The 121896-nt window shown below is 37.6% G+C and overlaps 2 protein-coding genes and 1 long non-coding RNA gene across 4 annotated transcripts in view; 2 read left to right on the plus strand and 1 right to left on the minus strand.

Annotated features, from left to right (window-relative positions):
- Positions 1-19294, plus strand: part of LOC128641125 (uncharacterized) — a 49115-nt gene extending 29821 nt beyond the window's left edge. For both annotated transcript variants that reach the window (XR_008399438.1, XR_008399439.1), the window contains exons 2-3: positions 12471-12584; positions 18248-19294. This is a non-coding gene — a long non-coding RNA (uncharacterized LOC128641125). The remainder of the gene's footprint in view (positions 1-12470; positions 12585-18247) is intronic.
- A 16956-nt stretch (positions 19295-36250) lies between these two features.
- Positions 36251-91908, minus strand: LOC128640685 (ADAMTS-like protein 2). The gene is made up of 16 exons (XM_053693115.1): positions 91885-91908; positions 90429-90531; positions 88899-89044; positions 87342-87459; positions 86298-86378; positions 82700-82875; positions 77970-78213; positions 76086-76338; positions 74198-74289; positions 73962-74088; positions 73644-73857; positions 73354-73509; positions 67610-67780; positions 50915-51091; positions 45449-45593; positions 36251-37462 (listed from the first exon to the last, which is right to left on the minus strand). The coding sequence occupies exons 1-16, from the start codon at positions 91906-91908 to the stop codon at positions 37344-37346; spliced, it is 2346 nt and encodes a 781-aa protein (XP_053549090.1). The 3' UTR covers positions 36251-37343.
- A 1125-nt stretch (positions 91909-93033) lies between these two features.
- LOC128640686 (uncharacterized) lies at positions 93034-108767 on the plus strand. The gene is made up of 6 exons (XM_053693116.1): positions 93034-93134; positions 104043-104145; positions 105528-105668; positions 107113-107230; positions 108192-108272; positions 108697-108767. The coding sequence occupies exons 1-6, from the start codon at positions 93034-93036 to the stop codon at positions 108765-108767; spliced, it is 615 nt and encodes a 204-aa protein (XP_053549091.1).
- The last annotated feature ends 13129 nt before the right edge of the window (positions 108768-121896 follow it).

A 121896-nucleotide genomic window follows, 5' to 3' on the forward strand; every position in this document is an offset into this window, starting at 1 on the left:
CCAAGGAGCAACAACAGGGGACAACCGCCAGAGGACCGCTGACCCCATGGACCTGCTGCTGACCCCCAAAGGAGACGGATTTAAGATTGTGAATAAAATCTTTGGGATTTAGCATTCTTTTTTTTGGGGGGGGGGGGGTTATTTTAGTTTTAGCATAGTTTTTTTTAGGGGGGGTATAACGTACTTTAGTGTTAGGATAGGGCTTTTACTGGTAGTGTTTTTTTTTTATTTTTTGGTAAAATGTGTTTTTAATAATAGTGTTTTTTATTGTTTGAAACTTATGTTGGTGATTTTGGGGTGGTTAGCTGTTGAGGGGTTAAGTAAGTGATTATGATTGGGTTATTGGTGGTTTAGGGATTAAGTAGTTTAGGAGTTATTACGGAGGGGGTTGTGGCAGTTTAGGTGTTTATAGATTAGGGGATTTATTGAGGTGGAGATTGTGGTTGTGGCTGTTTAGGGGTTAATAGTGTGGCGGGGTAGATTGCAATGGGGATGTGGCAGATTAGGGGTTAACAGTGTTGGAGATGGATAGTGTAGGTCGTAAAACTTAATTTTATTATTTAGTTTTGTGTTTAGTGCAACTTTTTTTAAGCGCAAAACCAGTACACAAGCTTCGAGCTCGCGTAAAGAGTTTGAGGGTAAAATTTGATTGCTTTTGAGCGATTGCATTTACTTTCAATTTGTTATATGAGCGTAATCTAACGTGCAATAATGTTACCACTCCACTTGTAATCTAGCCCTTTGTGTCACGTGCATGCTCCTGAGCCTATGTCAGTATGCTCTCATGGAATGGATGCCACCTAAATCTAATAATAGAATTAAACTAAAGGAACATGAAACACAAAGTTTCTCTTTCATGATTTAAACAGAGCATGTGATTTTAAACAACTTTCCTATTTACTGCTATTATCTAATTTCCTTCATTCTATTGGTATCTTTTGTTGAAGGAGCAGAAATGCACTACTTGGAGCTAGCTGAACATATCTGGTGAGCCACTGACAAGAGGCATATATGTGCAGCCACTAATCAGCAGCTTGCTCCCAGTAGTGCATTTACTGCTCCTGAGCATGTCAAGGAAATGAAGCATGTTCTCTCTGAATCATTAAAGGGACACTAAACCATTTTTTTTTTCTTTATTGACTCAGATAGAGCAGGCAATTTTAAGGAACTTTCTAGTTTACCCCTATTATCAATTTGTCCTTGTTATCTTGCTATCTTTATTTAAAAATCAGGAATGTAAAGCTTAAGAGTCGACCCATTTTTGGTGCTTGCTTATTGGTTTTGCTAACTGTAGCCACCAATAAGCAAGAGCTATCCAGGGTGCTGAACCTAAAATGGGCTGGCTCCTAAGCTTTAAATTCCTGCTTTTTAACTAAAGATAGTAAAAGAACGAAGAAAAGTTGATAGTAGGAGTAAATTAGAAAGTTGCTTAAAACTGCCCTATCTGAAGCATGAAATAAATAAATTGGGTTTAGTATCCCTTTAAATACAAATGTTGTGTTTGTTTTTAATTTTGATAATTTCTATGTTCATACATGATGGGTTTTTAAATAAACCTGAATAGCTACTAGAGATAAGTAAACTTCATTTTCTAACACTGCAGAGATACAGTAAATAAATGGAACGATACTTCACTGATCCAGACAAAATAAATCAAAAGTGATCATCTAACAGACAAGACGAGTTGCTGATGTTAAGTGCGTGACCCATGTATCTGTAGATATCTCTTCTCAGATAAGCAGTTGATACAGATCACTTGGCAGACAGTGCATTTGATTGATGCTGAGAGAATGTTTGTCATTTATATCTCTCACTTCATATCATGTGCTTCACTGCTCTTCTGCATCCCTCTAGTTTGTGAAACCCTTTAGGGAGAGTAACTACAAGCCGTCAGTATGTCTCATGTGTCACCTCCGAATACAATAAATCACTAGGTAGCACATTTACACATCTAGACATGAGAGGAGACCTCTTCCTGAAATCAAAATATATATTTGCTAAAGGAGAAAATAATATATATTGAAATATCCCTTTAGAAAGTGCCATTACACTCTTGAAGGAGAGTTGCGCACAACATATTTTCATTATTTCATCTAAGAAAAAGGGCATTTTAAATGCATTACGGTATTATTTTATAAATGTTGCTGATTCCTTTTCTTGTCACACTTGTGGATGGTTGTCCCTGTCAACGAGTATAGCTGTGGGCAGTGACGGTTCTATCGGGGGGCTATGCACCTCCAAACACAAGTATAGCACCTCATATTATATGTGCTGTGTCTTTAACACCTTTTTAGGACCCACAACTAGCCCCTCAAATATAAAATCTAGATCCTTTTTTGGTTGTGGAAGGTGATAAGTCAGCCAATGAGAACTAAAGGGACATAAAACAAGTTGGGATAGAGACACAATATAATAATATGTACTTTAATTACATTACCTGCAAATTTATTCTGAATTGCCTCGCCATTAACCCTTTCTTTTAGGTTTCTGAATTGTACAGCTCTAACTCCCCCTACACAAATCCTTCCATGGCTGCATCTATATCCACCTTTGCCTTGGTAGAATGCAAGACTTTAACACTCATTATCTGCTGGAACATGTCTAGAAGCAAATGAGCTGCTGTGAACTTAGTTGAAATACAATGCCTGTGTTTCTGATGCTAAACACTGATAATGGGGGTGGATCAGACTACTCCAGACAGCATGGCTATGTAACTAATTTTGCGTATTTTTGACAAATATTTTAAAATACTTGCCAGCAATTTCAAACAATTTTGTTATGCAAACAATTTGTACTTAATTAGTCCTTTTAGGATATGCAAAGATCTCAACATGTTTTATGGCACTTTAATAATTTAAAATGAGGACTACTAAATGGTACATGGTCTAGGAAATAAAACTTACTAGGAAATATTTTGTAACCTTAATACTTTTAACTAAGAGGAGAAAACAAGAAAAGTGATAAAGCAGCACTACCCCCTAAAATTTTAGCTGGCCAGCCCCAGACTCTGTAGCCCACCGGGAAATCTCCCGGTATCCTGGTAGGCCAATATGGTCTTGTTTAAAAATAAATATATTTACCATAAAGGATCTACAAATATATGTTTTATTTATCACAGGGGTAAAATGTCTCATTTACTTTCTAAGCGGAAAAAATGTTTGTTGCTGAGGTAAAGCATTTTCTGTAGTGCAGCGGTTTTATCACCTCTTTGGTGCTTTTTTTAAAGTTTATTTATTGTTTCATTATGTTTTATGGAAATTAGTACATTTACAGTTTTAAAGAATAATGTCTGTGAATTCTGAAAATAAATTCACAGTTATGATGACCTCAAATCTGTGAAATATAGAAATGATATCTCTGTGTAAACTTTTAAATTATAACAGCTGTGTACAATTTAGTGCCAGTTTTCGGATGGTGACCCAGATGCTTACTGTGACTAAATTTTAATATGCCACTTTAGAAAGCTGATTTTTCGCTCATACTTTACATTTATTCTGGATTTTTTTTTTTTTTTTTGCTCCATTCATTTTTAATTCAGTTTTAATACGGTGCCCGATTTCTGCTGATGAGAAACAAACTTGCAATAATGTTGTATCACCATACTCTTCTGTAGGAATGGTCTATCTTGAGATTTAGGTTGTGCAGCACATAGTGTTTGCCTTTAAACCTCTGTCATCTTATCTGACCGCAGATTCCTTCACAGCTGAGGCTCTCTCATGATCTCTGGCAAATCACAAATGTTGTACGTTAGATCTTGGCTCAGCGGTCCTGTTGCATGAAAGTGAAGGCCAGTATGTGCATCATCTATACTTCTATAACAAACCGCATTCGCTTTTCAGATATGTGAACTAAATTAACCGCTTGCTTGATACCCATGTCATCAAGGTGAGATTATATCCTTTCTGAACACGTTCCTATAAACATTTCAGTAGTAAAGTGATTTAGGCTAATCAGTTACAGCTTGAGATCCCCCCTGCTCATTCCACTTAAAAAGCTAACTGGTCTTCCATCCACACTCCACTAGCGCGCAAACCTGATCGCATATTCTCAAGTGCACTAACCCTACAGGAAAATATTAACATTTCACATTCCAATGTTTTTCACATAGAAGAATATGTTCTATTTATTCATAAATACATAGTTCTACATATATCTGATGGTAGTTTGGTACAATATATATCTATACCTATATATACATAACTATATATAAGTATAGATAGATACAGATATATAGGAATATTTATTTATAAATACTTAGAACATATTCTGCTATGTGCAGAACATTGTAATGTGAAATATTTATAGTAAACACACAGTATAACACTTTATTAAATATGAATATTTGTATAAATATGATTTTACATGTGTTCATCTTCTTAAAGGATGATAAAACAGTTATTAGAAAACTTCCTCTATTTTAAACGTATAAACATAAATTTGAGAGTAGCGAAATCACTACATTATTAATACTTGCCATCTTTTTACTCTTTTATTTGAAACCGCATCATTCCGTTGTCTCTTAGTTGAAGACGGTCCCTGCACGCAGTCACTGAAATCCAGGAACGCTATGTCCAATTGTTGCTAATATTATAATAAGGGCTATGAATAAATTAGGGGGTGTTCCTGTTCGCATGCGCAATAGGGGGCAAACATACACACAGATCTTTCAATTATCCTTCCAGCTCCTAACGCTCTTGCTTAACACTGCAGTTGCTCCCGCTCAGCACAGCAGTGTCACAAGACTGGCGCCCTGCATGAAGAACGTGTACAGACGGAGCAGTGACGTACTACTTGTACTACAAGCCGAGTACTGAATCATGGGATTAAACATGGTGGCGCGTGCTCCTGATGGCTAAATATAGAGTCATCCATGGTTTTCTTCTCATAATAAGCCAAACCGAGGGAGTGCAAATAAAGAAAAATTATTATAGTTCATTTTAAACATTAAGGGCTAGATTACAAGTGGAGCGCTATTTTAACATAAACTTGCTAATTTGCCCGTTTACGGGCGCACGTTAAATTATCAGCCATTACAAGTGGCTGGTTAATGCTTCAGCGAGTTTGTGGGAGCAGTTTGAACAATTAACCAGATGTCAGACCTCTGGTTAATGTCCCCCAATTGCCCCCCAAATAAAAAAAATTTAAATAAAAAATATGAGAATCTTTATTTTTATTTTTTTAAATGACTGCACAAAGCAGTTATAAGGGGTTAAAGTGAGGGGATGTGGGGTGTCAGAAAAAAAAGCGCAAAAAAAACTTTACATTGAAGTCTATGGGGACTGTGTTTTCACTATAAATATATATATATATACAGTCATATGCAAAAGTTTAGGCACCCCTGACAATTTCCATGATTTTCATTTATAAATAATTGGGTGTTTTGATCAGGAATTTCATTTTGATCTATCAGATAACAGAAGGACACAGTAATATTTCAGTAGTGAAATGAGGTTTATTGGATTAACAAAAAAGGTACAATATGCATCAAAACGAAATTAGACAGGTGCATAAATTTGGGCACCCTTGTCATTTTGTTGATTTGAATAACTGTAACTACCTAGCACTGATTAATTGGAACACACAATTGGTTCGGGTAACCCATTAAGCCTTGAGCTTCATAGACAGGTGCACCCAATCATGAGAAAAGGTATTTAAGGTGGCCAATTGCAAGTTGTTGTTCTCTTTGACTCTTCTCTAAAGAGTGGCAACATGGGGGCCTCAAAACAACTCTCACATGACCTGAAAACAAAGATTATTCAACATTATGGTTTAGGGGAAGGCTACAAAAAGCTATAGCAGAGATTTAAGCTGTCACTGTCCACTGTGAGAAACATAGTGAGGAAATGGAAGACCACAGGCACAGTTCTTGTTAAGGCCAGAAGTAAAATATCAGAGAGGCAAAGGCAAAGGATGGTGAGAATGGTCAAAAACAGCCAACAGACCACCTCCAAAGACCTACAACATCATCTTGCTGCAGATGGTGTCACTGTGCATCGTTCAATAATTCAGCGGACTTTGCTGAAGGAGAAGCTGTATGGGAGAGTGATGCGGAAGAAGCCTTTTCTGCACACACGCCACAAACACTTGAGGTATGCAAACGCACATTTGGACAAGCCAGCTTCATTTTGGAAGAAGGTGCTGTGGACTGATGAAACAAAGATTGAGTTATTTGGTCATAACAAGGGGCATTATGCATGGCAGCAAAATAACACAGCGTTCCAAGACAAACACTTGCTAGCCACAGTAAAATTTGGTGGATGTTCCATCATGCTGTAGGGCTGCGGGGCCAGTGCCGGTACTGGGAATCTTGTTAAAGTTGAGGGTCGCACCCAATAGCAGCAGATACTTGAGAATAATGTTGAGGAATCAATCACAAAGTTGAAGTTACGCCGGAGCTGGATATTTCAACAAGACAACGACCAAAAACACTTTGGTCGTTGTCTTGCATAATGCCCCTTGTTATGACCTCACTACCTGCCCACTTGACCCTATTCCTTCACATCTAATCCCTCTTCTGTCTACCACCCTCACTCCGGCTCTTACTCACATATTTAACCTATCCCTTTCTACCGGCTCATTCCCTGCCTCCTTCAAATATGCGAAGGTCACCCCCATCCTCAAAAAACCCTCCCTCGACCCTAACTCCCCTGCAAACTACCGCCCCATATCACTGCTCCCACTAGCTTCAAAACTCCTTGAAAAACTAGTTTTCAATCGCCTAACCCACTTCCTGTCCTCCAACTCATTGCTCGACCCCTGCAATCTGGCTTCCGTCCCCAACACTCAACTGAGACTGCCCTCACCAAGGTTACTAACGATCTCCTTTCGGCTAAAACAAAGCCTACTACTCTATACTCATCTTACTTGACCTATCTGCTGCCTTTGACACTGTTGACCATCCCCTTCTCCTACGGTCTCTCAGTTCTCTTGGTCTCTGTGACACTGCCTTCTCCTGGATTCACTCTTATCTCTCTAACAGATCCTTCTCCGTCTCTTTTGCTGGTGACTCCTCCTCTCTATTGTCCCTGTCTGTTGGAGTACCTCAAGGCTCTGTCCTGGGTCCTCTACTCTTCTCTATTTACACTTCTTCACTGGGTAAACTTATCAACAGCTATGGCTTCAGCTATCACCTCTATGCTGATGATACCCAGATCTACCTTTCCACCCCTGCACTCTCTCCTTCTGTCAACTCTCACATCAGCGACTGCTTATCTGGCATTTCCTCCTGGATGGCCTCTCACCACCTAAAAATAAATATGTCCAAGACCGAACTACTTCTAGTTCCCCCCTCTAGCTCCACTCCAGTCTCTAATTTTTCTATCACTGTTGGCGGCACCACTATCTCCCCATCACGCCAAGTCACGGATGTACGAGTCACGCTTGACTCAAATCTGTCCTTCATTCCTCACATCCAACTGCTCTCTTCATCGTGCCGCAACCACCTACGCAATATCTCCAAAATTCGCCCATTTCTGAGTGCTGAAACTACCAAACAGCTCATCCACTCCTTGGTAATTTCCCGACTTGACTACTGTAACAACTTACTAACTGGCCTCCCTCTCTCCTGCTTCTCTCCCCTCCAATCCGTCCTAAATGCATCTGCCAGGCTAATCCACCTCTCTCGACACTCTGTTTCTGCTGCGCCTCTCTGTGAGTCCCTTCACTGGCTCCCCATTCACAACAGAGTTAAATTCAAAATTCTCACCCTGACCTACAAAGCCCTCACCAATGCTGCCCCACCCTACCTGTCCTCACTCATCAACAAATATACTCCTGCCCGTCCCCTAAGATCCAACAACGTCCTGCTTCTTGCGTCCTCTACCATCACCTCCTCTCATTCTAGACTACAGGACTTCTCTCGTGCGGCACCAACCCTCTGGAACGCACTTTCTCGAGATGTCAGACTTGCCCCTAACCTCTCCTCCTTTAAAACGTTCCGTAAAGACCTTTCTGTTCAGGGAAGCTTATCACCCGACTTATTAACAAACTAACTTCAATTAACTAACAGTTGCCCTCTATCTCCTCACTAATATCATTCTCACCTCTGCAGTCCCCACCTCCTGTTTCCAATCCTCCTACCCATCTAGATTGTAAGTTCCCACGGGAATAGGGCCCTCAATTCCCCCTGTATTTGTCTGTAAAATTTTGTGTCTTATCGTATTGTTTCTCCACTGTACTGTTATCCTTGTACCCATGGGCAGCGCTGCGGAATCTGTCGGCGCTTTATAAATAAAGAATACTAATAATAATAATAATATGTATCCCTTTTTAATGTGGCAATATGGTCACCCAAGTTAATAGCCTAGGGCTGTGTAGGTTTATATGGCAGTTTTTTTTATTAAAAGTATAAAGAATAAACAAATGTATTGCTAATATATTAATTTGTAATTTTTTTAATTTGTGCAGGCTGACGTTCATTCATTCGGCTGTTAACCAAATGCACGAATTAGGCAATATTCGGATAAATACAGATTGCACATGTCTATCAGGCACCATTAAAGGGATAGTAGACACCAAAAATATTATTGTTTAAAACGATAGATAATCCCTTTATTTACCATTCCCCAGTTTTGCATAAACAACACGGTTATATAAATACACTTTTTACCTCTGTAATTACCTTGTATCTAAGCTTCTGCTGACTGCCTCCTTATCTCAGATCTTTTGACAGACTTGCATTTCAAGCAATTAGTGCTGACTCTTAAATAACTTCACATGCGTCAGCACAGTGTTATCTATACGCCCTCTAGCTGTGAAAAACGTGAAATGCATTCAGATAAGAGGTGGCCTTCAAGGGCTTAGAAATTAGCATATGAGCCTACCTATTTTTAGCTTTCAACTAAGAATAACAAGAGAACAAAGCAAATTTGATAATAAAAGTAAATTAGAAAGTTGTTTAAATTCACATGCCCTGTCTGAATGATGAAAGTTCAATTTGGACTTTACTATCCCTTTAAATGCATAAAGGATTGTGCATTGTCCGTTGGTTTACTGTGTGAATTTGGTTTATAATTTACCACCCTAATTCAATGTTACAAATAATAAAGGAGCTTCACAAATAAATAATAAAAGAGCAGAATATGGTATTGTATCAACTGAAATCCACTGATCTCCCAGTCCTGGTGGTGTTTAAAGCACCTAAATCCGTCTCATTTGAAGAGTTATCTCAACTTGCTTCTTAGAAAATAAATAAATTGCAGACACACAAACATGGCAAATTGGAATAAACTTTTTTCACTAAAGAAGACATAAAATACATAATAATTAGTTGATCTAATCAAGCTTGTTATAAAAAATAGTTTTCACTTAATTCAGTGTTACACTAATAATAATAATGATTTACTTCTGATCTTAATTAGTGCTAAATTTTACAGCAGTATTTTGAATACTTAAAGTGAAGGTAAATTTACCTTCTATTCAATCGAATATTAGATATTTTGGCCCCAATCAATGACAGTTTAATTCATAATTTTTTCCAGTCTTACTGTAAACCAAGATATCGCCGCTTTACAAATTCAACCAGCTTTTTTTTTTTTTTTAGTCTCGATGGCGTTTTTAGCTTGTCCAATCGGGTCATCGGCCGCCTAATGGCCAGATTTTTAATTGGAGAAAATAAAAACGTGATCAAGAATAAAAAAGATGAAAAAAAAAAAGAATTTAAAAAGCGCCGATAACTCTTTATAAAGGCAATAACTTTGCTTAAAATAAAATTAAAAGAATTTGATGAACTCCAAAAAACAAAATACTCGATCGAATAGAAGGTAAGTTTACCTTCACTTTAACTCAACGCTTGTAATACGAGCACAATGAGCACATTAATAGCGGTCACTGAGCTGTGCGTAAAAAGTATAGGGCTCACTAAAAAAAAGGTTTCAGCCGCGCTAAGATGCTATGTTTAAAATTTTCAGCCATCCACTTATAATACAATAATTCAAGATTATGCATTATTCTTAGCTTAAAAGGCACAGTGAACACCAAAAATGTTACTGTTTAAAAAGATAGATAATCCCCTTATTACCCATTCCCCAGTTTTGCATAACCAACACAGTTATATTAATACACTTTTAACTTCTGTGATTACCTCGTATCTAAACCTCTACAGACTGCCCCCTTATCTCAGTTCTTTTGACAGACTTGCATTTTAGTCAATCAGTGCTGACTCATAAATAACTCATAAATAACTCCATGAGCGTGAGCACAATGTTATCTGTATGGCACACGTGAACTAGCACTGTCTAGCTGTAAAAACTTTCAAATGCACTGAGATAAGAGGCAGCCTTCAAGAGCTAAGAAATTAGCATATTAGCCTACCTAGGTTTAGCTTTCCACAAAGAATACCAAGAGAACAAAGCAAATTTGATGATAAAAGTACATTGGAAAGTTGTTTAAAATTACATCCCCTATCTTAATCATGACAGTTTATTTTGGACTTTACTGTCCCTTTAATACTTAGCGCTAGATAACGCACCCTGCACATTACATTGCGCACCACTTGTAATCTAGCCTTAAATGTACAACACTGTTACAAACCTTGTTGGTATTAAGTGTTTAAGGTACATGCGTGCCCTTGTGCCTACCTGAGTATGCTGTAATGGAAAAGAGCTTTGGTTCAATGAAGGAAGCCAAAAGAAAGGCGTTATTTGAGCACAGCAGTTAATTGGGTGCACACGTGAAAATGCGTTCTTTTTCAATAGAGATACGCCCTTATGATTTATAAACAGGGCCACCACTGACTTAACCATTGATCAGGGCCCCCCCCCCTCCTTTGACATGTGCAATTTTTGACCAAGTGACTAAAACGTATATGCTCTTTATTCTTTAGTGTCTATTTAAACTTAGAAATGTTGTAAAGGTAGTAACATACAAACACACAGACACACTCATACACTGAAACACACACACACACATAAGGATTCACATATAGACACTCTAGCAGACACGCAAAGAAACACACAAACACACTCACACAGACACCCACACAGACACTCAGCACTTGTTTACATTGCCCTGACAAGTAATGAGATAGACTACAGTTTTGTAAAAAAAAGGAGAGTTAGAAAACAAAATATGGAGTACTGATTATCTTTTTGTAAAGGAAGATGCCAACTAAATGATGACAACAGCATCGATGGCTGAAAGGAAGGGCCCTGAACTGCCTAAACAATAATTTAAAGGTTAAATGGTGGATTGGTGACTTCCGTAAAGGTCTCATTAGTCTCAAAGTCTGTAGAAAGATGTGAATAATCAGTAGTAAGGTCAAAATGTCCTAAAAAGGAACAGACAACTGCAGAAATTAAGAGATTTCTTTTAAAAAAAAATCATATTTGAAATGTGTAAACAAAAATAATTCAATGAATTCAAAATTGTACATTAATGATCTGGGTAGATGGCTAGATGAAGAAAAGTACTTTTAAACGGTTGACATATGTTTGTTTGTTTTTCCCCAACCAAGAGCACCACTTCAAATATAGTGTACAAATGTTCCCATCTGTCAGCTGTACTTATGGATTTTGAAAATGTTGTACTCTATATGGTCTTGGTGAAACCATAAGCTGTGGTACTCATACCATTAGATATGGTTAAATGCAGGATTTAGGCTTGTTGGTATGTATTTCAAAAGTAAGTCAGCTGTAGTGTAAACTGAACAGTTTTAAGTTAACCTGTCTCATTTCAAACACTGAGCATTATTAGTCTGAGAGTATAACATTTTATGCAGATGTAGAAATCTTAGATAAAATGCCTCCTTGCATCTGGAAAGTCCTTGCATAAAGGGGCAGTAAACTGGAATTTAATATATATATATATATATATATAAATATATATATATATATATATATATATAAATAAAAACATGCATGTCTGCCAAAAGGGCACCTACCGTTTGTTTATTGAGGAGGAAACGTTTCTGCATGGTTTTAAACATAGAATTTCCACTGCATTGTCAAATAATCATAAATACACTGCTGCTAAAAAAAATTGTTTTTATGGACCCCTGGCCCGGCCCCACCATACAACTACTACCACACTGAAGTTACAATAAAAAATTGCACAAAGAAATAAAAAACACTTGCTAAGTAAGTCCTACCTCCTCTGCAAATGAAAGTGATCTGCCGTCTGACTCAAGCACACACTGTACAAACAAAGTGCCAAGTCTGTCTCACACTGTGCATAGTGGTTTAGTGCACACACAGAAATCCTCTCAAATGCTAATACTTTACTCCTTGTAATAACATTTCCCATGCTCAATTAGCAATTTTTATTTTTATTTTTTTTAGTTCTTGCCTCATGGGGCCCCCTGGCCCATTGGGCCCCTGACAGGAGTAACCCCTGTCACCCCCTGATAGCGGCCCTGTTTATAAACCATACATTTCTTTTGGCTTGTTCACTAAATTATATAATCAGATAAAGCAATTTCACCCCATATATCTGGACTAGTCTGTGTGCTCTAACTTTTATTTTCTCATTTTAAGGTTTGATGGGGGATTGGTCGGATGACAGCTGGAACCGTAGTGATCACAGGAGGAATCCTAGCGACTGTTATACTTCTGTGTATTATCGGTGTGCTGTGCTACTGCAGACTTCAGGTCAGACGATGCATAATGCCTACGTATAAATGTACACAAAGCTACACCTATAATATAGACTTGAGGGTATTTATATACTGGATCTAGGCGATTACCCCATATTGGGAGACAGCTATTCCTAAAAACATAGCAATATATGAGACAAAGGATGCACAGTTTATACACACTTACATCTATATTTCTGTTAGCTGGCTCATTTAAAAACTTGGCATGTAAACTTTTCGGCATATAAGACCCCTGCATACAAGATGCAAATAACTGTTGGATCACATACAATTACTGCATATTACATTTGAAATGTATTTTATTAACACTGCTCTGTTTAACATTGGGTATAGCAGGAAGACCTTTATACTAGCAAAACGTAATTCCCTCCCTGAGAAGATTATTAATTCAGCAGCAAAGCAATTGTCTCACCACAGCCACATTCATTTTATCTCTTTGCTGTCTCACGACTGAAGCTCTTTACTGATGCTCTGAATTTTATTTTAAGGAGAAATAAAACAGTGAAGGAGCTGAAGCTGGTTACTATCTTCACCTGTACATTCATTAAACTGACCTTAAAGGGACGTGAAAACCAACCAATTTTCTTCTTTCTCATGGTATCTTTTGTTAAAGAGCATATATATGTAGGTTGTCTGGAGAGGCTTATGGCTTTTAAAATGTTATACTCTTTTGAACACTAGATGGCAGCAAGGTTTTTACAATGAATAACTTTATTTAAAGGATTACTTTCTGTTATAATTTTTAAGCTAAACAACTAATATATTAAAGTTAATAAACATTAATTAAAACCTACTGACCTATATTTTCTCCAAAACGAAGTTTCATAACGTTCTAAAAGTTATATCTTTTATTTGCCGATGATGTCACTTTATCCTGCCCACTATTTTCAGCACTGCATGTTCAAAATACTTAAACCAATAACTTTGTGTTTAAAGCGCCATTTTGAAACCTAGGTATTGTAAACGGATTGGTACAGAGCAAAGGATACCCACGGAGTGGGTTTGGAAAACAATTAAATTTGCAGACAAGATTTCTGATATACGGTAGAGATATGTTAATGAAATTCTATTGATAAAAAGCGTATTTGGGGTAGTTAGTTAGCAACAGGCATAGAATATATTTACTTACAGTGGCCCTTTAAAGCATTCTTACACAACATATAGGGCTCGATTTACTGAAGCCCTACGGCTGCAGGTTCTCACAAGAACTTGCTCGCCGTAATTTATCAAGCAGCGGTCACCAGACCGCTGCTTCCCTAACCTCTTCACCACCTCTAAGGTGGCGAAATTCAATCTCTGCGGTCGAGTCCGACAGAGAAGATTGACAGCTCCTGCCCGCGCGTGATTGGCTGTGCGTGGGCAGGGGGCGGGATTGCACGCGTGCGCAATGTTGATTACCTGCGGATATTTTCCCCCGCCACAGGCAAGCTGAGGCGTACAGGGGCACGTATAAATCTAGCCCATAGTACTCCAGACATTTGCACGCTCCTAAGCCTACTTACCTACTTTTCAACAAAGGATACCAAAAGAACAACATAAATTTGATGAAAGAAGTAAACTGATTTTTTTTTTAGTTGTGACATGATTTGAATAATGAAAGAAAAATGTTTGATTTATGTTTCTTTAAAATTTCATGATTAAAGCAGAGTATGCAATTTGAAGAGATTTTTACTTCTATTTTGAAATGTATTTAATTCTCTTGGTATAATGTTAAAAACATAACTAGATAGACTCAGTAGCAGCAATACACTACTGGGGGCTAGCTGTTGATTGGTGGCTGCACATGAAGGACTCATTGGCTCAACAGATGTGTTTAGTTAGCGCTCAGTGGTTATGGAGCTTAATTTAACTTAAAGGGACATGAAACCCCAAAATTTTCTTTCATGATTCAGATAGAGAATACCATTTCAAACAACTTTCCAATTTACTTCTATTATTTAATTTGCTTCCTTCTCTTGTTATCCTTTGCTGAAATGTTTAGCTAGACAAGTTCAGTAGCAGCAGAGAACCTAGGCTCTAGCTGTTGATTGGTGGCTGCATATATATACCGATTGTGATTGGCTCACCTATGTGTTCAGTTAGAAACCATTAGTGCATTGCTGCTCCTTCAACAAATGATACCAAGAGAATAAAACAGATTAGATAATAGAAGTAAATTAGAAAGTTGTTTAAAATTGTATTCTCTATCTGAATCATGAATGAATTTTTTTGGGTTTCATGTCCCTTTAATGTTTAGCCACTTTGCAGGGATTAAACACATAGCTAAATGCAAGCAACGGTGCTGTAATAAAATACTCTAACCAATGAGCTGATGCACTGATAAAGCAGTCACTGTGTAGAATGTTTAAGGGTTAGGATTCTGGATAGTACAGAATGGTTAGATTACAGTAAAACAGGAAAAGGAATAATTGAACATTATTGTTTTTACTATTTAATAATTAACATTCTGTGGGGAATTACATTTGGAGCTAAAAATCCCTTGAAGATCTTCATTGTCTCCCTGGTAAGAACATCTGCATTTAAAGGGACATTAAAGTCCAAAAAAAAACTTTTTATGATTCAGATAGGACATGTAATTTTAAACAACTTTCCAATTTACTTTTATCACCAATTTTGCTTTGTTCTATTGGTATTCATAGTTGAAAGATAAACCTAGGAGGTTCATATGCTAATTTCTTAGACCTTGAAAGCTGCCTCTAATCTGAATGCATTTTGACCACTAGAGGGCATTAGTTCATGTTTTTTTATGGAGATAACATTAAGCTCATGCACGTGAAGTTACCTAGGAGTAAGCACTGTCAAAATAACTGAAATAAGGGGGCAGTTTGCAGAGGCTTAGATACAAGGTAATTACAGAGGTAAAAAGTATATTAATATAACTGTGTTGGTTATGCAAAACTGGGGAATGGGTAATTAAGGGATTATCTTTCTTTTAAAACAACAAAAATTCTGGTGTTGACTGTCCCTTTAATCACCTACCTTTTACTCTATACATCCACATACAGAGTCAGTCTACATCCCTATCCCAGCTGCTCCTCTCTACAAGCCACAAATGTACAACCAGATCTCTCTCGCAGTCAACGACAACCACTCTAGTACACGGTAGCAACAATAATCCCATGCAATGTTCATAAATAAAGCATTGGTCTATTAAAGGGACATGCTACCCACATTTTTTCTTTTATGATTTAGAAAGTGAATGCAATTTTAAACATCTTTCTAATTTATTTATATTATCTAATTTGTTTTATTCTCTTGATATTCTTTGATGAAAAGCATATCTAGATATGCTCACTAGCTGCTGATTGGTTGCTGCACATAGAAGCATTGTGTGATTGGCTCACCATGTGCATTGCTTTTTCTTCAACTAAGGATATTTAAAAAATGAAGCAAAATAAATAATGGAAGTAAATTGTAATGTTGTTTAAATTTCTATTCTCTATCTGAATCGTGAAAGAAAGATTTTGGGTTTAGTGGCCCTTTAAGTCAACCTCCTTAGCCCTCATCCCAGACAATCATCCTGCAATCCAACTAATATAATATAGCCCCGCCCACGCAGAACAGAAGCTTCTACTAGTCACAACACTACGGAGTACAAACCCAAAGGGAGAAGGGAACACTGCTGTGAGGTAGCCCCGCCTTAACATTACCTTTAAAAATACTGTACATAAAACTAATGCTAGATAGACTGATGCATTCAAAGAAAAGATTAATCTGAGAATAAAATGTAGATCTATTTTTTAAAGTTTCATTAGCTGTTTAAATATTGACTAAATAAGTGTAAAGTTTTAGTGTCTATAAAACAATGGGAGCTGCCATGTTGTAACTTAGATTACCTTCTCTGCTGTAGCCAATTAGAGACAGTTATAGATAGGTCACTAGAGTGTGCAGCCAATGACTGTGTGGAATATAACAGTGTTCTGCACTTCCACTTCTAACAGGAACTGAAAAGGTCACCATTTTAGAATGGAAATACAGGAAAAGGGGACAAAATAAATAATGAAAGTTTTTAGTTTTTTTTATATACGATTTATTATTTTATATTACCATCTCAAAGTGTTTAATGTCCCTTTAATATGTAAATTGGATAGTGTGACTATAGTTGTTGCCAGATCCCAAATCTAAACAGAGTACAATATTTTTCACTGAGTTAATTTTCTGTATTCACTTCCCAGCTTTAAATTATGTAATTTAAGTTTATTAATATGTTAACCACGATAATACTGAGTTACCTTTTATGTATTAGATTTATAATATGTGATTAGAGTTAGTAACCATATATATGCAAGAACCTATGGAAGTACTCACTCTTTTAATAAAATTTGATGTTCTTCGCTAATTCAACCTGTAAGAATCATGCAAATTTGCCTCATTTTTTTGTATATGTCTTCTTTTCCCTGCCGGTTTTTAAAATGCATTTTAATATCATATCTCTAAAATGAGTATTTTATCCTTGCAAGCATCTAATTCCCTCCCACATAAGCAATTTCACATATTGTTTCCCTGAATTGTAAACCAATTGTCTACCAGTGAAAAGAAGACGCCATCTCTGCATTTAATAATATTTAATATGCGCCTAAATCTGATTGGAAGAGATTAATGATATTTTCAGGAAAACATTGTTTGTAACTGTTAAAGGGACAGTGTACACCAATTTTCATATAACCATGTAATAGACACTACTATATAGAAGAATATGCACAAATACTGTTATAAAAATCCAGTATAAAACCTTTTAAAAACTTACTTAGAAGTTCCCAGTTTAACACTGTTGATGAGGTTTGGCTGGCACACCCAGTGAAAGGGGCTGGGAAATTAGCAAGAGCAGACACTTCCCCCTCCCCCTTCCATTGCATATGAAAAGACCCTTTAGACAAACAGGAACAAGCAGGAGTATGTAGACTTGGGTCTGCATCTGACACTTTGGGGCTTGGTTAGGAGTCTGAAAATCAGAACAATGTTATTAAACAAATAAGCAAAACCATACATTGTTACAAAAACACTCCCAGATGGGCTATATAAATAGATCATCTACAAAACATTTATGCAAAGAAAAATCTAGTGTATAATGTCCCTTTAAAGAGTGCCATATTGTTTAAATAGTTAACATTTAGTATATAGTTTTAGCTAATTATTTTTGGAGAAGTGAATCAGTTTTTAAACAGTATAAATTAGAATATGTAACTATTTCAGAATACTTTAGAAAAAACACACAAATTGTATTTACATATACTTTTTAATTTGTATGCAGCAATATTTGAGGACACTGAGAGAAAGGAGAAATATTGTCCATTTTTGAATAACGGGACACTTAAGTCGAAATTAAACTTTCATAATTCAGACAAAGCAATTCATTAAAAAAAAAATTCAGTTTATTACCATTATTATATTGTGCACAGTCTTTTATTTACAATAACTTCTACTGTGCACGTGCAAGAGTTCAAAGTGTATACATATAGAAGTCTGTGATTGGCTGATGACTGTCACATGATACACAGAACAGAGAAATGAAAGGACATTTTGAAATGTGTCAGATAAAAATCTTCTGCTCAGTATAAATTTGTAATACCTGCAATAGCATTGTCTTCTGATTATGTTTTTTTGCAGTTCTACTGGTCCTTTAACTTAGTAAACCTTTCTAACTTACTCTTCCCATAGTATTACTGCTGTAAGAAGGATGATGCAGCTGAAGAGACCCAAGAAGATACGGTATGTAGACAACATTCACACTTTCCCTGCCACGATTGCTCTTCATCACATCATGATAGGCCACCAGCGGCTTATCTGGCACCAGCCTACTCGCCCTATGGTTCTCCTTACTTCATACGGACTGCAAACAGCATGTGTAACGGAAGAGATGGCAATTCCTACACCCCCACTCACTACACAGAGGCAGGACCCCTCCTTGTGATGGGGGGCACCCCAAGCTTGTCAAGAAGTCTGCATGCCCTCAGCACCCAGGTTTGAGAAGAGGGCAAGACTTTCACCCTTCCAAAACCTTGGAACATCAAAGCTTCATCAACTAAGGAAAAAAATGGTTCTCATGCTTGCCAAAATAAATGCTTGACAAAAAGACTTTTGAATGGGTATTACAGAAACTAAGACTAAAAGCTGATCAATCTTCAAAGGTTGAAAAACAGAAGATAGACTGAAGCAAACCTCTTGTCAGTATTAACACTTTTACTGCATTGTAAAATGGAACACATTTCATATCAGAACAAGGGCGTTCAACGTTGAATTTATTCAGTCTGTGAAATGTCTGCCTGTGTTCTAATTTCTAAAGTTCTTGTAGACTTAAATCTGTAGCAGTTTGTAATCTGATGACCTCTAGCATGTGAATGACTTGCTGATATTTTATAATGATATATACTGATTATTCCTGTTACTGTTTATCTATTTTGTAAAACTAAAAGGTGCCAAATCTGCATTAATTCTAAGCTAATAACAAATTCCTAGAGTTATTTATACTTTCCTATTAGACAGATAGGATAGATTATTAAAAAATAGTGAACGTTTTTTTCATACGGTCTTATTAATTGGTGAAAGCTGTTAATTAGAGTCAGTCCAGAGTTCTCATAACATTTAGAATAAAAAACAAAACAAACAATTGTATATGTGTTGTAGAAATAACAAGATGCTCAAGTGGAATCTGATAAGATTAAAGAGAAATCAATAAAACATATGTAATATTTTGTTAAAGTAAAATTATTTTCTGTGTTTTTTAGATACATTTAATTACTTGGAACATGGAACAAAAAAAAATGAATTGAAAAGAAAGCTTAGCTTGTTATTTCCCTTTATCTGTATTGTTGCATTGCATATTCTGTGAGTAAATACACTGCTTAAAGGAACATCAGCATTAATGATTCCATAGAAACATATTGTTTGATGGCAGATAAGAACAATAGGCCCAGCAAGTCTGCCCAAATATTTCTAAAAGTGTAAGCTTATTTAGTTTGTAGGATAGCCTTATGCTTATCCTAGGCATTAATTAGTAAGTAAGATAGCCTTATGCTTATCCTAGACATTAATTAGTTTGTAAGCTAGCCTTATGGTTATCCCAGACATTAATTAGTATATAAGATAGCCGTATGCCTATCCTAGGCATTCATTAGTACATACACTAGCCTTATGCTTATCCCAAAACCATATAAAAAGGGGTAATAACCCACAAATAAACCCTCTTACATAAAGTCACTTGGGTATCTGTCCACATCAGATCAAAGTGGGAGTGAAATCACAACACCCATCTCGGATGGAGGCGGATGGCGTGTCGAATAGCTATGGTGTGCGTCCTATCCTCTGATGTTTATGTGAGGTGGCTGATCATGAATTGGAGAAAAGAGAACACAGAGGTGCCAATATGGCCTAGTAACATCTGTACATAGAATAATCAATGTGGAAATAAGATGGGTACTCACAAAGGTGAAGCACCCAATGGTGCTAATGGGGCAGACTGGAACTATAGCAGTGGTCCAGCTAACTGTGTGCCGGCAAGTCTAGCACCCGGTCAGAAGGTGGATAAGCGATACATTAATTCCTGTGAGTGAGAGAACAAAGCTACCATAGCCTAGCACAGTATGAACAGGCAGAAATGATACTTAATGGTTACACTTACAATGTGTAGTGTTCCTCCAGATGCAGTAGTAGCAATCTGGGACCTCTCAGCCGCCCAGTAGACTGTAGTTGTACATCAGCAGGGTCTACACTCAACCATAGGATAAAAAGTTCCAAGCAACAGCAAGTGTATCATAAAAACAATATTTTATAAAAAACAAAGCAACGCGTTTCTCAGCCTCTCAAGGGCTGTTTCCTCAGGCTATACAATGATCCTCCTATTGGCCAATGGTAATTGCGCCATTTGTCGTGATTCGACTGCTCCGTCCTCCATTTTTAAAAATGGCAAAACCTCAATATGTCCTTATTAATGTGCCCAGACTCCATTTTGGAAAAGGGCAGAAATTGTGGGGAAACATCTTTCCTTTATATAATATGAATATCTGAATTAATGTATAGTGAGTAAGTATAACAAGCTGCCACCAAACAAGATGGCTTTCCAAAATCCCTAAAAGCCAATGTATAAGGCTAAAAAGAAATTGTAAAGATAATAAGGAATATCAAAAACAGGCTGTAATCCTGAAGGAACGATTTATAGAAAAAAAAACTATAATGAAGCAAAAATTGTAAAAACTATAGAGGAGGTTGATAACATGGAAAGAAGTGACCTTTTAAAGTATAAAGACACAATACATAATGATGAAGGTCCTAAGAAAACAATAGGACCATTAGTCTTAAGACATAGTTCTCAGTATAACCAAATCCGAGACATATTCAACAAACATTGGAAGATACTATTCAGAGACCCATTTCTGGAAACCATTTTAGATGAAAATCCCACCATTGTATGGAAAGTTCTCAATATCAAAGACAAACTAACTTGCAGTTATATCAAAGATAGAAACACAAATTGGCTAAATACAGCGAAAACTGGGTTTGTGAAATGTCAATCATGTAGTGCATGTCAGAATTAAAAAAAAAACAAATAGGGTTCTAAAAGATTTTTTCTCTAAGGAAGGCAAAAAATTTGCTATAAAAGAGTTGATAACTTGTAACAGCAAATATGTTGTATACATGTTACGTTGTTCATGTAATTTGTTCTATATAGGAAGAACTACTAGATTATTAAGAACAAGAATAAATGAACATGTATACAACATTAAGACTGGTTTCCAGAAACATACAGTATCAGCCCATTTTGATCAAATTCACAATAGGGATCCCAAGCATTTAGAATTTATAGGGATTGGGAAAGCCACCAGATATTGGAGAGGGGTGATAGATTAAATAGTCTAGGTCAATTAGAAATTAAGTGGATCCCTAACGGCTTGAACAAAGACTTCGAAATACACCATTTCTTGAATTGACGGCTTTTCCCCCTTTCTATACATGTTATTCTGTATAGGTCTGTATATCACATGTTAGTGATTTACAATTGGTCCTTTTACTGTTTTCTCCCGACCAATTTACTTTTGAGCTTTTACGTGTTGAGCTTAAGTTTAATATTGTGACATAATAGTAAGGCATATCCACATAAATAGATGCCTATTTCTAACTATAAATATTGATATTACGGTATTATTGTATAAGAACCGGGGGTCATAATATGTTTTATCCATCTACGATTATACATATACCTACCTTTGCAAAAGAGGAGCAAGATAAAAATATGTATTAGTATTTGCTTATTTTTGAAGTTCAGTAAAATGTAGAACAATATGATGCTTTTTACAAAGCATTTACTTGTTATACTTAATCACTCTTTCATTAATTCAGATATTCATAGCATATAAAGGAAAGATGTTTCCCCAAAATTTCTGCCCTTTTCCAAAATGGAATCTGGGCATATTAATAAGGACATATTGAGGTTTTGCCATTTTTAAAAATGGAGGACAGAACAGTCGAATCTTGACAAATTACGCAATTAACAATGGCCAATAGGAGGATCAGCCACCACACATAAACATCAGAGGAGAGGACACACACCATCTTACTTCCTTGAAAAAGCTATATGCTTATGGCGAAACGTACGTTGGAACGTCACAGCCACACCCCACGATCTGTCACCAGGTCAGGTATTGAGTGTATCACTAACCCGGTGGCTCTGAGCATTAGCTATTCGGCACGCCATCCGCCTCCATCCGAGAAGGGTGTTGTGATTTCACTCTGAAAAGTGTGAGTAACCCCTTGGCAGGATCACCTGTGTGAAATCATCACCTGTTTAAAATGTTTTACACTATATTTTCTTGTTTTTGTTTTATTTGAGGCAAGGAACCACTTGAATCACAAATTGAAGAAAATCCTTCGGATCACATATATCCGTATATTTGTATTTATTATTAGTTTTCACCTTTCACATTTTATTTTACCATTACCATTGCACTAAGTGAATTTTGTACTTATCTGTTTATTAGCTTTATGCTTACCCCAAGCACTACATAGTACATAAACTAGCCTTATACTTATCCAAGGCGCTAATTAGTACATTAACTAGCCTTATGCTTATCCCAATCATTAATTAGTACATAAACTAGCCTTATGCTTATCCCAATCATGAATTAGTACATAAACTTGCCTTATGCCTATCTCAGGCATTAATTAGTATGTAAGCTAACCTTATGCTTATCCTAGGCATTAATTAGTACATAAGCTAGCCTTATGCTTATCTCAGGCATTAATTAGTACATAAGCTAGCCTTATGCTTACCCCAGGCATTAATTAGTACATAAACTAGCCTTATGCTTATCTCAGGCATTAATTAGTATGTAAGATAGCCTTATGTTTAGCCCAGGCATTAATTAGTACATAAGGCAGCCTTATGCTTATACCAGGCATTAATTAGTATATAATCTAGCCTTATGTTTAGCCCAGGCATTAATTAGTACATAAACTAGCCTTATGCTAATCGCAAACACTAATTAGTACATAAGCTAGCCTTATGCTTATCTCAAGCATTAATTAGTAGGTAAGCTAACCTTATGCTTATTCCAGGCGTTAATTAGTACATAAACTAGCCTTATGCTTATCCCAGACATTAATTAGTTTTTAAGATAGCCTTATGTTTAGCCCAGGCATTAATTAGTACATAATTTAGCCTTATGCTTATCACAAGCACTAATTAGTACATAAGCTAGCCTTATGCTTATCCCAGACATTAATTAGTATGTAAGATAGCCTTATGCTTACCGCAAGCACTAATTAGTACATAAGCTAGCCTTATGCTTATCGCAAGCACTAATTAGTACATAAACTAGCCTTATGCTTATCGCAAGCACTAATTAGTACATAAGCTAGCCTTATGCTTATCCCAGACATGAATTAGTATGTAAGATAGCCTTATGCTTATCGCAAGCACTAATTAGTACATAAGCTAGCCTTATGCTTATCCCAGACATTAATTAGTATGTAAGATCGCCTTATGCTTATCGCAAGCACTAATTAGTACATAAGCTAGCCTTATGCTTATCCCAGACATGAATTTGTATGTAAGATAACCTTAAGCTTATCCCAGACATTAATTATATAACATATATAACTTGCCTTATTCTTATCGCAAGCACTAATTAGTACATAAGCTAGCCTTATGCTTATTGCAGGCATTACTTAGTATATAGGATAGCCTTATGCTTATCACAGGCATGAATTAGTATATAGGATAGCCTTATGCTTATCCCAGACTTTAATTAGTACATAAACTGGCCTTATGCTTATCGCAAGCACTAATTAGTGCATAAGCTAGCCTTATGCTTATCCCAGGCATTAATTAGTATGTAAAATAGCCTTATTCTTATCCCAGACTTTAATTATTACATAAACTAGCCTTATGCTTATCTCAGGCATTAATTAGTTCAAAAACTAATTAGTACATAAACTAGCCTAATTCTTATCTCAGGCATTCATTAGTATGTAAGCTAGCCTTATGTTTAGCCTAGGCATTGATTAGTACATGAACTAGCCTTATGCTTATCTCAGGCATTAATTAGTATCTAAGCTAGCCTTATGTTTAGCCCAGTTATTAATTAGTATGTAAGATAGCCTTATCCTTATCCCAGTCACTAATTATTACATAAACTAGCCTTATGCTTATCTCAGACATTAATTAATACATAGGATAGCCTTATGATATCCCAGACATTAATGAGTACATAGGATAGCATTATGCTTACCCTAGACATGAATTAATGCATAGGATATCCTTATGCTTATCCCAGACATTAATGAGTACATAGTATAGCCTTATGCTTATCCCAGACATTAATGAGTACATAGGATAGATTTCTTTCATGTAATTAACAAGAGTCCATGAGCTAGTGACGTATGGGATATACATTCCTACCAGGAGGGGCAAAGTTTCCCAAACCTTAAAATGCCTATAAATACACCCCTCACCACACCCACAAATCAGTTTTACAAACTTTGCCTCCAAGGGAGGTGGTGAAGTAAGTTTGTGCTAGATTCTACGTTGATATGCGCTCCGCAGCAAGTTGGAGCCCGGTTTTCCTCTCAGCGTGCAGTGAATGTCAGAGGGATGTGAGGAGAGTATTGCCTATTGAATGCAGTGATCTCCTTCTACGGGGTCTATTTCATAAGGTTCTCTGTTATCGGTCGTAGAGATTCATCTCTTACCTCCCTTTTCAGATCGACGATATACTCTTATATTTACCATTTCCTCTACTGATTCTCGTTTCAGTACTGGTTTGGCTTTCTACAAACGTGTAGATGAGTGTCCTGGGGTAAGTAAGTCTTATTTTCTGTGACACTCTAAGCTATGGTTGGGCACTTTATTTATAAAGTTCTAAATATATGTATTCAAACATTTATTTGCCTTGACTCAGAATGTTCAACTTTCCTTATTTCCAGACAGTCAGTTTCATATTTGGGATTATGCTTTAAATTATCATATTTTTTCTTACCTCAAAAATTTGACTTTTTTCCCTGTGGGCTGTTAGGCTCGCGGGGGCTGAAAATGCTTCATTTTATTGTGTCATTCTTGGCGCGGACTTTTTTGGCGCAAAAATTCTTTTCCGTTTCCGGCGTCATACGTGTCGCCGGAAGTTGCGTCATTTTTGACGTTATTTTGCGCCAAAAATGTCGGCGTTCCGGATGTGGCGTCATTTTTGGCGCCAAAAGCATTTAGGCGCCAAATAATGTGGGCGTCTTATTTGGCGCCAAAAAATATGGGCGTCGCTTTTGTCTCCACATTATTTCAGTCTCATTTTTCATTTGCTTCTGGTTGCTAGAAGCTTGATGTTTGGCATTTTTTTCCCATTCCTGAAACTGTCTTATAAGGAATTTGATCTATTTTGCTTTATATGTTGTTTTTTCTCTTACATATTGCAAGATGTCTCACGTTGCATCTGAGCCAGAAGATACTACAGGAAAACCACTGCCTGCTGGATCTACCAAAGCTAAGTGTATCTGCTGTAAACTTTTGGTAGCTATTCCTCCAGCTGTTGTTTGTAATAATTGTCATGACAAACTTGTTAAAGCAGATAATATTTCCTTTAGTGATGTACCATTGCCTGTTGCAGTTCCCTCAACATCTAAGGTGCAGAATGTTCCTGATAACATAAGAGATTTTGTTTCTGAATCCATAAAGAAGGCTTTGTCTGTTATTTCTCCTTCTAGTAAACGTAAAAAGTCTTTTAAATCTTCTCTCTCTACAGATGAATTTTTAAATGAACACCGTCATTCTGATTCTTTGGACTCTTCTGGTTCAGAGGATTCTGTCTCAGAGATTGATGCTGATAAATCTTCATATTTATTTAAGATGGAATTTATTCGCTCTTTACTTAAAGAAGTACTAATTGCTTTAGAAATAGAGGATTCTAGTCCTCTTGATACTAATTCTATACGTTTGGATAAGGTTTTTAAAGCTCCTGCGGTTATTCCAGAAGTCTTTCCTGTTCCTAATGCTATTTCTGCAGTAATTGCTAAGGAATGGGATAAATTGGGTAATTCATTTACTCCTTCTAAACGTTTTAAGCAATTATATCCTGTTCCGCCTGACAGGTTAGAATTTTGGGACAAAATCCCTAAAGTTGATGGGGCTATTTCTACCCTTGCTAAACGTACTACCATTCCTACGTCAGATGGTACCTCGTTTAAAGATCCTTTAGATAGAAAAATTGAATCTTTTCTAAGAAAAGCTTATCTATGTTCAGGTAATCTTCTTAGACCTGCTATATCATTGGCTGATGTTGCTGCAGCTTCAACTTTTTGGTTGGAAACTCTAGCGCAACAAGTAACAAATCGTGATTCTCATGATATTATTATTCTTCTCCAGCATGCTAATAATTTCATCTGTGATGCCATTTTTGATATTATTAGAGTTGATGTTAGATTTATGTCTCTGGCTATCTTAGCCAGAAGAGCTTTATGGCTTAAGACTTGGAATGCTGATATGGCTTCTAAATCAACTCTACTTTCCATTTCTTTCCAGGGAAACAAATTATTTGGTTCTCAGTTGGATTCTATTATTTCAACTGTTACTGGTGGGAAAGGAACTTTTTTACCACAGGATAAAAAGTCTAAAGGTAAAAACAGGGCTAACAATCGTTTTCGTTCCTTTCGTTTCAACAAAGAACAAAAGCCTGATCCTTCGTCCTCAGGAGCAGTTTCAGTTTGGAAACCATCTCCAGTCTGGAATAAATCCAAGCCTGCTAGAAAGGCAAAGCCTGCTTCTAAGTTCACATGAAGGTACGGCCCTCATTCCAGTTCAGCTGGTAGGGGGCAGGTTACGTTTTTTCAAAGAAATTTGGATCAATTCTGTTCACAATCTTTGGATTCAGAACATTGTTTCAGAAGGGTACAGAATTGGTTTCAAGATGAGACCTCCTGCAAAGAGATTTTTTCTTTCCCATGTCCCAGTAAATCCAGTGAAAGCTCAAGCATTTCTGAATTGTGTTTCAGATCTAGAGTTGGCTGGAGTAATTATGCCAGTTCCAGTTCCGGAACAGGGGATGGGGTTTTATTCAAATCTCTTCATTGTACCAAAGAAGGAGAATTCCTTCAGACCAGTTCTGGATCTAAAATTATTGAATCGTTATGTAAGGATACCAACGTTCAAGATGGTAACTGTAAGGACTATATTGCCTTTTGTTCAGCAAGGGAATTATATGTCCACAATAGATTTACAGGATGCATATCTGCATATTCCAATTCATCCAGATCATTATCAGTTCCTGAGATTCTCTTTTCTAGACAAGCATTACCAATTTGTGGCTCTACCGTTTGGCCTTGCTACAGCTCCAAGAATTTTCACAAAGATTCTCGGTGCCCTTCTGTCTGTAATCAGAGAACAGGGTATTGTGGTATTTCCTTATTTGGACGATATCTTGGTACTTGCTCCGTCTTTACATTTAGCAGAGTCTCATACGAATCGACTTGTGTTGTTTCTTCAAGATCATGGTTGGAGGATCAATTTACCAAAAAGTTCTTTGATTCCTCAAACAAGGGTAACCTTTTTGGGTTTCCAGATAGATTCAGTGTCCATGACTTTGTCTTTAACAGACAAGAGACGTCTAAAATTGATTACAGCCTGTCGAAACCTTCAGTCTCAATCATTCCCTTCGGTAGCCTTATGCATGGAAATTCTAGGTCTTATGACTGCTGCATCGGACGCGATCCCCTTTGCTCGTTTTCACATGCGACCTCTTCAGCTCTGTATGCTGAACCAATGGTGCAGGGATTACACGAAGATATATCAATTAATATCTTTAAAACCGATTGTTCGGCACTCTCTAACGTGGTGGACAGATCACCATCGTTTAATTCAGGGGGCTTCTTTTGTTCTTCCGACCTGGACTGTAATTTCAACAGATGCAAGTCTCACAGGTTGGGGAGCTGTGTGGGGATCTCTGACGGCACAAGGAGTTTGGGAATCTCAGGAGGTGAGATTACCGATCAATATCTTGGAACTCCGTGCAGTTTTCAGAGCTCTTCAGTTTTGGCCTCTTCTGAAGAGAGAATCGTTCATTTGTTTTCAGACAGACAATGTCACAACTGTGGCATACATCAATCATCAAGGAGGGACTCACAGTCCTCTGGCTATGAAAGAAGTATCTCGAATTTTGGTTTGGGCGGAATCCAGCTCCTGTCTAATCTCTGCGGTTCATATCCCAGGTGTAGACAATTGGGAAGCGGATTATCTCAGTCGCCAAACGTTGCATCCGGGCGAATGGTCTCTTCACCCAGAGGTATTTCTTCAGATTGTTCAATTGTGGGGGCTTCCAGAGATAGATCTGATGGCCTCTCATCTAAACAAGAAACTTCCCAGGTATCTGTCCAGATCCCGGGATCCTCAGGCGGAGGCAGTGGATGCATTATCACTTCCTTGGAAGTATCATCCTGCCTATATCTTTCCGCCTCTAGTTCTTCTTCCAAGAGTAATCTCCAAGATTCTGAGGGAATGCTCGTTTGTTCTGCTAATAGCTCCGGCATGGCCTCACAGGTTTTGGTATGCGGATCTTGTCCGGATGGCATCTTGCCAGCCATGGACTCTTCCGTTAAGACCAGACCTTCTGTCACAAGGTCCTTTTTTCCATCCGGATCTGAAATCCTTAAATTTAAAGGTATGGAGATTGAACGCTTGATTCTTGGTCATAGAGGTTTCTCTGACTCCGTGATTAATACTATGTTACAGGCTCGTAAATCTGTATCTCGAGAGATATATTATAGAGTCTGGAAGACTTATATTTCTTGGTGTCTTTCTCATCATTTTTCTTGGCATTCTTTTAGAATACCGAGAATTTTACAGTTTCTTCAGGATGGTTTAGATAAGGGTTTGTCCGCAAGTTCTTTGAAAGGACAAATCTCCGCTCTTTCTGTTCTTTTTCACAGAAAGATTACTATTCTTCCTGATATTCATTGTTTTGTACAAGCTTTGGTTCGTATAAAACCTGTCATTAAGTCAATTTCTCCTCCTTGGAGTTTGAATTTGGTTCTGGGAGCTCTTCAAGCTCCTCCGTTTGAACCTATGCATTCATTGGACATTAAATTACTTTCTTGGAAAGTTTTGTTCCTTTTGGCCATCTCTTCTGCTAGAAGAGTTTCTGAATTATCTGCTCTTTCGTGTGAGTCTCCTTTTCTGATTTTTCATCAGGATAAGGCGGTGTTGCGAACTTCTTTTGAATTTTTACCTAAAGTTGTGAATTCCAACAACATTAGTAGAGAAATTGTGGTTCCTTCATTATGTCCTAATCCTAAGAATTCTAAGGAGAAATCATTGCATTCTTTGGATGTTGTTAGAGCTTTGAAATATTATGTTGAAGCTACGAAATCTTTCCGTAAGACTTCTAGTCTATTTGTTATCTTTTCCGGTTCTAGGAAAGGCCAGAAAGCTTCTGCCATTTCTTTGGCATCTTGGTTGAAATCTTTAATTCATCTTGCCTATGTTGAGTCGGGTAAAATTCCGCCTCAAAGAATTACAGCTCATTCTACTAGGTCAGTATCTACTTCCTGGGCGTTTAGGAATGAAGCTTCGGTTGACCAGATCTGCAAAGCAGCAACCTGGTCCTCTTTGCATACTTTTACTAAATTCTACCATTTTGATGTATTTTCTTCTTCTGAAGCAGTTTTTGGTAGAAAAGTTCTTCAGGCAGCGGTTTCAGTTTGAATCTTCTGCTTATGTTTTTTGTTAAACTTTATTTTGGGTGTGGATTATTTTCAGCAGGAATTGGCTGTCTTTATTTTATCCCTCCCTCTCTAGTGACTCTTGTGTGGAAAGATCCACATCTTGGGTAGTCATTATCCCATACGTCACTAGCTCATGGACTCTTGTTAATTACATGAAAGAAAACATAATTTATGTAAGAACTTACCTGATAAATTCATTTCTTTCATATTAACAAGAGTCCATGAGGCCCACCCTTTTTTGTGGTGGTTATGATTTTTTTGTATAAAGCACAATTATTCCAATTCCTTATTTTATATGCTTCGCACTTTTTTTCTTATCACCCCACTTCTTGGCTATTCGTTAAACTGATTTGTGGGTGTGGTGAGGGGTGTATTTATAGGCATTTTAAGGTTTGGGAAACTTTGCCCCTCCTGGTAGGAATGTATATCCCATACGTCACTAGCTCATGGACTCTTGTTAATATGAAAGAAATGAATTTATCAGGTAAGTTCTTACATAAATTATGTTTTCTGCTTATCCCAGGGATTAATTAGTACATAGGATAGCCTTATGCTTACCCCAGGTATTAATTAGTGCATAGGATAGCCTTATGCTTATCCCAGGTATTAATAAGTACATAGGAGAGCTTTCTGCTTATGCCAGACATTAATGAGTATATAGGATAGCTTTCTGCTTATCCCATGGATTAATTAGTACATAGGATAGCCTTATGCTTATCCCAGGTATTAATTAGTACATAAGCTAGCCTTATGCTTATCTCAGGCATTAATTAGTATGTAAGCTAGCCTTATGCTTACCCCAGACATTAATTAGTACATAAACTAGCCTTATGCTTATTTCAGGCATTAATTAGTATGTAGGATAGCCTTATGTTTAGCCCAGGCATTAATTAGTACATAAGGTAGCCTTATGCTTATACCAGGCATTAATTAGTATGTAAGCTAGCCTTATGCTTACCCCAGACATTAATTAGTACATAAGCTAGCCTTATGCTAATCGCAAACACTAATTAGTACATAAGATAGCCTTATGCTTATCTCAAGCATTAATTAGTAGGTAAGCTAGCCTTATGCTTATTCCAGGCGTTAATTAGTACATAAACTAGCCTTATGCTTATCTCAGGCATTAATTAGTATGTAGGCTAGCCTTATGCTTATCCCAGGTATTAATTAGTACGTAAGTTAGCCTTATGCTTTTCGCAAGCACTAATTAGTACATAAGCTAGCCTTATGCTTATTTCAGACATTAATTAGATTGTAAGATAGCCTTATGTTTAGCCCAGGCATTAATTGGTACATAAGTTAGCCTTATGCTTTTCACAAGCACTAATTAGTACATAAACTAGCCTTATGCTTATCCCAGACATTAATTAGTTCGTAAGATAGCCTTATGTTTAGCCCAGGCATTAATTAGTACATAATTTAGCCTTATGCTTATCACAAGCACTAATTAGTACATAAGCTAGCCTTATGCTTATCCCAGACATTAATTAGTATGTAAGATAGCCTTATGCTTACCACAAGCACTAATTAGTACATAAGCTAGCCTTATGCTTATCCCAGACATTAATTAGTATGTAAGATAGCCTTATGCTTATCCCAGGAATTAATTAGTATGTAAGATAGCCTTATGCTTATCGCAAGCACTAATTAGTACATAAGCTAGCCTTATGTTTATCCCAGACATGAATTAGTATGTAAGATAACCTTATGCTTATCCCAGACATTAATTATAACATATATAACTTGCCTTATGCTTATCACAAGCACTAATTAGTACATAAGCTAGCCTTATGCTTATCGCAGGCATTAATTAGTATATAGGATAGCCTTATGCTTATCCCAGACTTTAATTAGTACATAAAATGGCCTTATGCTTATCGCAAGCACTAATTAGTGCATAAGATAGCCTTATGTTTAGCCCAGGCATTAATTAGTACATAATTTAGCCTTATGCTTATCACAAGCACTAATTAGTACATAAGCTAGCCTTATGCTTATCCCAGACATTAATTAGTATGTAAGATAGCCTTATGCTTACCACAAGCACTAATTGGTACATAAGCTAGCCTTATGCTTATCCCAGACATTAATTAGTATGTAAGATAGCCTTATGCTTATCCCAGACATTAATTAGTATGTAAGATAGCCTTATGCTTATCGCAAGAACTAATTAGTACATAAGCTAGCCTTATGCTTATCCCAGACATGAATTAGTATGTAAGATAACCTTATGCTTATCCCAGACATTAATTATAACATATATAACTTGCCTTATGCTTATCGCAAGCACTAATTAGTACATAAGCTAGCCTTATGCTTATCGCAGGCATTAATTAGTATATAGGATAGCCTTATGCTTATCCCAGACTTTAATTAGTACATATCTGGCCTTATGCTTATCGCAAGCACTAATTAGTGCATAAGATAGCCTTATGCTTATCCCAGGCATTAATTAGTATGTAAAATAGCCTTATGCTTATCCCAGACTTTAATTATTACTTAAACTAGCCTTATGCTTATCTCAGGCATTAATTCGTTCATAAACTAATTAGTACATAAACTAGCCTTATGCTTATCTCAGGCATTCATTAGTATGTAAGCTAGCCTTATGTTTAGCCCAGGCATTGATTAGTACATGAACTAGCCTTATGCTTATCTCATGCATTAATTAGTACCTAAGCTAGCCTTATGTTTAGCCCAGGTATTAATTAGTATGTAAGATAGCCGTATCCTTATCCCAGGCACTAATTATTACATAAACTAGTCTTATGCTTACCCTAGACATTAATTAATACATAGGATAGCCTTATGCTTATCCCAGACATTAATGAGTACATAGTATAGCCTTATGCTTATCCCAGACATTAGTTAATACATAGGATAGCTTTCTGCTTATCCCAGACATTAATGAGTACATAGGATAGCTTTCTGCTTATCCCAGGGATTAATTAGTACATAGAATAGCCTTATGCTTATCCCAGGTATTAATTAGTACATAGGATAGCCTTGTGCTTATTCCAGGTATTAATTAGTACATAGGATAGCTTTCCACTTATCCCAGGCATTAATTAGTACATAAGCTAGCCTTATACTTATCCCAGGCATTATTTAGTAAATAAACTAGCCTTATGCTTATCACAGGCATTAATTAGTACATAAGCTAGCCTTATGTTTATCCCAGGCATTAATTAGTACATAAGCTAGCCTTATGCTTATACCAGGCATTAATTAGTACATAAACTAGCCTTATGCATATCTCAGGCATTAATTAGTACATAAACTAGCCTTATGCTTATCCCAGGCATTAATTAGTATGTAGGATAGCCTTATGCTTATCCCAGGCATTAATTAGTACATAAGCTAGCCTTATACATATCCCAGGCATTAATTAGTACATAAACTAGCCTTATGCTTATCCCAGGCATTAATTAGTATATAGGATAGCCTTATGCTTATCCCAGGAATTAATTAGTACATAAGCTAGCCTTATACATATCACAGGCATTAATTAGTACATAAACTAGCCTTATGCTTATCCCAGGCATTAATTAGTTTGTAAGATAGCCTTATGCTTATCCCAGGCATTAATTAGTACATAAACTAGCCATATGCTTATCCCAGACATTAATTAGTATTTAAGATAGCCTTATGCTTATCGCAAGCACTAATTAGTACATAAGCTAGCCTTATGCTTATCCCAGACATGAATTAGTATGTAAGATAACCTTATGCTTATCCTAGACATTAATTATAACATATATAACTTGCCTTATGCTTATCGCAAGCACTAATTAGTACATAAGCTATCCTTATGCTTATCGCAGGCATTAATTAGTATATAGGCTAGCCTTATGTTTATCCCAGACTTTAATTAGTACATAAACTGGCCTTATGCTTATCGCAAGCACTAATTAGTGCATAAGCTAGCCTTATGCTTATCCCAGGCATTAATTAGTATGTAAAATAGCCTTATGCTTATCCCAGACTTTAATTATTACTTAAACTAGCCTTATGCTTATCTCAGGCATTAATTAGTTCATAAACTAATTAGTACATAAACTAGCCTTATGCTTATCTCAGGAATTCATTAGTATGTAAGCTAGCCTTATGTTTAGCCCAGGCATTGATTAGTACATGAACTAGCCTTATGCTTATCTCATGCATTAATTAGTATCTAAGCTAGCCTTATGTTTAGCCCAGGTATTAATTAGTATGTAAGATAGCCGTATCCTTATCCCAGGCACTAATTATTACATAAACTAGTCTTATGCTTACCCTAGACATTAATTAATACATAGGATAGCCTTATGCTTATCCCAGACATTAATGAGTACATAGTATAGCCTTATGCTTATCCCAGACATTAGTTAATACATAGGATAGCTTTCTGCTTATCCCAGACATTAATGAGTACATAGGATAGCTTTCTGCTTATCCCAGGGATTAATTAGTACATAGAATAGCCTTATGCTTATCCCAGGTATTAATTAGTACATAGGATAGCCTTATGCTTATCCCAGGTATTAATTAGTACATAGGATAGCTTTCCACTTATCCCAGACATTATTTAGTACAGAGGATAGCTTTATGCTTATCCCAGGCATTAATTAGTACATAAGCTAGCCTTATGCTTATCCCAGGCATTATTTAGTAAATAAACTAGCCTTATGCTTATCACAGGCATTAATTAGTACATAAGCTAGCCTTATACTTATCCCAGGCATTAATTAGTACATAAGCTAGCCTTATGCTTATACCAGGCATTAATTAGTACATAAACTAGCCTTATGCATATCTCAGGCATTAATTAGTACATAAACTAGCCTTATGCTTATCCCAGGCATTAATTAGTATGTAGGATAGCCTTATGCTTATCCCAGGCATTAATTAGTACATAAGCTAGCCTTATACATATCCCAGGCATTAATTAGTACATAAACTAGTCTTATGCTTATCCCAGGTATTAATAGTATGTAGGATAGCCTTATGCTTATCCCAGGCATTAATTAGTACATAAGCTAGCCTTATACATATCCCAGGCATTAATTAGTACATAAACTAGCCTTATGCTTATCCCAGGCATTAATTAGTTTGTAAGATAGCCTTATGCTTATCCCAGGCATTACTTAGTACATAAACTAGCCTTATGCTTATCTCAGGCATTAATTAGTACATAGGATAGCCTTGTGCTTATCCCAGGCATTACTTAGTACATAAGCTAGCCTTATGCTTATCTCAGGCATTAATTAGTACATGGGATAGCCTTATGTTTATCCAAGGCATTAATTAGCATGTAAGATAGCCTTATGCTTATCCCAGACATTCTTTCTATCCTTCTGAAGATATGGTCTCCTCTCCAGAACTTCAAAAAAATCCTCAAAAACTAGTGATTGGACAAATAAATAAATAAAAATAATTTAAAAAAACCTTCCCAATGTTCTTCTATTATTAATTGTACATTTATATTAGCATTTTTTGTTAAACTTAGATCCCTTCCAATAGAGCATACTGGGGTAGGTTCATCAGTGTATATGAGCTTTGAACACAGCTGTGTTTACAACAATCTTATACATATCGTGCTCAAGTCATATGCAGTATGCTGTTACAGAAATTAGTGAGTTTTAGAACAGAAAGAGGTAGATTTAATAACGGAAAGTAGTTTTTTATTTAGACGCTATCTAAATTTCATTTCTTTAATTTGCCCTTTTAATACGAGGCAGCCAACTAATGAAAGGGACACCGAACACATTGACATTGATATTTAACGTTAATTATGTGTATTAAAAAAAATCTTTGCATCATACTAATTTTTTTATTTTATCCCCTTTTCCTGTAATTTACATATATGCCTCTTGTCATTGGCTAGATAGATAGAGCAGCAATTTTAAGCAACTTTCTAATTTACTCCTATTATCAATTTTTCTCCGTTCTATTGATATCTTTATTTAAAAAGCAGGAATGTGATGCATAGGAGCCCATTTATAATTGAGAACCTGGGTTATGCTTGCTTATTGGTCAGCCTCCAATAAGCAAGCACTGTCCATGGTGCTGAACCTAAAATGGGCTGGCCGCTAAGATTTACATTCTTGATTTTCAAATAAAGATAGCAAGAGAACGAAGTAAAAATGATAATAGACGTAAATTAGAAAGTTGCTTAAAATTGCATGCTCTATCTGAATCATGAAAAAAATGGGTTTAGTGTCCCTTTAAAAAGACAAAAGCTGCAATTAATCGTGTCTATATTCTGCCTGTTCACATGCACAACAGGAAATTCTGAGATCAATGCCCCTTTAAAGCAAGAGTGCAGCTTTAAACAGAAATAAATAATAAGACTTTTGTTGCTTTGGGGTCTGATCTTTTATGCATTATATAATAGTATAGTACAGTCTGCAATATTCCCATGTCTGTAGAGTACCTATATGCTGAACGATGAAGAAACAAAATATAGAAATGAGACAAAAAATATTCTTTATTAGTTAAATTCTTGTTTTATTAAGAATAATAAAAATACATCTTTTTGAGCCAATGTAACTAGCTGGAGCCAGATTTGGCGGCCGTTGTCTCACAAATACAACATTTCCGTTTTATAATATGCCTGTGATACGTCAGAATGCGACACCACATCCAAAATCTGATGTTACGGTCAACAGAGCAAAATGAACAAATCATTTCCTACGTGAAATGTTCTACGGTCAGAATTACATTGACTCGATAATGAAAAACTGCTTAACAAACCGTGGACTTCCATACAGTGTCTAGGAAACTGAGTTCTTTTGGCAGTTTAAATATCATTTTCTACAAATGTGCTAATACAGTTAGGCTGTGAGAAAATGTGCACGGTATCTGAACGTAGCACCTTATTCATAATTGGAAGGCAAACCACGTCTGCTCCAGTACATAATGCCCAATTCATTTGTACAAACATAATACCATTTTAAGAAAGACCCTTCAATGCCAGAGCAAGGTGGTACTATATTTAAAGGCACTGTAAGGGCATATAAAGGGACATTAAACCCAATTTATTTTCATTTATGATTCAGATAGAGCATACAATTTTAATCAATTTTCCAATTTACTTCTATTAATGTTGCTTCATTCTATTGGTATCCTTTATTTAAGGTGCAGCAATGCACTACTAGGCGTTATCTAAACACATCAGTAAACCAATGACAAGAGGTATATATTTGCTGCCACCAATAAGCAGCTAGCTCCTAGCTCCTGAGCATATGTAGATATCTTTTTCAATAAAGAATACTAAGAGAACAAAGAAAATTAGATAATAAAAGTAAATTAGAAAGTTGTTTAAAATGGTATGCTTTATCTGAATCATGAAAGAATATGTTTGGGTTTCATGTCCCTTTAAGCACATATTCACATAAACAGCAGATTGATCACGAGGCACATATGGTTAAATTAGAATAAAGAGGTAAAATGAACCACTGCTAAACCACTGCTTTCTAATACCCTCTATAATACCCAAACACTGGGACCAAAGGGCTCTCAATGGTGGATGCATTGAATTCACAATAAACGGCTGTTCTGAGGGTAGATATGGAGCTCAGGAGGTTTTACCGCCACAGGCACGACAGCAAGCACGGCGATAATACCAGTGTGAACATAGCTTCACCTTCAGCACCAACGAACAGTTTGCAGTAGCTTTGTCTTCACAATCTTCATCTGAGCAGAGGAAAGTAAATATTAGTTCAGATACAACACTATAACAGCATGTTTGTAATGATTTTACACTCAACTCATAATCCTCCTAAAATATCACCCCCCCCACCTGCCCCAGATCACACCTATATTACAGAATACTGTAAATTTGTCTGGCAGATTCAAATCAACTGAAACAGAAACATAGATTCGGTATTTCCTTCTAAAGTGAAAAGTAAATTAATTTCAGGATAATCTTATGCATATACCACATGTTCTTGAATTTCCTTACTTTATTGAAAGTCAGTTCCATGAATCAACTATCCTTTCTGTACAAGGATAGTACATGAGTGTGTGCGTATGTATATACAGTATATATATATATACATATATTTATAAAAATCCCACGTAGGGCTCCGCACTCACTTCACGAATAACAACTTCCCAGGGTGCATTAAAAGTATCACAGTCACAATCCAAAATAAGCACTCACCGGGTCTTATCATATAAAGCAATTTAATACCAGTAACGGTTCAGGGGTGTTATATATATATATATATATTGAGCTTAAAATTTCCACTCGCCCATTTGCACTGGGCGAATAGAAATTGAACTGGGGTGAGTAGTGATAGTGAATGAATGTTGAACTAACATTCACTCATTATCAAAGGCTGGGCATGTAGGCTCAGTGGTGAAGTGCTGCCATGAAAATGAAGCACTATCTTGAAGGTGGAACATCACCGTAAAGGTGGAGCACCGTTGGGTCAGCGTGGAGGCACTGAGAAGATGAGCAAGCCTTGTGAAGAGAGGCCTGGTTTGGCTTATATGATGCAAGTAGGGTCCTGGTCTGGCTTATGTGATGCAAGTAGGGTCCTGGTCTGGCTTATGTGATGCAAGTAGGGTCCTGGTCTAGCTTATGTGATGCAAGTAGGGTCCTGGTCTGGCTTATGTGATGTAAGTAGGGTCCTGGTCTGGCTTTATGTGATGTAAGTAGGGTCCTGGTCTGGCTTATGTCATGCAAGTAGGGTCCTGGTCTGGCTTATGTGATGCAAGTAGGGTCCTGGTCTGGCTTTATGTGATGTAAGTAGGGTCCTGGTCTGGCTTATGTGATGCAAGTAGGGTCCTGGTCTGGCTTATGTGATGTAAGTAGGGTCCTGGTCTGGCTTATGTGATGCAAGTAGGGTCCTGGTCTGGCTTATGTGATGTAAGTAGGGTCCTGGTCTGGCTTATGTGATGTAAGTAGGGTCCTGGTCTGGCTTATGTGATGCAAGTAGGGTCCTGGTCTGGCTTATGTGATGCAAGTAGGGTCCTGGTCTGGCTTATGTGATGTAAGCATGGTCCTGGTCTGGCTTTATGTGATGTAAGTAGGGTCCTGGTCTGGCTTATGTCATGCAAGTAGGGTCCTGGTCTGGCTTATGTGATGAAAGTAGGGTCCTGGTCTGGCTTATGTGATGTAAGTAGGGTCCTGGTCTGGCTTATGTGATGTAAGTAGGGTCCTGGTCTGGCTTATGTGATGCAAGTAGGGTCCTGGTCTGGCTTATGTGATGCAAGTAGGGTCCTGGTCTGGCTTATGTGATGTAAGTATGGTCCTGGTCTGGCTTTATGTGATGTAAGTAGGGTCCTGGTCTGGCTTATGTCATGCAAGTAGGGTCCTGGTCTGGCTTATGTGATGTAAGTAGGGTCCTGGTCTGGCTTATGTGATGCAAGTAGGGTCCTGGTCTGGCTTATGTGATGTAAGTAGGGTCCTGGTCTGGCTTATGTGATGTAAGTAGGGTCCTGGTCTGGCTTATGTGATGTAAGTAGGGTCCTGGTCTGGCTTATGTGATGCAAGTAGGGTCCTGGTCTGGCTTATGTGATGCAAGTAGGGTCCTGGTCTGGCTTATGTGATGCAAGTAGGGTCCTGGTCTGGCTTATGTGATGCAAGTAGGGTCCTGGTCTGGCTTATGTGATGTAAGTAGGGCCCTGGACTGGCTTATATGATGCAAGTAGGGTCCTGGTCTGGCTTATGTGATGCAAGTAGGGCCCTGGACTGGCTCATTTGAGGTCTGGGGGCAATACAAAATGAGGAGATAGGGGGGCTTGTGTAAACAGAGAAGGCAGATTGACCATCAGTACCAATTAAGTTGGAGAGTTTTAGAGCTGTATACATATAAACTTGCAAAGTAGGTGAATGTGCTCAAAACATTCATTTAAAGGAATATTGTGGGGAAATAAGAAATGCTCTGTACCCATATAACAAATCATTTTGAGCAACTAACTCACTTAAAGGGATAATGTACTTAGACAAACAGCAGCTGATACGTTTTCAAATTAACTGCATGGACACTTTCAAATGATTTTGGCTATTTCTTCAACCCCCGCTGCCACTACTTCTTTATTACATGCCAAAAGTATGTGGACACCTGACCATCACAACTATATGAGCTTGCTGGACATCTCACTCTAAAACCATGGGCATTGTTATAGAGTTGCCCCAACCCCCTTTGTGGCTGTAACAGCTGCCACTCTTCTTGGAAGGCTTTCAACAATATTTTGGAGTATGTCTTTGTGAATTTGTGCCCATTCAGTCAAAAGAGCATTTTTGAGGTCAGACACTGGTGTTGGATGAGAAGGTTTGGCTCGCAATCAGTGTTCCTAATTTGTGCAGGCTACTCGAGTTCCTCCACAACAAACCTGTCAAGCCATGTCTTCATAACTTTGCTTTGTGCACAATGGCACAGTCATTCAGGAACACAAAAGGGTATTCCTCAAACTGTTGCCATAAAGTTGGAAGCACCCAATTGTCTAAAATGTCTTTGAATCTTGTAGAATTAAGATGATCCTTCACTGGAACTAAGGGGCCTGGCCCAAACCCTGAAAAACAACCCTATACCATTATACCTCCATCAAACGTAACAGTAGACATTATGCATTCTTCTGGCATCCACAACACCCAGATTCTTCCATCAGATTAGTGTAGCGTGACTCATCACTCCAGAGAACGTTTCCAGTGGTGCTGCTCTTTAGGCCACTTCAGCTGATGCTTGGCATTGTGCATGTTAATGTGAGGTTTTCGTACCACACCTCAGCAACGGAAACCCATTTCGTGAAGCTCCCGATGCACAATTCTTGTGCTGACGTTGCTTCCAGAGGCAGTTTAGAACTCTGTAATGAGTGATGCAACAGATAGGATTTTTTCACATGCTATGTGCTTCAGCACACAGCAGCCTCACTCTGTGAGATTTGGTGGTCTACCACTTCACAATAATAGCACTAACAGCTGACCAGGGCAGATCTAGTAGGGTAGAAATTTCGCAAACTGACACGGGGGAAATTTGGCATCTTATGACTCTGCCGTGTTAAATGTCACTGAGCTCTTCAGTACAACCCATTGTACAGTCAATGTTTGTTTATGGAGATGTTATGGCTATATATGCTGTGTTTAATGCACTTGTTGGCGATGGGTGTGGCTGAATCACCTGAACTCAGTAATTAGTAGGGGTGTCCACATACTTTTGGCCATACCGTGTATATAAATATGGCACTCATATGACTTGCATATAAAACTACATTTTATTTAAACCCTTATTTTGTCGCAATATTTATTTAGTAAAGTCCATCAGAATTTGCACTTTCACCAACTTTATAACAGCCTGGGTTACAGGACTTAAAGTCCTAATAGACTTCAGTGAATAAATCTGTACTTACTGGGCTTGTAAAAGAGAGTAAATTATTTTATTCAATGATATTTTGGGGACTTAACTTCGCCTAAAAACATCACTAAATACAATGTCAGTTGAAATAAAGCTGGTTACAGTGCAAAGGCATGTTACATACACATAGTATATATACTTATATTATCTACATATGTGCAAATATTATATATAATAGGAGCAATGTACATATACATATTACAGAACATTACACCATCTACACACAATCAGCAGCAGGTGCGTGAAGATAAAATCAGATATTCACTGCTTTATTGGCCTACACTGAGTGAGATATAACCCTGCTGGAATTGAATGAAAATGAGCTAATGAAATATTAATGTGATTTTGCAAAGGAAATGATAGGTTTCTCTCATTCATAATGGAAAGTTAGAAAATACACTCTTTTTTTGTTCCTCAGGCATCTATGCTATTTCTACTGCCTCAAGATCTATCTCGCGTCCTTACATTATGAAACAGTTGCTGTGCACAGGGGCTATGCAACAATGCTGGGAAAGCAGAAATATACAGTTAATTACGTTTTAGGATAGCTTAACAAGTGCAGGAATTCACTGAATGAAATGGATTGCAGATCAGATGAAATGGGAATACACCTTAAATATATAGGCTGAATATATCACAAAACTAAAATCTATATAATACACCTGTGCATGTCTTAGTTCATACAGAATCAGATGGGTTTCACTTCACTGCACTCATTGCAACATAGTAGTAGATATAAACATACACAGTTATCTGAATACATGTGCCAAGTAAGTATATATCTCATAATACCTCTCAACATTTCCCCAAAACAATTCTGGGACTGGGAGGATAGGGAACCTTAAACCTGTGACAATCCTGCAGAATCTGGATGGTTGGGAGGTCTGATAGTTTTTTTTAGATATGTGTTGTCGATACAAAAAGTCATTTTCAAGTTCTGGGCTACAATAAATACAGTGTTAAATTTGCTAGAACACGGATGTGGGCGTGAAGCGTAAATGCCTATTTTTAACAGGTGTGTATGATTCTTTGGTATACACAGTAAAATAAGCACAAATCTGCCTATAATAAGCCCTCTTGTAGACTCAAGGAGAATATCAGCTGTCATTTGAAGGTTATGATATTAGGTGTCAACTGGCTCTTCTGTATATCATAAGGGTAATATTAAAACCTCAGTTTTTAACCCATTACAGGGCCTACGATTACCCAAAACTCCACTCGCCCGATACTTAGAAAAAATAACTGGAAAACATTTTATTACTTATATCTCCTATGCCCCGCTGGGACTGTAATTTCTTCTGCACAATTTTGTTGAGTAGGAAAAAAAGATTAGAAGACTGAAATCTGGGTGATAGAATGCTAGTTGTACTAACCTTACAAGCATTAAATTAGATTGCGCACAAGCAAATGCCTTTACTTTCAACCTGTTATACACACACAAGTTTACGCGTCCACGATATCCTTATATCGCAGGCGCTAACGCACTACTTGTAATCTCGCCCTCAGTGTACAGGTGTTCAGCTGTTTGGTCAAAAAGATAAAGTCCGCACAAGGACATCGTAAAAATAAAAATGTAATCTTAAAATATTCCACATAATGTTTTCAACAATTTCTACTTTTTTCAGTATAAAATTCATTTTAAAAAAAATGAAAACTTTTTATTCCATTCAAAAGAATAAAGTCAGGATTCATATAAAAATTCAATTTTAAGTAACAAGACAAAATCCACTGAATATTAATAAAATTGTATCCTTTCTCATTATGAAAAGGGTAATGAAGTATAAACTAAAAGAATGAACACAACGTTTCGTGTAAGATTATACAATATTTGGGAGTTGATGCTATTTTATTTATAAAAATCAAATGCTTGTAGTTAAGGAAAATACTAAAAATAAATCCCCTTCTCTAACGACTATATGACTGTATTTTCTTCTGATACTATTTTTACACAAGTATTTATAGCTTCACATTTGCTCTCAGATATTTACAGCAGCATTTTTGGTCTTAAAGTGTGAATCTCTCAAGTTATCAGAATCCTATGTGAATGTAATTATGGCATCTATTTACTATGCTGGAGAATAAAAGTTTTTTTTTTTATTGCAAATGTTGCCAATTTAGTAATATGACATGTAATATTTAGTAATATTATATCTTCACAGTAACATAATTTCCCTATATCTGAAGATGAATACCTGTGCTGAAAATACATGACTGGTATTTAAAAAGATTGTAAATTATTCACCGCTAATGAAAAAAAGAAGAACAATTCTGAATTAAAGGGAACTTATATTCTAATAATATAATGTTATTATTATTAAAGGGATATTAAAACAGTAAAAAACATTAGACATAACAATATAAATATTTAAAGCAAACGTTTAGCCTGATAATAATATGTAGATGCATGATATCAGTTGTTTAAATACTGAAGATATAAATTAGGTCCGGCCATGTTGAAACCTAGATTTTTCAGTTATCTATGTAAAATGTTTACAGTTAGGGAATTTGGAATAACAAAAATGTAAAAATGTATCCCACAGCCCACTAGGGGTGCTCTTAAATCTCTATTGAATAAAAGGATTTAGATGAGGAGTTATGGGGAATATGATGATACTGTATATCTGAACACGTGGACAGTAACATCAGATACAAATATACAGTTGTAGCTTTGTGATTCCTTATGGAACAGGGGGATCATTTTACAATGTATTTGATTAAAATAATATACAGCTTACAATTTATGAACTTAAAAAGAAAGTGTAGTGTACAAAATGTCTTATTGCGTTCTCAATTACTTGTTAGACCAGCTGCATAGTATACATTTATTGAAACATTCTCTTTTAGATTTATTTTTGCCAATTAAATAATTGGTTTTGTTCATTAAAACCACACCTATAAAATTAATATTTAAATATTTAAAGGGACTCAAAAAACACATTTTTTTCTTTCATGATTTAGAAAGAGCATGCAATTTTAAACAACCTTCCAATTTACTTCTATTATCTAATTTGCTTCAATCTCTTGATATCCTTTGTTGAAAAGCACATCTAAATAGGCTCAGTAGCTGCTGATTGGTGGCTGCACATAGATGCCTTGTGTGATTGGCTCACCCATGTGCATTGCTATTTCTTCAACAAAGGATACCTGACGAATGAAGCAAAATAAATAATAGAATTAAATTTGAATTTTATTTAACATTGTAATCTCTATCTGAATCATGAAAGAAACGTTTTGGGAGAGAGAGAGCGAGAGAGAGAGAGAGAGAGAGAGAGAGGAGAGTTAGGATACCAAGGGAATGAAGCACATTTAATAATAGAGATACATTGCAAAATGTCATGCTCTGAATGATGAAAGAAAAATTTGAGGTTTCATGTCCCTTAAAGGGGAAAATTATTACAGTGCACTGTCCCTTTAATAGATAAAAACAGCAACATTAAAGGGACATAAACAGCAAAACATAAGTGATAGTAACAATGTTATTAACAAGACATGTCAAAGCTATGCATTGCTTTATGCAAGATGTGCACTTTAAAAATATATATATATGTTTTTTTTCATATTAACCCCTTCACGCCGTTAGGACGTTCTATTCCATCCTAACTGCACTGGGCTTTAGCCCCGTTAGAACGGCATGGAACATCCTAGCCTTTTGACTGTACTGAAGCCATAGCAGCTTAGTAAATGGCCCCGAACTTGATCCCATCATTGAAATTACTTTGTTCCAATGTAGACAAATTAGTACCAGCGGGAAAGGGTTAATTTTTAATATAGATATGAAATTCAAATACCCCACGCTCCTCCGCCCACTTCAAAAGTCAAATTTTCTGTGAGCTAAAGGTTTGAATGGTTCTCCAATCAGCGCTCTAGCTACAACAAAAGTGCCATATGGGGAGAGCGCTAATTGGACAACAATTGAAACCTTTAGCTCACAGAAAAATGTACGTTTGAAGTGGGCGGCGGAGCGCAGGGAATTTGAATTTCATTACAACTGATGAATTAAACTAGCTCTGTTGATTGGATCAGCGGCCATTTCCACTCGGGGCCAGCAGTGCTCTGCAGGTCCCGAGCGGCAATTCTACTGTAATTAACCCCTTTGAAGGGTTTAAACATACAGTACTGCAGGGTTGATTGTATTAAAATTACATGAGAATGTCATTGTTTGACTATTAAGTCGCTTTAAACAATATTCTGAGTTGCTGTCATCGCTAAGAATCAAAGCAAATAAAAGTTGGCGCTTTGTTTTTTTTTTGGTAAATGAACTGTCATGTTGGGCACTTGTTTATGCGCATTCTAAACATCTGAAAGTAACATTTCTTACCTGGCGCTTCAGTAGGACAAGGCTGCAGCTGACAGTTCTGTTTGCTCTCTGGCTTTATAGAGGGGTCACATCCCTGACCCAACTCCTCACCTTGATAACATTTCACTTCTCGGACTTGTTGTCCAGCGCCGCAGGTCTTACTGCACTGTGTGAAAGAGAAGAGATTGTAGTGTGATATGAGCGACACACACAATGCCTACATGCTCACAGGTTCTTTATTGCAGGGGTCAGAAACCTCAGGCCCCAATATGTTTTGGAACTACATTTCCCATGATGCTGAGTACTGTCATAAAACAAGATTTATACAGCATTTATATATAAAAAAGAACCAGGATGTAACTTCATGCACTTTCAAATGGTATCAAGTTGTGTGGGGAGTCTTGTGAATTAATTCTCTCTCTTATCTTCTCTCACATGCAGGAGAGCAAATGAGAAACCAACATATTGTACAACTATCAATTGGAACTTTAAACATTTTGAGATTTTTTATAAAACGTACAAGTTCCCACAGGAATAGGGCCCTCAATCCCTCCTGTATGTGTTTGTAAATTTTGTCCTGTGTCTTACAAGTCTTGTATTGTTTTATTTAAATGAATTGTATCCATGGACAACGCTGCGGAATATGTTGGCACTTAATAAATAAAGTATAATAATAATAATTATATAAAAACACTTTGCAACATACGTTCACTATTTATTTTGCACCCTTTTCCTGTAATTTAAAGGGACATAAAAAGCCCCAAAAATGTTTCATGATTCAGATAAAGTGTAAAATATAAAAAAAAACTTTCCAATTTACTTTTATTATTAAATCTAAATTGTTCTCTTGGTATGCTCTGTTGAAAGGCAGCTAGAAAGGTGTAGAAGCATGCACGTGACTGGAGCAATTAAAGGGACAGTCAACACCAGAATGCTTGTTGTTTAAAAAGACAGATAATCCCTTTATTACCCATTCCCCAGTTTTGCATAACCAAGACAGTTATAATAATACACTTTTTACCTCTGTGATTATATTGTATCTAAATCTCTGCAGACTGCCCCCTTATCTCAGTTCTTTTGACAGACTTGCATTTTAGCCAATCAGTGTTCCCCCCTAGGTAACTTCACGTGTGTGAGCTCAATGTTATCTATATGACACACATGAACTAACACCCTCTAGTGGTGAAAAACTGTCAAAATGCATTCAGATAAGAGATGGCCTTCAAGGTCTAAGAAATTAGCATAGGAACCTCCTAGGTTTAGCTTTCAATTAAGAATACCCAGAGAACAAAGCAAAATTGGTAATAAAAGTAAATTGGAAAGTTGTTTAAAATTACATGCTCTATCTGAATCATGAAAGTTTATTTTGAACTTGACTGTCCCTTTAAGAGCAGCAGTTTTATAACTATGTTATACAATTGCAAGAACAGTAGGTGGCAGCTTTATTTCCTGTCATGTATTGCTGCAGAAATGTGCACGCTACCTATCTAAATATCTCTTCAACAAAGAATACCATGAGGGTGAAGCAAATTTGATAATAGAAGTAAATTGGGTTTCATGTCCCTTTAAGTCTAAAAATTTTGAGTTTTCCAATTCTGAAATCTGGAAGTGCACATGACAGACTTCACAAGCCTAACCCTTGTATATAAAACAACTAATATTTTTGTCAACTTCGGTAAAAAGTTTGGATTGGCTCCTCCAAATGAGGAAAGCGATGGGTGAAGTTGGGCAATTGAAAAACAATTGCAGCAAATAGGGTAAGGTGGTAATGCATTCCAAACAAATTGCACTCTAATAGCATGTTAATGTATTGCAAGACTATAAACAAATATACTGACACATTAGCTTTAATAATTGAATAGAGATATAAAATCTCCAGAAATGTCTACAAAAAGTATTTTCTGTGAAAACACAAGTGGGGCGCCACGTAAATTACTCAAAGTGACCCTCATAGGGGATTATGTACGTATTCCAGCTAAATTACTTATAGCAAACAGCAGCAGCTTCATGTACTGCTCCAAACAAAGGTTTATTATATAGATAAATAAAAACAACGTGCATTTATAAATGTCAAAATATGCTCATAAGCACAAACTATAAGTGCTCAACAACGCGTTTCTCGGCCTAAATAGCAAACAACAGCCATTTTACCAGGTTTAATAAAACATAAGTTAATACAGCAAATATAAATACTTTAGGGGGAATCAAAAATAAAAAGTATTTATTGTATGAAAATCACATTGTATCTACCCATTTAAATATTATATACGGTAATAATACAAGTCTCATTTTATTCATCACTAGTAAATACTGTATATTTGATGTTTTTAAAAAAAAAAAAAAATAATCCCTATACGTTTTGGCAAAAGTGCCTTCTTCAAGGCTTTATACTTTTATTAGACAGAAAAAGTATATTTATCCTTATCCATCCCTTTGTGGAATAAATAAATAAATAAATAAATATGCATGCACATACAGACATAAATAAATTCACACATGCACATACAGACATAAATAAATTCACACATGCACATACAGACATAAATAAATTCACACATGCACATACAGACATAAATAAATTCACACATGCACATACAGACATAAATAAATTCACACATGCACATACAGACATAAATAAATTCACACATGCACATACAGACATAAATAAATTCACACATACACATACAGACATAAATAAATTCACACATGCACATACAGACATAAATAAATTCACACATACACATACAGACATAAATAAATTCACACATGCACATACAGACATAAATAAATTCACACATGCACATACAGACATAAATAAATTCACACATGCACAAACACAGACGTGTATGTATATATTATTACAATAATGCCAGACTAAGTTCCCGATCAAATGTCCAAAACCATGGAAATTCTGAAATAAAATTTCACAATCCAATACTGCATTATAGTATATATCATATTATTAAATTATCTGGGGTTGAGAAGTTTTATTTTCCATGCTTTTGCACATATGATTGGGAATAGATAGAATTGATTTTTTTATTGGAAAAAATATATGTATGTGTATGAAGGCTACAGCACCATACAGAACAATAATGAGGACTACAGGGAGTGCAGAATTATTAGGCAAGTTGTATTTTTGAGGATTAATTTTATTATTGAACAACAACCATGTTCTCAATGAACCCAAAAAACTCATTAATATCAAAGCTGAATAGTTTTGGAAGTAGTTTTTAGTTTGTTTTTAGTTATAGCTATTTTAGGGGGATATCTGTGTGTGCATGTGACTATTACTGTGCATAATTATTAGGCAACTTAACAAAAAACAAATATATACCCATTTCAATTATTTATTTTTACCAGTGAAACCAATATAACATCTCAACATTCACAAATATACATTTCTGACATTCAAAAACAAAACAAAAACAAATCAGTGACCAATATAGCCACCTTTCTTTGTAAGGACACTCAAAAGCCTGCCATCCATGGATTCTATCAGTGTTTTGATCTGTTCACCATCAACAATGCGTGCAGCAGCAACCACAGCCTCCCAGACACTGTTCAGAGAGGTTGATGATGGACCACAGGTTCTCAATGGGGCTCAGATCAGGTGAACAAGGAGGCCATGTCATTAGATTTTCTTCTTTTATACCCTTTCTTGCCAGCCACGCTGTGGAGTACTTGGACGCGTGTGATGGAGCATTGTCCTGCATGAAAATCATGTTTTTCTTGAAGGATACAGACTTCTTCCTGTACCACTGCTTGAAGAAGGTGTCTTCGAGAAACTGGCAGTAGGACTGGGAGTTGAGCTTGACTCCATCCGCAACCCGAAAAGGCCCCACAAGCTCATCTTTGATGATACCAGCCCAAACCAGTACTCCACCTCCACCTTGCTGGCGTCTGAGTCGGACTGGAGCTCTCTGCCCTTTACCAATCCAGCCACGGGCCCATCCATCTGGCCCATCAAGACTCACTCTCATTTCACCAGTCCATAAAACCTTAGAAAAATCAGTCTTGAGATATTTCTTGGCCCAGTCTTGACGTTTCAGCTTGTGTGTCTTGTTCAGTGGTGGTCGTCTTTCAGCCTTTCTTACCTTGGCCATGTCTCTGAGTATTGCACACCTTGTGCTTTTGGGCACTCCAGTGATGTTGCAGCTCTGAAATATGGCCAAACTGGTGGCAAGTGGCATCTTGGCAGCTGCACGCTTGACTTTTCTCAGTTCATGGGCAGTTATTTTGCGCCTTGGTTTTTCCACACGCTTCTTGCGACCCTGTTGACTATTTTGAATGAAACGCTTGATTGTTTGATGATCACGCTTCAGAAGCTTTGCAATTTTAAGAGTGCTGCATCCCTCTGCAAGATATCTCACTATTTTTTACTTTTCTGAGCCTGTCAAGTCCTTCTTTTGACCCATTTTGCCAAAGGAAAGGAAGTTGCCTAATAATTATGCACACCTGATATAGGGTGTTGATGTCATTAGACCACACCCCTTCTCATTACAGAGATGCACATCACCTAATATGCTTAATTGGTAGTAGGCTTTCGAGCCTATACAGCTTGGAGTAAGACAACATGCATAAAGAGGATGATGTGGTCAAAATACTAATTTGCCTAATAATTCTGCACTCCCTGTACAAGTCCCACAAACCTTGGCGGCTAAACTGATACTGGTGATGTCTTGTTTTTTTTTAGCTGTTTACTTTTATTAAGAATGATCAATATTTATTAGACTACAGAAATTTGAACTTTAATTTATCAACTACCATTGCTAATTTTTTTTTTAACCAAAAGAAAAAAGCCCAAACTAGACAATAAAATCTATCTGCAGAGCAAAGTTCATGAAGATTGGTACAGCCTTTTTCCCACAAAACCATCAGATTTCAAAGAAATTTGTTCATGCAGTCCAAAGATTTAAAGGACCAGTCAAGACAGTAGATTTTCATAATCACCAAATGAATGATAAGAAGACAATGCAATAGCACTTAGTCTGAACTTCAAATGAGTAGTAGATGTTTTTTCTGACAATTTTAAAAGTTATGTCTTTTTCCACTCCCCCTGTACCATGTGACAGCCACCAGCCATTCACAAATGCATACACGTACCATGTGACAGCCATCAGCCATTCACAAATGCATACACACTTATTCTTGCACATGCTCAGTAGGAGCTGGTGAGTCAAAAAGTTTAAATATAAAAAGACTGTGCACATTTTGTTATTGGAAGTAAATTGGAAAGTTGTTTAAAATTGCATGCTCTACCTGAATAATGGAAGTTTAATTTTGATTGAGTGTCCCTTTAAATACTTGAAAAACAGGCTTTATCATAGTCTAGCAACCTTAAACTATATGTGCACTACTGTGTAGGTATAATGTATATATTTACATATAGTGCAAACCATAAAATTAATTAGTACAGTTCTGAACTTGTCACATAAAGAACAAACTTGTAGTAGTATTTTTCCAATTAGCTCTGAGCCTAAGTACCTGAGACCATGCAGTAGTGAACCAGGCAGAACACGGTCTCTGGAAGCAGGATGTTCTCTGTTCTGGTTTCCGAGAGAGGTCACACATATAGTCACGATACTCCCGGTACAGGCCATTCTCCAGTCCAGCGCACAGTACATGCCGTGTTTTCTCTCCACGTCCACAGGTAGCGTTACACTGTCAACAGAAACCGTATACAAGTTTAACAACAACAGTAAGTATGGAGACTATCGTTTGCTATGTATGCAATGGATGCTACAAGTACATAGGATAGCATTATGATTATCCCAGGCATTAAGTAATATGTAGGATAGCCTTCTGCTTATCCCAGGCATTAATGAGTACGCAGGATAGTATTATGCTTATACCAGGCATTAGTTAGTATTTAGGATAGCCTTATGCTTATACCAGGCATTAGTTAGTATGTAGGATAGCCTTATACCAGGCATTAGTTAGTATGTAAGATAGCCTTATGCTTATACCAGGCATTAGTTAGTATGTAGGATAGCCTTATGCTTATACCAGGCATTAGTTAGTATGAAGGATAGCCTTATGCTTATACCAGGCATTAGTTAGTATGTAGGATAGACTTATGCTTATACCAGGCATTAGTATGTAGGATAGCCTTATGCTTATACCAGGCATTAGTTAGTATGTAGGATAGCCTTATGGTTATACCAGGCATTAGTTAGTATGTAGGATAGCCTTATGCTTATACCAGGCATTAGTTAATATGAAGGATAGCCTTATGCTTATACCAGGCATTAGTTAGTATGAAGGATAGCCTTATGCTTATACCAGGCATTAGTTAGTATGTAGGATAACCTTCTGCTTATCCCAGACATTAATGAGTATGCAGGATAGTTTTATGGTTATCCCAGGCAGTAATTAGTATGTTGGATAGCCTTATGCTTATCCCTGACATTAATTAGTATCTAGGATAGCATTATGCTTATCCTAGGCATTAATTAGTACGTAGGCTAGCCTTATGCTTATCCCAGGAATTAATTAGTATGTAGAATAGCCTTATGCTTATCCCAGGCATTAGTTAGTGTGTAGGATAGCCTTATGCCTATCCCAGACATTAAGTAGTACGTAAGATAGCCTTATGCTGATTCCTGTCATTAATAAGTACGTAGAATAGCCTTATACTGATCCCTGTCATTAAAAAGTACGTAGAATAGCCTTATGCTTATCCCAGGCATTAGTTAGTATGTAGGATAGCCTTATGTTTACCCCAGGCATTGATTAGTACATAAGAAAGATTTATGCTTATTTCAGGCATTAAGTAGTACGTAGGATTGTCTTATGCTTATTCCAGGCATTAATTAGTGTGTAGGATAGCCTTATGCTTATCCCAGGCATTAATTAGTATGTTGGATAGCCTTATGCTTATCCCAGGCATTTATAAGTATGTAGGATAACCTTATGTTTATCCCAGGCATTAATTAGTATAGAGTATAGCCTTATGCTTATCCCAGGTAGTAATTAGTATGTAGGATAGCCTTATGCGTATCCCAAGCATTAATTAGTTTGTAGGACAGCCTTATGTGTATCCTAGGCATTAATACGTATGTGTATCCCAGGCAGTAATTAGTATGTAGAATAGCCTTATGCTTATCCCAGGCAGTAATTAGTATGTAGCATAGCCTTATGCTTATCCCAGGCAGTAATTAGAATGGAAGATAGCCCTATGTTTATCCCAGGCAGTAATCAGTATGTAGGATAGCCTTATGCTTATCCCAGGCATTAATTAGTATGTAAGATAGCCTTATGGGTATCCCAGGCATTAATTACTATGTAGGATAGCCTTATGCTTATCCCAGTCAGTAATTAGTATGTAGGATAGCCTTATGCTTATCCCAGACAGTAATTAGTATGTAGGATAGCCTTATGCTTATCCTAGGCAGTAGTTAGTATGTAGGATAGCCTTATGCTTATCCCAGGCATTAATACTGTACATAGTATAACCTTATGCTTATCTCAGGTATTAATTAGTATATAGGATAACCTTATACTTATCCCATGCAGTATGTAATACTGTAAATAGTATAACCTTATGCTTATCCCAAGCATTAATACGGTACATAGTATAACCTTATGCTTATCCCAAGCATTAGTACTGTACATAATATAGCCGTATGCTTATCCCAGGTATTAATACTGTACATAGTATAGCCTTATGCTTATCCCAGGTATTAATACAGTACATACTATAGCCTTATGCTTATCCCATGTATTAATACTTTACAAATTATAGCCTTATGCTTATCCCAGGTATTAATACAGTACATACTATAGCCTTATGCTTATCACATGTATTATTACTTTTACAAAGTATAGCCTTATGCTTATCCCAGGTATTAATACTGTACATAGTATTGCCTTATGCTTACCCCAGGCATTAATACTGAACATAGTATAGCCGTATGCTTATCCCAAGTATTGATACTGTACATAATATAGCCTTATGCTTATCCCAGGTATTAATACTGTACATAGTATAGCCTTATGCTTATCCCAGGTATTAATTAGGGATGGGCGAATGTATTTACATTCAAATTTGAATGTTAGAATGAATGTTATTGAAGAAATTTGATTTACATAAACGAATGTTGATACGAACGAATATTCTTAAAAATTCTATTTTCGAATGTTATTTACAGTTTTTTTTGAATATCCCTTTCGAATTTGAATGTCACTTTTACATTTATAAGACACAGTTGTAGAATAGAAATACTATTTCGAATTTGAATGTGACATTCAAATTCGAATGTGACATTTGAATTTGAATGTAACATTCAAATTCGAATATTACATTTATAAAACACAGTATTAGACTAGAAATACTATTTTGAATTTGAATGTGACATTTGAATTCAAATGTAGCATTCAAATTCGAATATTACATTTATAAAACACAGTTGTAGACTAGAAAAACTATTTCAAATTCAAATGTTACATTCAAATTCAAATGTCACATTCAAATTCGAATATAACATTTCAAAATTGAATGTAATATAAAACACATAGCTAAACATTCTATTATTCAAAATTAATATTTTCGAATGTTATTGAAAAATTCAAAAACGAAAATTCAAAAATAGAAATTTGATTTGAATGAATGTATTAAAATTTGTTTTAAATTTAGAATTTTTAGAAACATTCGCCCATTCCAATTATTAATTAGTACTGTACATAGTATAACCTTATGCATATCCCAGGCATTAATTAGTACTGTACATAGTATAACCTTATGCTTACCCCAGGTATTAATTAGAACTGTACATAGTATAGCCTTATGCTTATCTCAGGTAATTATTAGTACTGTACATAGTATAGCCTTATGCTTATCCCAGGTATTAATTAGTACTGTACATAGTATAGCCTTATGCTTATCCCAGGCATTAACTAGTACTGTACATGGTATGGCCTTATGCTTATCCCAGGAATTAATTATTACTGTACATAGTATAGCCTTAGGCTTATCCCAGGCATTAATTAATACTGTACATAGCATAGCCTTATGCTTATCCCAGGTATTAATTAGTACTGTACATAGTATAGCCTTATGCTTATCCCAGGCATTAATTATTACTGTACATAGTATAGCCTTAGGCTTATCCCAGGCATTAATTAATACTGTATATAGCATAGCCTTATGCTTATCCCAGGTATTAATTAGTACTGTACATAGTATAGCCTTATGCTTATCCCAGGCATTAATTCTGTACATAGAATAACCTTATGCTTATCCCAGGCATTAATTAGTACTGTACATAGTATAGCCTTATGCTTATCCCATGTATTAATTATTACTGTACATACTATAACCTTATACTTATCCCAGGCATTAATTAGTACTGTACATGGTATAGCCGTATGCTTATCCCAAGCATTAATTAGTACATACTATAGCCTTATGCTTATCCCAGACATTAATTAGTACATACTATAGCCTTATGCTTATCCCAGGCATTAATTAGTACATACTATAACAATATGCTTATCCCAGGCATTAATACTGTACATAGTATAACCTTATGTTTATCCCAGCCATTGATTAGTACTGTACATAGTATAACATTATGCTTATCCCAGGCATTAATTAGTACTGTACATACTATAGCCTTATGCTTATCCCAGGCATTAATTAGTACTGTACATAGTATAACCTTTTGCTTATCCCAGGCATTAATTAATATTGTACATAGTATAGCCTTATGCTTATCCCAGGTATTAATTAGTACTGTACATAGTATAACCTTTTGCTTATCCCAGGCATTAATTAGCACTGTACATAGTATAGCCTAATGCTTATCCCAGGCATTAATTAGTACATACTATAGCCTTATGCTTATCCCATACATTAATTAGTACTGTACATAGTATAGCCTTATGCTTATCCCAGGTATTAATTAGTACTGTACATAGTATAGCCTTATGCTTATCCCAGGCATTAATTCTGTACATAGAATAACCTTATGCTTATCCAGGCATTAATTAGTACTGTACATAGTATAGCCTTATGCTTATCCCATGTATTAATTATTACTGTACATACTATAACCTTATACTTATCCCAGGCATTAATTAGTACTGTACATGGTATAGCCGTATGCTTATCCCAAGCATTAATTAGTACATACTATAGCCTTATGCTTATCCCAGACATTAATTAGTACATACTATAGCCTTATGCTTATCCCAGGCATTAATTAGTACATACTATAACAATATGCTTATCCCAGGCATTAATACTGTACATAGTATAACCTTATGTTTATCCCAGCCATTGATTAGTACTGTACATAGTATAACATTATGCTTATCCCAGGCATTAATTAGTACTGTACATACTATAGCCTTATGCTTATCCCAGGCATTAATTAGTACTGTACATAGTATAACCTTTTGCTTATCCCAGGCATTAATTAATATTGTACATAGTATAGCCTTATGCTTATCCCAGGTATTAATTAGTACTGTACATAGTATAACCTTTTGCTTATCCCAGGCATTAATTAGCACTGTACATAGTATAGCCTAATGCTTATCCCAGGCATTAATTAGTACATACTATAGCCTTATGCTTATCCCATACATTAATTAGTACTGTACATAGTATAGCCTTATGCTTATCCCAGGTATTAATTAGTACTGTACATAGTATAGCCTTATGCTTATCCCAGGCATTAATTCTGTACATAGAATAACCTTATGCTTATCCCAGGCATTAATTAGTACTGTACATAGTATAGCCTTATGCTTATCCCATGTATTAATTATTACTGTACATACTAAAACCTTATACTTATCCCAGGCATTAATTAGTACTGTACATGGTATAGCCGTATGCTTATCCCAAGCATTAATTAGTACATACTATAGCCTTATGCTTATCCCAGACATTAATTAGTACATACTATAGCCTTATGCTTATCCCAGGCATTAATTAGTACATACTATAACAATATGCTTATCCCAGGCATTAATACTGTACATAGTATAACCTTATGTTTATCCCAGCCATTGATTAGTACTGTACATAGTATAACATTATGCTTATCCCAGGCATTAATTAGTACTGTACATACTATAGCCTTATGCTTATCCCAGGCATTAATTAGTACTGTACATAGTATAACCTTTTGCTTATCCCAGGCATTAATTAATATTGTACATAGTATAGCCTTATGCTTATCCCAGGTATTAATTAGTACTGTACATAGTATAACCTTTTGCTTATCCCAGGCATTAATTAGCACTGTACATAGTATAGCCTAATGCTTATCCCAGGCATTAATTAGTACATACTATAGCCTTATGCTTATCCCATACATTAATTAGTACTGTACATAGTATAGCCTTATGCTTATCCCAGGTATTAATTAGTACTGTACATAAGATAACCTTATGATTATCCCAGGCATTAATTAGTCCTGTACGTAGTATAGCCTTATGCTAATCCCAGGCATTAATTAGTACATTGTATAGCCTTATGCTTATCCCAGGTATTTGTAAAGTCTCCCACAGTGTTTATTTTTACCACCTCTAATGGAAGTGTGTTCCATGAATCAACCACTTTTTTTGTAAACAAATGTTGACCCCTTGTTCTGCTGTTGCTCTTTTTTGATAACAAATACTTTTCCTTCAGCTTTATTTAGTCCCATAATATACTTTTAAGGTTTCTATCACCTTTCTCCCTTCCCTCCTCTAGGCTATACATATTTAGGTTATAAAGTCTGTTTGTAAATTTTATTTTTTAAAACCATTTTAGCAGCCTCCTTTGAACAGATTCATGTTTATTTATATCCTTCTGCAGATATGGCCTCCAGACCAGTACGCAATACTCAAGATGAGGACTAACTAGTGATTTGTAAGATAGCATATTATTATTATTATTATCATTTATTTGTATAGCGTCGCCAAATTCCGTAGCGCTGGGTACAGCGATAGGGGTATACAATGACAAGGATTTGTGATAAAATACAAAACATGACAAAACAAATCTAGTACAGGAGGAAGAGGGCCCTGCTCCAGAGAGCTCACAGTCTATAGGTTTAGGGTGCAGAGACATAAGGTTGGGGGTAGCTTGTCACATCAGTTGTAGTTGCAGCAGTGAGTCAGGCAGTTCATGTATTAGTTTGGTTAGGATGAGGGATAGAGGAGAGATGGTAAGCCTCTCTGAATAGGTGGGTTTTCAAGGAGCGTCTGAAGCTATACAAGGTCGGTGACAGTCTTATGGAGCGGGGTAGAGAGTTCCAGAGGACAAGAGCAGCACGTGCGAAGTCTTGGATACGGGAGTGGTACGTAGCGATAACAGAAGTGAAGAGACGTAGGTCAAAGGTTGATCGAAGAGGATGAGATGGGGAATATTTCACGGATAGAGAGGAAATATAGTTGGGAGTTAGACTGTTGAGTGCTTTGTAAGTTAGGGTTAATACTTTAAATTGTATTCTGGAGTGTATGGGGAGCCAGTGTAGAGACTGGCAGAGCGGAGCAGCTGATGTAGATCGGCGACTTAGGTGGATGAGTCTAGCAGAAGCATTCATAATAGATTGGAGGGAGGAGAGGCGGTGTTTTGGAAAGCCATTTAGAAGTAGATTGCAATAATCAATGTGTGACAAATTGAGGGAATGAATAAGTATTTTTGTAGTTTTTTGAGTAAAGAATGGACGAATTCTGGAAATGTTGCGTAGGATTTGGTAAGCACTTGTATATGTGGGTTAAATGTGAGTTCTGAGTCAAGTGTAACCCCAAGACAGCGGACCTGGGGTGAGGTGTTGAGAATAAAGTCTCCAACCATCAGAGAAATGTCAGGTGTTGGATGTCTCGAAAAGGGGGGGAATAAGAAACAGCTCAGTTTTGGACAGATTGAGTTGGAGGTAGTGTGAAGACATCCAAGAGGACATTGCAGAGAGGCAGTTGGAAATCTGGTTAAATAAAGAGTGAGAGATATCAGGAGAGGAAAGATAGATTTGGGTATCATTAGCATATAAGTGGCACTGGAATCCAAAGAGGCTATAAGTTTTCCAAGGTAAGATGTATAGAGAGAGAAAAGCAAGGGACCCAAGACAGAGCCTTGCGGTGCTCCAACTGAGAGAGGCATAGGATCGCAAGATATGTTGTTAAAGGAAACTGAAAACGAGCATTTTGAGAGATATGAGGCAAACCAGGAGAGGGCTGTGACTCGGGTGCCAAATTAATGTAGTATTTTTATTAGGAGAGGATGGTCAACTGTGTTAAAAGCAGCGGACAGGTCAAGAAGAATTAGTATGGAGTAGTGGAATTTTGCTTTAGCTGATAAAAGGTAATTTGTTACTTTAGTAAGAGCGGTTTCTGTTGAGTGTTTAGGACGGAAACCAGATTGCAGTGGATCAAGTAAGGAGTTAGCTGTGAGAAATTGAGTTAGCCGATTATAGACCAGTCGTTCCAATAATTTTGAAGCAAAGAGAAGTAAAGAGACCGGTCGATAGTTAGAAGGAGTGGAGGGGTCAAGTTAGGGCTTTTTTAGGATTGGTATGATTGACGCATGCTTGAAGGTATCAGGAAATGTGCCAGCGGTGAGAGATTGGTTAGGGTAATAGCTAGTGAAGCAGAGAGAGAGGGAAGTGAAGGAATAGGGTCAAGTGGGCAGGTTGTGAGATGAGCCAAGGATAGGAGTACAGAGACTTCTTCCTCTGCTACAGGAGGGAAGTAGCATATTTTTTTGTTAATAGAAGGGGTGGGTAGGATTGCTGGGTTTGAGGGGTGTGAGGTGCAGATATCTTTTCTAATGGTGTCAATTTTAATTTTGAAGTGATCAGCAATAATTTGAGCAGTGAGGTTAATAGTGGGCGGGGGGGCAGGTGGACGTAGAAAGGAGTTAAAGGTTGAGAACAGCTTTCTGGGTTTGGATGCGTGAGATGATACAAGGGATGAGAAATAGACTTGTTTGGCCAGGCTGAGCGCAGAGTTGTAGTAAATTGGAAATGGCACAGAGATTAGTGTAGACTAGGTCAATGGAGTTGCCTTCACAGTGGTTTGGAGATGTTGTCCACTGGGACAGGCCAAAAGAGGTGGTAAGGGATAGAAGTTTAGAGGCAGTAGGCATGTTAGGATTATCAACGGGTATGTTGAAGTCCCCTAAGATGAGAGAAGGGACATTACAACAGAGAAAATGTGAAAGCCAGGCTTCAAAAGTGGTCCAGAAATTGTGATGCTGGGCCAGGGGTCCGACAGATAACTGCAACACGAAGAGCTACAGGGGAGAAGAGGCGGATAGCATGAACTTCAAAAGATGAGAAGGAAAGAGTGGGGGGTGAAGAAATGCAGTGAAGGTACTGTGTGGAGACAGGAGTAACCTTACAATTTATTCTGCTAATATCTTTTCATATACAGCCAATAATTAACTACTGCACTACTACATTGTTTTCCAAATTTCAAATGATCTGAAATAATAATACTTCCCAAATCCTGTTCATATGTTATAACATTCAGCAAAGCAGGGCTTGACAAACTTAGATGCCAGGAAGCCACTGACTCCTTAAAAATGTATATTTAAAATGTCTCCAATGCAGTGATTATCAGCATGAGAATCCAAAGACCCTGGGGTGTCACAGTATTTTAGCTGAAGGTGCTACACATAATCAGCATTGATTCCTTGTATTCCTTGTATCCTTTGTTGAGTATAAAGACTTGTATTTATTGGGTATGTATTTTCATTAAAAACAAATAATTTTAAAAATCCAAATGTCTATCTCTCTCTCTCTCTCTATCTATCTATCTATCTATCTATCTATCTATCTATCTATCTATCTATCTATAACATCGCTATATCTATCTATCACATCTCTATATCTATCTATCTACAGTATATACACACACATACATTTATACATACTCAACAGGCATCATAGGTTTATGACATATGATAAATTGTTAAATTGAACACTATTTTCTTTCTCATGTTTATGTTTAAACATAGGTACAATCAAAAGATGATTCTGCATGTGAATATTGTGAATATGATTTAATGTAATTAAATATACTAACATTATGTAAAGTTGTACAAAGACGTTAATTAGTAGATATGGCAGCACAGTACACTCAGCGAATAGAAAACAATAGGGTTGATATTAACAGTTGTTCATTTCAGTCACTAATGGTTAGGTCTCTAATTACTAGGAAGGTTGATGATTTCAGTAATGATGATAATAGGTTAAACAATTTCACATTCTAGTATGACATCTGCCTGTCAGTCACAAATAAATGACTTCTCGGACCCATATATATCTCTCAGGGCCTGCTGGTCTAAAGGTCTCTGGGCTGGCGAGATTATTAACAAACGCTCACCAGTACTTCTATTTCCCTGGTGGAACGATCTAAAGCCACTTTTTACCCTGAAAACAGGGTGTCTGGCTAATGGGAGTACACTGCATTTTCGTATGTTGTGTGCACAATAAAATTCATATTTTAAAAATCTTACAAAACGAATAATTAAACCTATCACTCAAAAATATTCTAAAAAAAATGGTATTGTTAAGGTCCATCAAAAATCTCAACAAAATTATTCCCCAAAAATCATGTTTTATCAAAAATGTAAAATTTGTATGTAAATTATTCAGGAATAAATCTATCAAATATGCACAGTGTAAAGCGTAATGAAAGTACAATGAATGTGCAAAACTCACATAGAAATTTGTACTTTTAATTAAAAAATATAAAACATAATTCTTGTTTCTTCGTAAAATGGGCTGAACATTGGCGTTCCATGGGCGTATATGATATTGTCTCTCTAATCCCAGCGTAATTCTGTAAAGATTTTCGCACTTCAGGTTAAATCACCCAAAATACTTATAATCTAATAGAAAAACACATACATCCGAAAATATGGGCAATTGAAGATGCAGCATAATGTGATTTATAGTGACTGAGGGATTTCATTTTTAAAGATGTCTATGAGGAAAGGAAGTTAAAGCGGCTTCGCTATCCAACCTCCAGATGATAGTGCGCCTGAGTCCTTATCTCGTGTGCTAAAATGTTTCTTTCAAATAATACTAATATGTTTGTGTTCCACTTGTAATCTAGGCCAATATATATTAACCATAGACTTGTAAATACCAGAGCAAAAAACGCACACGGTATGGTTGCGCTTGTGCTGTTTATACTCAATACTGCATTATTACACTCCATTTGTAATCAGGCCTACAGACTTTATAGTCAGAATAGCATTTTTAATTTTAAACAACACAGTCATTGGGGCCTATTTATCATATGTCTGTCGGAACTGATCCGACACTGTGGATCAGGGTCCCGATCCGATATGCAGCGTCGCCTGCAAAAGCCGGCTACGCCAAAATTTTCATTGGTTTGGTATCACATATACGGCGTAACCTAGAAGTTATGCTTGTATATTTCACCCTTCGGCCGTAGTTTTTTGGCCCATAGAATTATATACCAAACCCGTGCAGTTTGGTATCCAATATACAGCGTAAGGACTTACGTGGTGAAAATGGGGAAATCTTACTCCATTTTCACCTCGCCACAAAATGTAGCAAGACTTACGCTGAGTATTGGAGCCACGTAACTCCCTAAACTGCCGGCAAAATAAAACCTAACACCTAACGCATGCGCAATGTCTATCTACCTGTCAACCGCAATCCCCCACCGCAATCCCTAATAAAGTGTTTAACCCCTAAACCACCGCTCCTGGACCCGCCGCCACCTATATTATATGTATTACCCCCTAATCTGACCCCCCTACACCGCCGCCACCTATATTATATGTATTACCCCCTAATCTGACCCCCCTACACCGCCGCCACCTATATTAACTATATTAACCCCTAATCTGAGCCCCCTACCCCGCTGCCACCTATATTAACTATATTAACCCCTAATCTGAGCCCCCTACCCCGCGCGCCACCTATATTAACCCCTAATCTGAGCCCCCTACACCGCTGCCACCTATTTTAAATATATTAACCCCTAATCTAATCCCCCTACACCGCCGCCACCTATTTTAAATATATTAACCCCTAATATGATCCCCCTACACCGCCGCCACCTATTTTAAATATATTAACCCCTAATCTGAGCCCCCTATACCGCTGCCACCTATTTTAAATATATTACCCCCTAATATGATCCCCCTACACCGCCGCCACCTATTTTAAATATATTAACCCCTAAACCTAAGTCTAACCCTAACACCCCCTAACTTAATTAATATTGAAATAAATCTAAATAATATTAATATTATTAACTAAATTATTCCTATTTAAAACTAAATACTTACCTATAAAATAAACCCTAAAATAGCTACAATATAATTATTAATTACATTGTAGCTAGCCTAGGGTTTATATTTATTTTACAGGTAACTTTGTATTTATTTTAACCAGGTACAATAGCTATTAAATAGTTAATAACTATTTAATAGCTACTTAGTTAAAATAATTACAAAATTACCTGTAAAATAAATCCTAACCTAAGTTACAAATACACCTAACACTACACTATCAATAAATTAATTAAATAAACTACAATTATCTAAACTAAAATACAATTAAATAAACTAAACTATAGTACAAATAAAACAAACACTAAATTACAAAAAATAAAAAAAGATTACAAGAATTTTAAGATAATTACACCGCTCGTACTCGATCGGGTCGATTTACGGAGATTCCTGTCCGACTCATCAGAGCAGGCGGACAGGGTTATGGAGCGGCGGTTTTACTGAGCTTGATAAATGGGCCCCTAAATGACAAACAGTAATTTCATGTATGACAATTAGATCCTGAATGCTCCATGAGAGGCAGATTTGCGTTTAGAGCTTCATGACCAAAACTACTGTTGCTACATAGTACTCCAAGCATGTGCAAGCTCCTAAGCCTACCTAGACATGCTCCTCAACAAAAGATACCAAGAGAACAAAGTAAATTTGATGATAAAAGTACACTGTAATTTTGTATTGTATGCTCTGAATCATGGGGAATAAATCATGAGTTCATGAGTTTCATATCCCTTTAATATCAACTTGTTTTCTTATGTTGCCTGTTATTTCTGCTATGCTCAGCATTTCCATAAATTCCATAAATATGTATTTGACAAATTAACAAATGTCCTGGAATCTAGAATGACAAATCAACATTAAGGTACATTTAAAGCCACATAGAACCCAACATTTTTCTTTCATGATTGAGATAGAACAGACAATTTTATTCAACTTTCCTGTTTATGATCTGATTTGCTTCATTCTCTTGGTATCCTTTGTTGAAAAGCTAGCTGAACAACTCAGGCGAGCCAATGACAAAAGGCATATATGTGGCATATATATCAGCAGCTAGCCCCCAGTATTGCATTGCAGCTCCTGAGCCTACCTAGGTATGCTTTTTAACAAAGGATACCAAGAGAATGAAGCACATTAGATAGTAGAAGTTTATCGGAAAGTTGTTTAAAATTGTATGTTCTATCTAAATCATGAACGTTTAAACCTCACTTAACTGCCCTTTAAGATTAGTTGGGTTCTCCTGTTATACTCCCATAACAATCTACATGCTTCCTCTCTTTATGACATTAATCTGACATTCCAGACATCCTGAACTACCATAACTCTTGGTTTTCATTCATCAGACCTTCTGTGGACCACAGTTATGGAAATATACTGATGCAACCTCTAATACCAATGACTAGAGTATCATACCATGTTTGTGAATTCCTACCCCATTGTCATTTTCTCTAAACTTTGCCCTATCTGTCAAGGGACTTTTTTAAAAAAAAATTACTACCCCAAAAGTCATGAAATGTTTCAACGCTTATACATTGTCTATTTATTCTTTTGTATCCAACTATTATGGAACTTTTCCAGAAATTGTGGTCTTGTTTCCTTTTACATCAACATTCAATATACTGTCAAATAACTGTATACACCAAGTGGAATATGGAGCAATGTATTTGATGTTTCCTCTAAAAATCATAGGGCATCCATTCATACATTGGCAGAAAAGTCTAGGAACAACTGAAAACAAAAGACTAGATTACGATCTCTTAGAAGAAAGTTTTTTGATTAGGTTTATAAAGTTCAATAAGTGTTTTTAAGAAGCAATTCCACTCTATAAGAAATGTGTCTTTTATAATGGACAGTCTTCAAAATCTCTTCATTGAGAACCCTCTTCTACAGTATTCCAATCCATTTGAAAAAAAAACCGCCATAATCTTATAAAACTATAATCGTAGCTTGATTTTTTGATATATCTTATTCAATACATTTCACATCTTGAAAACTAATTTTGTTCTCTTATGCTCTGCATATCTTGGCTTTCTGTCAATCAACCCATATTCAATTTATAATTTTAACAATTATTTCCTAGATTCAGAAAAAAAAATTAAACTATTGAATACAACACAATTTTGAAACTATAAAACACAGAACCAAAATGCATTCCATAAATGATGTGGACGTTATAAATAAATAATAAAAATATCAATTAAAAATTAACACAAATTGAAAAATGTAATTGCCCACATGCCATGAATTGAGCTTTTACATTATTAAAAAATTGTAAAAACAAAAAGGCATCTATCAATACTTATGAGTAAATATTTGCATGACATTCTCCTTTCCCATTGGCTGCTTATTCTGCTTCTGTATAGCCCTGAGAAAAGCTTCAAGAACTTCTGTGACATACATTTTGTGTTTACCCAAACACATGTATTGTGAATTCATTAAAATGCTTGCAGTAAGAAAGCCAAAAAAATGCAGGATAGAAATCTAAATCATGATTCCTCCAAGCAGTTGCTATTCTTCTCTGTCTTAGGGCTTTTAGGTCAGCTCTGTTCTTGAGCTGCCATACTTCTTTGTTTAGGACTGCTATATTTATCTCTCCTTGGGCTGCAATTTATCTCTCTAAAGGGCTGCCATACTTCTATGTCTAGGGCTGTCATTCATCTCTGTCTAGGGCTGCCATACGTTTTTGGCTAGAACCGCTAGTCATCCCTGTTTAGGGCTGCCATACTTATTTGTCCAGGGCTCTCATACTTCTTTATCTAGGGCTGCCATACATCTCTGTCCATGGACTGCCATAATCCCTTTTCTATGGCCACCATTCTTTTCTGTCTAGGGCCTGCCATACTTATTTGTCTCGGACTGTAATTAATCTCTGTCTAGGGCTGTCATACTTCTTTATCTAGGGCCACCATTCATCTCTGTTTAGGGCTTCCATACTTCTTTGTCTAGGGCTGTTCTTTATCTCTGTCCAGGGCTGCCATACTCATTTGTCCAGGGCTGCCATACTTCTTTGTCTAGGGATGCTATTCATCTCTGTCCTTGTACTGCCATACTCCTTTTTCTATTGTCACCATTCTTCTCTATGTAGGGCTGCCATATGTCTTTGGCTAGGGCTGTCATTCATCTCTGTTTAGGGCTGCCATACTTCTTTGTCCAGGGTTACCATTCATATCTGTCCTTGGGCTGCCATACTTCTTTGTCTATGCCCTCCATTCTTTGTCTAGGGCTTCCGCACTTCTCTGTCCTACGGCTTCCATGCATCTTTCTCTAAGGACCACCGTTCCGTTTTGTCTAGTGCTGCCATATTTCTCTGTCTCTGTCTTCTCTGTCTCAGGCCACTGTTAATCTTTGTCCTATGGCTTTCATTCTTCTAAGTCTTAGGTTTTCTCGTCTTTATATTTGGGCTATTATTCTTCTCTGTCTAGGGTCATTATTCTTCTTTGTCATAGAACCACAATTCTTTGTCTAGGTCTGCTGCACTTCTTTGTCCTAAGTCCTCCATTCATCTATCTCCAAGGACCACCATTCTTTTTTGTCTAGTGCTGCCAACCTCTCTGTCTTCTCTGTCTCAGGCCACTGTCCATCTTTGTCCTAGGGATGCCATTCTTCTAAGTCTTAGGGTTTATGGTCTTCTTTATATTCTACTATTCTGCTCTGCCTAGCGTCATTATTCTTCTTTGTCATAGAACCACCATTCTTTTGGGGATGCCAAATTTCTCTGTCCTAAGATCACACTTTTTCTCCATCTATGGCCACCATTCATCTCTGCCTAGGGCTACCATTTAGTTGCTCTACTCTGCTAGTCGCATTACCAAGGAGAACAGAACTTCCCATCTGGAGGAATATTTGTGAGCCCATGGCTGCTAGAAAGGACAGATGGACACCTCCTGCATATAAAGAGGCAGAGACGTTCATGAGAAATACCCGTGTCTATTCAGATTCCAAATGCATCATGCCTTGTAAAATCAGGCAACAGGCAAATCATGTGGTCTAAATATAAGAAATTGAACCTTGAAGCTATCAGATGTTTTCCATATCTCTTTTGTGAGGATTATAATGAAGAAAGATAATTCCTCCAAGTCAGCTCATCATAAACCAACATCTGTGGAGAGTTAACAAGAATTTAAACCACAGTCCATCTGGGATATACCCAAAGAAGTGCAATAAAAAGATTAACAATATGATGCAACCAAAGTTCTCTATATTACGGACAAAAGAAATTACTGTTAAATACAACCTGTTTAATGGACATATTTATTTTTTAATCCAATGATGTGCTGAAGGGCTTTATATAACTTAACTGTGAATAACAAAATATGTTTTATTATATACGGGTACAAATCCTCAAATCCGGAATTCCAAAATCCAAACTTATTCTGAAATTCAAATGCTTAAATTAATATTTAAATTTTTTTTTTTTTTATCAAAAATAACTATTGTTTCCACGCCAGTAAGTAACAATCTTCTCTGCCTGTGTCTTTGGTCTTGATGTTGTGTCTAAAATGCAAATAATAGTCTATATTTATTTAAAACAACAAATGTTACCTTTCTGATTACAGTACTGTACTATCTTTCTAAGGGAACTATATTTATAAGTGTTAAATATATAAAACTACCTTTAGGTTACATGTATAAGCTGTAATATAACATGTAAATATTGCCTAAATTACATTAGATATTAATGTTTACACTTGGTCCCATCCCCTCTCCAAATTGTCCCATTTTACAGATGCAAATATTCAAAAATTCAAACCTTTTCGGATCCCAAGCAAATTGGATAAAACGGTTTTCTAACTGTCGTGCTAATAGATCTGATACAATACAACTCCGTAACATTTGTCTAGCAATAGTTTTTGACCATGAGAGACAGATCACAAATTATAACTTTGGTAATTTTCATGTCATTAAATCAGTCCTACCTGTCCCCACTCTTGTGGTACCCAGTGTGGGGCACAGTGCATTTCCCCACAAGGCTGTATGGCAATAGGTTTACTGTCTGCATCACACTGGGCATCTGGAATAGTCTTCCCTTCTTTGTTGCGGCAAACCACATAGCGTTTCATGTGCCCTTCGCTACATGGGCCTGAGCACTGTAAGGAATAATATGTAACAGTTACTCAAACACACACTGTCCTCTGTCAGTCTAAAGAAGAATTGTGCTTAAAGGGACATTAAACACTTTGAGATTGAAATATATAACATTTTGATTATATGTAGTTAGGAAAAACTATTTTGTAATATATGTTCATTGTTTATTTTGCACCCTTTCCATGTAATTTAATTCTTAAAACAATTCTGTTTAAAAGTGGAAGTGCAGACTACAGACTACATTACAGACTATTATAACAAAATAAATATTATATTAAAAATCTTTCCTGTTTTAGATACGTAATTAACAAACAGTCCCAAAATCCTTATAGATACCATGGGCAAGATTTATTACGAAGTGAATGCCACAATCGGCTGCAGGCTCGCTCATTTGAGCTTGCAACTGATATTTATAAAGCAGCACTGCTTAAAGTGAAGGTAAACTTTGATGAATGAAACCCCGTTTTAAAAATACTATTAAAAACAGGGGCGCTTTCGTTCATCAAAGTTTACAAAGCAGCAGTTTTGATTAAACACTTACCTCTCTTCTTTGCACAGCCAGAGCAGCTTCCCCCACCCGGAGATCCTCTCTTCACACGTCATCAGTGACTAACCTGACTTCCTTCCCCCCAGGGTAGTCATTGCCTGAGGCCATGCCGTGATTGGAGGAGGCCGGATCTCCAGGTGGGGCAAGATGCTCTGGCTGTGAAAAAAACAAAGGTAAGTTTTTAATCTAAACGGCTGCCTTCTATACTTTGATGAATGAAAGTGCCCCTGTTTTTAATAGTATTTAAAAAAAAGGGCTTTCATTCATCAAAGTTTACCTTCACTTTAATAAACTCTCTGCCAAACTGGAGTTGGTGGATGAAAATCACCCCAGATTCATTTGACCAGGGTGATTGACAAGCCCTACTCTCACGCAATTGGATGCATGAGGGTAGGGGGAGTGGCACTGCACAAGTGTTCCCTTGTGCAATGATAAATATGGGGAACATATCCGCCCTACAATTTGTGATGAAGCGCGGACAGGTTAAAAACTTGTGAATCATGTCCGCTAGCAAATTGATAAATCTTGCCCCATTTGTGGTAATGGATATAACCAGTGCACTCATCTGATGTAAGACCTGGACAGAGTCTGTAAATCACGTAATGTGAGCTCTCCAATATAATGCATGTCACATCTTTATATACTGACTCCTTATACAGGTCTTACATCAGATGAGTGGATTGGTTCTATCGATTGCCACATATGTTATCTATAAGGGTTTTGGGACTGTATGTTCCAGGATGGAAGTTCAGTGCTAGAGTAGGACATTGTGTTTGTCTTTATGTGCTTGTATATAAATTCAGGCAAATGAGTCCATCTTTCTTGCGTCTGCCTTCGTTACAAAGATTAGAATAGATCCCAGTGACGTGCAGTGAGGTCAGAGGCAGGTGAGGCACTGGCTAGGATATGCCTTCATTCTTTAGATATCCTTTGTTGAAGAAATAGCAATGTACATGGGTGAGCCAATCACATGAGGTATCTATTGTGCAGCCACCAATCAGCAGCTACTGAGCATATTTAGATATGATTTTCAACAAAGGATATCAAGAGAATGAAGGAAATTAGATATTAGATGTAAATTGGACAGAGGGGGTGGGAGAGACAGGGAGAGAGAGATAGAGAGACAGAGGGGAGAGAGAGACACAAATAGAGACAGAGGGGAGAGAGACAGAGAAAGAGACCATGGGGGAGAACGAGACATGTAAGGAGAGAGACAGAGGGGGTGGGAGAGACAGGGAGAGAGAGATGGATAGAGAGAGATAGAGGGGGAGAGGGAGAGAGATAGAGATAGACAGGGGAGAGAGAGACAGAGACAGAGGGGGAGGGAGAAAGGGAGAGACAGAGGGGGAGGGAGAAAGGGAGAGACAGAGGGGGAGGGAGAGAGGGAGAGACAGAGGGGGAGGGAGAGAGAGAGACAGACAGAGGGGAGAGAGAGAGAGACAGACAGAGGGGAGAGAGAAGACAGAGGGGGGAGAGAGAGAGAGGAGACAGAGGGGGGAGAGGGGGAGAGAGAGGGGAGAGAGAGAGACAGAGGGGAGAGAGAGAGAGACAGAGGGGAGAGAGAGACAGAGGGGAGAGAGAGACAGAGGGGAGAGAGAGACAGAGGGGAGAGAGAGAGAGAGACAGAGGGGAGAGAGAGAGACAGACAGAGGGGAGAGAGAGGGGAGAGAGAGAGACAGAGGGGAGAGAGAGATAGAGAGAGAGACACAGATGGGAGAGAGACAGAGGGGAGAGAGACAGAGGGGAGAGAGAGACAGACAGAGGGGAGAGAGAGAGAGAGAGACAGAGGGGAGAGAGAGAGAGACAGAGGGGAGAGAGAGAGAGACAGAGGGGAGAGAGAGAGAGAGACAGAGGGGAGAGAGAGAGAGACAGAGGAGAGAGAGAGAGAGAGAGAGACAGAGGGGAGAGAGAGACAGAAGGGAGAGAGAGAGAGAGAGAGAGAGAGACAGAGGGGAGAGAGAGAGAGAGAGAGACAGAGGGGGGAGAGAGAGAGAGAGAGGGGGGGGGGAGAGAGAGAGAGAGAGAGAGAGACAGAGGGGAGAGAGAGACAGAGGGGAGAGAGAGAGAGAGAGAGAGAGACAGAGGGGAGAGAGAGAGACAGAGGGGAGAGAGAGAGACAGATGGGAGAGAGAGAGAGAGACAGAGGGGAGAGAGAAAGAGGGGAGAGAGAGAGACAGAGGGGGGAGAGAGAGAGACAGAGGGGGGAGAGAGAGAGAGACACAGGGGAGAGAGAGAGAGAGACACAGGGGAGGAGAGAGAGACACGGGGGAGGGGGGAGAGACACAGGGGAGGGGGGAGAGACACAGGGGAGGGGGGAGAGACACAGGGGAGGGGGGAGAGACACAGAGGAGGGGGGAGAGACACAGGGGAGGGGGGGAGAGAGAGAGAGGGGAGAGAGAGAGAGAGACAGAGGGGAGAGAGAGATAGAGAGAGAGACCCAGAGGGGAGAGAGACAGAGGGGAGAGAGAGACAGACAGAGGGGAGAGAGAGAGAGAGACAGAGGGGAGAGAGAGAGAGAGAGGGAGAGAGAGAGAGACAGAGGGGGGAGAGAGAGAGATAGAGGGGGGAAAGAGAGAGACAGAGGGGGGAGAGAGAGAGAGACACAGGGGAGAGAGAGAGAGACACAGGGGAGGAGAGAGAGACACAGGGGAGGGGGGAGAGACACAGGGGAGGGGGGAGAGACACAGGGGAGGGGGGGAGAGACACAGGGGAGGGGGGAGAGACACAGGGGAGGGGGGTAGAGAGACACAGGGGAGGGGGGTAGAGAGAGGGGGAGGGAGAGAGGGGGAGACAGACAGAGGGGGGAGAGAGAGACAGACAGAGGGGAGAGAGAGACAGACAGACAGAGGGGAGAGAGAGAGAGAATACAGAGGGGGGAGAGAGAGAGAGGAGACAGAGGGGGGAGAGAGAGAGAGGAGACAGAGGGGGAGAGAGAGAGGAGACAGAGGGAGGAGAGAGAGGGGAGAGACAGAGGGGAGAGAGAGAGACAGAGGGGAGAGAGAGAGACAGAGGGGAGAGAGAGAGAGAGAGAGAGAGAGAGAGAGAGAGAGAGAGAGAGAGAGAGACAGAGGGAAGAGAGAGAGACAGGGGGGCGAGAGAGACAGAGGGGGGAGAGAGAGACAGAGGGGAGAGAGACAGAGAGGAGAGAGAGAGAGACAGAGGGGGGAGAGAGAGAGACAGAGGGGGAGAGAGAGAGACAGAGGGGGGAGAGAGAGACACAGGGGAGAGAGAGAGAGACACAGGGGAGGGGGGAGAGACACAGGGGAGGAGGGGGAGACAGTATTGTTGTTATGGTGGAATTGAGCAGTTAAGCACAGCAGAGCACAGTACACGACCACAGACACTTAGTTGAGGAAGGCAGCACACAGTGCACACTAGTAGTAGTAGTCACACACATCTAAGTTTAAAGTTATAGTTATCTAACATCACTGACACTCTGACAGTGACACTCACAGTCTCAGAGACAACAGTGAGACTCTCACTCAAGTGTTCATTTTGTTCCACGTTGCCCATATAGCCTCATATTTAATTTATCTATTTTTAATAGGAGGCCCCCATCTTGCTTCACAGAAAGCTATCTCAGTCAAATATGTTGTTTAAAATAAATCTCATATCAGTAACTTCACCACTAGCACTAAGCACGGCAGCTGCACTGCTGCAGCTCTCAGCCTCTAACTTCACTGACCTGAGGCTGACACCGTGACCATCCGTCCATCTCCGACTGACACACTCCATCTGCTCCCGGTTCATCTAGCTGGCAGCTGCCTGCTCCTACCGGCACTTTGGTGACGAGTCGACTAAAAGGCTAGCAAAGCCTTCCTGTGTGACGTAGAGACTGAGAGACTCAGTCACGTGAATCTCACACTGGACCGCCGATTGGCTGAGGGCTCCCGAGGCTCCTTAGAAGCCGCCTCAATAGGGAGAGGTATGGGTCACAATGGAGCCTTAAGCGCCACTGGGTGGCACTGTCTCTGGCCTTACAAAGCCATCTATGTTGCGCAATGGAGGGGAGCTGAACGGCTCACATTCACAGCCTCTCCTTCATTGCGCAATATGGATCGCAATCGCTCGGCTCAACTATTTCTAATAATATGTTCTTGATGGTGGAGTCGGCGTTTGGGGGGGTGGGGGGGCTAGGAGGGTAAGTTGGGGTACAATTTTTTTTTTTGTTTCATAAAACTTCAAGATTTTTATTTTATTAATAAAATTTAATTTAAAAGGTGTAATACACACATAGGACAGGTGAGGCGCTGCCTCACCTGCCTCCTATGACAGCACGTCACTGATAGATCCCATATTTCAGGTAGGGTCTGAGAGAGGTATGGGGGGTCCTGTTTTTTACTAATACGGTATGTGACTTGTCTTTTTTGTACTATTTATATTTGCACTGTTGCTTGTGTTATTAAGCTGTGGCACTGTTACTATATGTTGGCATGCACTGAGTGAACATACTAAGGAATATTTATTCCTAATAAAATAAATTTGATACATATCTCTGAGATCCCTTACTTTTTGGACGGTAGCATTAAAGGACCACTAAATACAGTAGAACTGCATAATTATCAAGTGCATAATAAAAAGACAATGCAACACGGCACTTACTCTGAATTTCAAATAATTTTTTTTCTTCCCATTTTCCGCCCCCCTTTATCATGGGACAGACATCAGCCAATCACAGACTAGTAAACATATACCCTGTTTGCTTGTGCACATGCTCAGTAAGAGCAGGTGCCTCAGAAAGTGTTTATACAAAAAGACTGCGACAAATTTTATAATGAAAGCTAATTGGAAAGTGTCTTAAAACTGTATGCTCTTTCGGAATCATGAATATTTATTTTGACTTTAGTGTCCCTTAAACCTCTGTCTTTTCTTACTTGTTATTTTCTTTGATAAATATCTATAAAAAAAAAAAAACCTTGTTGCCTAATAATATTTAGTAATTGTCCTTGCAAAAGGTAAAACCACATCACTCACATGTTTTTTATCGTTTAGAATTCTACAAATACATCAGTAAATGATTTCACTAACCGGTCCCCATTCGGATGATGTCCAGTGATGGTCACATGGAGGTCCTAAACATGACATTTCGGCAGGTGGCCGCAGAGACTCCTCACATTGATGGGAATCTGAAGAACATCTCGCCTCTCTTCTCTTCACACCCTCAGACCCACAGGCCGCTGAGCACTACAGTATGTTAAAGAGACAAGGGCTTTGTAAGTCGGATACAGTTACTAAGGGACATTACAAGGTGTCAAAAATATCTAGAATGTGCGACCTCAAAAACTTACAAATAAAAATTAAAGTAGGACTAAACATACCTCTGACCACTCTGATGATTCCCATTGAGGTCCACATGACTTGTTCTTACATACTTTTCTTTGGGGTGGTTTTGGGACTTGAGAACCCTCACATTGCTCATCATACACTGAGCTATCTAACCCAGGAGCCAACATCTTCCAACACCGAACGGAGCGCACTTGTACTCCTTGCCCACAAGTCCGAGAGCACTCACTCCAACCACTAGACTCCCACCTCCAAGGGAAGGTAAGCATGTCAGACCAGCATACAGCTCACCATGTGCATCTTAGGGTATCTTTTTAAAATTAAATGATATGTCTCCCATTCTTGAATCTCACCTAGGTGTACATTCTCTTCCTGAACAGAACTCATGGGTAGGCTCTGGTCTTGTCATGGGATCACAATATGATTCATCTACCTCTCTTCCGTCATATCGAATACACAAAGCATAGGTGGAGCTGATTCCTATAGTTCAACAAAAAAAATATCAATAGCGATGTTAGTTAAGTGGTCTAGGCTTGTGGGCAAGTGTGTTGTGGTCCAGCCATCCCCACTTCAATTGTCCACTAATTACCTAAGCTACAGGTCGAGCTACAGGGTGAATAGGATGAGACCTTCCAGCGATACATGTCATCACGGCTTATGTCCTGTCCGGCTACTGAATCACTGCCAAGAGTATACACCAACGTGTTAGGTACCAGCTACAGTGATTACCCAGGAATTCTATTCAATAATAGAGAATAAATATATATATCCAAATAAATGAAGCATAAAGCAATGTCCACAGCACCAATGTAACTTCTTTATTAAATCATATTGTGTATAGTGACAATATGGTTTAATAAAGAAGAAGATACGTTTTTACATTGTTGCTATGGATATTGGTTTTATGTCTGTTTTACATGAACCAACACAGAGAGGAGCTGCCGCAGTACCATATGTTATAGATTTAATAAATTAGACATATTTATAGACTGCTCTTAAAGGGACAGTCTAGTCAAAATTAAACTTTCATTATTCAGATAGGACTTGTAATTTTAATTAACTTTCCAATTTACTTTTATCATCAAATTTGCTTTTTTCTCTTGGTATTCTTAGTTTAAACTAAACCTAGGTAGGCTCATATGCTAATTTCTAAGCCTTTGAGGGCTGCCTCTTATCACAGGCTTTTTAAATCTCTTTTCAACACAAAGTGACAGAAAGTACACGTGGGCTATATAGATAACGCTGTGTTCAGGCACAGGGGGTTATTTAAGATCTAGCACAAAACAATGCTAAATTTAAGACAATAGAAAATAAACAGTCACAGTCATGTGATCAGGGGGCTGGAAGAAGGTTCCTAGATACAAGGTAATCACAGAGGTAAAGAGTATATTAATATAACTGTGTTGGTTGTGCAAAACTGGGGAATGGGTAATAAAGGGATTATCTATCTTTTAAAACAATAACAATTCTATGGTAGACTGTCCCTTTAATAAATACCCATGCTAGGATTGATTAACCAAATACTTGTTGACACAATTTTTATAGGCAAATCAGATTCTAAAACTTTGCATGGCTTACATGGCTTCAAAAGAGAATCATTACATATTGGTAAAAATTGTATTTAACCCTATGAAGTCTTTTGTTATTTTTTTTAGAAATAGTCAACTGAAGATAAAGTTTTGTAGTAATCTGTATTATATGCCCTAATAACCTCTGAATTTCCTTTAAGACAGAGCTGAAACCAAGAGTTTCCCTAGTTTTTAGTGTTTTAGTAAAACTTAAAGGAACAGTAAACTATTTTTAAGTAGATCATTAAATTTTAAGTAACTTTCTGATTAACTTCTATTATCAGATTTGCTTCATTCTCTTGGTATGATTTGTTAAAAGAGCAACAACGCACTACTAGGCGCTAGCTTGATACATGACAAGAGGCATATATATATATATATATATGAAGCCACCAATCAGAAGCTAGCTCCTAGTAGTACTTTGCTGATCCTGAGCCTACATAGATTTGCTTTTCAACAAAGGATACCAAAAGAACAAAGCAAAGTAGCTAATAACAGTTGTTTAAAATTGCCTGCTCTATCTGATTCATGAAAGTTTAATATTGACAATGCTCCCAGTAGTACATTGCTACGCCTTCAACAAAGGATATCAAAAGAAGGAAACAAATTTGATTATGGAAACAAATTGGAAAGTTGTTTAAACTTGTATGCTCTATTGCAAGCATGAAAGAACATTTTTAGGTTCATGTCCCTTTAACTTCTCTCCACTGATATTAACCTTGGACAGTGATTTGTCATTAGACTTATGAATTGGACACTATGAGCCAGGAAGAAAATCTTGCAGATATACAAACATAATGTTGCTATTTTACATAGGGGCTAAATATAGACAAAGATTTCATTTAGTATAGGATTCAAAGGCAAGAGAGACTCTGCAGCCGAATGCGTGATCCGCACATTGTCACGCACCTGTTAGAATCGGGTGAGTGCAGCGGTTGTGTGCCCGGAATATGTCCAAGATGCTCAAGAACAGCTGGCAACATAAGATTATCCCTGAGTTGCTGTGTTTCTTGTGCAGGCTCCATGAATGTAAGACCCCCAGGCCTGGCAACCTGCTCACCAAACAGAGTTTGGCAGAGAGTAGGGTTGCTGTGGTCATCGCAGAGTCTCCATAAATCAGTCTGGAGCAATCCCTGAGGAGCATCCGTGCCAACCACGAGACCTGAAACAGAATAGGATTTGATTTAAGACTTGTCTCAGCACCAAAATATAGATCTATAAAAGACATTAATAATAATAATAATAATAATAACGGTAATTTTATAAAATAACTGCAGTTAATGACATTGAAATAAAGATAATTTACAGCTGACAACAACATACATTGCAGTTTTTGTTTCTCATTCTGTAAGGGTTATTTAATTGATTATAGAATCAGAAAAGAAGGGGTTTCTTTTTGACTGTTATCCCAGTACGCAGCAATCCCACTAAACATTGTATCTAGCTTAGGGTTTATTTTTATTTTACAGGCAAGTTTGTTTTTATTTTAGCTAGGTAGTTAATAACTATTTAATAACTATTCTACCTAGTTAAAATAAATACAAACTTGTCTGTAAAATAAATATAAATCCTAAGCTAGCTACAATGTAACTATTAGTTATATTGTAGCTAGCTTAGGGTTTATTTTATAGGTATTTAGTTTTAAATAGGAATAATGTAGTTAATGATAGTAATTTTATTTAGATTTATTTAAATTATATTTAAGTTAGGGGGTGTTAGGGTTAGACTTAGGTTTAGGGGTTAATAAATTTAATATAGTGGCGGCGACGTTGGGGGTAGCAGATTAGGGGTTAATAAGTGTAGATAGGTTGTGGCGACATTGGGGATGGCAGATTAGGGGTTAATAAATATAATGTAGGTGTCGGCGATGTTGGGGGCAGCAGTGTTGGGGGCAGCAGATTAGGGATTAATAAATATAATGTAGGTGGCGGCGATGTTAGGGGTGGAAAATTAGGGGTTAATATTATTTAACTAGTGTTTGCGAGGTGGGAGTGCGGCGGATTAAGGGTTAATATGTTTATTATAGTGGCGGCGATGTCTGGAGCGGCAGATTAGGGGTTAATAATTTTATTTTATTGTTTGCGATGCGGGAGGGCCTCGGTTTAGGGGTTAATAGGTAGTTTATGGGTATTAGTGTACTTTTTAGCACTTTAGTTATGAGTTTTATGCTACAGCGTTGTAGTGTAAATCTCATAACTACTGACTTTAAAATACGTTACGGTATAGGGTGTACCGCTCACTTTTTGGCCTCCCAGGACAGACTCGTAATACCGGCGCTATGGAAGTCCCATAGAAAAAAGGGTTAACGAAGTTTACGTAAGTCGGTTTGCGGTAAGGCCAAAAAAGTGTGCGGGGGCCCCTAAACCTGCAAGACTCGTAATAGCAGCGGTAGTGAAAAAGCAGCGTTAGGACCTGTTAACGCTGCTTTTTTACCTTACCGCAAAACTCGTAATCTAGCCGAGGGTTTTTTGTGGGCAGTTTAGGTGTTGGGTTTGGTGTTATGAAATGGGGGATCACATGGTGGTATGTAGGGGGGTTGTAAACGTTCACGATCCAGAAAGAACCTGCCATTTTAAAACTTTCCAGGTTGCGTGTACTGTCAAATTTACTTTTTCTCTCTTGTGTCTTGAGAAGAATATAGCAGCTTTCTTATGCTGTACTTTTGATATATTCACCCTTCCCTAGTAAGCATGACCTAGATTAAAAAGTGTATGTTTTTGGAGGATTATTCTTTATTTATTATTTGCTCTTGTAATAATCACACAATAATTGCTCCTTTCCTTTGGCAGTTACCTTTGCTTGATCTCTCGTTGTGTATTTCTGAGCCCACTGACTCCTGTTGGTTTCCCCAGTTCCAGGTATCAGGTGGTTCTTGCAAGTTCCCCTCAGACTCTCTCTGGGTCTCAGTCTGTACATCATTAGGGGCTTTAATACCCAATTCCCTCGGCCCGGAGTGAAAGGAAAGAGGTGGTTCTGGGATCCGAGGTACCATATATTCATAAGTAATGTGAGGAATCTTCCCATTGAAGTTGTAGTACTGAAGAAAAAAACAACAATATCAATATGCACATCTGATGCACAGCAGCGTGGGGGGGGGGGGGGGGTGCCCCATTAACTAATATACAAACATGTAACAATGAACAAGTGTAAGAATATATAGTCAATCTGCCTCCATCCTGTCACTTTTGTCTTGTTGCTTTTGTTATTCTCAACTTTAGTCTACAGACATTGGTTCTTGTGGAATAACCAGGCCTGCTAGTATCAACATGGTCTTAATAGATTTCTTGTTATCTTATACCAAGGTCGAATGTCTACAGTTTTCTTGCCTTTTACATAAACAATTATTTGTCTAAAATGCTGTTATTTTCCACTGAGTATGTTGTAATAAGGGGGTGTGTATGAAGCCCCTCTGTGTCAATTGACAATGTATGTGATGTAAACAATATAACCGCATTGTGGGTGGTCAATAAACAGAACAGTTGTTATACTTCATTTGTGTGGGCTTACAGTCTGTTCCCGAGATCTTGTATCAGGTGTGAAATTCTGCTCCAGCTGAGGTTAGAATACTTGTTAGTGATAAGTTGTATCCGGCCTCAGTAAGTTCCCCTAACAGTTCTGGTGTCGGAAGCTGGTATTCACTCAGGGCGAGTAGAGTTTTTTCCTTCCTATATCCTACTTTCTCTCTGTGAATTTTGGACCGACACGCTGAGGGTAGGCTGTTTAATATATATATTTTTTACGAGGGTTTGAGGCCCATTGTTCCAGGGGGTGTAGTCCCTTCTGTTGTTTAAAAGTAAAGGTTTGAGTCCTTTTGTATAAAGGTCAGTCCTTTTGGCTACAGGTTTGTGTTTATATATAGTGTTTAGTTAAATAATATATCACTGGAGAAGAGTTATCACTTGTCAATGTGTGTTGCTTAAATTGTTTGCATTGCTTGAATTGTTTATCTGCTGTAATTTTTCCTTATGCTGTGTATATACTGTAAGTATAAAGTGAATATGGGGTCTGTTCAAAGTAAAACGCTGCTTATTGTTTGCTGTGCGAGCTTGGTTTTGTTTTTTTGCTGCTGTTTGAATGTTGAGGAATGTAAAACGAGAGACATGTTTTGCCAATGTTTTCATGAGTAGCTGTGCGGCATAGCAGAATCGCAGACCTTAATTTTGTGACTTTGGATAATTTTTATTCAGACTATTACTGATAAGCTAGATTTGTTAATTAAATTCTTGACTTTGTGTACATAGAGGTTTTGCAATGTGATATGACAGGATTTTGTATGTGAAAACCCTTTCTTTTTGTTCAATGTTCATTGCAGAAACAAAGCTTCTGTGTAATTTATGTGTAAGAATTGTTTGTCTGTGTGAGGTTTACGCTCTACTAAACTTCTGAGGATTTATTATCTTGTCTAATTATTTTAAAGTTCTAAGTTGCTGGGATGTGGCCAATCTGAGCAATTTCAGACAATCCTAAGTACATTTTAACTTTAGTAAGGAGTTTATCTTGTCGTGTTTCTGTCTCTGATATGTTTGAGATATATGTTTTATTTAAAAAGATAGAACACTAATACATGTGTTTTTAATGTATGTTAACACTGCTTAAGAATAAATGTTGGGAGTGAGTTCAGTGAAATAGTTGAGGTATGCAAGTTGATATAAAGTTTTGTGTATTTGTTACAACTTTTGCAAAAGCTGGACTAGGTGCTTGTTTTTATTTGTGTTTTTCTTGACTGGTAATTAATTGGGCTAAAGCTGTTAACTGTGTGTGAATCAGTGTTTCTTAACTTGGAAATATGAGGATACAATGATTTGCTTTAAGCTTTATTATGTAATAATAAAAATGGGCACAGTGCTTAATTCTGTGTGCCAATAATAGCATTTTTTTTAACCTATAATCCAAATAATACAAAGGCATGCACAAGAAAACATACACAACCAAAATGTCAAAATGTCTCCTTGGCACATAAAGGTGATTTATAACACCCATAAGAGTAGGAGGTATATTAACTAAGATGAATAATAGACCCCATATTCTTTGCTTAAGATGTCTCTTGGTTTACAGATTAAAACAAGATCCAGGAATTGGCACAATCTTTAGTGCATCTGAGTAAGTGAGCTGTGACCATTTATTTTACAGTCCAGGTCTTTATTCACTGCAGTCTGTGCCCAACATAATAATCAATCTCAAGACCCCCTTAATTCCCAGATGTACAAACTCCCAAAATGATTACAGAAAAGTATTTGTTTGACTGAATCTAGTACCAGCAGATTATCCTACAAGAGAGATCGCTGTTGTAGAAGGAAGAACTGTTACTATTTACCGCAAAGGCCCTCAAAGTCATCAAATTAGAAACATGACTCAACAACCAAACATTGGCAGTACAATGGGCTGTACTGAAGGTCTCAGTGACTTAACGTGGCACTGTCATAGGATGCCACCTTTGCCACAAGTCAGTTCATGAAATGTCTGTCCTACTACATCTGCCCCATTAAATTGTAAGTGCTATTATTATGAAGTGGAAGCGTTTAAGAGTAACAACACCCCAGCCATGAAGTGGAAGATGACGCAAACTCACAGAGCAGTGCTGAAGTGTGTAGTGTGTAAAAACCGTCACTGGACTCTGGAGCAGTGGAAACGTGTTCTATGGAGTTTTAACTTACGCTTCACTATAATGCAGTCTGAACTCTTCTCCAATCAGCACTCTAGCCTTATGGCACTTTTTTGTAGCTAGTGCACAAATTGGAGAACAATTTCAAACCATTAGCTTACAAAAAAAAGAGCACAGGGGATTAGAATGGCACAGCTAGAAGAAAAAGTAAGTAATAGTGTATTTTTAATAGAAGATGGACTAGGTGCTTGTTTTTATTTGTGTTTTTCTTGACTGGTAATTAATTGGGCTAAAGCTGTTAACTGTGTGTGAATCAGTGTTTCTTAACTTGGAAATATGAGGATATAATGATCCAAAAAAGAGAGAGAGGGGGCGCCCTAAGTGTAAGAGAGGGGATGTGACCAAATAAATCTATACTTATATGTCTATATATTAAGTACTTGTGTTAAAGATTGGTACTAGCAAATCTGAAAAATACTAGTGAAAAATCAGTATAATATGCTGTGTATACCAATATCAATGTGAATAGAGAGTGGTAAATAATACAATGTGCAATATTATGCGGTGGAAATTAGTAACAATGTAATACAAAGTGATACAAATAATATACAATCATACAAACACAATGGTAATAAAGTGAAAGTCTCTATTGGGATGGGAGGCAGCTATCTGTGGTGATCCCGGCCAGGATCCAGGAGCGGCAATCTATGAGAAGAGAAAACAGAAGCGCCACATGGCCCAATATTGTTTGTTCAGAGATGGATAAATCTTAAGGTGATGAGTAAACTCACGTTTAGTAGAGCACCTCAATTAGTGCTAGATATGCGGTCTGGGATCTATTAGGTCACCCAGAAGACCAACCTCCTGCACAGGAACTGATGTCTATATAGGCGAGAGGGAAACACAGGTGCCAATATGGCCTAGTATTGCTGGTGCAAAGGTGTCAATACAAGCAAAGAGAAGAATAATACTCACAAAGTGTGAAGCACCTCTTGTGGTGCTATAGAGGCATGAAGGGGTCAATTCAGTCACCCAACAGACTTCTAGCCAGAGATACAAATGGATCCAAAGGTGTAAAGGATCCCACAACTGGTCCAGAAAAGCGAATATTCCTCCAGAGAGGGATAAAAGATATATGTCCCAAAGAAAAATGCAGCAAGTGTTCAAAATATTAAAAAGTGATTTTAATAAAAATTATAAAAATAACAGGCAACGCGTTTCTCAGCAGATAGCTGTTTCATCAGGCTTCAGCCTGATGAAACAGCTATCTGCTGAGAAACGCGTTGCCTGTTATTTTTATAATTTTTATTAAAATCACTTTTTAATATTTTGAACACTTGCTGCATTTTTCTTTGGGACATATATCTTTTATCCCTCTCTGGAGGAATATTCGCTTTTCTGGACCAGTTGTGGGATCCTTTACACCTTTGGATCCATTTGTATCTCTGGCTAGAAGTCTGTTGGGTGACTGAATTGACCCCTTCATGCCTCTATAGCACCACAAGAGGTGCTTCACACTTTGTGAGTATTATTCTTCTCTTTGCTTGTATTGACACCTTTGCACCAGCAATACTAGGCCATATTGGCACCTGTGTTTCCCTCTCGCCTATATAGACATCAGTTCCTGTGCAGGAGGTTGGTCTTCTGGGTGACCTAATAGATCCCAGACCGTATATCTAGCACTAATTGAGGTGCTCTACTAAACGTGAGTTTACTCATCACCTTAAGATTTATCCATCTCTGAACAAACAATATTGGGCCATGTGGCGCTTCTGTTTTCTCTTCTCATGAGGATATAATGATTTGCTTTAAGCTTTATTGCTGTAAATATCACTTTAAGGAGGTTCTATGTTTGAATATATGAGCAGATTATGACAGCGGAAGCTATAAAATACAGAAGCCTGGGGTCTCACACACACACCATGACACTGAGGGACTGGTTGGTTGGTCCTGGTGCAGTTAAGTACTCCAGCCCCTCACTCTGCACATTGGGTGGTCGGCGATATTTCACCAACGTTCCAGCCACACGAAAGTTCTGAGGATTGTCCATCATCATGTTTCCATTAATGTAAAAATTCCCAGCGGAGTCTGCCAGTGCTGGACAGGAGAAATATGGATACAGTGAAACAAAAAAAGATAAATAGAAATGAAAGGGGCATTAAAATTAAAATTGAATACCCCATAAAATGTTTAAAGGGACACATAACCAATTTTTTTTATTTCATGATTCAGATAGAGCATGCAATTTTAAGCAACTTTCTAATTTACTCCTATTATCATTTTTTCTTCATTCTCTTCCTATCTTTATTTGAAAAAGCAGGAATGTAAAGGTCCATTTTGGTTTACCTGGGTAGCACTTGCTGATTCTTGTCTAAAAGATTAGCCTGAGAATAATTTATACATGTATTTTTAAAAATTATATTAGCTGCTTAAAAATTGAAAAAATAAGGGTAAAGTTAATGTTCACAAAGCAGTGGGTGCCGACATATTGTAACTTAGGTTACACTGAGGCCAATTAGGAATGGTTATTAATAGCTTACTAGAGTATGCAGCCAATGACTATGTAGAATATAGCTGTGTCTGCACTTCCATGTTTAACATGAATTGGAAAGCCCACAATATTCAAAATTAAATTACAGGAAAGGAGAAGAAAATTTATAGTGAAAGTAAATTGCAAAGTTGTTTTACTATTTTGAGGTGTTTATTGTCCCTTTAACTAACATATAAATGATCTTATTTAATTAATGTACAATTTTCATTGTTTAAAAGTAGATATGTTCAAACATTTTTTTGTTATTCGATTGCAAAATAATTGAGTGAATTTGAATTAATTTTATCTGAAATTCGTTAACTAAGCAAACTAATAAAAGAGTGAATATGAATATGAGTTATTTCGTTCAATTTGTTTCCCCTATATTTTAAATAAAGAAACTAAATTATCAAATTAACTCATTTTTAATTTATTCATTAGTTTGTTTAATTAATGAATGAATTTCAGATAATTTTTTTCAAATTCATTTATACATTTGCAAAAAATATTAAATTCAAATTTTTGCATGTTTATTTAAAAGTATGATTTGAACTATATTTTTTAGCTCTAATAAATAAAATATGTTGTTTTTTGGCATTTTAACTGAGCATGTGCAAGAACTTTAATATTAAAAAATATATGTATAGTCTTTTCTTTTCTTATTATTAAAAAATATACTCAAAGTCTTTATATATACACTGCTCAAAAAAATAAAGGGAACACTTAAACAACACAATGTAACTCCAAGTCAATCACACTTCTGTGAAATCAAACTGTCCACTTAGGAAGCAACACTGAGTGACAATCAATGTCACATGCTGTTGTGCAAATGGGATAGACAACAGGTGGAAATTATAGGCAATTAGCAAGACACCCCCAATAAAGGAGTAGTTCTGCAGGTGGTGACCACAGACCACTTCTCAGTTCCTATGCTTTCTGGCTGATGTTTTGGTCACTTATGAATGCTGGCTGTGCTTTCACTCTAGTGGTAGCATGAGACGGAGTCTACAACCCACACAAGTGGCTCAGGTAGTGCAGCTCATCCAGGATGGCACATCAATACGAGCTGTGGCAAGAAGGATTGCTGTGTCTGTCATCGTAGTGTCCAGAGCATGGAGGCGCTACCAGGAGACAGGCCAGTACATCAGGAGACGTGGAGGAGGCCATAGGAGGGCAACAACCCAGCAGCAGGACCGCTACCTCCGCCTTTGTGCAAGGAGGAACAGAAGGAGCACTGCCAGAGGCCTGCAAAATGACCTCAAGCAGGCCACAAATGTGCATGTGTCTGCTCAAACGGTCAGAAACAGACTCCATGAGGGTGGTATGAGGACCCAACGTCAACAGGTGGGGGTTGTGCTTACAGCCCAACACCGTGCAAGACGTTTGGCATTTGCCAGAGAACACCAAGATTGGCAAATTCGCCACTGGCGCCCTGTGCTCTTCACAGATGAAAGCAGGGGCACACTGAGCACATTTGACAGACGTGACAGTCTGGAGACGCCGTGGAGAACGTTCTGCTGCCTGCAACATCCTCCAGCATGGCCGGTTTGGCAGTGGGTCAGTAATGGTGTGGGGTGGCATTTCTTTGAGGGGCCGAACAGCCCTCCATGTGCTCTCCAGAGGTAGCCTGACTGCCATTAGGTATCGAGATGAGATCCTCAGACCCCTTGTGAGACCATATGCTGGTGCAGTTGGCCCTGGGTTCCTCCTAATGCAAGACAATGCTAGACCTCATGTGGCTGGAGTGTGTCAGCAGTTCCTGCAAGACGAAGGCATTGATGCTATGGACTGGCCCACCCGTTCCCCAGACCTGAATCCAATTGAGCACATCTGGGACATCATGTCTCGCTCCATCCACCAACTTCACGTTGCACCACAGACTGTCCAGGAGTTGGTGGATGCTTTAGTCCAGGTCTGGGAGGAGATCCCTCAGGAGACCATCCACCACCTCATCAGGAGCATGCACAGGCGTTGTAGGGAGGTCATACAGGCACGTGGAGGCCACACACACTACTGAGCCTCATTTTGACTTGTTTTAAGGACATTACATCAAAGTTGGATCCGCCTGTAGTGTGTTTTTCCACTTTAATTTTGAGTGTGACTCCAAATCCAGACCTCCATGGGTTAAAAAATTTGATTTCCATTTTTTAATTTTTGTGTGATTTTGTTGTCAGCACATTCAACTATGTAAAGAACAAAGTATTTAATTAGAATATTTAATTCATTCAGATCTAGGATGTGTTATTTTAGTGTTCCCTTTATTTTTTTGAGCAGTGTATATTATAGGCTATATGCATTTACTCCCCTTTTTTGATCTCCTATCTCTACATTTGCATGTTTTCATGATTCTCACCTGGAATAAATATTTATCTATCACACAAATTTTGGACTCCAATGTCAATCATTTTTATTTATTTTCTATTTTTATAACATTTTGTTACTGACACTTGAAAACATGATGTAAAAAAAAAAACTGAATACATTTGAATACTGTTAAATAAGCAGCTTATTGTAGGGAAGATACGTGGTTTGAAATTGACTTGAATTAGAAAACCCTTCGATGACTTTTAAATGAGGACGTATGTTAAAGGACCACTCAATGCAGTAGAATTACATAATTATCAAGTGCATAATAAAAATACAATGCAATAACACCTACTCTGAATTTCAAATAAGCAGTACATTTTTTTATGACAGATTTATTTTTTTCTCCAATTTTCGGCCCTCCTGTATCATGTGACAGACATCAGCCAATTGCAGACAAGTATACATATACCCTATGAGCTTGAGCACATGCTCGTTCCCCAGAAAATTTGAATATAAAAAGACTGTGCAAAATTTAATAATGAAAGTAAATTGGAAAGTGTCTTAAAACGGCTGCTCTAAATAAAAGTTTATTTAGACTTGAGTGTCCCTTTAAAAACAAAAGATTCTGCTTCTTTGGTCTTCTGTTTTAGATCATTAAAGTACAGCCCCGGTGATTCCTTACCTAAAATATTTTCTGTATTTCTTTTTTCTGTGATTAATATATCAAAGGCTCCGACTGGAATCAATGTGATTAGAGCGTAACCTGAGGAAAGAGAATAATAAAATCAAAGAGCTTTAAATGCTACAATACAGTATGTTGGTAAATTTACATGCTGTGATACAATAGAACATAAACTTTGGCACAACCGATCCTGCAGGTCTATGTGTTTAATACCAAACAGTTAAATTACTAGTTGGGAACCACAGAGAACTGCTGGCCCTGAGCATACATAGGGCTAGATTATAAGTGTCGTGCAAAAAATTTTTTTTCAGGGTTCAGTCCTAATTGCTTTCAAAGTAAAAAATTAGATCGGTTGGATTAGCAGTGATATTACAAGTTGAAAGTAAAGTTAGCTCCCGAACAAAAGATTCAGGTGCGCTAACTTTAGTACTTCGGATATCGCAAATCTACGTCACAGCTTCAGGAAGCTCCAGCAGTCATGGCAATGGGCAGCAGGCATCTGTCTTCATATGGTAACAGAACAGGATCGAGGTAATGTTACCATATGAAGGCAGATTGCCAGGTCGTTACAAGCAGTAAAACGGTCTGTGTCACTGTCTGTAACGATCTCAAATTTTGTTGGCTGGAGGTGTGGGAGGGAAGGCGGGCGGGCAGCCCTTCGGCAGAGGGGGGGAGGGAGAGGCGGAGTGGGAGGGGCTGCACACTGCAGAAAATTTATTTTGAAGGGAGAAGGGGAGAGGTTTGGGACTACTACACTACAGAAAAAAGTCCTAAACTGCATACTGACAGACTGTCCGCCAGTACCAAAGATGGTGGGGATGAGTGTGTGGGAAGGGGAAGAGAGGTGTGTGGGAGGAATCACAGAGGTGAGAGGGTTATTCCTACATTACAATACTATTACTATTTACCAGCTAGCTAATTAACTAATTCAAGTACGGTGTACAGCTGCAATTAGCGGCAGATCTCACAAACCATGACAATCCCACAATATGTGGAACGATGAAGAGCTCTGGTCATGTGATATATAGTTCACTGGTTTCTTACCTAAAACACACTTCCGAAAGCTTCCTGATACCCGGTAACAGGTACTCCCATCTCCACCACAAACTCCGCATCGATCTAAAGATCTAGTAGAGTGCAGATTCCCATCGCATCCCACTGGCTGCCGATACATAATAATGTTGTATGAGACTATAATTCCTATATCACCTGTATATGCACTATACCCCTGGTATGCTTATGCAAACAGTGCACAAATATGCTAATTAAGCATACATTTATTTTTGTTTTTATAAAATAATGTTAAAAGGTCACTGTACTGAAAATTATGTTTCCCTTAATATGTTTCCAATAACTTTTATACCAGCTGCAGATAATTAAATATATGGGAAATTGCTGATTAAGGTTTATTTTTGTATATGAAAAAAATTATTTAATTATTTTCTTGCTCAATGTAACGTTAACCCGTTTTTCTGAATACCAATTTAAGTGAGCTGAGCCTGCAGGAAGATCATACCTGCTCATGTTCTCTTTCTTTATATACACAAAGGCCAATATTTAGGTACTGACATTATCATTTTTAATTCCTAGAATAAAGATAAAGGTGCAATCTCCAGTACATTTTATGCAATACAGCTGGTTTAACAAGTAATTGGGAAAACGTTAAAGGGACAATGTATGATGTAGTAGGAGTTCATTGTATTCCAAACTCTGGAAACAACCTCCCACTCGGAGGTAGATTTCTGCTGTGCATCTTGTTTTCTATATATAATTCTGCATTATATTTTCAGTATAGGTTGGGGTTTCATCTGACAAAAAGCAGCTATTTTAAAATGACAAAGTAAAGGTAAAGGAGTTATGTAAAACATTTAATTGGGAAACACTAAAGGGGAGAAAATTTTGGAGTACAACGTCCCTTTAAAAGGGAAATTAAATGCAAAAAGTTATTAGCAATAAAATTAATTTTGCTTTTCAGGGGGAAAAAAATGCTTTCATTAATTATTTTTCTCACTTTTCCTAAAATTTAACACTAAAAATTTGTCTTTTTTTCTGTTGTCCCCAGAGAGGATGGAATAGATTCTAAAGGATCCAGATCTCTAACCCTGCACATGCTACACAGTGCTTGTTTGATCAGGGCAGGTAGTTCATTTACATTTTTTCCTTAATTAGCCAAAGTAACTGAGATAAGGTAAACACACTCAAGGCTTTCAAATGGTGTGTCAGAAGACTGCAAAACTATGCAGATTTTGCTAACTTAATGACAGTTTTAAATGCTTTAAAACATGTATTTTGTATGTATAAATATTTTAGAATCCAATGCTTAATTGTTTATATTATATATATATATATATATATATAAATAAATAAAAATACTTCTATGTTCTTTTAAGTAAAAGCTGTTTCGCCTTATTTAGAAATTAATGCTTATTGGTTGCTAAAACAACAACTAAAGCTGCATTACTGAACAGAGTTTCCACAAGTCTGAAATCAGTTTTATTCAGCACTGGGGGAACAGGTGAAAGTACCTTTAATAAGATTCACCAATGAAACCTTTAGTATTAAAATAAAAAGCATTTTAAATCTCTGTAACATAAGTGATACCTCACACTTGCCGCTGATGCAGACTCCTTGGTACGTCCTATCCTTACAGCTTGTGCCGTCGTGGGCGGGTACCAAGAGCTGCCTCTCCCGCGTGGTACTGGTGCACTGAAGGTCACATGGTTTGCTAGAGATACTGGTATAATCATCTGAAACACAGCAGATGACACACAGTTAAAGGGAGAGTAAAGACTGTAATGGACAGGAACATTAAAGGGACATTTAAGTATTTTTTAATTTATGCATTTGCAGTTGTTCACTGCATTACAAAATATATGTAAGCAAAATAAATATTTTAAAAGCATATAAAACTGATGTTTGGTTAAAAAAGATTGTGCATTATTTGTAAGGCCCATGACACACCCCTTGAAAAGCCTCTTGAATTGTGTTTATCTTACTCGGTTTGCTGTGGCCAATTATGGACAGATATAATATAGCTCCTGCACTTATCAGCCAATCACTGTGCAGTATGTAGGAGTGTCAGGGCTCTGTATTTCACAGTATACAATCTACCCTCTCTGTGGAGTGGTGCTAAACTACAGGGAAATTGCTGTGATTTTGTTAGCACTGTTTATAGATACATCCCTTGCAAAGACTGGTGGAATTCCTGGTCTTTCTTGTTGTAGCCCTTTAGCAATATATGTAAATGAACTTGTGCTCTGAATTAAGCAATCACTTGGTAGAATGTCGTAGGCTCAGGTAAATTTCACCATACTTAAATATGATGGAGGCACTCCAGTCTTTTTAAAGAGAGTGGAACACAATTTACTTAGTTATTTTACACCAAAAGCAGGCAAACTCATGATTGTATATTGCAATGTTGTGTTTTTCCCCTCAAACTTCAAATAATCCAAACATAAAGATTCTAAGATTACAGTTAAGGAATAAGAACATTTCGAACAATAATTTCTAACAATGGAGCACTCACAATATCATACAACCTCATTTTACAAGACAGGAGGTAAATCAATCTAAGGTGGGTAGATGTATACGCCCAAATTATCCATCTCTTAGCATGAGATGAGTTGACCATGTTATATAGAATGTAGTACCAGATAGAGGTGGCATTTATATACCATGTAAATATGCATAGAGAGAACAGGTATATATTCTGAAATAACTCTATGTGCAAACACAATAAATAGGAAACTCACCTGATGTTACTTTGCTCCAGAAAACCTCTAAGCACAATTGTAACTCTACTAAAGGATGCTCTGGGTTTAAGCTACAAGTGGGTCCTCAAGCAATATCCTATGAACATAGATCAAGACTCTATAATAATTCCTGATATAATGATGACATAGAAATGGATTTGTAACACTGTTCTTCAAGGGCTCTCACCTGACCAATAGTTATTATGGATATGTCTGGTAAAAACAGCTGAGTATATGTCTGTCATTAGGAATGGTCTGTTGGTAAGAGATATACACATACAATATGGTGTTTTATTGACCAAGGTTGATACGATATAGAGTAGCTATGGTTATGTGTGATATTGCATCTTTTACTATGTACCATAAGGAAGTCACTTACCCGGATATAGTGGCACCCAACGATGATATAGCTTCCCAAAAGCTTTAGCATTAAATGCAGAACACTGATATTGTTTGAAGCTTGCTGAGCCAGGTGGGCAAGGCTAAAAGCATAAAATAAACAAGTTTCAACAATGTATTCATAGATAGAGAAAGAGATAGAGAGGTAGATAAGATAGATATAGTGGAAAATGTTTTGTAGATGATCCATTTATATAGAAGGTGTATAACAAAGAACTTGAGCAGAATTTTTTCACTCAGCTTTCCACTGGAGCGTTATCTGACATGAATATTAGTACGGGCCCCCTTAAAAATCTGTTATCTGACATGAATATTAGTACGGACCCCCTTAAAAATCTGTTATCTGACTATTAATACGGACCCCCTTATAAATCTGTTATCTGACATGGATATTAGTACGGGCCCCCTTAAAAATCTGTTATCTGACATGAATATTAGTACGGGCCCCCTTAAAAATCTGTTATCTGACATGAATATTAGTACGGGCCCCCTTAAAAATCTTTTATCTGACATGGATATTAATGCGGGCCCTCATAAAAATCTGTTATCTGACATGGGCATTAATGCAAGCCCTCATAAAAATCTGTTACCTGACATGAATATTAGTATGGGCCCCCTTAAAAATCTGTTATCTAACATGAATATTAGTACGGGCCCTCATAAAAATCTGTTACCTGACATGAATATTAGTATGGGCCCCCTTAAAAATCTGTTATCTGACATGAATATTAGTACGGGCCCTCATAAAAATCTGTTACCTGACATGAATATTAGTACGGGCCCTCATAAAAATCTGTTACCTGACATGAATATTAGTACGGGCCCCCTTAAAAATCTGTTATCTGACATGGACATTAATGCGGGCCCTCATAAAAATCTGTTATCTGACATGGACATTAATGCGGGCCCTCATAAAAATCTGTTATCTGACATGGACATTAATGCGGGCCCTCATAAAAATCTGTTATCTGACATGGACATTAATGCGGGCCCTCATAAAAATCTGTTACCTGACATGAATATTAGTATGGGCCCCCTTAAAAATCTGTTATCTGACATGAATATTAGTACGGGCCCTCATAAAAATCTGTTACCTTATATGAATATTAGTATGGACCCCCATTAAAAATCTGTTATCTGACATGAATATTAGTATGGGCCCTCATAAAAATCTGTTATCTGACATGAATATTAGTACGGGCCCACAAAAAAATCTGTTACCTGACATGAATATTAGTATGGGCCCCCTTAAAAATCTGTTATCTGACATGAATATTAGTACGGGCCCCCTTAAAAATCTGTTATCTGACATGAATATTAGTACGGGCCCCCTTAAAAATCTGTTATCTGACCTGAATATTAGTATGGGCCCCCTTAAAAATCTGTTATCTGACATGAATATTAGTATGGGCCCCCTTAAAAATCTGTTATCTGACCTGAATATTAGTACGGGCCCTCATAAAAAACTGTTATCTGACATGAATATTAGTATGGGCCCCCTTAAAAATCTGTTATCTGACATAAATATTAGTATGGGCCCCCTTAAAAATCTGTTATCTGACCTGAATATTAGTACGGGCCCTCATAAAAAACTGTTATCTGACATGAATATTAGTATGGGCCCCCTTAAAAATCTGTTATCTGACATGAATATTAGTACGGGCCCTCATAAAAATCTGTTATTTGACATGAATATTAGTATGGGCCCCCTTAAAAATCTGTTATCTGACATGAATATTAGTACGGGCCCTCATAAAAAACTGTTATCTGACATGAATATTAGTATGGGCCCCCTTAAAAATCTGTTATCTGACATGAATATTAGTACGGGCCCACATAAAAATCTGTTATCTGACATGAATATTAGTACGGGCCCTCATAAAAATCTGTTATCTGACATGAATATTAGTACGGGCCCCCTTAAAAATCTGTTATCTGACATAAATATTAGTATGGGCCCCCTTAAAAATCTGTTATCTGACATGAATATTAGTACGGGCCCTCATAAAAATCTGTTATTTGACATGAATATTAGTACGGGCCCCCTTAAAAATCTGTTATTTGACATGAATATTAGTACGGGCCCCCTTAAAAATCTGTTATCTGACATAAATATTAGTATGGGCCCCCTTAAAAATCTGTTATCTGACATAAATATTAGTATGGGCCCCCTTAAAAATCTGTTATCTGACATGAATATTAGTACGGGCCCTCATAAAAATCTGTTATTTGACATGAATATTAGTACGGGCCCCCTTAAAAATCTGTTATCTGACATGAATATTAGTACGGGCCCCCTTAAAAATCTGTTATCTGACATGAATATTAGTACGGGCCCTCATAAAAATCTGTTATCTGACATGAATATTAGTACGGGCCCTCATAAAAATCTGTTATCTGACATGAATATTAGTACGGGCCCTCATAAAAATCTGTTATTTGACATGAATATTAGTACGGGCCCCCTTAAAAATCTGTTATCTGACATGGACATTAATGCGGGCCCCCTTAAAAATCTGTTATCCGAGAGAAATTATGCACTGTGCTATCCAACATGAATAGTATAGCGTGCACAATACTACTACATGCACAATAAAAACCACAGACTGGTAATACCAGTGCAAAAATGCAAGCGCAAGGAACAGCAGTCGCACAGCCCTGCTAATTACTTGTCGTTTTCTGCTTGGTAGCCGCAAAGCTTGAAGCTATCAAGTGGGACTTAACCTATGTCTTTAACCCCTTTGAGAGGGTTAAACACATTGATATCTAGGGCCAGTAATGAAGAAAATTGAATGTTTTAAAAATTAGTGTCGTTTTTTTCATTAAAATATCTCTATAAGTAAATAAACACCACAGACCAAGATGAAAACTGAGGGATCTCTCCCACCAGAAGAAATTATAGCTCTGCGTTTAGTGCACCATATTACTAAGCAATATTCATGTATACTTCAAGTAAATTGTTAGCTGAATAATTCCCCCGTGATTCCTCCATCTCTCACTTTGTTATTTGTGGTGAGGGCCACATGTAAATAACTATTCACCCACTTCAAATATACTTGTTACCACCAAATCGCTAGTGGTTGTATATGAAATGGCTGTGTAGGCTATTACATTGTATATTAGGTAGACAAGATTATATGTCAGTAATTACATGTTTTACATGAGGGTAATTACAGGGCTATGTGTGAGTAATTGCAGAGCTATATATCAATTTTACAGAGTTATGTGTCTGTAACAGTTATAAGTTCAAATGTGGGTTGATTTGCGTTACGGGTCCCACATAGTTGTGTCTGAAAAGTTGAACACAGACTTGAAAAAGGAAATATAAAGCTATTTTTATATATCAGTCTACAGTAACCTGATATGTGTTATGTTATGTAATCATTACAGGCTATTTTCTCTCTATATAAAGGGCTGGGTAAGTCATAGAAGAGGGCAGGCAGTGTTATGTATAGTAGTTTATGCCTGATCGTGCCAGTCATATATAACACATGTAACCAATACATTAATACTCAGAGCTGGATATACAGGGTTCCTTATTGGGTTGTGAAGTGTTTATGTGTAAGTTATATTTGTAGTTTATATTTTATCTTTATATGGTCTGTTCTCAGAAGGCTGCAGTCTCCGCCCATTATTATCCTCTATTGGCTCCCGCAAGACAGGCTTGTCTATGGCTAATATTACAAACACTGTATACAAGCTGGGTGGTTTTTGTTTTTTCATTGTTTTTAAAGCTATTCTATTCCATTATTCAGTCAGCAGTTTAATCTGTGTAATTGTGCACATGCCCAGTAGGTGTTGGTACATCATAACGAGCTAGATTACAAGTGGAGCTCTAAACTATAGTGCTCCCGCAAAGCGCAATAATTAACCAGCCATTACAAGTGGAGCTCTAAACTATAATGCTCCTGCAAAGCGCAATAATTAACCAGCCATTACAAGTGGAGCTCTAAACTATAATGCTCCTGCAAAGCGCAATAATTAACCAGCCATTACAAGTGGCTGGTTATTGCTACCGCAAACAATAATTAGATTAGATCTCTGGTTAATTTTCTAAAAGTGCCCCAAATGCCCTCAAAATAGAGGGCATTGTAGTTTTTAATAAAATAAAAAAGTAGCATTTTCTTAAAATGAAAAATAACTACACTAGTCAGCTTTTGGTGTCTAAACTTGGTGGGAGTGGGGTGTGAGAAAAAAAACTACACTGAAAAGTGCCTTTACATTGTGGTCTATGGGAACTGTATGTTCCCATAGACGGCAATGTAAATATATATGTACAGTATATGATTATATAAATATATACAGGTGGCCCTCAGTTTACAACGGTTCAATTTGCACCGTTTCAGAATAACAACCTTTTTTTCCAGTCATGTGACTGCTATTGAAAATCATAGAGAAGCAGTTCATTGATTAAAATAGCCAGTAGGTGAAGCTGTCCGCTTGTGTTGCAGAAAAGCCAAGCAAGCTGAAATTAATCAGTGTAACCAGACCTGAGCTATCGAGCAGATTTCAAAGGAACAAGATCGTCCTGTCTATAAATCAGTCCAGATTGGAATGCATAGAAAGAACTGTTTGCAGAAAAATGCAAGTGAAGTCTGTGTTGTGTGATTATTTTATTAGGTTTATAATGCTGTCTAGCAAATGTTTTTGTTCATTTAACTTAGTTTAATTATATATTCTGTATTGTGTGATTATTTAATTAGGTTTATAATGCTGTTTAGCATTTAAAGTCTTCATTTCAAAGCTTTAAAAATAATGTATTAGGTGTTAATTATGAAAATTTTGAGAGGGGCCTGGAACCTAACACCCTCACTTCCCATTGACTTACAGTGGGGAAAAAAAGTATTTAGTCAGCCACCAATTGTGCAAGTTCTCCCACTTAAGAAGGTGAGAGAGGCCTATAATTTTCATCATAGGTATACCTCAACTATGAGAGACAAAATGTGGAAACAAATCCAGACAATCACATTGTCTGATTTGGAAAGAATTTATTTGCAAATTATGGTGGAAAATAAGTATTTGGTCAATATCAAAAGTTAATCTCAATACTTTGTTATATATCCTTTGCTGGCAATGACAGAGGTCAAACGTTTTCTGTAAGTCTTCACAAGGTTGTCACACACTGTTGCTGGTATGTTGATCTCCTCTAGAGCAGTGATGTTGCTGGGCAACACGGACTTTCAACTCCTCCCAAAGGTTTTCTATGGGGTTGAGATCTGGAGACTGGCTAGGCCACTCCAGGACTTTGAAATGCTTCTTACGAAGCCACTCCTTTGCTGCCCGTGCGGTGTGTTTGGGATCATTTTCATGCTGAAAGACCCAGCCACGTTTCATCTTCAATGCCCTTGCTGATGGAAGGAGGTTTGCACTCAAAATATCAGGATACATGGCCCCATTCATTCTTTCATGTACAATGATCAGTCATCCTGTTCCCTTTGCAGAGAAACAGCCCCAAAGCATGATGTTGCCACCCCCATGCTTCACAGTAGGTATGGTGTTCTCTCTCCTCCAAACATGACAAGTTGTGTTTCTACCAAACAGTTCTACTTTGGTTTCATCTGACCATATGACATTCTCCCAATCCGCTTCTGGATCATCCAAATGCTCTCTAGCATACTTCAGACGGGCCTGGACATGTACTGGCTTAAGCAGGGGTACACGTCTGGCACTGCAGGATCTGAGTCCCTGGCGGCGTAGTGTGTTACTGATGGTAGCCTTTGTTACGTTGGTCCCAGCTCTCTGCAGGTCATTCACTAGGTCCCCCCGTGTGGTTCTGGGATGTTTGCTCACCGTTCTTGTGATCATTTTGACCCAACGGGGTGAGATCTTGCGTGGAGCTCCAGATCGAGGGAGATTATCAGTGGTCTTGTATGTCTTCCATTTTCTAATTATTGCTCCTACAGTTGATTTCTTCACACCAAGCTGCTTGCCTATTGCAGATTCAGTCTTCCCAGCCTAGTGCAGGTCTACAATTTTGTTTCTGGTGTCCTTCGACAGCTCTTTGGTCTTCACCATAGTGGAGTTTGGAGTGTGACTGTTTGAGGTTTTGGACAGGTGTCTTTTATACTGATAACAAGTTCAAACAGGTGCCATTAATACAGGTAATGAGTGGAGGACAGAGGAGCCTCTTAAAGAAGAAGATACAGGTTTGTGAGAGCCAGAAATCTTGCTGTAGGTGACCAAATACTTATTTTCCACCATAATATGCAAATAAATTCTTTCCAAATCAGACAATGTGATTGTCTGGATTTGTTTCCACGTTTTGTCTCTCATAGTTGAGGTATACCTATGATGAAAATTACAGGCCTCTCTTTTTTTCTTAAGTGGGAGAACTTGCACAACTGGTGGCTTTTTTGCCCCACTGTACTTTATAAACTGGGTTTCAATTTACAATGGTTTCAATTTACAACCATTCCTTCTGGAACCTAACCCCGGCGTAAACTGAGGGCTACCTGTATTTATGTGTATATATACATATTAACACATAAATATATATGCATATAATCATATACATATATATTTAAAAATGCTGCCCATCGCTGCGGTCTGTGACGGCATCAGAACGAGGCTCACATAGAAGCCTATGGAAGCGCTCTCGTGAACACAATGCTTCCTAGGTAGGAATATTCTGGAATCAGCCAATCAGATTCAAGTTCAATCCGATTGGCTGATTCAATCAGCCAATCAGATTGAGCTCGCAATCTATTGGCTGTTCCGATCAGCCAATAGAATGCGAGCTCAATCTGATTGGCTGATTGGATCAGCCAATCGGATTGAACTTGAATCTGATTGGCTGATTCCATCAGCCAATCAGAATATTCCTACCTTAATTCCGATTGGCTGATAGAATCCTATCAGCCAATCGGAATTAAGGTAGGAATATTCTGATTGGCTGATGGAATCAGCCAATCAGATTCAAGTTCAATCCGATTGGCTGATCCAATCAGCCAATCAGATTGAGCTCGCATTCTATTGGCTGATCGGAAAGCCAATAGATTGCGAGCTCAATCTGATTGGCTGATTGAATCAGCCAATCGGATTGAACTTGAATCTGATTGGTGATTCCAGAATATTCCTACCTAGGAAGCATTGTGTTCACGAGAGCGCTTCCATAGGCTTCTATGTGAGCCGTTCTGATGCCGTCACAGACCGCAGCGATGGGCAGCATTTTTAAATATATATGTATATGATTATATGCATATATATTTATGTGTTAATATGTATATATACACATAAATACAGGTAGCCTCAGTTTACGCCGGGGTTAGGTTCCAGAAGGAATGGTTGTAAATTGAAACCATTGTAAATTGAAACCCAGTTTATAAAGTACAGTGGGGCAAAAGCCACCAGTTGTGCAAGTTCTCCCACTTAAGAAAAAAGAGAGGCCTGTAATTTTCATCATAGGTATACCTCAACTATGAGAGACAAAACGTGGAAACAAATCCAGACAATCACATTGTCTGATTTGGAAAGAATTTATTTGCATATTATGGTGGAAAATAAGTATTTGGTCACCTACAGCAAGATTTCTGGCTCTCACAAACCTGTATCTTCTTCTTTAAGAGGCTCCTCTGTCCTCCACTCATTACCTGTATTAATGGCACCTGTTTGAACTTGTTATCAGTATAAAACACCTGTCCAAAACCTCAAACAGTCACACTCCAAACTCCACTATGGTGAAGACCAAAGAGCTGTCGAAGGACACCAGAAACAAAATTGTAGACCTGCACTAGGCTGGGAAGACTGAATCTGCAATAGGCAAGCAGCTTGGTGTGAAGAAATCAACTGTAGGAGCAATAATTAGAAAATGGAAGACATACAAGACCACTGATAATCTCCCTCGATCTGGAGCTCCACGCAAGATCTCACCCCGTTGGGTCAAAATGATCACAAGAACGGTGAGCAAACATCCCAGAACCACACGGGGGACCTAGTGAATGACCTGCAGAGAGCTGGGACCAACGTAACAAAGGCTACCATCAGTAACACACTACGCCGCCAGGGACTCAGATCCTGCAGTGCCAGACGTGTACCCTGCTTAAGCCAGTACATGTCCAGGCCCGTCTGAAGTATGCTAGAGAGCATTTGGATGATCCAGAAGCGGATTGGGAGAATGTCATATGGTCAGATGAAACCAAAGTAGAACTGTTTGGTAGAAACACAACTTGTCATGTTTGGAGGAGAGAGAACACCATACCTACTGTGAAGCATGGGGGTGGCAACATCATGCTTTGGGGCTGTTTTCTCTGCAAGGGAACAGGATGACTGATCATTGTACATGAAAGAATGAATGGGGCCATGTATCCTGATATTTTGAGTGCAAACCTCCTTCCATCAGCAAGGGCATTGAAGATGAAACGTGGCTGGGTCTTTCAGCATGAAAATGATCCCAAACACACCGCACGGGCAGCAAAGGAGTGGCTTCGTAAGAAGCATTTCAAAGTCCTGGAGTGGCCTAGCCAGTCTCCAGATCTCAACCCCATAGAAAACCTTTGGGAGGAGTTGAAAGTCCGTGTTGCCCAGCAACATCACTGCTCTAGAGGAGATCAACATACCAGCAACAGTGTGTGACAACCTTGTGAAGACTTACAGAAAACGTTTGACCTCTGTCATTGCCAGCAAAGGATATATAACAAAGTATTGAGATTAACTTTTGATATTGACCAAATACTTATTTTCCACCATAATTTGCAAATAAATTCTTTCCAAATCAGACAATGTGATTGTCTGGATTTGTTTCCACATTTTGTCTCTCATAGTTGAGGTATACCTATGATGAAAATTATAGGCCTCTCTCACCTTCTTAAGTGGGAGAACTTGCACAATTGGTGGCTGACTAAATACTTTTTTTCCCCACTGTAAGTCAATGGGAAGTGAGGGTGTTAGGTTCCAGGCCCCTCTCAAAATTTTCATAATTAACACCTAATACATTATTTTTAAAGCTTTGAAATGAAGACTTTAAATGCTAAACAGCATTATAAACCTAATTAAATAATCACACAATACAGAATATATAATTAAACTAAGTTAAATGAACAAAAACATTTGCTAGACAGCATTATAAACCTAATAAAAATCACACAACACAGACTTCACTTGCATTTTCTGCAAACAGTTCTTTCTATGCATTCCAATCTGGACTGATTTATAGACAGGACGATCTTGTTCCTTTGAAATCTGCTCGATAGCTCAGGTCTGGTTACACTGATTAATTTCAGCTTGCTTGGCTTTTCTGCAACACAAGCGGACAGCTTCACCTACTGGCTATTTTAATCAATGAACTGCTTCTCTATGATTTTCAATAGCAGTCACATGACTGGAAAAAAAGGTTGTTATTCTGAAACGGTGCAAATTGAACCGTTGTAAACTGAGGGCCACCTGTATATATTTATATAATCATATACTGTACATATATATTTACATTGCCGTCTATGGGAACATACAGTTCCCATAGACCACAATGTAAAGGCACTTTTCAGTGTAGTTTTTTTTCTCACACCCCACTCCCACCAAGTTTAGACACCAAAAGCTGACTAGTGTAGTTATTTTTCATTTTAAGAAAATGCTACTTTTTTATTTTATTAAAAACTACAATGCCCTCTATTTTGAGGGCATTTGGGGCACTTTTAGAAAATTAACCAGAGATCTAATCTAATTATTGTTTGCGGTAGCAATAACCAGCCACTTGTAATGGCTGGTTAATTATTGCGCTTTGCAGGAGCATTATAGTTTAGAGCTCCACTTGTAATGGCTGGTTAATTATTGCGCTTTGCAGGAGCATTATAGTTTAGAGCTCCACTTGTAATGGCTGGTTAATTATTGCGCTTTGCGGGAGCACTATAGTTTAGAGCTCCACTTGTAATCTAGCTCGTTATGATGTACCAACACCTACTGGGCATGTGCACAATTACACAGATTAAACTGCTGACTGAATAATGGAATAGAATAGCTTTAAAAACAATGAAAAAACAAAAACCACCCAGCTTGTTACAGTGTTTGTAATATTAGCCATAGACAAGCCTGTCTTGCGGGAGCCAATAGAGGATAATAATGGGCGGAGACTGCAGCCTTCTGAGAACAGACCATATAAAGATAAAATATAAACTACAAATATAACTTACACATAAACACTTCACAACCCAATAAGGAACCCTGTATATCCAGCTCTGAGTATTAATGTATTGGTTACATGTGTTATATATGACTGGCACGATCAGGCATAAACTACTATACATAACACTGCCTGCCCTCTTCTATGACTTACCCAGCCCTTTATATAGAGAGAAAATAGCCTGTAATGATTACATAACATAACACATATCAGGTTACTGTAGACTGATATATAAAAATAGCTTTATATTTCCTTTTTCAAGTCTGTGTTCAACTTTTCAGACACAACTATGTGGGACCGTAACGCAAATCAACCCACATTTGAACTTATAACTGTTACAGACACATAACTCTGTAAAATTGATATATAGCTCTGCAATTACTCACACATAGCCCTGTAATTACCCTCATGTAAAACATGTAATTACTGACATATAATCTTGTCTACCTAATATACAATGTAATAGCCTACACAGCCATTTCATATACAACCACTAGCGATTTGGTGGTAACAAGTATATTTGAAGTGGTGAATAGTTATTTACATGTGGCCCTCACCACAAATAACAAAGTGAGAGATGGAGGAATCACGGGGGAATTATTCAGCTAACAATTTACTTGAAGTATACATGAATATTGCTTAGTAATATGGTGCACTAAACGCAGAGCTATAATTTCTTCTGGTGGGGAGATCCCTCAGTTTTCATCTTGGTCTGTGGTGTTTATTTACTTATAGAGATATTTTAATGAAAAAAACGACACTAATTTTTAAAACATTCAATTTTCTTCATTACTGGCCCTAGATATCAATGTGTTTAACCCTCTCAAAGGGGTTAAAGACATAGGTTAAGTCCCACTTGATAGCTTCAAGCTTTGCGGCTACCAAGCAGAAAACGACAAGTAATTAGCAGGGCTGTGCGACTGCTGTTCCTTGCGCTTGCATTTTTGCACTGGTATTACCAGTCTGTGGTTTTTATTGTGCATGTAGTAGTATTGTGCACGCTATACTATTCATGTTGGATAGCACAGTGCATAATTTCTCTCGGATAACAGATTTTTAAGGGGGCCCGCATTAATGTCCATGTCAGATAACAGATTTTTAAGGGGCCCGTACTAATATTCATGTCAAATAACAGATTTTTATGAGGGCCCGTACTAATATTCATGTCAGATAACAGATTTTTATGAGGGCCCGTACTAATATTCATGTCAGATAACAGATTTTTATGAGGGCCCGTACTAATATTCATGTCAGATAACAGATTTTAAGGGGGCCCGTACTAATATTCATGTCAGATAACAGATTTTTAAGGGGGCCCGTACTAATATTCATGTCAAATAACAGATTTTTATGAGGGCCCGTACTAATATTCATGTCAGATAACAGATTTTTAAGGGGGCCCATACTAATATTTATGTCAGATAACAGATTTTTAAGGGGGGCCCATACTAATATTTATGTCAGATAACAGATTTTTAAGGGGGCCCGTACTAATATTCATGTCAAATAACAGATTTTTAAGGGGGCCCGTACTAATATTCATGTCAAATAACAGATTTTTATGAGGGCCCGTACTAATATTCATGTCAGATAACAGATTTTTAAGGGGGCCCATACTAATATTTATGTCAGATAACAGATTTTTAAGGGGGCCCGTACTAATATTCATGTCAGATAACAGATTTTTATGAGGGCCCGTACTAATATTCATGTCAGATAACAGATTTTTATGAGGGCCCGTACTAATATTCATGTCAGATAACAGATTTTTAAGGGGGCCCATACTAATATTCATGTCAGATAACAGTTTTTTATGAGGGCCCGTACTAATATTCATGTCAGATAACAGATTTTTAAGGGGGCCCATACTAATATTCATGTCAAATAACAGATTTTTATGAGGGCCCGTACTAATATTCATGTCAGATAACAGATTTTTAAGGGGGCCCATACTAATATTCATGTCAGATAACAGTTTTTTATGAGGGCCCGTACTAATATTCAGGTCAGATAACAGATTTTTAAGGGGCCCATACTAATATTTATGTCAGATAACAGATTTTTAAGGGGGCCCATACTAATATTCATGTCAGATAACAGTTTTTTATGAGGGCCCGTACTAATATTCAGGTCAGATAACAGATTTTTAAGGGGGCCCATACTAATATTCATGTCAGATAACAGATTTTTAAGGGGGCCCATACTAATATTCAGGTCAGATAACAGATTTTTAAGGGGGCCCGTACTAATATTCATGTCAGATAACAGATTTTTAAGGGGGCCCGTACTAATATTCATGTCAGATAACAGATTTTTTAAGGGGGCCCATACTAATATTCATGTCAGATAACAGATTTTTATGAGGGCCCATACTAATATTCATGTCAGATAACAGATTTTTATGAGGGCCCATACTAATATTCATGTCAGATAACAGATTTTTAATGGGGGTCCATACTAATATTCATATAAGATAACAGATTTTTATGAGGGCCCGTACTAATATTCATGTCAGATAACAGATTTTTAAGGGGGCCCATACTAATATTCATGTCAGGTAACAGATTTTTATGAGGGCCCGCATTAATGTCCATGTCAGATAACAGATTTTTATGAGGGCCCGCATTAATGTCCATGTCAGATAACAGATTTTTATGAGGGCCCGCATTAATGTCCATGTCAGATAACAGATTTTTATGAGGGCCCGCATTAATGTCCATGTCAGATAACAGATTTTTAAGGGGGCCCGTACTAATATTCATGTCAGGTAACAGATTTTTATGAGGGCCCGTACTAATATTCATGTCAGGTAACAGATTTTTATGAGGGCCCGTACTAATATTCATGTCAGATAACAGATTTTTAAGGGGGCCCATACTAATATTCATATCAGGTAACAGATTTTTATGAGGGCCCGTACTAATATTCATGTTAGATAACAGATTTTTAAGGGGGCCCATACTAATATTCATGTCAGGTAACAGATTTTTATGAGGGCTTGCATTAATGCCCATGTCAGATAACAGATTTTTATGAGGGCCCGCATTAATATCCATGTCAGATAAAAGATTTTTAAGGGGCCCGTACTAATATTCATGTCAGATAACAGATTTTTAAGGGGGCCCGTACTAATATTCATGTCAGATAACAGATTTTTAAGGGGCCCGTACTAATATCCATGTCAGATAACAGATTTATAAGGGGGTCCGTATTAATAGTCAGATAACAGATTTTTTAAGGGGGTCCGTACTAATATTCATGTCAGATAACAGATTTTTAAGGGGGCCCGTACTAATATTCATGTCAGATAACGCTCCAGTGGAAAGCTGAGTGAAAAAATTCTGCTCAAGTTCTTTGTTATACACCTTCTATATAAATGGATCATCTACAAAACATTTTCCACTATATCTATCTTATCTACCTCTCTATCTCTTTCTCTATCTATGAATACATTGTTGAAACTTGTTTATTTTATGCTTTTAGCCTTGCCCACCTGGCTCAGCAAGCTTCAAACAATATCAGTGTTCTGCATTTAATGCTAAAGCTTTTGGGAAGCTATATCATCGTTGGGTGCCACTATATCCGGGTAAGTGACTTCCTTATGGTACATAGTAAAAGATGCAATATCACACATAACCATAGCTACTCTATATCGTATCAACCTTGGTCAATAAAACACCATATTGTATGTGTATATCTCTTACCAACAGACCATTCCTAATGACAGACATATACTCAGCTGTTTTTACCAGACATATCCATAATAACTATTGGTCAGGTGAGAGCCCTTGAAGAACAGTGTTACAAATCCATTTCTATGTCATCATTATATCAGGAATTATTATAGAGTCTTGATCTATGTTCATAGGATATTGCTTGAGGACCCACTTGTAGCTTAAACCCAGAGCATCCTTTAGTAGAGTTACAATTGTGCTTAGAGGTTTTCTGGAGCAAAGTAACATCAGGTGAGTTTCCTATTTATTGTGTTTGCACATAGAGTTATTTCAGATATATACCTGTTCTCTCTATGCATATTTACATGGTATATAAATGCCACCTCTATCTGGTACTACATTCTATATAACATGGTCAACTCATCTCATGCTAAGAGATGGATAATTTGGGCGTATACATCTACCCACCTTAGATTGATTTACCTCCTGTCTTGTAAAATGAGGTTGTATGATATTGTGAGTGCTCCATTGTTAGAAATTATTGTTCGAAATGTTCTTATTCCTTAACTGTAATCTTAGAATCTTTATGTTTGGATTATTTGAAGTTTGAGGGGAAAAACACAACATTGCAATATACAATCATGAGTTTGCCTGCTTTTGGTGTAAAATAACTAAGTAAATTGTGTTCCACTCTCTTTAAAAAGACTGGAGTGCCTCCATCATATTTAAGTATGGTGAAATTTACCTGAGCCTACGACATTCTACCAAGTGATTGCTTAATTCAGAGCACAAGTTCATTTACATATATTGCTAAAGGGCTACAACAAGAAAGACCAGGAATTCCACCAGTCTTTGCAAGGGATGTATCTATAAACAGTGCTAACAAAATCACAGCAATTTCCCTGTAGTTTAGCACCACTCCACAGAGAGGGTAGATTGTATACTGTGAAATACAGAGCCCTGACACTCCTACATACTGCACAGTGATTGGCTGATAAGTGCAGGAGCTATATTATATCTGTCCATAATTGGCCACAGCAAACCGAGTAAGATAAACACAATTCAAGAGGCTTTTCAAGGGTGTGTCATGGGCCTTACAAATAATGCACAATCTTTTTTAACCAAACATCAGTTTTATATGCTTTTAAAATATTTATTTTGCTTACATATATTTTGTAATGCAGTGAACAACTGCAAATGCATAAATTAAAAAATACTTAAATGTCCCTTTAATGTTCCTGTCCATTACAGTCTTTACTCTCCCTTTAACTGTGTGTCATCTGCTGTGTTTCAGATGATTATACCAGTATCTCTAGCAAACCATGTGACCTTCAGTGCACCAGTACCACGCGGGAGAGGCAGCTCTTGGTACCCGCCCACGACGGCACAAGCTGTAAGGATAGGACGTACCAAGGAGTCTGCATCAGCGGCAAGTGTGAGGTATCACTTATGTTACAGAGATTTAAAATGCTTTTTATTTTAATACTAAAGGTTTCATTGGTGAATCTTATTAAAGGTACTTTCACCTGTTCCCCCAGTGCTGAATAAAACTGATTTCAGACTTGTGGAAACTCTGTTCAGTAATGCAGCTTTAGTTGTTGTTTTAGCAACCAATAAGCATTAATTTCTAAATAAGGCGAAACAGCTTTTACTTAAAAGAACATAGAAGTATTTTTATTTATTTATATATATATTAATATATATATAATATAAACAATTAAGCATTGGATTCTAAAATATTTATACATACAAAATACATGTTTTAAAGCATTTAAAACTGTCATTAAGTTAGCAAAATCTGCATAGTTTTGCAGTCTTCTGACACACCATTTGAAAGCCTTGAGTGTGTTTACCTTATCTCAGTTACTTTGGCTAATTAAGGAAAAAAAGTAAATGAACTACCTGCCCTGATCAAACAAGCACTGTGTAGCATGTGCAGGGTTAGAGATCTGGATCCTTTAGAATCTATTCCATCCTCTCTGGGACAACAGAAAAAAAGACAAATTTTTAGTGTTAAATTTTAGGAAAAGTGAGAAAAATAATTAATGAAAGCATTTTTTTCCCCCTGAAAAGCAAAATTAATTTTATTGCTAATAACTTTTTGCATTTAATTTCCCTTTTAAAGGGACGTTGTACTCCAAAATTTTCTCCCCTTTAGTGTTTCCCAATTAAATGTTTTACATAACTCCTTTACCTTTACTTTGTCATTTTAAAATAGCTGCTTTTTGTCAGATGAAACCCCAACCTATACTGAAAATATAATGCAGAATTATATATAGAAAACAAGATGCACAGCAGAAATCTACCTCCGAGTGGGAGGTTGTTTCCAGAGTTTGGAATACAATGAACTCCTACTACATCATACATTGTCCCTTTAACGTTTTCCCAATTACTTGTTAAACCAGCTGTATTGCATAAAATGTACTGGAGATTGCACCTTTATCTTTATTCTAGGAATTAAAAATGATAATGTCAGTACCTAAATATTGGCCTTTGTGTATATAAAGAAAGAGAACATGAGCAGGTATGATCTTCCTGCAGGCTCAGCTCACTTAAATTGGTATTCAGAAAAACGGGTTAACGTTACATTGAGCAAGAAAATAATTAAATAATTTTTTTCATATACAAAAATAAACCTTAATCAGCAATTTCCCATATATTTAATTATCTGCAGCTGGTATAAAAGTTATTGGAAACATATTAAGGGAAACATAATTTTCAGTACAGTGACCTTTTAACATTATTTTATAAAAACAAAAATAAATGTATGCTTAATTAGCATATTTGTGCACTGTTTGCATAAGCATACCAGGGGTATAGTGCATATACAGGTGATATAGGAATTTATAGTCTCATACAACATTATTATGTATCGGCAGCCAGTGGGATGCGATGGGAATCTGCACTCTACTAGATCTTTAGATCGATGCGGAGTTTGTGGTGGAGATGGGAGTACCTGTTACCGGGTATCAGGAAGCTTTCGGAAGTGTGTTTTAGGTAAGAAACCAGTGAACTATATATCACATGACCAGAGCTCTTCATCGTTCCACATATTGTGGGATTGTCATGGTTTGTGAGATCTGCCGCTAATTGCAGCTGTACACCGTACTTGAATTAGTTAATTAGCTAGCTGGTAAATAGTAATAGTATTGTAATGTAGGAATAACCCTCTCACCTCTGTGATTCCTCCCACACACCTCTCTTCCCCTTCCCACACACTCATCCCCACCATCTTTGGTACTGGCGGACAGTCTGTCAGTATGCAGTTTAGGACTTTTTTCTGTAGTGTAGTAGTCCCAAACCTCTCCCCTTCTCCCTTCAAAATAAATTTTCTGCAGTGTGCAGCCCCTCCCACTCCGCCTCTCCCTCCCCCCTCTGCCGAAGGGCTGCCCGCCCGCCTTCCCTCCCACACCTCCAGCCAACAAAATTTGAGATCGTTACAGACAGTGACACAGACCGTTTTACTGCTTGTAACGACCTGGCAATCTGCCTTCATATGGTAACATTACCTCGATCCTGTTCTGTTACCATATGAAGACAGATGCCTGCTGCCCATTGCCATGACTGCTGGAGCTTCCTGAAGCTGTGACGTAGATTTGCGATATCCGAAGTACTAAAGTTAGCGCACCTGAATCTTTTGTTCGGGAGCTAACTTTACTTTCAACTTGTAATATCACTGCTAATCCAACCGATCTAATTTTTTACTTTGAAAGCAATTAGGACTGAACCCTGAAAAAAAATTTTTTGCACGACACTTATAATCTAGCCCTATGTATGCTCAGGGCCAGCAGTTCTCTGTGGTTCCAACTAGTAATTTAACTGTTTGGTATTAAACACATAGACCTGCAGGATCGGTTGTGCCAAAGTTTATGTTCTATTGTATCACAGCATGTAAATTTACCAACATACTGTATTGTAGCATTTAAAGCTCTTTGATTTTATTATTCTCTTTCCTCAGGTTACGCTCTAATCACATTGATTCCAGTCGGAGCCTTTGATATATTAATCACAGAAAAAAGAAATACAGAAAATATTTTAGGTAAGGAATCACCGGGGCTGTACTTTAATGATCTAAAACAGAAGACCAAAGAAGCAGAATCTTTTGTTTTAAAGGGACACTCAAGTCTAAATAAACTTTTATTTAGAGCAGCCGTTTTAAGACACTTTCCAATTTACTTTCATTATTAAATTTTGCACAGTCTTTTTATATTCAAATTTTCTGGGGAACGAGCATGTGCTCAAGCTCATAGGGTATATGTATACTTGTCTGCAATTGGCTGATGTCTGTCACATGATACAGGAGGGCCGAAAATTGGAGAAAAAAATAAATCTGTCATAAAAAAATGTACTGCTTATTTGAAATTCAGAGTAGGTGTTATTGCATTGTATTTTTATTATGCACTTGATAATTATGTAATTCTACTGCATTGAGTGGTCCTTTAACATACGTCCTCATTTAAAAGTCATCGAAGGGTTTTCTAATTCAAGTCAATTTCAAACCACGTATCTTCCCTACAATAAGCTGCTTATTTAACAGTATTCAAATGTATTCAGTTTTTTTTTTTTACATCATGTTTTCAAGTGTCAGTAACAAAATGTTATAAAAATAGAAAATAAATAAAAATGATTGACATTGGAGTCCAAAATTTGTGTGATAGATAAATATTTATTCCAGGTGAGAATCATGAAAACATGCAAATGTAGAGATAGGAGATCAAAAAAGGGGAGTAAATGCATATAGATCCTATAATATACACTGCTCAAAAAAATAAAGGGAACACTAAAATAACACATCCTAGATCTGAATGAATTAAATATTCTAATTAAATACTTTGTTCTTTACATAGTTGAATGTGCTGACAACAAAATCACACAAAAATTAAAAAATGGAAATCAAATTTTTTAACCCATGGAGGTCTGGATTTGGAGTCACACTCAAAATTAAAGTGGAAAAACACACTACAGGCGGATCCAACTTTGATGTAATGTCCTTAAAACAAGTCAAAATGAGGCTCAGTAGTGTGTGTGGCCTCCACGTGCCTGTATGACCTCCCTACAACGCCTGTGCATGCTCTTGATGAGGTGGTGGATGGTCTCCTGAGGGATCTCCTCCCAGACCTGGACTAAAGCATCCACCAACTCCTGGACAGTCTGTGGTGCAACGTGAAGTTGGTGGATGGAGCGAGACATGATGTCCCAGATGTGCTCAATTGGATTCAGGTCTGGGGAACGGGTGGGCCATCCATAGCATCAATGCCTTCGTCTTGCAGGAACTGCTGACACACTCCAGCCACATGAGGTCTAGCATTGTCTTGCATTAGGAGGAACCCAGGGCCAACTGCACCAGCATATGGTCTCACAAGGGGTCTGAGGATCTCATCTCGATACCTAATGGCAGTCAGGCTACCTCTGGAGAGCACATGGAGGGCTGTTCGGCCCCTCAAAGAAATGCCACCCCCACACCATTACTGACCCACTGCCAAACCGGCCATGCTGGAGGATGTTGCAGGCAGCAGTGTTTGAAGGCCCGGTATACAGAACATAAAGGGACATTGTACACTAGATTTTTCTTTGCATAAATGTTTTGTAGATGATCCATTTCTAAAGCCCATCTGGGAGTGTTTTTGTAACAATGTATTGCTTATTTTTAAATAACATTGTGCTGATTTTCAGACTCCTAGCCAAGCCCCAAAGTTTTTATACTGATGTATACAGACTTCAGACTGCTTCTGTTTGTATAATGGGTCTTTTCATATGCGGGGGAGGGGGGATGTTCCTCAATCAGTCCCTTTCAGTGGGTATCCCAGGCTTATCTCATTAACATTGTTAAACTGAGAGCTTCTAATTAAGTTTTTAAAAGGTTTTACACTGGATTTTTATATCAGTATCTGTGCATATTATTCTTTATAGTAGTGTCTATTACATGCAGTTAAATTATAATTGGTGTATACTGTCCCTTTAACCCCTTAATGACCACAGCACTTTTCCATTTTCTGTCCGTTTGGGACCAAGGCTATTTTTACATTTTTGAGGTGTTTGTGTTTAGCTGTAATTTTCCTCTTACTCATTTACTGTACCCACACATATTATATACCGTTTTTCTCGCCATTAAATGGACTTTCTAAAGATACCATTATTTTCATCATATCTTATAATTTACTATAAAAAAAATTATAAAATATGAGGAAAAAATGGAAAAAAACACACTTTTTCTAACGTTGACCCCCAAAATCTGTTACACATCTACAACCACCAAAAAACACCCATGCTAAATAGTTTCTAAATTTTGTCCTGATTTTAGAAATACCCAATGTTTACATCTTCTTTGCTTTTTTGTAAACTATAGGGCCATAAATACAAGTAGCACTTCGCTATTTCCAAACCATTTCTTTTCAAAATTAGTGCTAGTTACATTAGAACACTGATATCTTTCAGGAATCTCTGAATATCCATTGACATGTATATATATTTTTTTAGAAGACATCCCAAAGTATTGATCTAGGCCCATTTTGGTATATTTCATGCCACCATTTCACCGCCAAATGCAATCAAATACAAAAAATCATTCACTTTTCACAAATTTTTTCACAAACTTTTGGTTTCTAACTTAAATTATTTACAAACAGCTTGTGCAATTATGGCATAAATGGTTGTAAATTCTTCTCTGGGATCCCCTTTGTTCAGAAATAGCAGACATATATGACTTTGGCGTTGCTTTTTGGTAATTAGAAGGCCGCTAAATGCCACTGCGCACCACACGTGTATTATGCTCAGCAGTGAAGGGGTTAATTAGGGAGCATGTAGGGAGCTTTTTGGGGTAGTTTTAGCTTTAGTGTAGTGTAGTAGACAACCCCAAGTATTGATCTAGGCCAATTTTGGTATATTTCATGCCACCATTTCACCGCCAAATGCGATCAAATTAAAAAAAACGTTAATTTTTTCTCAATTTTAGGTTTCTCACTGAAATTATTTACAAACAGCTTATGCAATTATGGCACAAATGGTTGTAAATGCTTCTCTGGGATCCCCTTTGTTCAGAAATAGCAGACATATATGGCTTTGGCATTGCTTTTTGGTAATTAGAAGGCCTCTAAATGCCGCTGCGCATCACACGTGTATTATGGCTAGCAGTGAAGGGGTTAATTATGTAGCTTGTAGGGAGCTTGCAGGGTTAATTTTAGCTTTAGTGTAGAGCTCAGCCTCCCACCTGAAACATCAGACCCCCTGATCCCTCCCAAACAGCTCTCTTCCCTCCCCCACCCCACAATTGTCCCCGCCATCTTAAGTACTGGCAGAAAGTCTGCCAGTACTAAAATAAAAGGTATTTGGCCCTTTTTAAAAAAAAAACAAAAAAAAAACATATTTACATATGCTGATGTGTAGGATCCCCCCTTAGACCCATCCCCCACCAAACAGCTCTCTAACCCTTCCCCTCTGCAATAATGGGCGCCATCTTGGGTACTGGCAGCTGTCTGCCAGTACCCAGTTTTGTAAAAAAATGTGCCTTTTTTTTCCAAAAATGCCCTTTTCTGTAGTGTAGCTTCCCCCCCCCCACCAAGACCAACCCCAACCCCTTCCAGGTCCCTTAGATTACATCTGTAATATTTAAATAGTATTTGTTTTTTTAACTTGTAACTTTTTTTTTTCTGTAGTGTAGCGGTTCCCACCCACTCCCGCCCCGTGCACGCGCCCGCCCACCACCCCCCGTTCACGTGGACGCTCCCGTGCGCGCCCCCGTAGGTGCCGCCCCCGATCCCGCCCCCTCCACTCCACACAGAGCATCGATGACCGCCCACCCGCCTCCCACGTAAGCTCCCACCCACCAACGATACCGGCCATCGATGTCCGGTGCAGAGAGGGCCACAGAGTGGCTCTCTCTGCATCGGATGGCCAAGGGGGGGTTATTGCAGGATGCCTCCATATCGAGGCATCACTGCAATAACCGGAAAGCAGCTGGAAGCGAGCAGGATCGCTTCCAGCTGCTTTCCAGACCAAGTACGTACGCCACACGTCCTCGGTCATTAACTGCATTTTTTTTGAGGACGTGTGGCGTGGTCGTTAAGGGGTTAAGGATGCATGCTCCTCTGGCGCATGCACAGGAAATTCTATCAGTGAAACAGCTAGAGACATTACTGAAAGCATTTTTGTCAATACAACTGTATTGCAAACATGATTCTATAACAAAAACTGCAATACACTCATTATACAGAGATGAGCAAACCTGTACTTAAAGGGATAGTAAACCCCAACATTTTCTTTAATGATTCAGATAGAACATACAATTTTAAACAACTTTCCAATTTAATTCTATTATCAAATTTTCTTCATTCTCTTGTTATGCATTGCTGAAGGGACAGCATTACACTACTGACAGGAAGCTGAAAACATCTAGTTAGCCAATCACAAGAGACAAATGTGTGCAGGCACCAATTAGCAGCAGCTCCCATTAGTGTATGATATGTGCATATTCATTTTTTAACAAGGGATACTAAGAGAACGAAGCACATTTGAAAATAAAAGTGAATTTAAAAGTGTCTTATAATGACTGCTCTATCTGAATCATGCAAGTTTAATTTTTGACTTTCCTATCCCTTTAAAGGGACATGAAACCTATTTTTTAATTTCATGATTTAGACAGAGAATGCAACTTTAAACAACTTTCCAGTTTAATTCTATTATCTAATTTGCACCATTTTCTTGATATCCTTTGTTTAAAAGCATATCTATTATCTAAATAGGCTCAGTAGCTGCTGATTGGTGGCTGCACACAGATGCCTTGTGTAATTGGCTCACTCATGTGCATTGCTATTTCTTCAACAAAGGATACTTAAAGAATGAAGCAAATTAGATAATAAAAGTAAATTGGAATGTTGTTTAAAATTGTATTCTCTATCTGAATCATGAAAGAAAAATGTTGAGTTTCATGTCCCTTTATGTGGTCAATCAACCGCTCAGCTAAAGTGAATATGTCAGGTATGTATGTCTGTTGGGAGGAGATGGAGACAAATCTACTTACCCCTGTAATTTATAACAATGCGTCAGGACATACTTGTGGGTCAAAACATCTGGTTGAGCAAATCAAAGGGTAAAAAACAGTGATAAGTGATCGCATGAACCTTACCAAACCTCTTAAAAATAAACTCATACACTGTTTAAAGCAGTGGTCTCAAAGTACAGGCCCTGGGGCCATATGCGACACCCAAGATACTTTCATGCGGCCCTCCCTTGTTTAAGGTAAACCATTAATTTGGGCTGTCAAAATTTTTTAGGGTTCTAAGAGGTGTAACTAATTGATGTTCTATATATATAGGCACTCAAAAGATAAATATAAAGACAAGAGTCCAGTGTAAACTCTCACCCTGCACTGCTTGGAAAAATTTAACTTTTGACGTTGTTATACAGTTCCAGAATGATCGCTTCACTTGGCACTCACAAGATAAATATAGACAACTGTGTATGTCTGTTGTGCGCTACAACTCCCACCATGCACTACTACTTGGGTAAACATCACTTCCCGTGAAGTGATCACTTCCCATGAGCGCAGGACACTTGGCCAGTGGCCCCCAGATACATTGAGTTTGATACCCCTGATTTAAAGGGACAAGAAACCCACATTTTTTCTTTCATTATTCAGATAGAGAATACAGTTTTAAACAACTTTCTAATTTACTTCTGTTATCTAATTTGCTTCATCTCTGTGCTGGTGATTTTTTGATCATCAGTTATAAGTACTGGTCTATAGATATACCGTGAGAGATACAATAAGGTGTGCTATTTGTATATATAGGTCTGCTGTTACTTAAAGCTCAGTCCAGTTGATTGGATTGTAGTTTAAATTAGCAGAAACAGCTATCTCACGTACAAAAATAAACATAAAGGAGCTATTTCCCATATATTGATTGCTGGTATAACAAGTCAGTGGAAATTCATTAAGGGGATGAGAATTGTATATGTGTAGTGTGCATTAGCATAATTATTTTGTTGTGCTGGACAATTCCTTTTGAAAACAAATCAGTGCTGAATTCTGTAGATGGTGCTACAGAAACGCTGCAATTGAAATTAATCTCTGCATCATTAACTCCGTCATTAAAGGACTGAGAACTACAGGTCTATTGTATTGTTTGTATAGACAAAGTGACTTACCTCTGGCGCAGACAGTGCCTTTCTCTGGACATAACTCCACCACCACAGGTGCGCGAGCACGTAGACCAGAAGCTCCACTCACCCCACCATTCGGTCACATCTTCATCCCACACCTCACTGCTGTCCTGACCAGACCAAAGAGCATCAGCAAACAGCACAGTAGGAACAGTTATGTGTGTGTGTGTGTGCATGTGCGTTTGTATGTGTTTGTGTGTATGTATGTGTGTGCATGTGCTTGTGTGTATGTATGTGTGTGCATGTGCTTGTGTGTATGTATGTGTGTGTGTGTGCATGTGCATTTGTATGTGTTTGTGTGTATGTATGTATGTGTGTGCATGTGCTTGTGTGTATGTATGTGTGTGCATGTGCTTGTGTGTATGTATGTGTGTGTGTGTGCATGTGCATTTGTATGTGTTTGTGTGTATGTATGTGCATGTGAGTTTGTATGTGTTTGTGTGTATGTATGTGCATGTGAGTTTGTATGTGTTTGTGTGTATGTATATGCATGTGAGTTTATATGTGTTTGTGTGTATGTATGTGTGTCTGTGCATGTGAGTTTGTATGTGTTTGTGTGTATGTATGTGTGTCTGTGCATGTGAGTTTGTATGTGTTTATGTCCAAGTATGTGCATGTGCGTTTGTATGTGTTTATGTCCAAGTATGTGCATGTGCGTTTTTATGTGTTTGTGTGTATGTATGTGCATGTGCGTATGTATGTGTGAGTGTATGTGTTTATGTGTGTATGTATGTGCATGTGCTATTGTATGTGTTTGTGTGTATGTATGTGTGTCTGTGCATGTGAGTTTGTATGTGTTTGTGTCCAAGTATGTGCATGTGCGTTTGTATGTGTTTATGTCCAAGTATGTGCATGTGCGTTTGTATGTGTTTATGTCCAAGTATGTGAATGTGCGTTTGTATGTGTTTGTGTGTATGTATGTGCATGTGCCTATGTATGTGTGTGTTTATATGTGTTTATGTGTAAGTATGTGTGTGTGCATGTGCGTTTGTATGTGTTTGTGTGTAGGTATGTGCATGTGCATTTGTATGTGTTTGTGTGTATGTATGTGTGTCTGTGCATGTGAGTTTGTATGTGTTTGTGTCCAAGTATGTGCATGTGCGTTTGTATGTGTTTATGTCCAAGTATGTGCATGTGTGTTTGTATGTGTTTATGTCCAAGTATGTACATGTGCGTCTGTATGTGTTTGTGTGTATGTATGTGCATGTGCGTATGTATGTGTGTGTGTGTTTGTATGTAAGTATGTGTGTGTGCATGTGCGTTTTTATGTGTTTGTGTGTATGTATGTGTGTCTGTGCATGTGAGTTTGTATGTGTTTGTGTCCAAGTATGTGCATGTGCGTTTTTATGTGTTTATGTCCAAGTATGTGCATGTGCGTTTGTATGTATGTATGTGCATGTGCGTTTGTATGTGTTTGTGTGTAAGTATGTGTGTGTGCATGTGCATTTGTATGTGTTTGTGTGTATGTATGTGCATGTGCATTTGTATGTATGTATGTGCGTCTGTGCATGTGAGTTTGTATTTGTTTGTGTGTATGTATGTGTGTCTGTGCATGTGAATTTGTATGTGTTTGTGTGTATGTATGTGTGTGTGTGTATGTGTGCATGTGCGTTTGTATGTGTTTGTGTGTATGTATGTGTGTGTGCATGTGCGTTTGTATGTATTTGTGTGTATGTATGTGTGCGTTTGTATGTGTTTATGTCCAAGTATGTGCATGTGAGTTTGTATGTGTTTGTGTGTAAGTATGAATGTGTGTCTGTGCATGTGCGTTTGTATGTGTTTGTGTGTAAGTATGTATGTGTGTCTGTGCATGTGCGTTTGTATGTGTTTGTGTGTAAGTATGTATGTGTGTCTGTGCATGTGAGTTTGTATGTGTTTGTGTGTATGTATGTGTGTGTGCATGTCAGTTTGTATGTGTTTATGTTCAAGTATGTGCATGTGAGTTTGTATGTGTTTGTGTGTATGTATGTGTGTCTGTGCATGTGAGTTTGTATGTGTTTATGTTCAAGTATGTGCATGTGAGTTTGTATGTATGTATGTGTGTGTGCATGTGAGTTTGTATGTGTTTATGTTCAAGTATGTGCATGTGAGTTTGTATGTGTTTGTGTGTAAGTATGGGTGTGTGCATGTGAGTTTGTATGTGTTTGTTTGTAAGTGTGTGTGTATGTGAGTTTGTATGTGTTTGTGTGTAAGTATGTATGTGTGTCTGTGCATGTGAGTTTTTATGTGTTTGTGTATATGTATGTGTGTGTGCATGTAAGTTTGTATGTGTTTATGTTCAAGTATGTGCATGTGAGTTTTTATGTGTTTGTGTGTATGTATGTGTGTCTGTGCATGTGAGTTTGTATGTGTTTGTGTCCAAGTATGTGCATGTGAGTTTGTATGTGTTTGTGTGTATGTGTGTCTGTGCATGTAAGTTTGTATGTGTTTGTTTGTGTGTATGTATGTGTGTGTGCATGTGAGTTTGTATGTGTTTATGTTCAAGTATATGCATGTGAGTTTGTATGTCTGTGTGTATGTATGTGTGTCTGTGCATGTGAGTTTGTATGTGTTTGTGTCCAAGTATGTGCATGTGAGTTTGTATGTGTTTGTGTGTATGTATGTGTGTCTGTGCATGTGAGTTTGTATGTGTTTGTGTGTATGTATGTGTGTCTGTGCATGTGAGTTTGTATGTGTTTGTGTGTAAGTATGCATGTGTGTCTGTGCATGTGAGTTTGTATGTGTTTGTGTCCAAGTATGTGCATGTGAGTTTTTATGTGTTTGTGTGTATGTATGTGTGTCTGTGCATGTGAGTTTGTATGTGTTTGTGTGTATGTATGTATGTGTGTCTGTGCATGTGAGTTTGTATGTGTTTGTGTCCAAGTATGTGCATGTGAGTTTGTATGTGTTTGTGTGTAAGTATGTATGTGTGTCTGTGCATGTGAGTTTGTTTGTGTTTGTGTCCAAGTATGTGCATGTGAGTTTGTATGTGTTTGTGCCTAAGTATGTATGTGTGTGTGTCTAAGTATATACGTGTGTCTGTGTGTGTATCTAAGTATGCACGTGTGTCTGTGTGTGTGTCTAAGTATGTACGTGTGACTAAGTATGTACGTGTGTCTGTGTGTGTGTAAGTATGTATGTGTGTCTAAGTATGTACGTGTGTCTGTGTGCTTGCATGTATGCTTGTTTGTAAGTATGCATGTGTATCTGTGTGCTTGCATGTATGTTTGTGTTTTTTGTCTAAGTATATATGTGTATCTGTGTGTTTGTGTGTAAGTATGTATGTGTGTCAGTGTGCTTGCATGTATGTGTGTGTTTGTGTGTATGTATGTGTGTCTGTGTGCTTGCTTGCATGTATGTGTGTGGTTGTGTGTAAGTATGTATGTGAGTCTGTGTGTGTGCTTGCTTGCTTGCATGTATGTGTGTGTGTTTGTGTGTAAGTATGTATGTGTGTCTGTGTGCCTGCATGTATGTGTGTGTTTGTGTCTAAATATGTACGTGTGTCTGTGTGCTTACATGTATGTTTGTGTATGTGTGGGTGTCTAAGTATGTATGTGTGTCTGTGTGCTTGCATGTATGTTTATGTATGTGTTTGTGTCTAAGTATGTACGTGTGTCTGTGTGCTTGCATGTATGTTTGTGTATGTGTTTGTGTCTAAGTATCTACATGTGTCTGTGTGCTTGCATGCATATTTTTGTCTAAGTATGTATGTGTGTCTGTGTGCTTGCGTGTATGTTTGTTTGTGTCTAAGTATATTTGTGTGACAGTGTGCTTGCATGTATGTTTGTGTCTAAATATGTATGTGTGACAGTGTGCTTGCATGTATGTCTGTGTCTAAGTATGTATGTGTGACAGTGTGCTTGCATGTATGTTTGTGTCTAAGTATTTACGTGTGTCTGTGTGCTTGCATGCACAGTATGTTTGTTTGTGTCTAAGTATGTATGCGTGTCTGTGTGCTTGAATGCACAGTATGTTTGTTTGTGTCTAAGTATGTATGTGTGTCTGTGTGCTTGCATGTACAGTATGTTTGTTTGTGTCTAAGTATGTATGCGTGTCTGTGTGCTTGCATGCACAGTATGTTTGTTTGTGTCTAAGTATGTATGTGTGTCTGTGTGCTTGCATGTACAGTATGTTTGTTTGTGTCTAAGTATGTATGTGTGTCTGTGTGCTTGCATGCACAATGTGTTTGTTTGTGTCGTATGTATGTGTGTCTGTGTGCTTACATGTATGTTTGTGTATGTGTGTGCATGTGTGTAGCTTGTCAAAAAGTGCTAATGCAAAGTATTGTATACAATAGAAGTTCTATAAAATATTATCAGTAATATACTAGAAAACATAAAAAACGCCTATTAATATGTAGAACAATTTTACGCCTGCTCAGAAAAAAAATTAATGTGCGAAAATAGCTTTATTAAACACCTATATATAAAAGCATATAGATATTAAGTCCTATATTACACAATTTGGGTAAAGGAGCATTCAATGACAATATTATGTATCATGCATATTAAAGAACACTATGCAAACATGTTTATATTTTTATGCATTGAAATAGGAATGCATTAAAGGGATATGAAACAAAAAAAATATATTTTGTGGTTTAGACAGAGCATAGAATTTTAAAAATGTTTCCAATTGTCTGCTATTATCAAATTTGCTTTGTTCCTGTGGTATTCTTTGTTGAAAACAGAACATTTTTGCAAAACGACTGATATATATTGCTCCAGGACATGTGCACACTCCTGAGCTTACATACCTGTTTTCAACAAAAGATACCAAGAGAACAAAGAACATTTGATAATAGAAGTAAATTAGAAAGTTGTTTAAAACTGCTGCTCTATCTGAATCATGAAAGAAAAAATTGGGTTTTCGTGTCTTTAATGCTATTTATTGTGATTTGGAAAATGACATAAAACGCATGTCTGTGTAATATGAGGCCATTGGGAGAAGCTGATAAAAACAACTACAGCAGCTTTGATGGACAGTGACAAACCCACAGACATAAAACAAAACAAAACAAAAAAAAGTGTTTTTTCTTAAAGGGACAGTAAACACCTTGAGATTTGTGTATAAAATGTTATGCATAATAAAACAAATTAGCACTATATTGTCATTATTTATTTTCCCAATTTTTATGTAATTTAGGTTGAAAAAATGAGCAACAGTATTGATTTATCAAGGCTAACCCTGCTACAGATCTCTCCCAAACTGGAGTTATCAGATAATGCCTCTGAAACAATGCACTTTATACTAACTTTGTGCCTTTAAAGCCCAGTTTGCCTCCACCAAAAAATAGGGTGGAATTTGGCTATTGAAAAATAATTGCAGTAGAATGGATGTTAATTTGTTTTAAAAATGTTGGCTGAAATGTTATTCTTTAGAGGCAAAACAGAAATATCTTGTAATTACAAGGTGCTTACTGTCCCTTTAAGGCATTATAGGCCTAGTGTGGTCACTCTCAGAGTAAAGTACCTCCCATAACGGGACAGTCTACTCCAGAATATTTATTGTTTTAAAAGATAGATAATCCCTTTATTACCCATTCCCTAGTTTTGCATAACCAACACTGTTATATTAATACAATTTTTACCTCTGTGATTACCTTGTACCTAAGCCTCTGCAGACTGCCCCCTTATTTTAGTTCTTTTGACAGACTTACATTTTAGCCAATCAGTGTTGACTCATAAATAACTCCACGAGGTAAGCACAATGTATATGGCACACATGAACTAGCAATGTCTAACTGTCAAAATGCACTGAGATAAGAGGCAGCCTTCAAGGGCTTAGAAATCAGTTTATGAGCCTACCTAGATTTAGCTTTAAACATAGAATACCAATAGAATAAAAGCAAATTTGATGATAAAAGTAACTTGAAAAGTTGTATAAAATTGCATGTCCTATCTGAATCATGAGTTTAATTTTGATTAGACTGTCCCTTTAACATCCATAAACTTACCAACTATGTGCAAAATTATGTAACATTATTTTTTATGTTTACCGTCCCTTTAAGGAATTAAACTTCCAATTTCGCCCTTTCGTCACCCTATCTACCTAACTAAACTTTTTGCATAACTTCTTAAACCAGATGGCAGCAACTTGAGTAACTATTCTAACCCCTACCAGCAGACGGTCAAGGCCCATTCAGTAACTACAAAAGAATACCCGTTGCTCTTGCTCAGGCCGGCATAACATGTCCTAGTCCAATAGGGCAGCCCTCAGCGACCGAGAAGTACAACAAGAACGAATAAGTTGAAAATAAATTAAAACTCGGACTTAGAGAACTAGCTCAATTAAACCTACTCTTGCCGAGACTGATTAACTGCTACCCTAAAGAAGTTGCAAAAGACTCAAAGCCGCCACCAAACCGCTTCAGACAGGGTGGTAAAAGCTCTGGAAGCCAGGATGCAGGGAAAAGATGCTAGGAACACTGCATCAAGGCTTTATAAAAGCTAAGCTAATGTCCCCCCCTTAAACAAAATAACACAAACACACAGAAGACTCCAAACTCCAAGCAAGTTATCCCTTAGTTTTGTCACAGACCCACTGTCATAATAAATGCTCAACATCCACAGATCAAATCATAACACACATTTGATAAAAGATAACAATCTCGGCCACCGATCTGCACATACTCAGACCACAAAAACAGGATGTCGCTGACTATGCCAACAAGAACAACAGCTCTTTTAGATGATAATTGAATTGCGCCAAATAAAAATTTAATACTGAATACATCATCATTATCATCAATTAAATGTAAAAATATGGAAAAAACATACCTACAATATATTGACAGTTGTGAAAATAATACAAATATCTATATAAATGTATAGGTATCAGTAAATGGCATTAGTAATATTTTTTTAATAAAAAAAACACTCTATCCTATTGCTACACACATGGACCCACAGTAAAAAGAATCACTCACGGAAATGGGTCAATTCTTCAAATTCAAGACCTATGTGTTTAACCCCTGCAAAGTAGTGCCCTTCTGCTCCTGAGACTACCTAGGTATGCATTTTAACAAAGGATTCCATGAGAACAAAGCACATTTGATAATAGAAGTAGACTGAAATTTTTTTTCAAAATTGCATGATCTATCTGAACCATGGAACAAATTTCAGGCCAGGCCATAGGATTGCCAGCTGCCCACTACAAACTACTGGACAATCAGCTACCCTAAGCCAAATGCCCATAATGGACTTTAGATGATACTCCATTGCCTGCATCCCCTGTCACTAATATACCTATATCAGACCTCAGATCAGACTAATAACCCAGAAACATATATGTGAGCCATATGCCCAGATCAGAAACAGCTAAGAAACCAGTGTGTATATCTGTCTGTGTGTGTGTATGTATGTGTGTGTATGTGTGTGTATTGTATGTTTGTGTGTATGTGTGTATCTGTGTGTGTGTACTGTATGTGTGTATATATGTGTGTACGTGTGTGTATGTGTATATGTGTGTGTATATGTGTATGTGTATTTGTGTGTGTATATGTGTATCTGTGTGTGTACTGTATG

The sequence above is a fragment of the Bombina bombina genome, chromosome 10 (assembly GCF_027579735.1).
Source record: "Bombina bombina isolate aBomBom1 chromosome 10, aBomBom1.pri, whole genome shotgun sequence".
In the NCBI taxonomy this organism is placed as follows: domain Eukaryota; kingdom Metazoa; phylum Chordata; class Amphibia; order Anura; family Bombinatoridae; genus Bombina; species Bombina bombina.

What these genes read in the sequence shown, in the direction of transcription:
- LOC128640686 (XM_053693116.1), top strand. Translation starts at nt 93,034, where the DNA reads ATGCACAATAAAAACCACAGACTGGTAATACCAGTGCAAAAATGCAAG. An exon ending in TTGGGTGCCACTATATCCGG is followed by an intron (nt 104,146 to 105,527) that starts GTAAGTGACTTC and finishes GCTGTGTTTCAG; the next exon opens with ATGATTATACCAGTATCTCT. An exon ending in AAATACAGAAAATATTTTAG is followed by an intron (nt 108,273 to 108,696) that starts GTAAGGAATCAC and finishes CTCATTTAAAAG; the next exon opens with TCATCGAAGGGTTTTCTAAT.
- LOC128640685 (XM_053693115.1), bottom strand. Translation starts at nt 91,908, where the DNA reads ATGAGGGCCCGTACTAATATTCAG. An exon ending in GGGCCCGTACTAATATTCAG is followed by an intron (nt 90,532 to 91,884) that starts GTCAGATAACAG and finishes TTATGCTTTTAG; the next exon opens with CCTTGCCCACCTGGCTCAGC. An exon ending in TACCACAAGAGTGGGGACAG is followed by an intron (nt 51,092 to 67,609) that starts GTAGGACTGATT and finishes TTCTGTTGACAG; the next exon opens with TGTAACGCTACCTGTGGACG.